This window comes from Vicia villosa, unplaced genomic scaffold, assembly GCF_029867415.1.
Source record: "Vicia villosa cultivar HV-30 ecotype Madison, WI unplaced genomic scaffold, Vvil1.0 ctg.000004F_1_1_1, whole genome shotgun sequence".
Classification (NCBI taxonomy): Eukaryota; Viridiplantae; Streptophyta; class Magnoliopsida; order Fabales; family Fabaceae; genus Vicia; species Vicia villosa.
Genome location: NW_026704934.1, coordinates 50557 through 169405, shown reverse-complemented (window position 1 = coordinate 169405; position 118849 = coordinate 50557). Strand labels below are relative to the sequence as shown.

Genomic DNA, 118849 nt, shown 5'->3' with positions numbered 1-118849 from the left:
GAAGATTTACTAATGCTCGTATTGTAAGAATTATCATAGTTGTTTTAGCAAAAATTTGCCAAAGGGGGAGATTGTTGTTCCTTTTTATTGGTTGCATTAGGTAACACAACATGGGTAGTACAAGATGTATTTTGGCGAAGATGCAACATCTGAGACAAGATGCTTCAGCATGTGTACAACATCTAGCCTCGGTCTGCAGGCCAAGGTTTGTGAGTTTTTCTGAGTGAAATTCTGAATAATTCCAAGGAGAGTTGTTGATGTATCTTTAAGCAATATGTTATTTAGTAAGATTTGCTAAAAAAAATTAGGCTTAATTGCAATTTTGGTCCCTCTATTATTCATTTTTTTGTATTTTGGTCCCTCTATTTTAAAATCCGGAATTTTAGTCTCTCTATTTTAGTTTTTTGAGGATTTTGGCCCCCCTGCAAATTCGAAGGCAATTTTAAATGAAATGACGCTTACATTAATGATGTATTAGTGTCAGTTCAACAATGAACTGTTAAAAAAACTAATTTTATTTAAGATTTATGTTGGATATGTCATCAATTTGAGTTTCATTTTATTAAAAATTGCCTTCGGATTTGCAAGGGGACCAAAATCCTCAAAAAACTAAAATAAAAGGACTGAAATTTCTGATTTTAAAATAGGGGGACCAAAACCCAAAAAAAGGGTAATAGGGGGACCAAAATTGCAATTAAGCCAAAAAATTAATAAGATCAAATCAAATTAAATGAATATTTAAAAGTGAATGAAGATAAAATCAAATCAAATCTCTTGGTAGAAGTTTTTGAAAACCAAATTAAATCTGCATCTAAATAGAATTAGGTTGTTCTCAAATCTATTGTCCATTGGAGAAAAGCCCAGGAGATGAATTGTTATATAAAGACTTATCCTAACAGATTTGAAGATATGAGCTAAAATTGAATATCTTGAGTGTTACGTTTTGTTCTCTGAGTCTTTGTAATTGTTTTTGTTTGAGCACCTCTATAGTGTAAGTTTCATATCCAAGGTATATAGGTTGTTTGTTTTGTTAGAGTTGTTATTTAACGAACATTGTTCTAAGTTTTGTATAGATAACTAGGGTTAGTGTTTGAGAGAAAGTGAGAGGGGTTCTCAAATTTAGGGGGACCCCTAAATAGAAATACACGAGTAGTATTAGGAAGATGGGCATTAAACAAGGGTGGTTCATCTAAGACACTTTGTACTAATACTATTGAGAGTAAATTTCCTTTTTTGGGTTGGAATCCCCCCAGACGTAGGTGACGTTGCACCGAACTGGGTTTCCAATTTCTTTGTGTTCTTTATTGCTTTATGATTTATCTTATTGTTTCTATCAATCTGTTTTTAACTGTTACATACGTTGTCCCAGACATCGTGTCTAACATTTGTCTTGTGAAGAACATAATTTCACGAAACAAGGAGCAAGTTACCTTAATCCTCTATGATGCCAAATGTATGTATAAAGTGCAACCTAAGAGGGGGTGAATTAGGTTTTAAGACTTTTCCTCGTTTTTAAGCGACGATTCTTATGTTCTTATTTTTCCGGAATTATTTCTATGAAATTATGAAGTAAAGTGAAAAAATATAAATGCAAGAATGTAAAGAACACAAGGATATATCATGGTTCCTCTTTCAAAACATGAGTACTCTAGTAACCTAACACCTCATGAGAGATTTCACTATTTTATATCTTTCTACAAACCTTACACCAATGTCTCTCTTACAATCTTCTAACATAAACCAACACAAGAAAACAACAACACTTTCTTTTACAACAAACACCAAAACTATGGCAAACTTTGAATATCCCGAAATCAAATAACCTTTTATAATAATCACCAACAACTTGTGATGATCACACTAAATAACAATGGTGAACAAACAACAAAACCTTGTATAGAATTTTGAGTAAAATTTGACTTTGCTTAAATTCCAAGATAATCAATTTGTTCTTCTCTTTATCTTGATCACAATCCAAACATATATATTTGAATGCTCAAAATAATTGAATGAAATTATTTTTCAATGATAAGAAATTTATGCAGAAAGTTTCATTGTAATGGATATATGAACTCTTGAAAAAACTTGTTTGAATTATATGAAAAATGATGTATGAAAAAGGTAATTGAAAAAAATGATGTATTTTGACTTAAATACATCTCATTACGCCTCTTTGATTTGAAGCAATGTTTTGGAAAAGTTTCGTGATCATTGGCAATGTTTTAGAATCACAATGGTTCATATTTTTGAAATAGTATGTTGTTTAAAAAAATATGCAAATTACAGGGGTTTCAAACTACCACAGTTTACGAACCAATGTGTTGTTTCAAAATATAGTAAAATTGCAATGATTTCAAACTGCCATAGCTTACGAACCAGTGTGTTGTTTCAAAAAATAGTAAGATTGTGGGGGTTTCAAAATGCAAGGATTTACAAAAACCAGATTTTCAAACATAGAATATGTAATTCGATTTACAAAGGGAGGTAAATCAATTTACCTTTCCAAAAACTTGAAAATTTTCTTTTTTTAAAGTTGTGTTTTAAATGGCAATCATGCATGAATGCTTAAGAATCATAGAATGATTTAGATGAAAAGATTTTGAGCACATAAAGCTTATATACATATGAATTGCCATTACGCCATATTCTACATGATTTAATCCTTTGATTTTCCAAAGCATATCCAATCTTGATAATTGATTTTAATCTTTTTCTTCTTTGATCTTTCTTCTATGATAAAATTTTATCTTCATTAAAACTAAGTTAAGATAGATGAAGAACATCTTCTTCACAACAGTTTCTCTAGTTGATTGGGAGTGGGGCCCACTCACTTAGCTTAATCATATATGGGTGTGTTGTATGGGCAGCTGTCCTCCTTTTGTTCTATGCAAAAGTTCATGTCTACCTCCCTCTAGCTTGCTCTTTCAGGAGGTCTAATAAGTCCAAAGATTCAAGATAGATTGATTGCTTGAGCTAGTTGGCTTTTTTTATTGTCTTTCAGTTTGTATTTTAGGACATGCTTATATTGATTTTGAGGGTGTTTGGCCGGTGTGTTGTTTTTACTCTCGTGTAGGCCTGTTTATGCCTCTAGACTGGTGTTGCTTTTGTTTTTTCTTTTTGTTTTTCTTCGGCCTTTGTTTTTAGTTAATTTTATTTGCTTCCTAAGCACATCTTGTGCTTTTGTTGTATCCCGTACTATTTTCCTTTTTTTCTCTTGCATTTCAATATATTGGGTTGCTTTGCCGTTAGAAAAAATTAGCCAAAACAACAAGTACAAAAGCTAACAATTTGAGAACGAGAAGACACAGATTCCTTAAAAACCTACTGTAGTGTGAACACAACATCTTTATCCTTAGACTTTATTTTTCCAATCCAAACGGTGAAAGTCTAGCATTATATCTCATGAACCTTTTGTCCAAAAATTAGCCTGATCCAATAGTTAACGAATCCAAAATCACTATTTTTCTAAAATTAGTTTGAGAAAATAGAAATAGCTTTTTCATTTATTTTCTCTCTATTAATTGATTTTCTTCTTAATTTTTTGTCATTTATCTAATCCTATAATAAATATCTTTAGATAATATAAATGAGACATAATAAATTAACATATTTAAATTTAGGTGTCACTTTTCTCACCTTAGGGGTTCTCCCCCACCTAGGTAAAAACCTAAAACTGCCCATATCAATCAGAGATACAACTTCAGACGCACCTTTTTACATACTTCTTCAGCGCAAATGGATGAGCCACCCTTATTTTGCCAAAATTTGATACGGAGATGTATCTCCGTATACCATAAGGGTGAGTTTGGAGATACATCACCATAAAACACCATTAATTCCAAATTCAGTTGGTGGTCCAGAGATGCATCTCCGGATGCGTTTTTTTCATAAGCCAGCGCCAGACCCTTCCCTCTTTCTCCTTCATTTTCTGAAAAGTCACTCAAAAAAACTCCAATTGAGCTTTTTTGTTGCAAACCATTTCCAAACTTATTTGAACAAGTTTCATCAACTTTACTCACTGCATTCTACTTCATTTACTGCAAAGTTAATTACTCTAGTCAAGATTCTCATCCAAACCTCTAATTGAGTATGTTTTTCATTTCATTCCTTTTTTTGTGTTTTGAATGATGTTTTAGGTAACATATGTTGTTTAAACTGCATTAGATAGTAGTAGTACAATCAAAATAGACAGATGATATAGACATGAATTATCATTTGGTTGGAGGTTAAGACAACAATGAGGTTTCTACCATTGCTGAAAATTGCGAGTTCATCCGGAAGCGGAATATGTCTGGACTATTTTTGGAGATGTATCTCCCGATTTATGACCTGCTGCATTTTTTGTTGAATATTTTATGTGTGATTTTGGTTTTATTATAGGTACAATGGCTTAATATAATCTAGACAAAATTTGGCTTGACCGTGTACGATGTGAGAGGGCTAGGGGCAGGGCCACGAGTTGATGATACCTGGTTTAATGGTTCACAAGGTTGATGTTCACAACCATTTGGTTATACTTCCCGTAGTCGTATATCTCATGCATCCACTTCAAGTGGCCACGTATCCCTTACCTATAAAGTCCATGAAGCTCCTAAAGAATATGAGGAACCCATTGCTAATGCCCTTGTAGAGATTTATCTAGGAGGCTCATTTGAGACCTCCTTACTTCATCTCTATGAAGAACCATATTGGTAGGCATGTCTGGGAAGAAGAGGTATATTTATTTACTTTTGTATTACATTTGTTTTAAACTAATTTAATCGCGATTGATGGTGATATACTTTTTTTACAAGAGCGTCCATGTTTAAAATCTGTAAACCACAGAAGGGAGATTTTGGAGGAAGCCAGTGAGATGATGGTTATATATTTAGGGATTGGCCCAACTGAGGTCGCAAATGAGGTAGCTGACACCAGAGGTGCTCATGCTAGATTTAAATTCTTGGAAGAATCTTATAATGACCAACTGTAGTGGGCTGAGGAAGCCGAAGGTGATGATATGCTGGTTGAGTACCACCAACAGTGTGCATTGAGGTGTTACCTCATGTTCCTAGTTGGCTCGTCCATGTTTATGGACAAAAGTGCAACCTACCTCAATGTGGTCTACCTTAAATACTTCATCGAATTGACGATGATTCACGAATACAACTGTGGGCCGCCTGTTTGGTCTACTTGTACTCGAAATTGGGTGAGGATTGTCTTTGGAAGACAAAGCAGATGAAAAGAAGCTGCACGTTGCATATGGTAATTTATTACTAATATTTTTATAATTCTTTTGTTACACTTGTTAAAAATATTTTATTTTAACCATTTCCAAAGATGCATCATCTCCCACTTTCTTCGTATCACCAGATGGAAACGTGTGCCTAACTACACTGAGGACTGATACATGCTGCCATCTTTGCCCCCGTACAAAGGGAATCAGGCAATTGAGCTCTTATAGATGTATCTTGTCGCTCATGTAACATATGACATTGCCTTCTACCCATACGAAAGTCACCGTAAGACGCATCTGCTGAACCTCATTTCGTTATACTCTAGATGGATGGCGTGTGGGTCAGGTCTGATGTATCTGTATTTTTCAGAGTGAGTGATGCGCCAGTTTGGGATTTGCAGATTTTTCTGAGACACTCCTCAGAGTTTGCTCCTCCCACCGCCCCCCGTAGAGATCTTGATGTGATACTTGATGATTTTGAGAGTCATTTGGTACTAGAGGAGTATCGTAGGATGTCAGCTCATGTACATTGAGCTTATGTAGACGGCTACATGACATGGTTCTATAGAGTGTCAGACTCTATTATGACACTAGATGCTCCCGAAAGACCATCTAGGCCATCTAATCATGAGGTACTTAATAAAGCTAGGGATGACCACACCTAGAACGTAAGCAGCGTCTGTCGGCATATTATGGATATTGCGAGATCAATCATTAAGGCAAGATTTTTTGAAGAAGACAGTCCACAGTTGGTCCTCGTAGAAAGCATTCTTGCCGAAGTACGAAATATCTTGCACTACAGACGGTAGATTATGTTTGGTTTTATTGTTTTTTGTATTTTCGGAACAAGTTATGTATGATCGATAAATTTTGTTTTTACTTTAATTTAATGTGTGACTTTTTATTTTGATTTTACTTTAATATAACTTGGTTTCAATTTAATATAACTTGGCTTAAAAACTTACAATGTTTGGATAATGTTGTTGTTCTTCATAGGAGTTTTCGGAGATGTATCGCCTAATATATGTATAGAAAAATAATAGAGATAAATCTTCAAATCATCTTTAAAAAAAAAAAATAAAGCATGTGTTTGAATTACAAAAACTTATCTGATTTTAGATGCACTCAAAAATAACAAAAATGTGTTTTTGAATATTCAGAAGTGTTCAACACTCCCCAATAAAATTGAAAGAGCATTCCCCTTAAATTTTTCTCTACAATAGAAAGAAAGCCAAATACCCAACAATTAAGGGAATATGAATTGTTTGTCTCAAAATGTACTCGGCAAAGCCCATGTGCCTTGACAAACACCAAAAAATAATTAAGGCAATTTTAAAATTCATCTCCTAATAATCTCAGAAATGCCATAAAATATTTTATTGAAAGGATCTTTCCAAAAAAACTATTTTCCAAAGAATCTTCTAGCATTTCGGTGTAGAAATGAGTATAATAGTTTTAAGATTGTCTTCTTATTATGCAGAGGGCAAGGAAATTATGTCCATTAGAATTAAATTTTTTTGAGAATTTCTTTATCCACCTCCTCATTTTTTTGTCACTCCTGGTGAAATTTCAAAAATATCTCTTGCTTCGGAAATGCATTTACGAAGTCACTTATTTTATGAAAAAAATGTGATATCGGAAATGTACTTCCGAAAACGTGTTTTTTTTAATGAAAAACACTGATTTCGGAAATGTACATCCGAAATAATTTTTTTTCCAGAAAATAGGTGAATTCGGAAATACATCTCCGAATTCACCCCCCTTGGAAGAATTCGGAAATGTACTTCTGAAATAAGGTCTGGACAGAAGAAAAATAACAAACAACAACGATTCGATTTATTTAACGGATGAAGATTACATCGATCACATTACATAAGATTAAAGTTACATATTGTTAAACACGGGTAGGTGAGGATGAGTCAACATTTTGATAACGTCGGCCCCCGATCTTTGAAGTTTCGCATCCAACTCGATCGGATCCTTCGAAGAAAATCGGTCGAAAGTTGTCCACAAAACCGCTAAATCTTCGTCGTTCTTGATCTCAAAAGGTGTGAACTCAACGTCTCCGTCGTCGTTAAGCGATGGCGAGCGGTACTCGAGCTTGACAACCTTTCGATTTTCCGGATATTGCAATAGCGTGTTGAGCGACGTTATCAAGTCCGCAAACGGCGTGTCGCGCGAGAAGCGGAATTGGAACGACATCGGGTAGCCACTGGTGAAGTAGACGAATGCTAGGTGGGGGTAGGTTTGTGTCATTTGTGTTTTGTGGTGTGAAGAGGATTAAGAAGAGTGTGTTGTATTTATAGGCTTATTGGAGTAATAATGGCCCAACAAACCTTATCCTGCATTCAGTGGAAGTTTCGGAAATGAACTTCCGAAATTTGTCTGAAAACATGTATATTTCGGAAGTTCATTTTTGAATTATGTAGAAACAAAGGTGAATTTTGCATTTTGTGCATTGCATTCTGTTTTGGGTTAACAATACCAAAAGCATACAAAATAGGCATAAAATAGGCAATGACAACATAAAACATACTTATATTATATATGTATTGAATCGGTCTGATTTTACATGATAAACGACAATACATACAAAAAAGACACGCACCGGTCATTACAAACAAAAAACGGCTCGGTAAAAACTAAAATTCGCCGAACCAATCGGTGGCGCCTAAGTATAAAATAGGTATGTTCTTCGAACTAAAAAATAATTAAGGCAATTTTAAAATTCATCTCCTAATAATCTCAAAAATGCCATAAAATATTTTATTGAAAGGATCTTTCCAAAAAAAACTATTATTTTCCAAAGAATCTTCTAGCATTTCGGTAATGAGTATAATAGTTCTAAGATTGTCTTCTTATTATGCTATGCAGAGGGCAAGGAAATTATGCCCATTAGAATTAGAATTTTTTTGTTAAATTTGTTTTGCTGATATAGTTGTCAATTTCTTTTGTGTTACTCAAGTATCATTATTATTTTACGATAAAGAACAGTGATGATAAATACTACTCCAGTAGTAGTATAGAGGTTGATGGTGGTGAGAAATGAGAATGGTACGATTGGTAAAGTTGACAGAGTTGTGATATGGGTGAGTCGGGGTGTCAAATCAGAAGTTGTGATTCACTTCACTGAGTCTCTCTGTCTATTTTTCGTATCAAATCTCTCTCATTCCCCAAAAGCCTCATCATAATGGTCCATTCAAAAAGTCACATAACTTTCTTCTTGTTTTTGTTTTTAAATTTGGGACCACTGCTCAATATCTGTCACAAAACTATCCCATTCTCTTTGACTATTTCTCATATACATACTGTACTTAAATAAAGGGCTCCAATACAATTTTAATTTTAATTTTTTTTCTTCTGAAAATTAAAGCTTGAATTTCTGAGTTTTTTTTTATGATTAAAGTTTAATAAAAATTTACATTTGCATGTATCAAGTGATTGTTTTTAATAACATAGTATTATTGAAAAAAATATTACTAATTGAGTAATTTAATTATTTAAATTTTATTAATTTATAAATTTAAAAAAGCAATCACATTTAATAAGAAAATTAATTGAATATAATTAATTGGTGAACACTTTTGTATCATTAAATTTAGTTAAGTACATGTACTTTATCCAATCAAACAAGATTATTTGTTGTCATGTCACATTTTAAATTATTTTATTTTAAAATTAATTAAATTTTTTAATTAATTTATATTCCATTAAAGATATCAGTGTCCAACTATTTATTATTGATATCTAAGAATTTACCTAATTTTCTTAATTTCAAATATAATTAAACTAAAATTTACTATCATACCTTTAATTATATGGGTAATGACAACTTGTGTCCTAATCGCACATGTTAAAAAATTCATAAATAACAAATTATATTAAAAAAAAATCAAAAACATTAATTAACTTGTGTCCTAATCGCACAATTTTTAAATAATTTTTTCTATATCTAACTATTAACCTGTGCCTCAAAAGCACAACTTAACATAACCTTAATATAAGATAATTTAGTTTAACATTGCATGTACCAACTACTAATAAATTTTACTTATAACAAAGATCAAAGTTTAAGATATTTTTTACTTATAATTGTGATTGAAAGGAATACTAAATTTTCTTTACAAAATTAAATATGAAAGTATCTATATTTAAAGAGTTTAAAATGTGTAATCCTCCATTTATTTACAATTTTAATCATTTCTGTCATGTATATAGGTCATTAGTTTTAAAGGTTATAATATATTTATTTATTATAGATGTAATAGTTTTTCCATAATTTTATTTTTTTAGTAATTATTATCAATATCACTTTTTCGATAATATTTTTTTACGTTACATTTTTGTGATATCAATTTTTCTTAATCATTTAAAGTAAAATAACCAATATATTAGCAGAAATTAGAAAAAAAATATTTTTTAATAAGTCCAATAAAATTTGTTGCATGCATGTCATCCCCTCCCTATGTAGAGGCTATAGCTAATCGAACAAGTTATAGCTATAGCTCTATGACCATACAAAGAGTACTCTATAAGTCGAATAGCCTTTATAGACTAAAATGATGATATTTCTGAAGCAAAAATTATAAGATAGTACAATATTTCATAGGTTGACAGGTACTGCCTTATTTAAATAACCTATTATTGTGTTGCATCATCTAATTCAGCTTTTTACATCATAAGGCAAGTTTCACAATCAAGATGGACAAGAATCGCATATTTCTATGGTAAAGATCACTATGTCATTTATTTACTGTCATACCATTAGTTCATTTCCAACTTCCATCAAGTTAAAATAATCACTTAACCTTAACTAGCTAGTTGAAACCATACCATATATTGTAACTAGCTGGTTGTGTTGTGTTTTTAGTTATATATTAAAATATATAAATATACTAGTTGAATTAATAGTAGCTCTTATCATCTGAAACACAAAATCTTGTCACATCAATGAACTTGAATGTTAGTCATTTGTTTTCTTCATTCAATAGATAAGTTACTGTGCATGCATTTAATTTCTATGAGTACACCATATTAAAATGCATTATATTTTAAATGAATTTAATTGTTAGTTATTACTCTGGTGGGGAATATACGTACAACTTATCCTTATATACTCTACCCGAAAGTACATTTCATAAATATTGAAAATGATATATATATATATATATATATATATATATATATATATATATATATATATATATATATATATATATATATATATGAAAGCGTATTTAAATTAAATGGTATTGACGAATTTTTAATTATAATTTCCTAAAATAGTACTAGTACATCTAAAAACTGAGATTTTATGAATATGTTTATAGAATTTTGTCAAAAAACTTATTGATGAATGTCCATAAATGCTGATATAATTTACCACCACTTATTTTAAGCAATATATATAGAAAAAGTACATTTTAATGTTTAATCTAATCATTTTATAATCATAACTTCATAAAATAACACTCTTTCAGAAAAATTAAGTGAGTATGTTTCTTAATGATAAAAAACATATACTATTGTTTATCAAAAAAAAAAAAAAAAAAAACATATACTATTGAGCAAGAACAAGGGTTAAACAAGAACAAAATATGTGATCCATAACATTACTCCTAGATCATGAAAACGATACTACAATGCATGTAAAATGTGTATATATTAAGGTAGATTTAGTACCTAGTACTAAACTGTATCTAAGAAGTGGGGTCACGAACTTGAAAGAAAGAACGATTCTGAATAACAACATCGTACATATGAAAATGCTTAAAACTAGAGAAGTTTCTAGGGAGAGACAGAAGATAATTAGAAGCATCTGAACGATGAAACTGGATGATGTCGTTATTAGGACATTGATGATGATGGTGATGATGTGAGTTAGAGTAGTAGCGAGTCCAACCGAGTTCATTGAGTCGTTGTTCGAGTTGAGAGAAGGAAGTAATGACTTGGTTTGTTGGAAGGTAGACAAGAACTCTCGGTCTTGCACCTGGTGCTGTGGCAGTGGCTGTTCCTGGATGAGGTTGCTCTGGTTTCATCTCGAATGATTCTCTTGTTGGGTTGGTTATGAGCCTCACTACGCCTTTCTTGTCGAATACCCACACACCGGACATTGTTTGTTTGATTTGTTTTGGTTTCTCTTGTTTCTTCTCTCTGGTTTTTTTCACGGTTTTGCTCTCTCTCTAATGTGGTGTTTGTGACTTATGTATGTGTGTGTTGTTGGGTAATGGAAATTGAATTGAAGTTCCCAATGAAAGGGGGAAGGGATTGGGTAAGAACCACTGGAAAAAGAGAGATTAAGTTTTTTGCTAATAGGGTATTGCCTTTTCAAAACATTTCACTTCCAACAAACTTTCTATTACTTCGCCTTGTTATTTGATTTAATCTAAACAAAATTAACTATTAGAAATTCTGTCCTATAAAGTATTTAATTTAATAATATTAATATTTATTAGTTGAATTATGTTTTATAAAGAAAATTTAGATACTATTTTTTAAAGGGTTATTAAATACCTTTTACCCATGCCAAATATGCGAGTTTTGATTTTGTCCCCTTTAAAAAAAAAAATTGTTGCGCAGCCCTTACCAAATGCAGATTCCAACCATTTAAACCTTTTACCATGTTTTTACCTAGAACATCAGGTTACCATCCTACGTGTCTGTTGCCAATTTTTTTTCTGTAACTAATGCCACGTAAGACAGAGTATATAAAGCATAGTTTTACTGTTCTCATTTTACCCCCTGAAAAAAATTAGGGTAAACATTTCTGAAAAAAGCAAGGTGACAATGGCGAAGATTTTGGAGAAGACGAAGAAGGTGCCGCAGACAAGCAAGACGGAGAAGACAACACAGCAGTCGAGCCAGTCAAAGAAGACGACGCGGTCAAGCAACACGACGCAGTCAAGCCAGAGCAAGAAGATAGTGCAGTCAAGCTAGTCATCCAAGAAAATCAAGGTCGTGAACCGGGACAAACCTGTAGAAGAAGAAGTTATTGAAGATGGAAAGGTATGAATTTTAAGGTTTAACAAAGTTTAGGGTTTGTCATCATTTTAGGGTTTAACAAATTTTTCATTTCCTTTAAAAATTTTAGAATATGCATTTAATCAGTGTTGTTTTCCATCATGGAGGGGAATTTGTGAGCATGAGTGATGGGGTTATGATATACAGGGGAGGGGTAGCGACACATGTTAATGACATTCACATTGACAACTTTACTATGGTTTGCGTTAAGAAGCTGTTGAATGAGTGGGGTTACAATGAAGGCACATTTAGGGTATGGACAAAGGTTGTTGAAATTGATCCCAACTTTTTCCAAATTAAGAAAGATGATGACTGTTATGATGTAGTTGCATTTTCTTATGCTAATGAAGTTGAGGGTTTCATCTATGTAGAGCATGATGTAGTAGATGTTTCATTTTCAGTTGTTAGTCCTCGATGTGTTAGTGAAACAGATGTGATGGATCAAAGTGATGAAGATGGAGTGGAAGGATTGGGAGATAGTGAGGATGGACGTGCCACTGGTTTGGAGGATGGGTTTGAGGACATAGATGTTTCTGTACATATGAAGGAAGCTCCTTCCCTATCAGATGTTATGAGGGGTTCAAAAAAGAAAGAAATGGAAGATGAAGATGAATATGTAACTGACGAGTTGGACAGCTCAGACCCTGATTTATCAGATGAGGACAAAGTTCACAAGTTTGAAAAGTTCAAAAAGGAGCATTTCAACAAGAATTTTAAATTTGAGTGGGGTATGGAATTTAATTCTCTTGATGAGTTTAGAGAAGCTATACGTGAGTGGTCAGTATTAAATGGTAGGGAAATAAAGTTTGTGAAAAACGAGAGCTACAGGGTTAGGGTGGAATGTAGAGCCAAGTGTGGTTTTTTAATACTTTGTTCAAAGGTGGGCCACAAACATACTTTTGCTATAAAAACAATATTTGATAAGCACACATGTGCTAGGGTTCTAGACAACAGATCTGCAAGCTCAAGGTGGGTGGTTAAGGCTGTTGTAAAAAAGATGCAAACATCACAAAGTGTTAGGATTACTGACATAATTCAAGACTTGAGGCAGAATTTTTCTATGGGCATCACTTTTGCAAGGGCATGGAAGGCAAAGCTCATAGCCAAAAGGATTCTTGAGGGAGATGCAGATAGGCAAAAGGATTCCCGAACAAAAACTGGAGTTGTTTCTTTGTCGAAGGAGGCTAAAGATCCAAAATTTCTTTCGTAATATTCTGATTGATCTCGATGCCTTTTTTATGCATAACAAATCCTAGAAAATCTCCTGCATGGACCCAGAAAACACATTTTAATGGATTCATTTTTAATCCATATTTCCTCATTGTCGAGGATGGTCTAGGTGACTACTTTCAAAGGAAGATTTTATAATATATTATTAATATAAACTTGCATAAAATTTTCTATAAAATCATGGAACATTGAATTTATAGTCATTTGATACACTGCTCCAACATTTTTTAGACCAAAGGGTATCACTACCCACTCATAGGTTCCTAAAGCACTAGGGCATTGAAATGTCGTTTTGGGTGCATCTTCTTCTACTATAAAAATCTGGTTGTACCCAGAATAACCATCTAAAATACTTAAATACTCGAAACCTGCGGCCAAGTCGACCAACATCTCCGCCAAAGGCATTGGATACTCATTCTTAGTTGTTTCATTATTCAAATCCCTAAAATCTATGCAAACTCTAAGAGTCACATTTTTATTTTTCACACGCACAATATTAGCTAACCACTCGGCATACCTGACCATTCTAATGAACTTGCTTTTAAGCACCCTTTCGATTTCCTGCTTGATCTTTGACATGATCTCCAGAGTGAATCTTCATGGTAATTTCTTCACATGCCTTTTACCTAATCGAATTGGTAATTTCAATTCCACCACATCTCTAATGAAACTAGGCATCTCGTTGTAGTCTAAGGCGAACCAGAAATTTGCAAGATAAAGGAAAGTTACTGAATGTAAAATGGAAAATGATAAAGATAAATTTTCAGATATATGAGGACTTTTCAGGATTGGATTTTATCTACTTATAGAATATATGTAACACCCCAATTCTACTCGGCGAATATTATAAAAATCAGAGTTATAAAATTTTCAACAAAACATGGGATGCTACACTTTAACTTAAAACAACGACACCCAATCACATTTAAATCAAATACATAACACATAAATGTTTGGATGAACCAATAACAACCTGTTTAGTCTTTAAAATAAAACAACTTTCATTACCACTCAGCGGATTCACAAAATTCAATTTAAAACGACATAATCTCATGTCCAACGCAAAGCAACTTCAAGACAACAAGTCTTTTATGATAACAACTCAAAATTCAGAAACATAATAATAAAACCAACAATAAAGAAAACACGCGTTCATCCCTCAAGTGTTACGTATCAGAGAGACCAACACCTGACTCGAACTAATGAAGGTAAGCAACTTTTACTCCGGATTACTTGCACGTTACCAACATAGGGGTAACATTCAAACAGAAGGGGTGAGTTATCGAATCATATGATTGAGTTTATGATAAATAATATATTAGATTGGGTTATGTAAAATCACCACTTCACAGTATCAACATCACAATTCACTTCACCTTACATCATTATATCCAGCAAGCAATTCAAGTCACAACACATCACATCAATTCACACTTATGCAGTATAAAATGAGACACAAACTATCCACATACATGTGGTACCAACAGGGCTTCAGCCCTCATTGCTAAATTGCCAATCAATAGAGGCATCAACAAGGCATAAGCCTTCATCGCAGTTTGTCAATCCAGGTCGTCGCAGAGTATGCAAATGTATGTGACTCAATAAATGCAACATTACATACTAACAACAACAAATCTCATCGCAAGGAATATGCCTTTATCACTATTATTACCAATAAATAGAGGCAATTCATCATCACAATAATTCCTGCAACTTCGCATCATTAACAGAATAATAGCATCACATCATCAATGATATATCACAAGGAAAATAGCAACATAAATGAAACATTCTCAAAACAGTCCCTTAAATCTTTATGTATTAGTCTCTTAGTTTACCAATTATTCTACAACCAATCACTTCAAATTTATTCCTTGATATTCACTTCTAAAACACACTAAATGGCAATATATTTTCTTCTGCTAATCATCAAGTCTGCTACTTTATTCTGCTATTATATTTGCTATACTACAACTACTAATACTTACTGCTTCCTACAACCTAATGTTAATTCTGTTGACTGCAATTAGAATACCCTGCTAGTTCCTATTACCACTTATCTGCTACTGTTACCAAGATATACCAACTCTGCTATTTAAATGCTCCTGGAATTAACTGCTTCTTATGTCTACCTTGTTAACATTAGTTCCTATCAAAATTCATTACCACGCTACTACTAAAATATTTTACCATTTTTATTACTGTTCATCATAATTTCTAATTAAAATTAGAGTGCATTTAAATTACACTACTGCAAGCTACAGGGTTACTACATGGATGAAAACACTATAAAAGTTGGTGGCCCCCACCCCCATTATGAGGAGCCAGCACTCCCCCTTGATACACACATGGGAGAAAATGCTCCCCTCCACCTAGATACATGGGAGCAAACGCTCCCTCTTGTCTCACCATCAGGGCAGATGCCCCCCTTGGCACAAGTGGAAAACGCCATTTCTTCACACACACACACACACACACACACACACAAGGGAGCGATCACTCCCTTCTTATTTTATATTTTTTCTTCTTCTATTTTGTCATCTACACGTACCTACCCGGTGTTCCAGTACAGTCCCAATTCTTTTCCTTCATCCTTGTCTCAAGTCAATACGCAGTGAATCACAACAACACATAATCACAGGAATAAATTATTTATACTATTTAGGGAATAATTTCCACAACCAAATTCATCAATCGATAACATCAAAACCTCATGACAGTAACATCAATTCCAGGAACACACAACATCATAAAGTATAGATGCAGCAACATAAATAATCGGTACAAAACAAGGACAACAAAATTGGAACACAATCAACACAAACAACAAAGATAATTTTACAAACCCAATCCCACATACCATTCATCATTTACCCTATTATAGAGTCAGAAACTCACCCTTACCTTGGATTGAAGGTTGCTCTATAATTTTCCTCCGATCAAATTCCTAATTTTGCCTCTTTCTTGAGCTTTTACGTATTCCTATCCAAAACCCGTGTTTTTCTCTTCTGCCAAAACCTATTCTTCTTTCATTCTACTGATACTTCTCTTTTCCTATTATTTCTAAAACATCTATTATAATATAACTATTATTCTATTATCCTTATCAACTAATATAATTATAATACTATTTTTCTGTTATTCTCATTTGGGTTTGTTTTCCACACCTCCTCTCTTTTACTACTTCTAACCACTAAAAGCCATATAATTATTCTAGTATTATTTTAATACTTTTATCTACAACTTAATCAACTAAATTTATCGACTAATTAATTTAACCGATTAATTCAACTAACAACCACACAACTTAAATCGACATTTCACAATCTCAACGATTCACGACAAATCATCGAAAATAATTCAATTAAATAATTAATTAAATTACGGGCATTACAATATACAGTTTCCCAATCATTTATACACAATCTAAACATTCATAAATATCATCATGTATCTTTCACAACAGAGTTTATGTTTAAACTTCTGGTGAGATTACTCATCAACACCGCTTATGTCTAACTAGTGTTACGGGTTCTACCGTATTGTTTAATTGACAATCTCTTAACCTATTAAATAATATGGAGCATTAAGAGTTGATACTTACGGTGAATGTTAAACCTAAATCTATGTATAAAATTTAGAATCTAACACATGTTCATCTTAGATCAATATTCAAATCTTATTTCTCAACATCAACTCAAATCTTAAGAAAAACATGAAAACAAAGATAACATCCACATCGATTCGTGAATAGATTGTATACAACATCATGATCAATAAACTTACATACTCTTACAGGGAACTACACTCAATCCCAACAAGAAAGGGATTTAGCCACTCATGGTAGCTAGATACAAATAGAAGAGTGAAGATGAACAAACATCAAGCATGATTTCCCAATGATTGACGCGTACCTAGCTCTGGATCTTTAAGAAGCCTCTCCCGTTGTTTTCTAAGCTTCTCTCTCCAAAATGATGTCTTGGTGTTCTGGGTCTCTCTAAGATGGGTTTTTTGGGGTCTAGGGCACAAAATGACAGGTGAAATCTATTTATAGACAAATAAAAAATAGTAGACCGCACTAAGCATAGCGCTAAGTGTGCTAGTCCCTGCCAACAGCATCTCTAAGCTTGCTTTAGGCATTCTGGCATTCTTAGCCTAACCTGCATCACAACTTTTTCTCTAAAATTGCATGTTGTCATACCCCAAATTTGTCATATCCTCCAATTAATTTATATGGCCTATAGTTTTTTATTCACTTGCTTATGTTTTTATCAATTCATTCAAATAGGTCATGCATTTAACATACCATTCCTCACGTTTTGCATAACACAATCACTAGGTAAAGGTTCAGTGATTTTGGTTCTAAACAGCTCAAGTTGAGTTTTTTGAAGTAGGTTATCTAGTCATTATCCGGGTTTATTTTTCCTTATTTATTTATAGTGTGGGTCATCTCTTTATTTGAGATTAATGGTTGTAAGAAATATCACTTAATTCAGAAAACTGTTGGAATTTGAAGAAAATGACACAAAGGGAATAAACGAGAATATTCCATTCATTCAAATTCGTGTTACAATACATTTTGTTTGAGAATTAAGTCAAAAGGATAGATTACATGGAAGGAGGAGAAAATAATACATAATTTTGGTTTGATTGACTTTTTGGTCAAACAATTAAGTGTTGAGTTTCAGTCAACTATCAACTATATACTCAATTTTGACTCTTGAGTATTCCTAGACCTATTCCACAATGATTTGACATGGTATTAATCATCGTTCTCGAGAAAAATCTTAAATTACATCATTATGCTACATGAGAAAATTTTCAACAAAATGCAAAAGTTTCGTGGATTTCTCTTCAATAATCTCTAGTAACAAACTCGTGCATACGCACGGATTCTGGTTTAGTAGGCGCATTTGTTTACGTAATATATTTATTTTAGATAGAGGGTTAAAAAAAAATATTTAAATCAATAATAGATTTTTTTCGTATATAAAATATTTAAATAAATAATTTTTTTTCGTATACCATCTTTCGTATATAAAAATATTTAAATTAATAATAAATTTTTCCCGAATATTATTTATGTTTAGGTATCGTTTAGAAAAATATCCGAATTAATAGTAAATTTTCGTATATAAAAATATTTAAATCAATAATAGGTTTTTTTTTTCCGTATACAATTTTTGAATCAAAATTTTTTGGAGCCCAAATAACATTTTTCATATATATAAAAGTATTTAGATCATTAGTAGATTTTTCCCATATATAAATATTATTTATTTTTAGGTATCATTTACAAAAATGTTTGAATGAATTGTAGATTTTTGTATATAAAAATATTTAGATCAATAATAGTTTTTTTTCCGTATACCTTTTTTGAATAAATTTTTTTGGATCATAAATACCATTTTTCGTATATAAAAATATTTAGATCAATAATAGATTTTTTTCCGCATACAAATATTATTTTTGTTTAGGTATTATTTACAAAAATATCTGAATCAATACAATTTGATACTAAAGAATTTGACTATAAATAATAGTAGTATGTTACAATTGAATCAGTAATACATTTTTCCCGTAGATATATATATTTCTCATATTTACATTGATAACATATACTTGTGAAATGACATCAATAACAAATCATTTTTCTAATATTTAATTGTGCAAACATTATTTTAATTGTATAAACTTCATTAATGACATATATTAATATAATAATATTTTGAATCATATAAATTAAAGTTAATGATAAGTGACAACATTTTGATATTTTATCCAATAACACACCTTTTTAAGTATAGTTTTAAATTTATTTTAATTGAAATAAATTTTTTAAACTAAAATTATTATTATTTTCTTAAAAAATATTGTATCTTAAAATAACAGTTATTTCAAATTATATTTCTTCGTTATTAATATTCAATTACTAAAGTTAATTTTTAAAAATTAAATACTATTTTAAATGTAAATTAACAATCATTTAAAATGATCATAAAAATCTTGTTATTAAAAAATAATTTATTGGAATATTTTGATTAATAATTTATTATAAATAATAATAAAGTTATAAAAAGTGAAAAAAGTGAAAATTGAGTTGTAAAGCGATAAATGAGTTGGAAAAAACAAAAACAAAAAAAAAAGAATTTTTTTGCCCTCAAATTATTAATTTAGATTAAGCTAACAAAAGAGTATTTTTGTTATTTCTAGAACAACAACTTTTCTTATATTATAGATTATCGCCCCAATTTTATTCCACCACTTGAATGGTCGTCTCACTGCAAGGACAATTGGAATCAAGTTAGTCTCTATGGATTGTGAGTGTAAGTTGTCAAAAGTTCAAAAGCAAACATGAGAAAAATGACATTTTTTACTTGAAAAAAATTCGTCATAGTCAGATTTATTTTTGCAATATTCTCCAATTTTTACAAGCTAAAAAAAAATCTAAATTTCATCATCAAACAAAAAGAAGCATTCTAAAGCTGGATTTAATTTATGAAAATCTAAAGCAAAAAGTGTGGAACTTAAATGCAAATTCAATACAAATTCAAGGCAAAATTTAACTTATAATCAAGTGTCCATTCACATTACATTGAGACTTGACACTTATGCTAAATCCCAACATGCCTCGTTGCTAACTAACTCCAACTTCTTTAGAGTCCACAAACTAACACAAACTATAACCAATTTTCAAACAAACCTCCACCATTGATAAACCCTTGATCCAATGGTCAAAATTAGTGATCCGATACTAATCCCCAAATCAATTTCCAACCATTAATAAAGTGATTACTTGAATCATAATCCAATGGTCCATAATCATCCAAACACTATATAAACTATCATTTTCCCAATTTTGGGGGGCTTAATCATTTTTACCTTTTTCAATATTTAACAACCATTCTCTAACTTCTAAGACCATTTACAATGGACATGTTGAATAATTTATTAAGTAGTTGAATGAGTGCAATGAGGTGTTGAATTGGGTGTTGAAAATAAGGTGAATTAAATTGTGTTGAATAAATTCAACATGTTGAATAAGAGAGAGTGGGGGCCACAAAAAACACTTGCCAAAATATTATTGATTGTTGCAAGTTATTATATTTTTATTTTATCATAATCATTTGGGGTCAATTATTTCATAGTAAATTTTTAATTTTTTTTACCAAAATTCATCATTTTTTTCCTCTATAGAGACTAGTTTCATTAGATTTGGACACAGAAAAAAATCAACTTTCTTCTCTCTAATTTTTCTATTTAGTCTTCTTGTTTGTAGCTCTTAACATATTTTTAGTGAAATGGATCCCAACAATATGTCATACTATCTTGCTGACGATATCTACCCTTCTTATCCAACTTTCGTCAAATCAATTAGACTTCCTCAAAGTGAACCAGATAAGTTATTTGCAAAATATCAGGAGGGATGTCGGAAGGACACTGAACGTGCATTTGGGGTGTTGCAGGCTCGATTTAAAATTATTTGTGAACCAACCCGTTTGTGGGACATAGCCGATTTGGCTCTCATCATGAGGTCATGTATCATATTGCATAATGTGACTGTTGAGGATGAACGAGATACATATGCTTAACATTGGATAGATTATGATCAATCTGAGGCAAGTGGGTCTAGTACACCGGAGTCATTTTCAACCGAGGTGCTACCTGCATTTGCGAATCATGTGTATGCTAGATCTGTAATGCGTGATTCACATGTACATCACGAATTGCAAGAAGATTTAGTCAAACACATATGGGCAAAGTTCGGAATGTTTCATGATTAATAAGATTCAAGCTCTTTATCGATTTTCTATCATCATTATCTATATTTATCTTATCATCAAGCAAGAATTATTTAGAAGCTTAAAGGAATACCTCAAGAACTTTTTCGGATTTCTTTTTGCTTAATTTCTTCGATAAAACTCAACAACAGTCGAAGCAAATCGTTGCTCCGTTCTTAAGCCTTGAACCTTCACATTCTCCATGACATAGCCATGAATTTGCTTGTATAAATAACTTTGGTGATTACACATGATAAAGCCTTGATTATGCTATTGTTTTAAATAAGTTTGGTTCAAGTAACTTATTTATCCACAAAATTCACCATTAAAGTAGCATAGGAATTGACATATCATAGGTTCTCCTCTTAATCTAACCTTCAATTTGCATTTAATATGACATATAGATACATGTTAGTATAGGAAAAACTTCCATCTTAAGCATGTAACAAAACAACTTATTCAAATAAACACTTATGTGCATTCAAAAGAAAATCATCATTCAAGTAGCTTAACAATTCTCAATTCTTGACATAGTTTTAGCATAGGATTAATTTAGTATTGATTTTAGCCTAGTTCTAACATTTAGCATAGATTAGCTTTTGCAAATAATCGCTTTTCTACACAAAAGTTATTTTTGACATGAACTCCATTTTCACCATTATTGAATTTTTGAAAACCAACCAAACCTTAAAAAGGGGTTACACCTTTTCTTCTTCTAGCGTGAGCTAAAATGTGAGCGGAGGGGATGGTTACACACTTACACATTTTCTTTTCTTTTTTTTATTATTTGTTTTATTTTCAGAATTCTTTTCCTTTCATTTGATGACCCATTTGCATTTTTCTTTCTCTAGCCCATGCATAAAATACTCATATATTTTGGATATGCATTTTCAAAAAGATTTTTTTTTTCAAAAAAAAAGACTTCGCAAATGTATATTTGAAGTCGTCATATTTTTCAAAGATAAGGTGATTTCGGATATATATATGCGAAGTCAATTTTTTTATAAAAAATGTGAACTCACATATGCATATCCGAAATAATTGAAATTATTTCAGAAAACGCAAACAGACACCACACTCTTTGCATTCTTTTCAAACAACAAATACTCCCTGCAACAACAAAAACTCATTTTTACTAAAAGTCGTATTGAAGATTCACACTCCATAAGTTCCATTCAAGCATTCTAAAAAGCTCTAAGCTCATTCCAACTTCAACTCAAAGCTCCACAAATTTATAAGTTTTCAAAACTCTTTACCTCAAGCTCAAAGTTAGAATTTAGGGTTGTTAGAATTTAGAACAATGTGTAGGTTGATGTTATTGTAGTTCAACGTTAGTGTTTAGATATTAAAAATTGGATTTTTGATGAGTTAGGGCAAAAAGTGTTTCAATACTTTTATTTGATGTTGTAATATTCATATATTTTACACTTTCAGAACAACTATTGTACTATATTTTGATATTTCAGTTTACGTACTTTTTATTTCCTAATCATTTTATCGAAAAAAGTTAATTAAATTTAGTTAGTACGTTGATCCGATTTTAACAATGTAATTATGCAGTTTTTTTCAAAATCTGAAAGACTCATAGCACATTTCGCATGTGCATATCTGAATTTGGTTTAAGGGATTTTCGGATATGCATATGTGAAAAAATTTCTGATATTTTAATTTCTATGTTGGAAAAAATGTCATTTTGGATATGCATATCTAAAATATTTTTAAAATATAAAAGGATATATATATATACTCCCTCCATTCCTTATTATAAACAAAATTTTACTTTTTACATACATTAAATAATTAATGTATTTAGACTATATATATAGTCTTAATACATTAATTATTCAATTTAAAAAGTGGAACTTTGCTTATAATAAGAAATGAAGGGAGTATATATAAATATATATATATATATATAAATATATATATATATATATATATATATATATATATATATATATATATATATATATATATATATATATATATATATATATATATATATATATATATATATATATATATATATATATATATATATATATATATATGAGATTTTTATGGATGTTTTTTACCCTATATGAATTATAAATGCACGTAGAAATGTCCTAACTCTTTTTTCCCGGTTTACATGCCCCTATTGCATTCATATTAGGCCAGCAGCTTTACTGCTTTATACCCCCATTTCCAAGCACTATACTTTCATGCAATTTACATGTTTTTAATCATTTTAAATTTTAACACCATTTTTTGCATGTAAAAAAATAAAAATATATTTTTTATCACAAAAAATATTCTTTCCCTTAGATTAATTCCTAGGATTATTTTTTGAATTCTCTTTTAGGATTAGATTTTAATTAAAATTTAATTTCTTTTAAGAATTAGAATTAGTTAAAAATATCGTTTAGTCTTAGAATTAATTTTAGTTAATTAGATCCTTTTAGAATTAGTTCTAGGCTACAATTTGAACGCATATTATTTTTAGAAAATAGTTGTTAGTTATAAGTAGAAATTAGAATTAATTTTATACCTTGATTTTAATTTCTTTAATTCTTTGATATATTTTCACCATGTTATTTGTTGCTTATTCTCTCTCTAGCTTTACCCTCCACTTTACTATATTTCCATCATCCCTCTTATTTTCTATTTCACATCTCATAAAAACAAAAATTCTTTTTCTCAATAAAATTCAAAAACACATAAGAATATGAGATGGTTTGTACAATACGAGCCTTAAGTAAATAGATGAGAACGAGAGGGTGTATTCTCGACCTTGTTCTAAATAATATTGCGCGCGGGACGCATGTCCCAGTCGTTCAAGATACTCACATTTATTTCATAGTCTTTAGTACAAATCAAATCATAAAAAAATTTCGCAATTAAAGGTGGAAAAAGAATTGGTGGTGTATTCTTCCTAATTCCTTATATAGCTACGTGCCTTCTACATATGGACCATTTAGGTATGTAGTCCCTAACAATCAACTTCCACAAATTCAAACCTTTTTGCTTAGGGCTTCTCCTTCAAACCTTTTAAAAAAAGGCATGTACTTCCTTTATACCACAAACAGGTAACACGTTAGTCTCCATACAACAAACGATAAACCCTAACTACTAGAACGTGAAAGTAACTTCTCCTAGTAAAAACAACCAATAAACAACCATTTTCTTGAAGAATTACGGAGCTCTGGTTTCTTCATTGAACTTTGAGGATACATAGGCACAAGGTTCCGGAAATTATGGCGACCTCACTAATTTAAAACATTCTTCCCTCCATTTATTATCAAGTAAACCCTTAGATAACAACACCCTTAGAAACGAACAAACAAAGTGAATCATGTTGACTACAATGTGTATGAGGGGAGCTAATACATTCCTCTTGCATAACCGACTTCCATACCCGAGTTTTGGTTGCGATACAATTTTCTCCATCCTTTGGGGTTTTCTCGATGTTTCCCATTCCCTTTGGGATAAATAAAGTGTTTATAAAAGAACTCGACTTAAAGTCTCTCTTGAGGGACTCAACTTAAGTCTCACTTGAGGGACTCAACTTAAAGTACTGCTTGTGGGACTATATTTAAAATCTTAGTCCTAAGGATCATCATGGGCGACATGATTGAACAATCTTTATTATGGGTGTTTAAAGGCGTGAATATTGAAACTAAGTCACTTTGTCTCTTACAAGACCTCGTGATTAGTGGTTTATGTGATGAGATAAGTTTATAAGGTATAAACTAAGAGGGCCCATAGGAAATAATACAGAGCTTACAGATGGATGAGCGAATTCCATAAACCGCCCCATGGGAAGGTACTTAGATCTCCCATGACTTATCGTAAGATGCACATACTAGACATGGGTTATCTAGTGTGATTTTCACCTTCCCAATGAACATGGGTAATGACGTGGCTTTATACGCCACTGTGGTAAATGAGTCAGTCAAGAAGGAAAACTACATCCCTGCGATTATAGGAGAAAAATAGTTCATGCATCCCACACTCCTAAAGGAAGTGGGAGAATAATCAATAATGGGTCTAAGGATCATGACTCAAGGGGTATCTATAAATATATCAGTTTTAGGATTGAGGAAGAGAGAACATTATTCACCTAGAAATCATAGATATAGAGCTTCTCATAACTCAGCGCAAGCTAAATCTAAGCATCATCAACAATCCTAAACATCACATACAACACTTCAAACACATGGCTATCCTTATCGTACATTTTTAGCAAGTACAAGATGCATAATATTTTAGGGGATTTCTTAAGCCACCATATGAACCTAAAAATGACTATATAATTCCCAAAATGGCCCTGAACTGTCGGAGATGTATCTCCGGATTGATAGAGTTTGAGAAGCTTTGCATTCTCATTGATTTGATGAAGATGATGATTAACAGAATTCTATTACAAACTGTTACAATTGGTTACAAATGCATAAATTGAAACTATCTTAGCTTATCCACATATATGTTATCCTATACAACAAGTGGGCCAAGAGTAAAACAGAAATAATGCAAAGCCTAATTACAAGAGTGGACCAGCCCAGTATATTATATATACACTAATACTCCCCCTCAAGATCAAGGAGGTGACATTGACACAACCTTGAGCTTGTTTCGAATATCTGTAAGTGCAGCACTTGGCAATGGCTTGGTCATGATGTCTGCAAGCTGAGCAGAAGCTGGAACATGCTGAACTTTAAGTTTGTTGGCAACTACCTTTTCCCTCACAAAGTGTATATCCAGTTCAATATGTTTTGTTCTAGCATGAAGCACTGGATTGTGACTGAGTAAAACAGCACTTAAGTTGTCACAGAGAAGAGTAGGAGAGAAACATTTTACTTGTAGTTATGCAAGTATTGATTGCAGCCATAGTAGTTCAGAAGTTGTATGTGCCAATGCTCTGTATTCAGCCCCTGCACTTGATCTAGCCACTAGAGATTGTTTCTTGGAGCTCCATGAGATAAGATTAGGACCTACAAAAATGCATGAACCAGATGTGGACCTTCTATCATCAATATCATTGGCCCAGACAGAGTCACTATAGGCTCTAATAGAGAAGGCTTGATTCAGTTTGGATGGAGACAACAGAAGTCCAAGTGTGGCAGTGCCACTGAGGTATCTGAGGATACGTTTGACCATGCTCCAATGACTATCCAAGGGATTAGCCATAAATTGGCAGGCCTTATTCACACAGAATGCTATATCAGGTCTAGTTAGAGTAATGTATTGTAAAGCACCTACAATGGACCTGTAAAGTAAAGGGTCTTCCATAATATCAGTCCCAAATTTACTGAGTTTGCAGTGACTAAACATAGGGGCTGCTACACCCTTGGCTTCTTCCATGTTGACTTTGCTAAGAAGATCTCTGATATACTTGGTTTGAGTGAGGATGAGTGAGCCATTAGATTGATATCTCACTTCAAGACCTAAAAAATACTCAGGTTTCCCAAGCTGTTTCAGAGCAAACTCATGGTGTAGCTTAGATATCACTTTGTGAATCAGAATAGGCGAAGAGCATGTTACAAGTATATCATCAACATAGACTAGTGCATAAAGAGTAGTACCTTGGTGGCTGTAAATGAACAATGAGTGATCACATTTGCTTGCCACGAATCCAAACTGAAACAGTGTCTTGTGGAGCTTCTCATACCAAGATCTTGGGGCCTGCTTCAGACCATAGAGAGCCCTGTTTAATTTGCACACTAGTGTTTTGTTTTCATTCACAAAACCTGGTGGTTGAGCCATGTACACCTCTTCCTCAAGGGATCCATTCAAAAAAGCATTGTTAATATCAATTTGTTCTATTTCCCACTTGTAAGTTAGGGCAAGAGTAAAAAGTATCTTGATGGTGGCAGGTTTGATCACAGGTGCAAATGTTTCATGATAATCAAAGCCAAATTGTTGATTAAAGCCTTTGGCTACTAATATGGCTTTGTATTTGTTGATAGATCCATCAGAGTTTTCCTTTACCCTAAATACCCACTTACATCCTGTAGCCTTTCTATGAGATGGAAAAGAAGTCAATGTCTAAGTTTCTTTGGCAATAAGAGAATTGTATTCTTGTTGCATAGCTTCATACCATTTAGGATGAGCTAATGCCTGCTTGACAGTAGTAGGCTCAGTGTGAGCCAAAAAAACCTTGGGCTTTAAACTGCCTGTTTTGCCTCTAGTAACCATAGCATGCCTATTGGTGACCAAAACTGGTGGTGGTATATTTTCAGAGATAGTATGAGGTACAAGAGTATTTGAAGGTGCAGTGTTTCCCAGCTGATCATGAGACTCAAGTGGACCAGAGTGAAGACTATGCTCAGTAATATTAAGTGTATTAGTATGACTGAGGGTAGTATCCAACAGTGGGTTGGAAGGACTGTCAGGTAATAACTGTTGGGTGTTAGTAGAAATGCCAGCTTGTGTGACAGGGACATGACCTGAAATAGGAATCTCTTGAAGGGAAGACACATGCTGTGGTACAGATGTAGTTTGAGCACTTTGTGTACCAGTAGGAGACACATTTGTGAAATTGTCTTCTGGATAAAGCAATAATCTAGTGGTAGACACAGGATTGGTAGAGCTATTATGAACACTTTTGGGTGAGCTATCTATGATAGATGAAAAAGGGAATTGAGTCTCATTAAAGACAACATCTTTTGAAATATATATTTTTCCTTCACTGCTAAGACACTTATGACCTTTGTGTTGAGGAGATATTCCTAAATATATGCATTCAGAACTTCTTAGTTGCAATTTATGTTTGTTGAAAGGTCTAAGATGAGGAAAGCAGGAACAACCAAATGTCTAGAGTATGTTATAATTTGGTAGAGTCTTAAAAAGTGCATGAAATGGAGAAGTACAGGTTGGAGCATTAGAAGTTGGCACTCTGTTCAAAAGATAAACAACATGTGTAAAGCTATGATCCCAAAATTCCATGGGCATTTTAGCATGAGCTAAGAGTGTCCGACCCATTTCTACTATACTTCTATGCTTTCTCTCAACTGTACCATTCTGATGTGATATATGTGGGCATGTTAACCTATGGACAATTCCTAGTTCATTTAGATACTTTGTAAATGGTCTAAACTCACCCCCAAAATCAGACTGGACAACTTTGACTCTAACATGAAATTGTGTTTGCACATAAGCAATGAACTGTTTAAAAACACTCAATGTTTCAGACTTTTGTTTCACAAAGTAAATCCAAGTGTATTTTGTAAAAGTATCAACTATGGCTATATAATATGAATAGCCTTGACTAGATAAATTTGGTGAGGGACCCCATAGATCAACATGAACAAGTTCAAAAGCATTTGTATATACAGTATTAGACAGTGGAGCATGTAATCTGTGAGACTTACCAATACTACAAGAACTACAAAATGTAGTGCATTCTTTATTAGGTAAGGAAATGTTACAAAGTTTCATAATAGACTTAAGAGTTACAGAGTTTATATGCCCTAGTCTATTATGCCAAAGAGAAAGTTGATTGAAACAATTACTTGAAAAAGCTGAAACTTGACCTTTTGCAGAAATGCCACCATTGTTGGTAACAGAAGAATCCACTGGCTGAGAGGAGAAACGATATAAGCCACTAGTATCCAGGAAACCTTCTAAAAGAATCTCCTTAGATACCTGAGATTTCACAAAACAATGATCAGCATGGAATTCAAAGAATACATTGTTGTCTTTGGCAAACTTTGAAACTGACAAGAGATTTCTAGTTATACTAGGGACATGAAGTAAGTGTTTCAAGGTTAAAGTAATGTGAGGATTCATAAGAGATGAAATTTCAGCTACTCCTACAGACCTAATTTTGAGACCTTGACCATTACCTACTAAGACTTGGTTAGACCCTTTGTAATCATGTACACTAGACAAGCAATGTATAAAAGGTGTTAAGTGGTGAGATGCACCTGAGTCAACAAACCAAGCTTGAGACTCCAAGTTGGTTGGTACTTCAAGATCCTCTTGATGAGCTAAAAATGCAGAAGCTTGGACTTGTTAGCTTCTTGATCCTTCTTCTCTCCTTTGGAGCTTTCATTTGTTGTAGTTGATGATTGATTCTTTTGTGAAGCTGGTTCATAATTCTCATCATATCTATGTTAGCATTCCATAACTGCATGACCATACTTACCACACAATTGGCAAGTTGGTCTGTTACCAGTGGAGTAATTTGATTTGGCTCTGCCACGACCTCTCCCTCTGAAATTACCTCTTCCTCTCTGGTATACTGGACCACCTCTGGTGGGTTTGTGTCTGAAGTTTTCTTCAGTATGAGCTATGTTAGCAGTTGCATTAGTCACTACGAGCTCTTGACGATACTTCTCAAGTTGTGCTTCTTGCACATAAAGTAAAGCTTCAATCTCGTATAGTGTTGGTGGCTCAATTTTCCCATACACCATCATGATGAAGGGATTGTACTCTTCAGGAAGCTCTTGAAGAATAGCATCAATTTGATCACGCTCAGAAATAGGTTCTCCTACAGCAAGTAAAGCATCGGAAATGGCACGAATTCGAAGTACAAATTCAGAAATGGAATGACTTGCCTTCTTTGTGACTTTCAGCTCAGCCCTGAGTTGATGCACTCTTTCCTTCATAACAGCAGTGAAATACTTGTGAATCTGATCCTAGATTTGATAGGAGTGTTTGAATGATAGCACGTGAGGAAGAACGGACTCTAAAATTGTTGAAAGCAGCCATGTGAATAGAGCTTGATCTTGGACAATCCAAGATTCATATTCTTCAGATTGAACATTGGCGCGACAATCATCTTCATTCTTGAACATTGGGGGAATTTGAGGATTGACAACGAAGCGATGGAGCTTGTGTGCAAGTATGATTCCTTCAACTTGCTAATTCTAGAGAAAAAAGTTCTTTTCTTGAAGCTTGATTGAGAGCTTTGGTCCAAACACTGTGTGATTGGACGCGTTTGCGAACGGCGAGGACTTGGCTGTCGTACGCAGTGAGTGTGAATCGGATTTTGTTGGTGATGCATCCATGGCTGACACTTCTGAGAAGTGGAGTAAACGCTTCTTGTAACAGTTAGGTTAAAAAGATGAATTGGGAACGATGAGCTTCAAGACGAAGCTCAAGCACGTGTGGAATGAAGACTTATGTTGATAGCAGAAGGTTGGTTGGATCAACGGCGATTGATACCATGATAGAGTTTGAGAAGCTTTGCATTCTCATTGATTTGATGAAGATGATGATTAACAGAATTCTGTTACAAATTGTTACAATTGGTTACAAATGCATAAACTGAAACTATCTTAGCTTATCCACATATATGCTATCCTATACAACGAGTTGGCCAAGAGTAAAACAGAAATAATGCAAAGCCCGATTACAAGAGTGGACCAGCCCAGTATATTCTATATACACTAATACGGATGCACCTTTTTTATTAAACGTTAGTTTGTTTCGGAGATGAATCTTTAAAAGCTTCTTTTTTTTGGTAAATGTTAGTTTGTTTCAGAGATTCATCTATGTAAAGAATTCGGAGATCTATCTCCATATTTATTGCAGATAGTAAATTCTGATAATTTTAAGTTAAGTGCTTCTCAGATTAAATATTTTGAAGGTATACCATGATTCGACAATATGAAGACTATGAAGAAAATGACATATATAAAGTTACAAGTAAAGAGTATATAAATCCATTCCAAAAGTTACAATGGAGTCGATAAATAAAATACAACCCAAAATGTATCAAGAGTGTAAGTACTATAGTCTATTGGGTATAACGGACTCGACCTCGTGCCCCTATGTTCCTACGCTATCTCTTGTATTGTAGAGCCTCATGAGCCTCCGCCATCATGTCAACAACACCCATCACCTCAGAGCCATCCGAAAAAAGTCCTCTGTCAATACCTTCCTGCCCAATTTGCATGATGCAATGATACATAGGCAAACATCAACAATATGATCTGCCCTAGCCTGCTTCTCCTCTAGTATCTCCCGATGAGCTAGCATAGGTGGATCTCATAGAGCATTTTGTATCATATAAGGATGTGAAATCCGGAAGAACCACTGGATGTAGTTGTCATACCCCAAAATTTGCCCACACATTTCAAAAAAATCCAAAAATTGGGTTTTATAAAAATCTTGGGTTCATTCACATTGACATCCGGAGTTTTATAAATATTCGATTTAAAGTCTATTTTAAAATATAGTAGTTTACTCTTAAATTGCTTATATTTTAATAAATAGAAAATGTTGGTCGATGCTTCACACACTTTCAATTGGCTGTTTATTTCAAACAAATAATATAGTACAATTGGTAAGGAAGTAAGGTTTGAAAACACAAAGTCATGGGTTCGAATCTCACTTGATGCAATTTTAAAACTTTTTTTTTAATTTTTACTATCACTAATTTTACTTCCATTTTAAATTATATAAAAAAAATCACAAAATTGTATTTTTTTTACTATTTAAATTGAATTTTCGTTTTCTATTTTAGGCTATTTTTAAATTATATTTTTTTCATAAAATCTTGATTTTATACATTTTTATCATTAGTTAATCATATCACAAAATACCAAAAAAAGTTTTCTTTTTTTCCATATTTAGAATAGCACTTTTAGGAATGAATTAATATTATTGATTTTTTAAAATTGATTACTTTTATCTCACTAATTTTCTTTCCATATATATTAACCTAATTGTCCATTATAAATAGGTCCCAAAAAGAGGAACCCGGAAGATTTTTCCCACGTACCAATTTTCACAAAATAAAACACTTGTGTTCTTGTTCTTGAGTCAAACTGTTTCTTCACTAAAAATTTCATTTAGAAACTAGACCAAAAAGAAAACTTTCAACTCCCTTCCACCAAATTTAAGTTTTGCTTTTCCTGTAAAAAAAAAAACAATACCATTTAACATTTTCCAAACTAACATCAAGATCATATTAACTTTCACAAATTCATAACCACTCTAGACCATTTTTTACTCAAAATCCATTGTCATTACACTCACATTTTCTACACTTGAAAATCTTGTTACTATAAATTTTATCAAAATATTTTACAACAAATCCATAAGATCTAAATCCAAACCAAAAGAATAACAAGCAGCAGTTCAAACAATAAAACAATAAATCAGTTTTTTTTTAATTCACATGATATCACTTATGCCACTGTGGTATTTGCTTGTTTCAGGAAAGAAAGAAGGAGATTAAAAGAAGCTGACGAGAGAGACACACCAAGCCACCGAAAATCAAACGGAAGAAGTGCAACTGTATTCGCTCTCCGATCCGCGTTTAGCAGCGCCCTGCCTGTTCGCCGAAAACGCGGACAACTACCACCCCTTCAGATCTGTGCCGGCCACGATGATGTCGGTAACTCTTTCCATTTCTCATGCTTTATTTCTTGTTGCTTGATTGATCATGTTTGCATAATATGAAGGATCCATGATGTTTGTGTGGTTGTTGTTCTAGCATAGAGATGAGATGAAAATTCTGTTGAATAGAGAAAGAAGGATGAGATCTTTGACTAAATGTTTTGCCATTTTATCTATTTTGATTTATTTTATGAGCCACGTGTCATTTGGCCATTAGTGCTTTTTTTTAAAGTAAAACTATAGTTGATAGTATTCTTATTATTATTTCTTGGTCACATTTATTTTAATTAAAAAAGAGAAAACAAAAGCAAGTGACGCTGGTAGATTAAAATTTTTTTTATTTCATGTAAATCTCTATTTTGAGTTTATTTTCACCTTTAAAAATCCAAAAAAATGTTTTTATAGTTTATCTTTAAACAGTTTTGTTCAATTAAATTATTTAAATTTAATTTAGTTAATACCCATGCAATTTCTTTTTATACATGTTTTTTAATGTTTTTTTCTCTCTAGAATCTAATGTTTTTTTTTTTTGTTAATTTGTGGATAAATATTTGTTAGTAATCTTTACCCTTTATTCATATATTATTTTATACATGTATCTATTGCTAACATTTGTTGTTGATTGCGAGGTACTACACTTGAGGCGTTCGGATTATTTTCATGGACAATTACAACTTATTTAATTTTGCGCACTCACCTTTCATTCGGTTGTTGTAATAATTTCCTATCCCCGTTCGTTTTTTGTTGTAATTCCCCTCCCTGAAGCCCTGTAATAGCGTAGGACATTTTATTTTCCGCTCTTTACTTTCTGCACCTTATAACTGCTTAGATGTATGGTTAATAGGATTGTATGGCAAGATAATAACTGGACATAGCTAATTAACTCAAGATAAATATTTGAATTAACACACTTGCACTCACTCACCCCTAGGGTACGCCTCTCTTTGGTTGCCTTCGATTATAAGGTCGTGTCCCTCGAATGTAGAGGTACCTATTAGCAAAAGTCCCTCATCTAAAAAATCATCGCAAAGATCATAAGTCCCTCGATGACCCACGATGTTGCCTACGATGACATGATCTAGTCCCTCGAATGGTTGCCTACGAAAACGATGATCGTCCCTTCGAAATTGCTAAAGGTACCTCTACTTGTTGCCTTCAAACGACCTCGACGACTCTTCGATGACCCACACGTCCAATATAAACAAGGATTTCCTACTTCTATATAGTATGGATGATCCTGGGAATCGTAAAAAGCATAGAAAAGGACCAATTAGTTAGGGTAGTGCTCTTAAACTGCCTAGCTCAATAAAAACATCTTTTCAATATTCTTTCAAAAAACTAAGGCTACGCATTTACGCTAAAGTCCTTATACTCATTTTCAACTCAAAAACAAACAAACATGAGCTAAGCAAGTTAAGAGCCCGTAGATAACTACGGATGAAAAGGGTGCTTGCACCTTCCCTTTTCATAACTTACCCCCCGAGCCCGTTTTCTTTCAAAAAGGTCTTTTTCTGTACTTTTTACCTTTCCTAACATTGGACAAAATAAAAGTCGGTGGCGACTCTTGCTCACCGCAACATTGTTTGCGATTAAAAATAAAAGTCAGTTCACCGTGTTACAGTAGTGGTCTACGTAGCTCCAGTCATTCTCAGCTATGGTACTTCATACCTCATCTTGTACAAGATACTTGGCATAATTATCAAACATGACATCCATATCTCTATGTTTAACAGTGGGAGGAGCAAACATAGAAGGATATCTTGGAACGTACTAAATGTAGTAGAACTGATGCATGACGCGCTCAGACAAATAAGGAGACGTCATACATGACCCGCAAACTAACCATCAAGAGTATAAAACTATGTCATCAAAGGGAATTGTTTCACGGTGATCGATGAACGAATGTAAGTGTATATCTTTCTGCTACCAAGCGTTTATGATACACTCGGAACGACTGTATCGCGTGGTTCCCTTAAAGGGGGAGAATACAGAAGCACACAACATGTCCTCAGTATAAATTGGTAGACATGACTAACCAGAGATGCATGGAAAATCTCTGAGGATCCAAGCTTAAAAAGTATTGGAGGACACATGTATCATTAGTTAGTAATGACAATGCAATAATTTAATGACACACAAGCATTAAAAGACCAAGAAATGTTACCGTCAAAAGTGTAATATTATCTGTCATCTTCTTCATCTTCCATATACAAGCTTCAAATAATTTAGAGTACAAGTAGTCCAAACAATCAGCCCCCCAATTGTACTCATGGATCATCTCAAAGTCCTCGAAGTACCGCAGGTAGATGACATCCACGTAAGTGGCAATATTTTCCATAAAAATGGCACCAAATACAACAAGTATGCTCTCATATCATACGCTCTATGCTGCACCACTTGCTCACCATCATCATTAACATGCTCTGCTCTCAGTACCTTAATTGTAAACACCTTCGCCAAGAAGCTAAACCTAGCACATGAGCCCATCGGGTGAAATCAAAATCCTCCATGGCAGCCTCAAGGTCAAATCCTAAATAGTCTACCAATAACTCCAGCACCTTGTGTAACACCCCATATTTTCCCTTATTTAATTTAATTAGAATTTAAATTAATTATTGGGATTATTTGGCATTTTATTGGATTAATTGGAGAATTATGGAAAATAAGATAATTGGGCTTGGTGTAGTGGTTAGTAGAAGGGAGGTGCTATTTGTGTAGGCCTTGCTAACTACTAGTCTATTTTTAATAAAATAAGAAATGAAGGAAAATTGAAAAATAGAAAGCAAAAGAGGAGAAGAGAGCAAGAACGTGAAAGAGCTGAAGAAGAGAGGAAAAGGAAGAATCAAGAACTTTTGCTAAGGTAAGGGGGGACTCTTCCGATTATCATCTATTATTGGTTTATGAATGATAGGATTGATTAGGTGGGTTAGTTCTTTCAATTGCATATGTTCTAGGTTTTGGGGTTTTTAAGATTTTAGGTTCAATTTCATGATTTTGATGCAATTGAATGCTTGTGAATGATTGTTGATGTTAGATAGAGTTGTGGTATATTAGAATGTTGTTAAATTGCTGAATTTGACTCTGTATTGATGTTGAGATTGTATTGGTACGAAATTGAATTTGTTGGAAAAACTGAATTGCTGTCAAAAAGTGAAATTACTGTTGCAGAGGGTGTGTAATCGGTTACAGTAACCGATGACACTGTGTGTCATTTTTAAAATATTGAGTTTTCGAGCTGGTAACCGGTTACCAGTGTGTTTCAATAATAGCGAATAGAGTTACGTCAAGCGTAACCGGTTACGCTATTCCTATAACCGTTACATTGAATGATTTTTGGAAAATAATTGATTTTTCGTGGGTGTAATCAGTTACGCCATTTTGGTAACTAGTTACACTGTAGCTTTTTAGAAAAATAAATATTTTCTAAAACTCATAACTTTCAAACCGTGTACCCGTTTTAAGCGCCTGTCATACCCCAAAATTTGCCCGGTCAACTCATGTCTTTTAATTCATCAAGAGTCAAAATTAAGAGTCATGGGGTTTGATATTCCTATTGTCAAACCCACACTTTTATAAGATATCCTGAATTGAAATGGGATTGAGGAGTAAGGAGTATTTGAGCCCAAACAGTTGGCCCAATCTATCTTACTGTGGGTTTTTACCGCTTCTGATAAGCTATTGATTATTCATTTTTTTGGTTATCAATGATTGGGATATTATTCGACTTAGGGTGGTGGTTCAACTAGTTATTTGGGTTTTTCTTAAATAATTAGGATCATTAGTCATTTTTTTAATATTATTATTAACAGGTTAATTATTGGGATTATTTAGGATCAATTTTTGTTATTACAATTTTGTGGGGAATTATTGAATTAAAAAGGGCCTTTAAATTCATACTTCATCATAATCTTTTATTTTTTATTTATTAATTATCATTTTTGATTTTTTTGTTTATTTATTGAAATTCATAGATAAATTAGATAAATATAAAATATTAAGGAACACGTGGGCTTAAATTGGAGTGATATTGGAGGACCAAAATAATTCCCAAACCGTGGGAAGAAGATTGACTGAGGAAATCTTGGTCAAAATGGGCAAGTTTTATGTAATTGAAAATAAAATCTCTTCATGATATTGCAAAGATTGGATTTGTTAACCTAATTAAAATGATATATAAACTAACCAGAATCGCAGACAAGGGTAAGAGATTTTTGGCCGAAAATCTACAAAAAAAAAAGGGCTGCATGAAGAACAAAAAAAGAGAGAAAGCTTCAAAAAAGGGATCCTCGATTCCTTGGGGAGCGAACCAAATCATCCTCAAGGTGCAAAGCGTTCAGAACCATAGACATAACAGCCACGGTTTGCTTAAATTTTGGATGCACCGATTTCCTTGATTCTTGCGTATTAAAAATAATTTGACTGCGTATTCATGCTTGTACTGATGTTTAGAACATATCTGGGCTATTTAATTGAAGCTTGAGTGGGGATATAGGATTCCACCATCATTAGGGTTTGTAAGCTTTAAATTGGGGATCGCTAGTTAAAGAAGAAATAGACCAAAATCGTGGACATTATCGTGATCAGAAGAAGATTTCGGGTCGATTGATATATTTATTTGCAATTTATGGCGTTTGTATGGTGAGTTTGAAACTTGCAGGTCAATAGCAACACATACAGACCGTGGGCAAAGAGTCTGCAACTTTTTCCAGAAGACTAGCGAAGAAGAAGAGAAGGAGCGCTGCTTCTTGGTTTTCAAATTTAAAAGAATCGTTTTTTTATATATTTAATTCGATTCCACTAATGGTCAACTTGAAATGTTTAGTTCAGTGGCAAAGTATAGGAATGGCTTCCAAAGCGCCGGTTCAAATCCAGGCGTTCCATATATTTTCTTTGAATTTCCTTGTTCTCAGATCCGGTGCTCTCCTCCATCATCCGCCTACCATGCGCCCTCAATTTCTCACCACAAGATCCCCAATAGCCCAGATCCTACGTGTTAGAACTGAAGGTGCATCATGGAGTCAAGAAGCGCACCACACTGGAGTACTGCCAGGTTCTCTATATTAACATTTTTATTTTATTTATTTAGATTAAATGATTAGATAATTAGGTGTAATTCATTTAATTTATTTAATTAGAATTAAAATAATAAATTAGGGTTAGGTTAATGACTAAGGTTAGGATTTTCACCGATTTCTCGATTATTCGATTTAATTAGTTTAATTAATTTAAATGGTTAAAAATCACAATAAAAACCAGGTTATATGCATTAGGGTTTGTCCGATCCCATTGCCCATTTGGCAAAACATTAACCTTCGATTAATTCTCTCCTCGACCCGACTAAAGCTATTAGTCGCATTAGACGAGAGATAAAAGAATAAAATATGAGATTTAATTACGAGATTTAAAATACATTCAATTTGCTGCCCGCGACGATCGAATCTATCGATCAGAGTAACCAGCAATGCACAATTCAATCCGTTGACTATAATGATCAAACCTATTGATCATCTCTTAAAACACACTAAACCACGACACTACAGATTTTCATCTTTTCAACACTGCGATGTTCAAAACTACGGTAAGGTAATTCAAAATACCTTTGAACTTCGCATTTCAAAAAAAACTACGATAGGCCATTCAAAAAGCCTTCAAGCCATATCATATCAAATTCAAAGGCGTACAACCCTGTGCCCGAACTACGTTGATTCTGATTCTCCTTAAGGAGATACGTAGGAACTTGGATAACCAAGGCGAGTCCCCTTCCCTAAAACCTCCATTCAGTTCAAATCGCCCTTTTCATTTCTTTAGCTATTAAATCCTAATATTTTAGCCATAAAAGTTGACGATTAGATTCAAAGCCATAGGAAAGGGTTGAGGGTGCCTAACACATTCCCTCGACCTGATTATAATAATCTTACCCCGAATCTCTTAACTGCGTAGGGTTTCCTATTCGCCCTTCGGAATAGGTGGCGACTCTAAAACATTTAATTTTAGGGCAGGTTGCTACAGCGCCGTTTTGAGCGTTGTGAAGCTAATGAAATATTTTATGTGATTAAATGGTGTGGCGGGCGTTGGCTCGATTTTATTTTAAATCTCGTTTTTTTATGGTGATGAGATGTACATTGATGTAAGATGTGATAATTGTAATAGATGTGGAGATGTTGTGATGATATAGTGGTGGTTTTTGATGGTATATTTGTGTAAATATGTATGATGTGATTATTGAATGGTGCTGAACATGAACATACTAAATTCGGTGATGTGGTGCTGAGATGATTTTGTTAATCATGATCGGTGATGATGGTAAGTATGTCATATGTTATGCATGCATTCGTAATCATTTTGGTGGCTGAATCCCGGTGACGTTTGGATCAGTGGATGGCATAATTCCCATTGTATGGAATTAGTGCTGGCAGGGCCGTATCTCGGTGATGTTTAGATCGGTTAGATGAGTTAATCCCATGACGAATTGGTACCACATGTATAGTGTCAGTGCATTGCATATGTGTTGTTATAACATGATTGGAAGATTTCCAATGTTGTTTCATGATGATGTGGTTGATTGTATTTGGTGTTGTTGATGAATATTTTTCTGAAAATCTAAATATATTGCAGTTGGGTGAATAATGTGCTTATGATGTTTTATTGTTTATAAACTTATAACATTTGTTAATTGTGAACATGTCTCACCCTTACTGTTGACATTTTTCAGATTGAGGAGTAACGACTTTTGACTTTGGTGAGGATAGCTTATAGGCTAGTCCGTTAGCCTTCGCGTCAGTGTCATGCTCTGGTCTTGTAACACTGGGGAAAGCTTGTTTTAGAGTTGATTGATAAACTATTATTTTATTTGTTTGGATTATGTTTAATTGATTGGTGAATTGATGGTTTGTGTTATTCAGAGTTTAAAATTGTTTTCCGCTGTGTTAAACATGGTTTACTGAATAACGAATTTTTGTTCCTCGGAAAGCATGACAAAATAAATGTTTGATTTTAGTTATTTTAGTTGTAACATCCTTGAACATGTTTTTACTTTGAATTTATTTAATATTTTGCAGGGGTTTAGAAGGGTGTTACACCCTGTCTTCGTTAATCTTCCCATGATCTGAAAGATGCCCCATAATTGGAAAATGTAGCAGACACGCGACATCGTCTTGTGTGATAGTCATCTCACCATGTGGTAGATGAAATGATGACATCTTTGTGTTCCATCTCTCTACAAACGCATTAAGCATACCATGGTTAACTGTAGTATAACTGGTCCTGCACAAGTCTCTCATCCCGGATAGCTGCAAAACTTCCTAAAACCACATCACGTTAGGTTGAGGCAGGCCATTAATATTCCACCCATGGTTGATAATTTTTAGCATAACACATTCTTGCATACATAATTTAATAAGAATAAATTCAATAAACATAATTTAATATTACAACAAACATAGTTTCAAAAGAATGAATTCAACTAAATTTTACCTCTATGTCTCAGATATGTCTGTCAACATGGTCTGGGTAAAGAAACAGTAATGATTAGTTTGACAGGTCTCCTCCAAATCCTTGAGGTGTCTCTTGGGCCTGAGATGTCTGAGGGGCCTGGGATGCTTCAGGTGTTACCTCTGTCGCATGGGCCTGGGGTGTCTTAGGTGTCGCCTTTGTCTCCTATGTCACCTTTGTCTCCTCGGGTGCCTTAGGGTGCCTCTAGTGTTTGAAGTACCTCGGGTGTTTCGGGTACCTCTGATGCCTCAAGAGCCTGAATGGGTGAACTCAGACATTTACGTGAAGATGTAGGCGAGCATGCATGAGGAGAGGACCATTGCTTGCTATGGGAAGACAAAAAAGAAGCCAGAGATACATGAGCCCTGAAACTTAACAGCTCCACATCAATCGGTCTAGAGGTAGAAGAAGCCTATGATGGTTGACTATTTTCCCTCTAAACGAATGCTTGTTGTGCAATCCCACCATGTCGCAATCTAGAATGTTTATCAGCCATAATTCCTATTAATAGACAAGAAAAAATTTACATAATGAATTCTTTACAAAAAAAGGCAAAAACATTACACAGACTACTTACAAAAATGCATCTCCAGATTCTGGATAAATATTGAAAATTTACGAATATGCATCTTCAAAAATTCCTGCAACTTTAACCACAATCAATATCACATTGCATGCCCATAAAACATAAAAAATAATGAATCGATCGAAAAAACTACATATCTAACTCGTTTCTCATTAGGTCTAAGCTATCAAACACTTAAAGTATTTCAATTTCATAACCTAAAAATCAACTTCTACACAATTTTACTTAAACTTAATAAAGTTTACAAAAAACTTACAATTATTGTCTTGAAGTTGTTTGTTGTTGCTCATTGTTGTTTTAAGTCGGATGTTGGATGAAGATTGATGTTGCTTGAATGTGTTATGAGTGAGTTTGAGATAATGAGGGTCGGGGAGTATTTGAGAAAATGAGTTTTAAAACAGTTTGAGTAAGTAAGGAAGGGGAAGGGGCTATGACGCGTATTTGAACGAAGAGCGTCCGAAGATGCATCTCCATAAGCGTTACGGAGATGTAACTCTGCTAAAATCTTTCCACTTATTCAGAGCATGATTTAGAAGTATGTTTAAGTTTGGTGCGTTTGAAGATGCATTTACATATTACTTTTGGAGATGTAACTCCGTTAAGTTCTTTCCATTGCTTTAGGGTCTCGTTCAGAAGTATGTTGAAGTTTGGTGCATCCGAAGACAGGGGTGTTCGCGGTGCGGTTTGGGCGGTTTTGTCGAAAAAATCATCCGAACCGCAAGAGAAAAAAATCGTGCGGTTTGGTTTGGTTCGGTTGGCTTTTAAAAAAAATCCGAACCAAACCAAACCAAACTAGTGCGGTTTGGTTCGGTACGGTTGGTTCGGTTTTTTTATAAATATTTTATTGAACCATACATATACATATAGATGACAACATAACTTTGTATTTAGACATTCATACACTATCAAATAACAACAAAACTCGTCATATTTTGACAATAACTTTCTATTTAATTTTAAAATTTAAATTAGACAAAAGTGGAATAATAAACATAAAATAATAGTATAAAACAATATAAAAATTATTAGAATGAAACAAAAATAGAAGAGACGAGAGATTAGTGAAGGTGAAAAAGAAAACACAAAAGAGTTGAATGATTAGAGAAGAAGATGTGCGATAAAAACGAAACTGAAATAGAGAACATTTGCATAGAAATGAGAAAGTGAAAAAGAAAGAATATAAGAGAGTAGAGATTATAGAAAAAGAGGGAAGATGTATGTGGCAAAGAAGACGTGATAATGCTATTAGAGATTTGAGAAGATCGGGACTAATATCATGTGAGTAAGGATGAGAAAATTGTTCGTAATCATAAGGTTAAGGTATTATAAATTTAAGTTTGGGTTGGATGTGAGTTAAGTAAAAGTTAGGTTGTAACATAATGCGGTTTGATTCGGTTTGGTTCGGTTTACAAAATACAAACCGCAAACCAAACTGAACCGTGCGGTTTTGTTAAAAGATGACCCAAACTAATCCAAACCAAATGCGGTTTTTTGCGATTTCAGTTTGATTTGGTTTGGTTTGCAGTTTTCTATTGGGTTTGTTTGGTTTTGATCACCCCTATCCAAAGATGCATCTCCAAAAACTGAGAGTATAAATATAGTTTTACGAGATATCTTAGTAATGTATAGGATTAAGAAATCTTCATATTTTAATAGTAATTTTTTTTCTTAAAATTGATTGATATGCACATTTTTTATAATAATATAAATTAAAATATATAAATTAAATTATATTATATAGATTTGAGACCGAATGAATATTAAGATAGTTGACCACATATTCACTTATTTTAGTAAGTAATTAATCACGTTAAAAGTTGTACTTATTTTACTTATTTTTACTTATCTTTCGTGAATATTTTTTGATCCATTCAATATGATCTAATTGTGATCTTTATTTCTGACCTTCAAATCAATCTTATTGTTCACACTATTTTTCTAATTTTAAAAGTTTTGTTTTTATCATAATCTATTTTGCATGATAGTATTTTTTTTTAGTATAAATTTATTAAGTAACATTCAAATGTATACTATGAGAAGTTTTACATTTGATAGATTTGAACCTTATTTATTTTAGATTAAATTAAATATTAGCAGCTACACCCGAATAAAAAAAATTCTATTGAGTATTTGAGTCCATAAATGATTTTAAAAAATGAACAGTTGATTTCTAAGTTTAAAATTGTTAAAATAATAATGTAAAAAATATTAATTCAATTAAATATTTTTTTAATGTAAAACAATAATATATTAAAATTATAAGAACTTTTTTATTTGATTTATAAATTATTATATTAATATGTGTTATGTAATATTTTTCAATTAGAGGAATGTGAATGAATTTTTTTCTTCTTTATGCATCCTGGTTTTTAGGGGAATGAGATATTGACACTAGACAAATATTATTCTTTCGAATTTTGGTATTTCTTGAACCTTCGTCCTTAGCAGGAAATCGTTTGTCACTCGAGCCTAATTACTTAATTCTGTGAATGGGTATTATTGTATCGATAGAGTTGCAATTTGTAAGTAAATGTAAGAAAAGAGAATATTCTAAATACGAAAATCACTCAAGTAAAAATAATTAGGTTTATCTTACTTTGGGAATGCCTATAGGGGGATTGTTTCGATTCGAAGCAATTAAGTGTGCCTAACATTTATTTATTTTTGGAAAATCTTTTTTATCAAGAATTTTTTTTATGATATTAATTTTTTGTATAAATTTATTATGTAGCATTTAAAGATGTACTATAGTGAAAAATTGATTTTAATGTATAACAAGAATATATTTAAATTATAACCATTTTTTATTTAATTTGTAAATTATTATATTAATGTATGTTATGTGATATCTTTCAATTAGAGGAATGTCAATGAATGTGTTTTGATAGAGTGGTAATTTATAAATGTTGGCCTCACGAGTCACACCTATAGAGAAACCGTGTCAACTTGATAAAAAAATCATAGCAATTGTAAGTTCGTTCTAAGTTATCACACGAATTATTTTGTTTGGAAATTTTGTTTTGCCATGATTTGATTTAATAATATCGAATATTTTTAATAAATTTATTAGGTAACATCCAAAGAGGTATTAAAAGAAATTTCGAAAATTTGATGGAATGATATATTTATTTAATTAAAATATTATTTTTTAATGTATAATAAAAATTGAGAAATCATACTAAGTCTCAATATAGTTAGACAATAAAAAAAAGATTTTTGAAAATTTGATGTAATGATGTATTATTTAATTAAAATATTATTTTTTAATGTATAACAACCATATAGTAAAATTATAACTACACATTTTTCCAATTATAGGAATGCTAATGAATATTGTTGTTGAGAATGTAGAGAGATATGAGTAATAACTGCAATTGAAATTCTCTGTTTCTACCATCTTAGTGCGGAAGAATAAAAGACCGAATGTTTATGAAAATTTGAAACAACACAGAAGCTCGCGGAATGAATGTGAGCATTTCTCATACAACCAATACAAAACTCTCTCTCTCTCTCTCTCTCTCTCTCTCTCTCTCTCTCTCTCTCTCTCTCTCTCTCTCTCTCTCTCTCTCTCTCTCTCTCTAACTTAGGGTTTCTTTCTTTTCTGGTTTTTGCATTTGATCAACTCTGAAAAAAAAGCATTCTTCCACCACAAGGTAACGCTCAGTTTTTACTCATTGTAGTATCTAGTTATTTTTGTGTTGCTCTTTCTTTGAACTTTATTTTACTATTATCGTTTTCAGATGTACCGGAAATCAGAACATACTCGTGAGTCGGATTTGGAATACTACGAGGGTAGATATTACAGTGAGTTGAAAGATAATTACCATGAGCTTGAAATCTCCGACTCGATATTTAGGTGTCCGTTTTGTTTCAACAAGGATTATTATTCTTTGACTGATCTTTTGAGACATGCTTCTAGGATTGCTGCGGATGTTCATGCTGAGACTGTGAGAGAAATTGCCAAGCACTCTGCCCTTGTAAGGTATCTTGACTTTAAAATTTCTGAAGATAAGTCGCATGATATGAATGTCGATAACGTTAACTCACTTAATGTGAATACTGCTGAAGATAAGTCGCACGATATGATGAATGTTGATACCGATATGTCACATAATGTGAATGTGGGTGATGATAAGTCACTTAATGTGAGTATTGATAAGGCTCCGTCAGTTAATGTGAATGCTGTTAATGATCATGATCAGTCACTTATTGCTAAGGATAAGTCACCCATTGTGAATACTGATGAAGATGAGTTGTTTGTCTGGCCTTGGATGGTAGTTCTGGCAAACAATGTTACAAAATTTGACACCAACTCTCGTAAGTATATAGGAAAGAGTAATAAGAAAATTCAGGAGGAACTGTTAGCTAATGGGTTTCAGCCGCTGAAAGTTAATACACTGTGGAATATTAATGGGCAAACACGGTTTGTGATTGTTGAATTTGGAAAAGAATGGGATGGTTTCAGCAATGCTTTGAAGCTAGAGAGAAGCTTTGAAGCGGAACATTGTGGCAAGAGAGATTACTTGGGTTTAAAGGAACGAGGAGATAGACTCTTTGGGTGGATAGCACGTAGCGATGACTATAATTCCACGGATATTGTTGGCAAACACCTCAGGGAAAATGGGGATTTGAAAACTGTTTCTGGAAAAGAAGCCGAGGATAATAGGAAAGCCTTGAAGCTTGCATCTAGTTTGGCCGACACTTTAAAGCAGAAGAACAAGGAATTGGAACAAACAGCAAGCAAGTATGAAGAGACTAATGTGTTCCTAAACAGAGTGATGGATCAAAAAGAGGAGATGCTTGAACACTTTAACAAAGGTATGTTGATACTTAAAATGGATTGTTCAAATTAATACCAGTATAGCTTACATTCTAATGTATTTTGATGATATAATTTTTAATATTTCCTGGTGGTTGAGTTTGTTTCACATTGTTTAATTAGAAAGCAGCAAGATGAGGAATGCAGAACGTGATTATCTCGAAAATCTGTACAAGGATCATGAAAAAGCCATGCTAGAATTGGGGGCTCGGAGTAAGGAACTTATGTCTCGTGAAAAGATTCTGCAGAAGCGTCAAGCAGATAATCATAATGAGAGAAATAAGCTATATCTTGAGAAGAAAAATGTAATTTCTTTGGATCTTTCGATTTATGGTTGCAATGCTGATAATTCTCTGCAGCACACTTTTTCTTATAGGTCTATTACATAAATTCGTAACACATTTCTTTGAAAGTGATCAACTTACAAGAGAGATAAATTGACATCTTTAAAAAACGGACCAATCACAACAAGTGCGGCTATCATTCCTTAATACATCGATCATTTAGTCAAATCACGTGCACCAATACTTCTCAGATCTCATTTTAATAACTTCAGACTGATTAAATTTATTCTTCATCTTCTTGTTTACAGAATGAGATGGCCATAGCAGAGCAACAAAAGGCTAACGACAAAATGATTCATTTGGCTGAAGAACATCAGGCACAAATTTCATTTTGCCTTTTATCTGCAGTATTTTATTAAGTTACATGTATCCACTATACTGTAGTTTTGAGGACTCTTTTGGTTGGATGTTGCAGAAAGAGAAAGAGAAACTTCACAAGAAAATTCATGAGCTACAGAGAGGACTTGATGCTAAACAAGCACTGGAACTGGAAGTTGAACGGCTGAGAGGAATTTTCCATGTAATGAATAGAATTGGAGAGACTGATCTGGAAGAGAAGAAAAAGCTGGACTTGATCAAAATGGATCTGCAAGAAAAGGAAGAGCAATTGGAAGAGGTGGTAGATCTTCAACAAGCATTGGTTGTTAAGGACCTCAAAACTAATGACGAGTTGCAAGAGGCCCGCAAAAAACTAATAAGTGTATGTTTCTTTCTCAGCATATAAATGCTAATATTATGATTTTAATGTCTTTTGGCCAACAACATAACAATGGTCTGAAAATCATCTCTATAATCAATGCCTTTTGTAACTAATCTCATACAAAATCATGACAAATTGTTTTATTTGTATGAATGGCCTTGTAAAACTTAAGAAGAATTGTTAGGTTAATTATAATTTTTTACTGACATACAGTTGTTTGTTTTGTTCATGTAATCTGATTTCCTTGTTCAAAGTGGATTGGCTACCCAGAGGATACTTCTGAAGTCATAATTTCTGTGAAAAGGATGGGGGAACTTGATACTAAGCCGTTTGTGGAGGCATCCAAGAGAAAGTTTCCGGCTAAAGGGAAAGGGAAAGCAGCTCGGAGAAGACTTGCCGTTGAAAGGAAAATGAAAGCAACTGAGTGGTGCTCACAGTGTGATGACTATCTTAGAGATCCAAACTGGCATCCGTTCGAAGTTGTAACTGATAAAGAAGGGAATTCCAAGGTATAATGACTTCTAGAATTATGTTTGGCACGTTGGTTTTCATGATACAAACTGCATAGACCATGATCTAATATACGTTTGTTATATTATGCAGGAAATTTTAAAGGAAAATGATGAAAAACTGAACAGTTTAAGAGATGAACTTGGAGATGAGGTGCATGATGCAGTAGTTACAGCTTTGAAGGAATTAAATGAATACAATCCTAGTGGGAGATATCCAGTACCTGAACTATGGAATTTTAAGGAAGGAAGGAAGGCTTCGTTGAAAGAGGGTGTTGCCCATTTAATGAGCCAATGGAAAGAAATGAGAGATGATTAGTTACATGCAAGTCAGTAAATTTGTTATGAAGTTTAGAAGAAAATAAAAAAGAATCCTGAGAAGGACTAATAATATGACTATTAAATGAAGAAAAGTTGTTGATAACTCTTTGAAATATTTATACTCTTAAGATTTAGTTGAGAGCATATGGTTGTTTGTTTATTTCTTCTCAAATTAATCCATCAAAATCCTTCAGTATGAACCATAAATCTAAATCTAACTATTCCTACCAGTTACTTTACTCGTGCTTGTATAAGTTAGATCAACAAAATCAATCACAACTCGCAAGGTATTATATTAAGGTGAATTCTTATCTACCCAACACAAAAAGTTGGGTAGAGTTACCCTTAGTGTAAAATGCTTTGGAAACAACCAAAAAATGTACTATTCAATAATTAATTAAATAGGATAAAATTAAATGATGCAATGTGATTGGTGGAATGTACACTACCCAACTTTTTGTGATGGGTAGAGAAGTTGTCCCCTTATATTAAATGTTAGTAGGAACACCTGAATTGAAAAATCGCATCGAGTCAAAAATGACACATTGAATTTATTGTAAAAATAGATTTATTCAATTAAATGTTTTTAATGTATAATAATAATAATAATATATTAAAATTATAATCACTTTTTCATTTGTAAATTATTATATTAATGTATGTTATGCAATATCTTTCAATTGAAGAAGATAATATTTCAATGCACCCCTTGATGTTCTTAGATACTTGACGAAATTTCAATTATACCCTCTGTTTTCGTAGATACATATTCTGAAGCACATTCTTTTAAACAAAACTTAATTTTTTTCGTTGGTGTATCTACGGAATCATTAAAAACACAATGAACGTTGGAAAAATTCAAATTAATTGAGTTCAGGAAATGTTTCATAGATGTATCTACGAAAAAAGTTAAAAACATAATGTTCTGTAGATGTACCTACCGAACCTTATGTTATATTTTAAATAAACTAAATTTCACTCAAAAACTCCAATTTATTTAACAAAAATGGAAAATCAAATTATAGTACATCAAAGTAGTGTAATTTAAAGGCAATGGAATATACTACACCAAAAGAATACATCGTATAAACCATCCAAATAGTGTCATATACATAATCAAAATAAAGTACATAAATGTAATCAAAATATAGACATCAATAAAATCATAGGCAACACTGTTGTGTGTGTCGTACAATATCCTCAGCCTCTCTGCCTCCGGCCCCGCCTCTTCGACCATCACGTCGTCTGTTAGCTACTCTGCTTCTATCGTCAAGGGCCCCACATGTCCTGGCACGATGTCGACGGTACAAAAATGCCTCATCTACCACCCTCATAATACCATCCAGTATACGCCTGTGATCAGACCCCTCAGAGAAGAAACCATCGACAATGTCTGCCCGTGCCATGTCAAGTATCTCACGACAACGAGGAAGAACATCGTTAGTGTGGTCCAACTGAGATTGATGAGTCTGCAAGATCTCCTCGTGGACTGATCTGAGTGGTGATCCTGCTGCAGTGGGATCATATATGGGTGTGACACCGTGAAGTACCAAGTATGTACCCGTCGGTGCAGCTCTAGTCTCTCTCTGATCTGGTCGCCAGAGCCTCGTTAGGAACCATGTGATGCCCAAAGTCTATAAAGACCTCATCTATCTACCGACAGGTCATCAGCATAGGAGCTGAGACAGAAAGGTGGCAAGGTATCGTCTGACTGTACTTGAACTGTCGCATGACGCACTCCAGAAGATAATGAACAATGATGGTCGAACTGGAAGCCAACCATCCAGAATATAGGGCAACGTCATCCCACGCAACCGTCTCACGGTGAGCTGCATAGTAATAGTATCATATGATCTCGGCAGCCATGCTATCAAGATAGCGCGTGTTAGGATCCAGCACCTGGTTCCCTCTAAAGGGGATGAAGGCACTAACACGCGGCATGGCCTCAGTGTAGCCATGCATCTCTCTCCAGCCAATGATCATGCAACCCTGAAATGAAAATAAAAAACACGGGGATCAAACATTATCACAAATATATAATGAACAACTTTGAGAAAAAGTAGAAGGATATAAGATTGTTACCACTAAGAGTGAACAACTGCCAACCACTGTCCTTGTCTTCCACAAGCATCCCTCTCCGAGTCTATAATAGTTGTACGCCAGTGTAGCCGCTCCTCAATTGTACTCATGGATCTGTGTGGTATCCGATAAATACCTCAGGTAAACGACATATGTGTAAGAAGAGCTCGTGTCCACAAATAATTGAGTGCAAAACAAAAATAGGAAGTAACATCTCAACACACACTGTCTGTGTATCTCCACCTTTACTGAGTCACCAGCAGCATGCTGTGCCGCAAGGAGCTCGACATCATATCTCCGGGTCAAGAAGTGAAACCTCACATGCGCCCCTCGGGCCCTCTCTATCTCCTCAATCATATGCTCAGGATCGGCCCCGAGATCCTCAATCAGAGCCTCCCTCACTTCCTCCTTCGTCATCCTACCGTGACCAAAAAGGGTACCCCAGATGGGTATATACAGGAGGCATGTGATGTCGTCCAAAATAATGGTAACCTCACCATGAGGCAGATGGAATGACGATGTCTCTAGGTGCTACCTCTCTGCAAATGCCATAAACATCTCATTATGTATGGTGAAGTATCCAGCCTGACAGAGGTCCTTCAGCCCAAAAGCTGTGTGGACATCCTAGAACCACGACTCCTTTGGCTGCTGCAGGGCGATAATCTTCTGGCCGTGGTTGTAGAACTTTTAGAGATCCCTATCCTGAAATTTTCCAAAGAAAACACTGTTAATAATTAGCAAAGTTAGAAATAATAAATTTTCACTAAGGACAAAAAAGTAAAAAGTAATAAGTCTAAGAAATTTTACCTCTCTAACCCAGACATGTTTGTTTGTATGATCTGCATACCATGTCAACAAGAATAAATCTGAAGGACCCCCTGGGTAGACGACAGACGCCTCAAGCGCATCAACCTCCTCATGCAACAGGTCAACACCATCTGGAGGTGGCATATGAGATCCAGCATCCCTCTCCAAAGGTGGTACAGGAGTAGAAGAAGTATCCCGAAGATGTATGCGGGTGAAGGGCGTCTATGAGGAATCTCACCATCATCCCGACGCCTCTGGGATATAGAAGTAGATGTGAAAGGCCCCTCTCCTGGAACAGAGGTGTCAGGTGCATCTATTGGAACAGAGGATCCATCTGTCACCTGTGAGACTACCTGCATCCGTGCACGTCGCACGGAGGAATGCTGTGCAACCCTCCCACATATAAGTCGGTCTGACTGGTCGGCCATAGCGTATTACAAATAAAATGGGATTGGATACAATTAATTTATAAAAAGAAAAGGGAAAAAAATCAAATTTAACTTAGTGTGTGCAAATATGGAAGACTTCCGTAGATAAATCTACGGAACTACGTAACATTTCAAAAAATTGGGGTTGTTCCGTAGGTGCATCTACGGAACTACCTAACACTTCATTTGTTCTGTAGATGCACCTACAAAACATTCTGAAACTCCAAGGACGCAACAATGACGTCTGTCACTGTTCCAGCCACTATAAAACCCATTTTGGTGGCATGATCCCCATTTTACACACCAAAAAATACCTGTTAGACGCTGGCCTTGGGATCTAGAGGGGGGGTGAATAGATCGTTCACAGTTTTATGGTGTTAAACGACTTTTCAGCGGAAGTGATTCTGAATCGACTCGCGTCTATTCCGAACCACTATCGAAACGATTATATATGTGTTTAAAAACCAGTCAAAGACTTGAGGTAAGTGATAAGAGTATACGTTGCAGAATCAAAGCGTTGCTCTTATTGAAAATCAGATTAACTTCTTGTATGATGGACAATGTTTGCAATGCAGTAAGAGTGATAGAAACAAATATACAAACACTTGGTGATAATGATCAAATTGAAGGTGATTCAATGTGTGATGGATTGTGATGTTTTTGTAAGTTCTTAATTCACAATCTTAACACTCGAATCGTTGATCAATTTGCTATTATAACCAAATATGAACAGAATGTAAATGAAAAAGTAAAAGCGACAAGAACACGATATTTGTTTAGGCAGTTCGTCGATCGTCCTCGCTACGACTACGTCTGCCCCCAATTCCAAACTGAAATTGGGTAATCTTTCATTAATGTTGAAAGTAGTATATACAAAGAAGATTACAAAGCGATAAACCATAAACCAATTATGTCGATCCTTTGAATCTTCTTCCCCCTTAATCTTGAGTCAGATCAAGGTTATCCAAGAGCTTCACTTTGATCCCTTTCTGCAGTGTCTTCAATTCCCTCGAACCCTTGTTCTTCAATCTTCACACTCAGCCGGATCCTCGATGAAACCTCTTGATAAAAACCCCCAAGAAATACCTATCTTGGAGGACAAAACCCGCAGATTTTATTCACCAAAAACCCCACAAATCTTCACCCACTAGGAATCTTCAATTCCGTTCCATGGATGTTATCGAACTCGATCACTAACCCTCAACGCAAGAATGATTATGTGTAATTGTGTTGGAGATGACGAAGAACGAAGATGAGAAGCCTTTGTGTATCTTTCAGTCGTTGGTGTTGATTTCAATAAATGAACCTTGGACAATATATATGATAGCTTAACAGTTGGAGATGAGAGAAACAGAATTTTTGGCATTCTTGATCAGTTAGGTCGACCTCTTGTGGTGCTTAGGTCGACCTAGCAGAGCTTGCAGAATTTTGCTCCCAGTTAGGTCGACCTGTTTAAGGAGTAGGTCGACCAGAATCCTCTTCAGATGCATTCTGGGGACATTTTCTCAGATTAGGTCGACCTAGTTGTTGTGTAGGTCGACCTAGCAGACTGATATGCAAATTTCTTCATTTTAGGTCGACCTGGATGATGTGTGAGTCGACCTAGCAGAGGTATATGGATTTTTCTTCATTTTAGGTCGACCTAGGTTGACAGTAGGTCGACCTAACTGCTGCTTTTCTGCAATCTTCTTGTTTTGCTTGTGTTGAGTCAACCTATAAGCATAATAGGTCGACCTGTTCTGACATGAGTGATCAATGCTTGCTTTTCTTTGAGTTTTCTGCTTCCACCTTGTTGCTTGTATGCTTATTGAGTTTGCCATGAATCAAAAACATCTTTGTGATTGTAATCTTGTATTCACATACTCCCCCTTTTTGATGATGGCAAACCAGTAGTCGAAGCTTTGGTAGTAAGAGATAAAGACTCAACAAAGCTCCCCCGTACATTCAACATCTATTTCTCAACAAGGCAATCTCTCAACAAAGCTCCCCCGTACACTCAACATCTATCTCCCCCTTTGTCAACATCAAAAAGAGATACAACGAAAATAGAAGAGTAACGAGAGAAACATAGATAAAATGCTAGCATTCATAGTGTAGAAAAGAAAAGGTAGATAGTGATATCATGAGAGTCAAATATGTTTAAAGGTGTATTAAAGATGAGACACATATATGAGCAAGAGAGATATAGGTATGAAGTCACTATAAGCATGTTAATTGATAGCATATTATAGTATCAATAATATTTTTGGAAGTGAACCACAATTACGTTACCGCTTTTTCAATATGTAGGTGTCAACTTTGATGGCAGCCTTTAGTTAATGTGGAATGGCGCCTGGCTTGATGATGAACTACCTTTATGCTAAGAGAAATGTTAGCAGAAAAATATATATATAAAGTAAAGGAATAATATTAAGAGAGAACAAACGTAATTAGCCCAAATTAGAGATATCGAGTATCCCTAATTCCCTACGAATGTTGAAGTATTGCTCCGTTGCTAGAGGTTTGGTGAAGATGTCAGCTAGTTGCTTCTTGCTTTCTACATGTTCAAATGTAACGTCTCCTTTCTCTACATGATCTCGTAGAAAGTGATGTCTTATTTCAATATGCTTGGTACGTGAGTGTAAGACAGGATTTTTACTCAAGTTTATGGCACTTGTGTTGTCGCACATGATAGGTATGCGATCAAGCTTAATACCAAAGTCAAGAAGTTGTTGCTTGAGCCATAATATTTGTGCACAGCAGCTTCCAGCAGCTACATATTTTGCCTCAGCAGTAGATAATGCAACCGATACTTGTTTCTTGTTGTGCCAACTTATCAATGAATTTGAGAATAGATGACATGTTCCACTGGTGCTTTTTCTATCGGATTTGCAGCCAGCAAAATCTGAATCGAAGAATCCTACCAAATGGCACTCATTTCCCTTTGGATACCATAGGCCATATGTAGTAGTTCCACGTAAGTATCGCAGAATTCTTTTGACAGCTTTTAAGTGAGATTCTTTTGGACAAGATTGATATCTTGCACACATACACACACTAAACATAATGTCTGGTTTTGAGGCAGTAAGATACAATAGTGAACCTATCATACCTCGGTATAATTTCACGTCAACCTCTTTACCTTTCTCATCTTTGTCTAGATTAGTATTTGTTGCCATAGGTGTGTCAATTTCCTTTGCTTCACTCATTCCAAATCTTTTGAGCAGCTCCGTACAGTATTTAGTTTGATTCACAAACGTTCCATGACTGAGTTGCTTGATTTGTAGGCCAAGGAAGAAATTTAGCTCACCCATGAGACTCATCTCAAATTCACTCTGCATAAGCTTAGAAAAATCTTTGATAAGTTTTGCATTAGTCGACCCAAATATAATATCATCTACATAAATTTGGACTAAGAGAATATCTTTATCTTTTCTTTTAATAAAGAGAGTAGTGTCAACTTTACCCCTAGAGTACCCTTGACTAAGGAGAAATTTGCTCAAACGTTCGTACCAAGCCCGAGGGGCTTGTTTAAGACCGTATAGAGCACGTTTCAGCTTATAGACATGAGTTGGATACATGTAATTCTCAAAGCCGGGTGGCTGAGCAACATAGACTTCTTCATTTATATAGCCATTTAGAAAAGCACTTTTAACATCCATTTGGAATAGTTTGAAGTCTTTAGAACAAGCATAAGCAAGTAAGAGACGAATAGCTTCGAGACGTGCTACAGGAGCGTATGTCTCTTCATAATCAATACCTTCCTCTTGATTATAACCTTGGGCAACTAATCTAGCTTTGTTTCTAGTAATAACGCCGTTTTCATCAAGTTTGTTACGAAAAACCCATCTAGTGCCTATTACTTGATGATCTCCCGGATGAGGGACTAAGTCCCAAACATCATTCCGTTTAAATTGGTTTAATTCTTCTTGCATGGCCATTAGCCAATGCTCATCAAGAAATGCATCCTTAGCGTTTTTCGGCTCAACTTGTGAAACAAAAGCAAAATGATGACAGAAGTTACTTATCTTTGAGCGTGTTGTAACGCCCCTTGAGATGTCTCCTATTATATTGTCAATTGGATGGTCTTTCACATTTGTCCAGGCCTTGGGAAGTTCTCCATTGTTTGAGATGCTTTCTTTTTCATTTTCATCGTGAGACTTATCTTTCTCTTTCTCAGCATCTTTCTTTACAATACTTTCATTCTCGTCTTCCTTATCCTTGACAATGTCTTCAGTGGATGGACCTGCACCATTAAACGAAAGACCTTTCTCGACATATTTTGCATAAGATTCATCAAAAGAAACGTGTACGGACTCTTCTACTATAAGTAATCTCTTATTATATACCCGATATGCTTTGCTAGATTGAGAGTAACCAAGGAATATGCCCTCATCAGATTTAGCATCGAATTTACCAAGATTATCCTTACCATTATTCAAGACAAAACACTTGCAACCGAATACATGGAGATGAGATACATTTGGTTTTCTACCTTTTAGTAATTCATAGGGGGTTTTGTTCAGTATAGGACGTATTATTATCCTATTCAAAACATAACATGTGGTACTAATCGCGTCAGCCCAGAAATACTTTGGTAGATTACCCTCATTTAGCATTGTTCTTGCCAGCTCCTTTAGAACCCGATTTTTACGTTCAACTACTCCATTTTGTTGAGGTGTTCTAGGAGCTGAAAAGTTATGCTCAATTCCATGTTTATCACAGTATTTTTCAAAAAGAATGTTTTCAAACTCTCCACCGTGATCACTTCGAATTGCAACTATTTTGTTGTTCATTTTGTTTTGACATAATCTTGCAAATTGTGTGAAAGCTGGAAAAGTTTGATCCTTACTAGGTAGAAAGATTGTCCAACAAAATCTAGAGTAATCATCAACAATGACAAAACCATAGGTGTTTCCACCTATGCTTTTAGTCCTTGAAGGGCCAAAGAGATCCATGTGAAGTAGTTCAAGAGGGCGTGATGTTGAAACCACGTTCTTTGATTTAAAAGAGATTTTTGTTTGCTTTCCCTTTTGACAAGCATCACATAGATGATCTTTTGAAAACTTCATTTTAGGTAAGCCGATTACTAAATCTTTTGAGACAACTTTATTAAGTAAGTCAAAATTTATGTGGGCGAGACGTCTATGCCAAAGCCATGAGTCTTCGCCCAGAGCAACTAGACACTTGGTACTAGACTTAGATACCTCATCCAAGTTTAGCATGTATATGTTGTTTACTCTTAAGCCCTTAAACATAATGTCTCTTTTCTTAGTATGTTCTATTGTGCAGCCAGAATTTGTAAACATTACTTTAAAATCTTTGTCACACAATTGACTTATACTTAAAAGATTATGTTTAAGACCTTCTACTAGCAGCACATCAGTTATAGTAGTGGTAGAAGGGTTACCTACACTTCCTTTACCAAGTATGGCTCCCCGATTGTTATCTCCATAGGTGACGTACCCCTTTTTCTTTGCTTGAAACTCAACGAAAAGAGATAGGTCTCCCGTCATGTGTCTTGAACATCCGCTATCAAGGAACCACAACCTTTCGGCAATGTCAAGACACTTTTCCTGCAAAATTAATTTAGAGAGGGAGGTCCCCAATTTTCATTGGGTCCTTGGTAGTGAGTACACAATTTGTTGCACTTAGGCAACCATTGAAATACTCCTTTAGGAACTAAAATTCTCCTAAATTTGCATTTTTCAATGGTATGTCCCTTTTTGCAACAATAATGACAGGTAATATGATGAGAATATGGTGTTTTTCTAGTTGATACTTTTGGTACAAAAGTGTATTTACTATATAAAGGAGTATACGATCTTTTGAACTTATTTGGATCAACGGCAAAAGTCACTTTTGGTTGTAGAGCCTTGTCTAACTTGGCTTTTAGATCTCTTACTTCTTTTTGCCAAATGTGACATGTCTCACAACCAAACCATGATGTAGGATCTATTTCAACTTTATCCTTTTGAATGTCTAGCATAGATTGTTTTAAAGCTTCCATATCCTTTTCGGTTTTCTCAACTTTTGATTCAAGATATGAAAAGATTTTCTTATTTGAGGCCAAAAGTTTGAAAGCTTTAATTGCATCTCTATGTAATTCTTCAAAAGCAAGTTTTAGTTGAGAATGAGATACCTTATCTACGAGTTCAGGTTTAAGATGACTTACAACTTTCTTTTTCTTGTGTTGATGAGCCATGAAACATAGGTTTGTTGATTCTTCTTCATCGCTTGATGAGCTTTCACTAGATGAATCACTTTCCCATGCTATGTAGGCTCTTTTAGATTTGTTATGACCTTTGCTTTGGTTCTTCTCCTTTTCTTTCTTAAGGTATGGACAATCCGGTTTGTAGTGACCGGTTTTCCCACAATTGAAGCAAAGACCTTTGATTTTTCCTTTGTTGTCGTCATCTTGTTTGAACTTGTTTGATTGCTTTCTATAGTTGATCAAGCCTTTGTCAGAATGTTTTGCTCCATTTTTCTTTAGATATTTGTTGTATCTTCGCACAAACAGTCCCATTTCCTCATCATCGGAGTCTTCGTCATTACTTGTATCACTATCCTTTGGCTCTTGTTTTGAGGTCTTGGAGCTCGAAGCTTTTAGAGCTATTGACTTCTTCTCTACCTCTTTCTCCATGTTCTTTTCTTTCTTTGCCCTTTTCTCATGCATGTCAAGGCATTTAAGGTGTTGTTCATGTTCCTCTAGTTTACCAAAGAGAGTGGTAATGTCTAAGGTGTTTAGATCATTTGCTTCCTTTATTGCTGTAACCTTGGGTTGCCATTCCCTGTTCAAGCATCTTAAGATTTTGTTAGTAGCAACTGCATTGGAAACAGGTCTATCAAGAGAATTTAACCGATTTTTCAGGTGAACGAATCTCTTCTGCATGTTTTCGATGGATTCACCATCTTCCATGTGGAAGAGTTCGAACTCTTGAGTTAACGTATTGATCCTAGCTAGTTTGACATCATCCGTTCCCTCGTGGGCAACTTGCAATGTGTCCCACATAGCTTTAGCTGATCTACAATGGGAAACGCGATAGTATTCATCAACTCCTAGAGCTGAGATTAGAATGTTTCTCGCTTTCCAATCGTATGCATATCTCTTTTCATCTTCAGCATCCCAAGTATTTTCTGGTTTTGGAACAACTGCACCAGCTGCATTTGTCATGGTGATCTGAAAGGGACCATTGACAATAGCTGTCCAGATGTTCCTATCAATTGCATTGATGTGGACACACATACAATCCTTCCAATAGCCATAGTTTTCACCGTTGAAAACTGGAGCTCTATTGTGAGCCCCTTTAGGTCCGGAAGCCATCTTTCCAATAAGTGTTTCACGTAGCACGGAATAAACCAGAGCTCTTGATGCCACTTGTTAGACGCTGGCCTTGGGATCTAGAGGGGGGGTGAATAGATCGTTCACAGTTTTATGGAGTTAAACGACTTTTCAGCGGAAGTGATTCTGAATCGACTCGCGTCTATTCCGAACCACTATCGAAACGATTATATATGTGTTTAAAAACCAGTCAAAGACTTGAGGTAAGTGATAAGAGTATACGTTGCAGAATCAAAGCGTTGCTCTTATTGAAAATCAGATTAACTTCTTGTATGATGGACAATGTTTGCAATGCAGTAAGAGTGATAGAAACAAATATACAAACACTTGGTGATAATGATCAAATTGAAGGTGATTCAATGTGTCATGGATTGTGATGTTTTTGTAAGTTCTTAATTCACAATCTTAACACTCGAATCGTTGATCAATTTGCTATTATAACCAAATATGAACAGAATGTAAATGAAAAAGTAAAAGCGACAAGAACACGATATTTGTTTAGGCAGTTCGTCGATCGTCCTCGCTACGACTACGTCTGCCCCCAATTCCAAACTGAAATTGGGTAATCTTTCATTAATGTTGAAATTAGTATATACAAAGAAGATAACAAAGCGATAAACCATAAACCAATTATGTCGATCCTTTGAATATTCTTCCCCCTTAATCTTGAGTCAGATCAAGGTTATCCAAGAGCTTCACTTTGATCCCTTTCTGCAGTGTCTTCAATTCCCTCGAACCCTTGTTCTTCAATCTTCACACTCAGCCGGATCCTCGATGAAACCTCTTGATAAAAACCCCCAAGAAATACCTATCTTGGAGGACAAACCCCGCAGATTTCATTCACCAAAAACCCCACAAATCTTCACCCACTAGGAATCTTCAATTCCGTTCCATGGACGTTATCGAACTCGATCACTAACCCTCAACGCAAGAATGATTATGTGTAATTGTGTTGGAGATGACGAAGAACGAAGATGAGAAGACTTTGTGTATCTTTCAGTCGTTGGTGTTGATTTCAATAAATGAACCTTGGACAATATATATGATAGCTTAACAGTTGGAGATGAGAGAAACATAATTTTTGGCATTCTTGATCAGTTAGGTCGACCTCTTGTGGTGCTTAGGTCGACCTAGCAGAGCTTGCAGAATTTTGCTCCCAGTTAGGTCGACCTGTTTAAGGAGTAGGTCGACCAGAATCCTCTTCAGATGCATTCTGGGGACATTTTCTCAGATTAGGTCGACCTAGTTGTTGTGTAGGTCGACCTAGCAGACTGATATGCAAATTTCTTCATTTTAGGTCGACCTGGATGATGTGTGAGTCGACCTAGCAGAGGTATATGGATTTTTCTTCATTTTAGGTCGACCTAGGTTGACAGTAGGTCGACCTAACTGCTGCTTTTCTGCAATCTTCTTGTTTTGCTTGTGTTGAGTCAACCTATAAGCATAATAGGTCGACCTGTTCTGACATGAGTGATCAATGCTTGCTTTTCTTTGAGTTTTCTGCTTCCACCTTGTTGCTTGTATGCTTATTGAGTTTGCCATGAATCAAAAACATCTTTGTGATTGTAATCTTGTATTCACAATACCTACATTGTCTCTAAACTATGTTTTTAAAATTAACTAATGATTTCTACACCTAAAAGTGCATTCAAACTCTAGTACGAGAAATACTCTAAAATAACTCGAAAACTTACTGATTAAATTGAATCTTGAAGTTGTTGGAATGTGTTGACCGTTGATGTTGACATTTACCGTTGAACTCGAGAAAAAAAACAACTTTAATGAATTTTGATTTTTGAGGTTGAGAGAGTTTGAAAGTGAAGAATGAGGGAGGAGAAGAGTCTGACGCGAATATAAGATCAAATGCTTCCGTAGATGCATCACTGAAAGTCTTCCGTAGATACAACTACGGAACAAATAAACTTTAAAATAGAATTGTAATTTACAATGGTTTCTGAATTAGTTAACCTCACGCCTATAGAATAACCGTGTCAATTTGATTAAAAATTTGTAGTAATTAAGTTTATCCAATGTTTTCACACCGATTATTTTGTTCGAAAATTTTATTGTACCATGATTAGATTTAATGATATTGACTTTTTAAATAAATTTATTAGGTAACATCCAAAGAGGTATTAAAAGAAATTTCGAAAATTTAATGTTATGATGTATTAATTTAATTAATTTTTTTTTAATGTATAACAAAAATTGAGAAATCATACTAAGTCTCAATATAGTTAAACAATAAAAAAAGATTTTGAAAATTTGATGTAATGATGTATTTATTTAATTAAATATTATTTTTTTAATGTATAACAAAAATATAGTAAAATTATAACTACACGTCTAATAACAATATAAGAAAGTAATATACTACCAATATTACTTTAATATCCTAATAACCTCATTCGATTTGCACTAATTCCTGTCCTTAATCGTCATTTTAAATCCATAATCATTACTTAGCATATTTAAATAAATAAAAAATCAATAATATTCCAAATAACCTATTTTAATGCATTTTAAACCACTAACTATTCCTTACATTAAATATTGACTCAGCACAATAATCATTATCATTATTTCTTATTAGACAAGAAAAGAAAATAAAACCATCGTTACACAATTCCAATGTGCATTGAGCCAAGTGAACGAAAAATCATTCCAATTTCTTAAACCCTTCAACTTCCATGGCATTCAATTTTTCTGCTGTCTTTTCAATTCCACACGAGTTCTATAAGTTCAATATGAAGTAACCCTAAATCTCATTCGTCATTTTTTAGTCCTCCTTCAACCCTAAACATCATTCTCCCCATCTCTATCATTGGTATACTTTCAAAGTTAGAAACAAAACCCTACATGTTTTTGTTAATACATATCATTTACATTTTTATTTTCTGTTGCAGAAGCTGAGATGAGTCGACGGATTGATTGTATTAAGGACATTAACGACACCAAGGAGACATGGAGATTGGCTGTTCGAGTTCTTGATGCTTGGATTGTTGTGAACAGTAAGGGTAACGAGCATATGGAAATGGTCATAATGGATGCATCGGTAATAACTGATAAATTGGTTTCTCTGTATTTTTGTTTCATTCTTCTCTGTATATTTGTACTAATTACCGTTTGTTGCAATGTTAAATAGGGTGACAAAATTCAGGTTTTAATACGTGCCGATCATACTCCTAAGTGGAAAGGACGAATTCATGAGAACATGACATGCATAATCAACAATGGTTGTGTCTAAGATAATGATTTTCAATGGAAGCTTTGTGATCATTCCAAAAAAATTTTGTTTCTTGGTGGTACGACTTTGAAAATGGTTGATCTTGAAAACCTTCCTCCAAAAAGGTATTATTTCAAAGATTTTATAGATGTTGTTGGAGGCAACTTTCAGGTTAACAGACTTGAAGGTGTGTTTTATTTAGATGCACGTTTGTTTGCCTTTTTCCTGTTGAGAAGATGGTTTATTTTGTTTATTTAATTTCCCTGTTGTTATTGTGTTGCAGACGTTATTGGTTCTGTTCATGAGATCAACAATTTTCAGAGTAACATACCAGGGAAAAAGACCGTTGTGTCTCTAAAAATCAAAGACCTAAGGTAGATTGTCTCCCCATATAATTTCTTTACCTACCATTTTCTTAATTACAGTTGATTTATAAAATGTTAAACTGTTCTTTTAACGAGTTTCTTATTAACAGTGGTAATTTTATTAACTGCACTTTATGGGAGAATTATGCTACTCAGTTTTTGGATTTTTACAATGACGTGAAAAATAATGGTGGTATTGTCATTATTCTCACCCATGCAATGATCAAGGATTCACAAGGTTTTCCTTCATGATTTTTGTTTTCCACCTAAATTTTTTAATTTCAGACACTTTTACTTTTTATTTGATTGTTTTGTATTTCATTTTCAGCTTCAAATGGATGGAGTGGTTCTAAGTTGCTAATAAATGAAGAAATTCCAGAGATTACAGAATTTATGTTTAAGTAAGATAGTAAATTTGTTACGTTTTTAGCTTTTTTTTCTCCTCACATAATATGTAATTAGTTTAAAAATTATATCAATATTGTTATAGGTTGCCTGCTGATGAGCAATCTAAAAAGCCAACACGATCTTCAAAATCTATGTCTATTTGGTCTGGATCATCTCAACAAACTACAGTTGAACAGTTTGTTAATAAGGCCAAATGTATGTCTTTAAGTGATCTATGCAAAGTCAAGCAGGTATACATATATGGGATTAATTAAACAAAAAAACTTGGACTTATAATGTTGTGACATAGTTGCTTAAAAATGTAGGATTTGCTATGTGTCACTGTTAACATAGTGTTCTGACATAGTTGCTTAAAATGTAGGATTTTCCATGTGTCACTGTGGCAACTACCTTGAAGTTTTCTGTGTCAAAACATGGTTGGTTCTATTATGGATGTACCAATTTTACTTTAAAGGCAACTCATGTAAACAATCCTTATCAGTGTTCATGTGGAGAAAAAGTTCAAAAAGCAATACCAAGGTTGATTATCATATTTTCATTATGTTTTCTTACTACATCTATCATATTATATGAAGTGCTTTTAACTTAAATTAATTTTGTTGGCTTTGCATAACAGGTATAAGGTTGATGTTTATGTTTTTGATGGTGATTTCAAGTATCGTTTTGTTTTTTGGGATACCGATTGTTTTGAGATTATTGGCAAGTCTGCCGAAGATATGTATAAGAAAATGATGGACGTATTGATGATTATTTCCTCTTTTTCATCCTTACTTGATTCTTTTAAAGTTGCTGTATAATTTTAATATGCCTTTATTAGGAGGGTGAAGATGATCCGTTGGTATATCCCGATGACCTTGAATTGCTATTGGGTAAGAAAATGGCCTTCAGAGTCAAAGTTCAGCCAAGTTTTGGACAGGGTTATGTGTGGAAATTCTCTTCTGATGAAGACTTTGTCAATCAAATTCAAAAGGATTTTATTCCTAATGAGGTATAATTTTGTTTTATTTTTTGACTATTTAACTTATTGGGTTATGTTGTTAAGAATATATTATACTTATTGCAATAAATACTAATAAATTGCAAAATTCAGGCTGAAAGTATTCCTGTAACTGAAATAACAATTGAAGCTCCTGTTGAACCAGTTGTGGTGTGTATTTTATTCTTTACATATTCCCTAATACAATGTGATTTCTCTCATATGTACTAACTATGTTTTTCTATATTTGAAGCAATCAAACTTTGCATTTGGGGAAAATGATCCTGATACTAACTTTGGAAATACCCCTGCTAAGGATGCCTCAGTCCGTGATAGTGTTGAAGAAATTGATTGTGAAGTCTATGGAGCCACACAATTTTTTGGCACCAAACCGTCGAAGAAAGTGAAGATAGAGCCAAATGTTTGATTGATGAATTTAGTCATTCTGTTTTTTTGGTTGTTTGTTGTCATTGTCGTTTTATCTATTTTACTTGGTTATCCTAAACTTTGTTTTAAGGTTGCTATTGTGTTGAACCTTATATGCTGTTGAATTTTGTTATGTTGTTGCATCATTAATAATTATTTTGGTTATTACTTTTGGTTTTGGTTTATTAAATATACATTTATATCTCTATTTATTGCCCCAAAAACATGAATAAAAAAATAACCCTTCAACATCTTCCCCCAGTGCACTTCAAATAATATTTTTCATAAGATCTGCATCATTGAATAAGTTATGCCAGTCTCCAAAGTCTATCTTTAAATACATGTATTTCTATCTTTCTATTCATTTGTATGAAAAACTTTATTTACTCATTGAATGATAAAAAATGATATGTTCTGTGTTGAAGCGGTAAAGCGGCAAGCAACAAAAGTTTTGGAAATATTTATTCGGGAATTTATCGTGTCCACAGAGATTGGTGCTACTCAACTGCCGTTTGACGGATTCTTAGTTCTTGAGTTCGGGTTAAATGGGTTTTAAGTAAACAGAAAAAATATAACATATGAACAAAAAATAAATACATTCTTGATAGAGAATAACTTATCTGGTTCGAATCTAAACTACTCCTCACAAACTTAGATTTATCACTCCGCCGTACTCAATCTACAATACTCGTCAGAATCACCACATATCCCTCACATCAATGTTCATGTCTGCAACACCGACAGAGTTCAACTATATTGCTCTTTCGACGATGTCTCAACCGATCGAACAACACAGAAGCATTAAACTCAGATATTAAGTGGATGTTAACCCCAATTCTATGTGTAGAATCAAAAGCTAACAGATATCCCCCTAATCAAGATTTGTGATGTTTATTTCTACAACAACACAAATCCAAAACATTTAACAAAAAGATCAAGGAAACACCGATTAAGATTTATAAAGCAAACTTTATACAACTAGTAGAAAGAGTAACAAACATCCATGGGTTTAGAGTATTTACATACAAACTCACCAAAAGAGAAATACAAATAGAAGAGAAGAAGAATAAAACCAAATCTTTCGCAGTGTCAATCACGAGCAAAGAAGCTTCGACTCCGGATCATCCGATTGCAAGCTCCAATGGTGTTTCCAAGCTAAATCTACCCAAAAATGACCTAAGATGTGTTGGGGTTCAAAAATACCCAAAACATAACCTAAAAAAATCTGATTTCCGCCTATTTATGCAATTTTGAATTCTGTCCAGCGCGCGTCGCGCGCAGGAGCGCCCAACCTGCTGAATTGAAAAAACAGCTTTTAGTAAAAATGGCGTAACTTGAGAACCGTAACTCCGATTTGCGCCCAGTACGAAGCGTTGGAAAGCTTATTCAATTTCCTATCTAACAATGAATAAATGGCAGTCAAATTGATGATTTTTATCATCCTCATTTTGAGCCTTAGCCACCGAATGAATTGATTCCGTCGCTCAAAATCGCGCGTTTGAAGCCGTGTCTTCGACACTTTATTGCTCATGCTCCAAATACGCAAGAATACCTACAAAAAGAGTAGAAAACTATCAAAAAGTATAAAAGTGTATGAAAATATATCTATTCACAAAGTATACGTATTTATGTACAAAACGGGGAATTATTCAAACGGTATTAACAAAAAGTATCGATAAGTGCAACAAAACATATATACAAAATAACTACATTTTGGCACTTAACATTCTGTTAAACTAAATATTCTTCTCATCAATATTTTAAAGATAGACTTCATTTTAAAGCATCCTTTATTTATTCCCAACGTACCAAAGTTATAACAGAAAAAATTTAATCTACTATACAGAAAAAAATTAAAACTTTTTAACTACCTGAAATCTGCAATTATTAACTCTATCTCCCAAACAGATTTTCATATACCAATGAGCCACTATGTCAAGATTCCAAGAAAACCATCATTGGCACAATTGCATGAAAAAAAATCTCTTCATCAACTCCCTCCACTGCATTGGAAACAAATTTTCACTTATTATATCAGCATTGAATAACTTATCCCATTCTCCAAACTATAAATCATTGCTATACTTTTATTGGGGGTATCAACAAATTAATAACATCGATTACATAAATTGCATTTGGAGGGAAAGTCTGCACACCTATATAATATGTACATTCAAAATATTTCTACATCTACAATGACAAACTGATTTATTGTGTTATGGAAATGAATGATCTAACTTCATCTGAAAATGAATTTTTTCATTCACAGTTGAGAAAGAAAAGAGCCAGAGATGCTAGAAAACGTAGAAAGGCTGTACTTGAACAAAAAATATCAAAGAGATTAAGGTCAGGTGATAAAGAAAATGCTCAACAACCTCATGCAGCTACTCCCAGAGATGGTTCACGAACTCAAAATCCATTGTCTACAATTACTCCAAATATCCCAGATTCCATAAGACCAACACGACAATCCAATCTTAAAATGCAACCAACATCATTTTTTCAAAGCTATCCAGATTTGAGAAATAATATTCGACCAAAGGCGGTTTCTCGGACAAACATTAGCAAGTTGGGAGTCAATTTGGCAAGGATATTTGAAAGTGTTTATACTCAAGGAGCTTCTGCATCCACAAACTATGCATCAGGTCAAGAAGACAACCTCAACCGGCTTTTTGAAGACGACAGTGACAATGATGCTTCTCATTCAGATTCATAATGTATTTTACTTTTTTCAATAATGGTAATTGCTATTATATATTTCATTCCCGTGCTTCCTATTATATTAACTTAAAATAACTGTGTTAATAGGTTATAGTACGGATACTATATCTGTTATGGGAGAGGATGACGAAAATTTCGACGACGAAGTCGTTCATATGGATGTCCACAGTACAAGTTACATTTCGCTTCAGTTTACACTATAGTAGAAAATATGTTCATGATTGTTTTTAACATATTATTTACTTTTAACATTTAGGAGAATATTATGATATAGGAGATCCGATAATTGAGTGTCAACATTGTGGTGCAAATATGTGGTATCAGGAGAGGAAGGTGAAATCACGAAATTGTATAAATCCTAAATTTTCTATGTGCTGTGGAGAAGGAAAGGTCCAACTTCCTTTGTTAAAAACACCACCACTTGTTTTACAAAAATTTTTGTTTGAACAAAATTCAAGTGAATCAAAACATTTCCAACAACAAGTTCGCCTGTACAATATGATGTTCGCATTTACATCTCCAGGAGCTAAAATGGACAATCGATTTAACAATGGCAGAGGTCCTCCAGTTTATCGAATTCAGGGTCAACAATTTCATCGCATCGGCAGCATGTTACCATTGCCAGGACAAACCCCACGTATTGCCCAGCTATATATTTACGATACTGAACATGAGATTCAGAACAGAGTCAAAGGATTTAGGTGACATTCTTTTCCTTCAATCTAATAATAAGTCTTTAAATTGTATCCCATTATAAATATTTTTTGGTAATATTTTATTTTACATTACAGTGAAGGAGCTGGAGTAGATGTTGATATTGTTAGTAAACTATCATAGATGTTTTATGAACATAATGTCCATGCTCAGAGTTTTAAAATGGCAAGGGATAGACTATCCGAAGGAAATGTTGCTGACCTCAAGCTGCGTTTAATTTCGGAGCGAAATACTGATGGAAGGATCTATAACCAACCGACTGTTTCCGAAGTAGCCGCTCTTATTGTTGGCGATGTTGATACAGCAGAAAAAAGAGACATTATTATGCAGAAACAATGCGGAGGTCTTTAGAGAATAGACGAATATCATACATCGTATTTGGGGTTTCAACACCACTTCTTTTCCCTTATGGTGAGGATGGTTACAGGCCCAATGTCAGACATCGGACTAAAGGTTCAAATAATGCTACTAATTTGGATTAAACACAAACAGATGTTGTATTTGAAGATGTACCATGGGAGCAAGCAACAAAAAGAAATAGACTTACCATTAGGGAGTGGTTCGCCTTTAGGATTCAATCACGAAATAATGAAGCACAAATAATTTTCAGATCACGCAGGATGTTCCAACAATTTATAGTCGATGGTTTCACCATGATGGAATCAGAGAGACTTCGATGGCTTCGAAAGAATCAGTCAAAACTTAGAGTTGGAAAATATCACCATCTTAAGGATGCCAGAACAAATGGCCAAACTCAAGGTTCAAATACAGGTAAGAGGTTCGTGCTACCTTCGTCATATGTTGGTAGTCGCAGATACATGGATCAGTTGTACTTCAACGGAATGGCCATCTGCAGTTATGTTGGTTTTCCTGATCTGTTCATCACGTTCACATGTAATCCGAACTGGCCTGAATTACAACGTGTACTTGGTTCTGTAAATCTAAAAGCGCATGATCGACCAGACCTCATTTCAAGAGTCTTTAAACTAAAATTTGATGAATTATTGTCCGATTTAACGAAAAAGAGTTTGATGGGTAAAGTGCTTGCATGTAAGTTCTTTTATCAATAGATGATACTCAATATTTTTATACTTTAACTTACTATCAATTTGTACTCAACTAACTGTTATTCGTAACACGCAAATTGTGTAGATATGTATACCATTGAGTTTCAGAAGAGAGGCCTACCCCATGCTCACATCTTAGTTTTCCTGCATCCATGTAACAAATATCCAACACCAAATGACATTGATTGAATCATATCAGCTGAAATACCAAACCAAGAAACTGATGAAGACTTATATAACTTGGTCAAAACTCACATGATTCACGGTCCTTGTGGAAGTTACAATAGGAATTCAACATGTATGAAGGAAGGTAAGTGTCCAAAATATTTTCCTAAAGAATTTCAAATTGAAACAATTGTTGACCAAGATGAATATCCAGTTTATAGAAGAAGGGATAACGGACACACCATTCTTAGGAATGGAGTGGAGATTGATAACAGGTTTGTTGTTCCATACAATTCAAAGTTGTTACTGAAGTACAGAGCTCATATAAACATGGAATTGTGCAATCAAAGTACATCCATTAAATATTTGTTCAAGTACATCAACAAAGGATATGATAGAATAAATGCTGCCATTGTCAAGAATCAAGATGGAACAACAAATGAATATCAGAATATTGATGAGATCAAACAATACATCAACTGTAGGTACGTTTCACCGGGTGAGGCTGCTTGGAGAATATATGCATTCCCAATTCACGGGAGAAAACCAGTGGTAGAAAGACTTCATTTTCACTGCGAAGGTGAAAATTCAGTTTTCTACACTGATAATGATCGTATTACAGCAGTTCTTGAAAAACCAAGTGTAACTCAGTCTATGTTTACATCATGGTTTGAGGCAAATCAAAAGTATGAAGAAGCACAACAACTAACATACAACAATTTTGTTTCAAAGTTTTTATATGATAAAAAGAAACGACAGTGGAAACCCCGTCAAAGGGGTTATACTATTGGCAGGCTAATATGGGTTCCTCCAACAACCGGGGAATTGTATTATCTTAGGATGATGCTAACACATGTTAGAGGTCCGCGTAGTTATGACGAAATAAATATTGTTAAAAATGTCAAGTACAACACATTCCGAGATGCGTGTTTTGCTATAGGATTCATTGGCGATGATCGAGAGTTTATATCTGCTACTAAAGAGGCTTATCATTGGGGTTCTGGAAATTATTTGAGGTTACTATTTGTTCATATGTTACTGTCAAGTAGCATTACCAGGCCAAGCCATGTTTGGCGTAAGACACGACATCTTTTGGCTGATGGCATTGTTTATTCTCAACAAATTATTGCAAATAACAGAGGTAGTAATAATTTCGTATACATATTATAATTCACGAGATGACTTCATTTTTTACACTTTCTTAAAAATATGTTTTTGCTCAGGTTTACAGTTATCAGAACATGAAATAATGAATTTGACATTGATTGAAATTGAGAAACTCCTTCAAAGAATCTGGAAGAGTTTAAGTGACATTCCTGGAATGCCTAAACCTCAAGGTTTTGTCCTTGAGGAGCTGGGAAACAAGCTTATTTACGAAAAGAGAAACTACAGTCAAGCTGAGCAGCTTCAAGAATTCAACATGCTATATCAAAAACTCACAGGTACCCGAAGTATACCTACATTGCAAGTAATTTTAAATAGTTCTTAACTTATCAATTCTCTTTACTTAAAACAACCGCATATGAACAATATAAAAGATTTTTTTTCTCGATAAAGTACTGTTTCAATATGTTTTTGACTCACTTTGCATTAATTTTGTTATAGGTGAGCAGAGAGATGTGTTCAATCAGGTCATGCAAGCGGTAAACGATCAGAACGGAGGCGTGTTTTTTTGTATGGATACGGCGGCACAGGAAAAACGTATATGTCGAGAGCATTAGTTTCGTATATTAGATCACGTAAACAAATATGCTTGACTGCTACTTCATCAAGAATTGCATCACTTTTACTTCCAGGTGGTTGGACGGCACATTCCAAATTCAAGATTCCAATACCTACTCTCGAGTCTTCCACGTGCGATATTAGCAAAGGAAGTGACCACGGTGATCTATTAAAATTATCAAAGTTGATAATTTGGGATGAGGCTCCAATGGCTCACAGGTTTTGTTTTGAAGCATTGGATAAAACCCTCAAAGACATCATGGGTGGATCTAAATCATCTGACTAAGATATTTGGAGGTAAGGTAATTGTTTTTGGTGGCGACTTCCAGCAGATTCTACCCGTTATACCAAGAGGAAGCCGTTCAGATATAATTCATGCCACAATTAATTCATCGTAAATATGGGATCACTGTGTTGTTTTGAAGCTTACAAAGAATATGCGACTTCAACAATCTGGGAACAAAACAAGTCCTTATGAGCTTTAAGAGTTTTCGAAGTGGATATTGAAACTCGGGGATGGAAAATTAGCGGAACCTAATGATGGTTATGCAGAGATTGATATTCCTCTCGAACTGTTGATATCAGACTTTGCTGATCCACTTGAAGCAATTTTTCAGAATACATATCCAAATTTTGCACTTAATTACAACAATGAAGAATTTTTGCAATCAAGAGCAATATTGGCTGGAACTATTGAGACAATTGATCAAATAAACCAGTATGTATTAGAACTTCTTCCAGGTAAGTAAGATTCAATAATTTTTAATATGTTTAATAGTTTTGAATGTCTTATTATGCACATTATTGATTACATCCATATCTGAAATTGTTAGGTGAGCAAAAAGAATATTTATCATCTGACTCAGTGGATACAAGTGATGGAGACGACAATGAATGTTTCAATGTATTAACTCCTGAGTTTATAAATACACTTAGATGTTCAGGCATTCCCAATCACAAGGTTACATTGAAGATTGGTACTCCAATTATGCTTCTTAGAAATATTGATCAATCAGAAGGTCTGTGCAATGGAACACGACTAATTGTTACAAGACTGGAAGGCCATGTTATCGAAGCGAAAATTATTTCAGGGAAAAACAATGGTGGTGTTGTATATATTGTAAGAATGGACATTACTCCTACTCAATCTCCATGGCCCTTTAAGATGAATAGAAGGCAATTTCCTATAACGGTGTGTTATGCTATGATGATTAACAAGTCTCAAGGCCAGTCATTGGAATATGTCGGTATATATTTGCCAAGGAGTGTCTTTAGTCACGGTCAATTATATGTGGCTGTTTCAAGGGTAAAGAGCAAAAAAGGGCTAAAGATATTAATTCACGACAAAGAGAACAAACCGTTGTCGACTACAACAAATGTTGTTTTCAAAGAAGTTTTTGAAAACTTATAAGATGTGAGTATTTTTCAGTTATATGTTTCATTCTTATTCTGCCAAGTAACTCACTTGATTTTTTTGTTCATTTTGGTCTATTATTACTAGCAGCGTGGTTCGAACGGACACGTCAAGATTCGTTGAGTGCAAATGTATCTCCAATAATCTGCTATAATCGGCACGTCAGTTACCGTTCAGTTTTTAATCAAGCATACAACATCAGAGTAACCAATCATTGGGCACAAGCACTGTGGACTTATTTTTTATTCACCTGTATTATTTTGTTTTTGGATTTGGTTAACTTATTCTTCAGTAATAATTTAAACTAAATTGCATGTGTTATATGAATCATCTCATTTCGTTGAAATATGTTTCACCATAACCACAAGAATACGTATTTTAATTAAACAACATTTTTCATTTAAACAATAGCAAGGATAGTATTTTAATTAAACAATAGCAAATACGTAATATGAAGTTTCTATACTTCAAAGTTGCTAAACATTTAACAGACTACACAAAATACAAAACCAAAGACCAAACACATCACACAACACAAGGAGTACAATAAAAACACAGAGTTCATATTTTACTACTCCCTAATTTAATAAGTTAACATCATCATCAACTTCGGTTCACCAACTCCACAAACATCACATCTGCAAAAGGATTCATGGAGAATTCAAGGACATCTCCACATTGAAGCTTTTTCTCCCTCGCAAAAGCGTACCAGCCAAGACCAATATGTTTCTCATACGCATTTTTACTTGCTCTAATAATGACACAGTGATATCCTTTTCCATCAATCAGATCTACCATTCTTATCACATTTTGTTCTTTACCAAAGCATTTTCTTGATATTTCCATTGGAATATTCTGTAATTTGACATAAATCTCATCAATTTAAAGAAAATCTAACGCATCATAAATATCAATAATTACTACTTATTTAGATACTTACAAGGGCATTTTGTCCGTGCATGTTTGATTCGGTGACATTCGACCTCCACTTTACCTCCCCGCTATAATCAGTTGCGTGTTCATCCTCTGTAAGAAACCCATCTTTTATGAGTGTCTCAAACATATTATTTTGCTCATCTTCAAACTCTTTATGTATGTTACGCACCCATTCAAGGCTGTCTCTCTCAGGATCACTGAAACAAAGTAGAAAAAACCTTGTAATTGCTAGATCTATCAATATACCAAAGATCAAAATTTTGTCCAACTACATCTCTTTACACCATCAAGTATTTTACTCATGCATGAATTAATAAAATGGAACTTTAAGTTATCTTTCAAAAGCTAGCTTATTTGAGCATGCAAAAATCACTTACCTACTGGTAGGAGAAGGAACAAATGGGACCCCCATTTCACCATCTTCAAAGTTAGAATGATAATAAAGTATTTGGCTGTCCTATTAGAAATCTTCCTATATATACACTTAGTTATAATATAACAATTGGGCCTATAAATAGTTATGGGCCTGTATTTCATATTAAACAAACAACCCAAACATGTTTTGTTAAGTTGTAGCTATAGAATTTTTTCTTCTTCTCATATATTAATAGACTGTTCATTATATAATAATGAATTTTACTGATTTTTGTTTATTTTAATGATTAATATTGATTGAATAAAAAACATCATAACTATTTCATATATAATTTAAAATTCATTTAAAATATTTGTATAAATATAAATATTTTTGAAATAGATATAAACATATCAATATGACTATTCTATTTAAATTTTGACTCAATTCAATTTTGACTCATACCAACATTGTATTAAAACTACTTGAGCACATCAATCCGATTACAAGACAAAATGCGATAAGATATTTAAATTACCTGAACATTTCCTCTCTTGGTTTTTCCATTTTTGATTGCAATTTCCCAACAATATGTTTTCTTCCCCCTATCCATTGCCACCTTAACTTTAAATGGATTATATGGCTTCCTCCCAGTTTTCTTCGGCCCTTTCTTACTTCCATTCCTTACAACTTCTTCATTGTTTGAGTTGCCCAATCCCTTCCTGTTAGTACTCTTCTTTCTGCCAGTTTCTTTGTTCCCAGCTCTTTTTGCAATGACAGTCGATCACTTTTTCATAATTCCTTTAATTGTGCGAGCTTCCTGTCTAGCAGCAATGTCGGAATCAACTTCTTCGACCTTCACTTCATTCATAACAATATTTGTATTGTTCATTGGTCGAACTGAATTTGGTGTTTCCTGAGCTTCTACAAACCTAACAGTTTTTTTTGCAGATTTCCTTTTTCCAGAAGATTCTCCTACCTCATTAACAAGTCCTTTAACTATATCCATGGCAGCTTCCTCACTAAACAAAGACAGACGTGTATTAAGATACTATAAAACACATAATATGAGATCAACAAAAGACTCATCGATTACAGGTATCAACATATCCATTAAATAGATACTAAAAATATACATGCAACAACTGTAATCAAAGTGGGACTGAAATGATATCAACAGAAATACAATCCAATAGCATTCACATTGTTAATCATTCAATTACTCTATCAACGATCCCAAACTTTAACCTCAAATTATGAAATATGGACTATTCATTGAATTTTAAACACAAAACCCTAATGAACCAAGATAACAGATAACAAAATAAAAATACCCTAATACATACAAAGAGATAAATTACGAAAATTTTATCTTTTGTTAACAGAATAGATACATCGTATTTGAAAAAAAACAAGTCGAAGTATTTAATTACATGTTGCATGAAACGGAGTCGTCTGAGATCCAACCATGGCAACCCTTCCTTCCTCGATTCATTGTGGGATTCTCCTGCGCTTTGAACAATGTTGATGCTACTCGCTGATTACTCGATGTCGTCTTCATCGGGTCTAACACAGTAACAAAGACAAGAGATAGGAAGTGAGAAGCTACATAGAAGGAGTATGAAACGCAAAAAAAAAAAAGAATGGAGAGATGGGAGTACCTCAGAACGTTTCCAATAACAAATGCACCACTTTCCAACAAAATCATGCGTTTTTAGAGAAACATAATTATTTATTTTTTGTAACTTCCAAAGCTATAATTACTGCTCTGCAGACCTATTATGTTCCTTCTACTACACGGTTGCTTCTATCAAATCCATTATTTTTTCTTTTATTTAAAAACGTAAATGTTTGCATGCATATATTGCTTCAATTTTGTTTTATATTGGGCCTTCAACTGATGGGCCTTTTAAAACAATTATGTTACAAGTTTTTTTTTATTCAAACTTAAATTTTGGGGCCTTTGTTACATTTGCTACTAATGTAAACCATTCTTCCTTCAATTTTCATATTATATCAAATATATATATATATATATATATATATATATATATATATATATATATATATATATATATATATATATATATATATATATATATATATATATATATATATATATATGGGTGGCCCTGAGCACGGGCTCGCGGGGCGGGAGCCCAGGGCCCCATAATTTTAGGGGCACCAAATTTTTTTTTCTTACCCCTATATATATATATTAAAAGAGAATTTTCTATTACAAAAATACTTGCTAATTTTTTTTTAAAATACTGGTTAACAAAATTATAGGGGCACTACTTAATAAAAGAATGTATTTTCTCATAAATAAAATATAGAGTAAAATAAAATCAATTAATTTCTCTAAAATAAAATCAATTAATCTATCCATAATTTTAGCAACTAAAGAGTTTAATTGAGACACTAAAATTAAAATAATGATAAAGAAAATATTTTATATTATTGATCCCAAAATTAAGAGTGAAGCATTACTTCAACTAGCTGAACAAGATAATGATCCCTAAGAGTGAAGTCGAATCTTTAGCAACTCATGAAATTGGAAACTTTGAATTTTTAGTAGCTATGATTATTTGGTTTGAATTGTTAATGGTTGTTAATGAAATTAGTAAAAGTTTGCAAAAAAAAAAAAGGCATGTGTATTGATGTGGCTATAGAACTAGTAAAAGGTTTGATTAAGTATTTGAAAAAATATTGAGAATATGGATTTGTAAATGCTAAGGCTAGTGCTGAAAAGATTGAGAATGAAATAGAGATTGATTATGTGTTTATTCAAAAACGTCAAATTAGTAGAAAACAACACTTTGATGAAAATCCATCTCAACCCCCACAACTGAATCTTGAGTCTACTGAAGAGTCTTTTTGAAATCATTATTTCTTATATATTGTAGATCAAACAATTGGCTCACTTGATAGAAGATTTGAGCACTATAGCACATATGAAAATATTTTTGGATTCTTGTTTAGTATTGAAAGGCTTAGATCATTATTTGATAGGAACTTGAAAGCATGTTGTAAACATCTCGAAACTTGTTTAAAACATGGCGATTCTATTAATCTTGATGGTGAAATTTTGTTTGAAGAATTGAAAGTTATTAGAGAAGTTTTAGCAGTTGAATCAAAATCAAGCTATATGATATGGAGTTCTTTAAAAACTTTTATTTGTTTTCCTAATGCACACATAAATTATAGAGTAATATTGACTATTTCTATCAGTGTTGCATCTGCTGAAAGAAGTTTTTCTAATTAAAATTATTAAAATCTTATTTGAGGTCTACTATGTCACAAGATATATTAAATAGTCTTGCATTGATTTCAATTGAAAATAATTTTTTGAAGAACATTGATTATGAACAAATTATTAACAATTTTGCGACAAAAAATGCTACGAGGATGATATTTAAATAACTTTAAAGGTTTGGTCTATTTTTTTATAGGAAAAAAGACGAGAAGAAGAATAAGTATCTTTATAGTGGTTTATGTTTTGATGTAGTATACAATGAAAATGTGTTTTTTATCCAATTATTTATTTTATCCTTATATATTTATTGTTAAAAAATTATTGGGGCACCACTCTTTTAATTCGCCCAAGGCACCCAAATTCAAAGGACCGGCCCTATATATATATATATATATATATATATATATATATATATATATATATATATATATATATATATATATATATATATATATATATATATAAATACATCCTACCTTTTTTGTATTTACTTTAAATCAATTTCATCGACGCTACCCGTGCGAACCCACCCACTGGTTCTTTACTAGTTTTTTCAATTATAGGAATGCTAATGAATATTGTTGTTCTCCAATGAGAATTGAGAATGTAGAGAGATAGGAGTAATAAAGTTTTGGCATTTTGTATTGCCACATGTCATATTTTAGTTAGCGAATAGCAAAACCGTAATAACTGCAATTGAAATTCTCTCTTTCTACAGTCTTAGTGCGGAAGAATAAAAGACAGAATGTTTATCAACATTTGAAACAACACAGTGTGAGCATTTCTTCTCCGTTCATCCTTATACAAACATTCGCTCAAGCTTCTCTGATTTTTGCGTTTGATCAACTCTGAAAACCATTCTTCCACCACAAGGTAACACTAAGTTTTTACTCACTGTATTATCTAGTTATTTCTGTGTTGCTCTTTCTTTGAACTTTATTTTACTACTATCGTTTTCAGATGTACCGAAAATATCATCATCTAGTTCTTACTCACTGTATCTAGTTGTTTGTAGAGCTGTCAAATAAGCCCAATTTTCCAAAGCCCCAATTTTTTAGCCCCACTAAAGCCCTAGTTTATTAAGCCCTTTATTAATGAGAAATTTTTTAGGCCCCATAATTTTAGGCCCCTTAATTAATATGTTATTTTTGGGCCCTATTGAGGGGCCTTATTTTGTTTCAAAAATTTCATTTCTAGTTTCAATATGGATTATCATCATCATCATCATATCATCATATCATACTAAATTATAATTTTAGAAGTTCTTCCACCAAAATTTTCCGCCAATTTTTTTAATAAATATAAATAATTAAATTAATTAAATGAATTAAAAACTCCCACTATTTCAAAAACACTTTCTTAATTATTATAATCAATTTAAAAACTGATTCAAATTATGTATTTTGTTTTCATAACTTCGTGAAAAAATCGATCCCACTAAAGAAACAACTATGGTTTATATGTTGCTGCCTTAATTTTTTTTATGTTCTTCTATTATTTAAAAATTACTTTTATTTTTTCCGAAATTTAATTTAGTTTTATAATTTTTTTCAATAGAAATAAACCGTCAGCTTTTATTTAACTTTTGGTGTCTAATTTGAGGTCAAGCAATTGATATTTTGAAGCACTAGCAGTTAATTTTTTAATAACAAAAAATTACTTTTATTTTATTAAAAAAATTTAATTTTTTATAAAAATTTTCAAAATTTGAAATGGATCATCGGTTTTTATCGATCTGTATAATATTTAGTTATTATTATAAACAAAATTTATATATTAGAATGAATGTCACCATCATGTGAATAAATCAAAGAAAATCAAGGTAAATCTTTCACGTTGAATTTGTCAGAAAAAGAATGAATGTCACCATCATGTGAATAAATCAAAGAAAATCAAGGTAAAATGAACTAAACACAAAATATATTTATTGATTCATTTATTCTTTTTTAAAATATAAAATGAAAACTAATTAAGTAGTATTCAAGAAAGCATTGCCAAATATGCTTATTTATTTATTTAAATATCTTCAAGATATTTAAATACATATGGAAGAGAATATACGCATGGCCCTATGTAATAAAGATAAACAATTCTTGAAATACTGAAATGAATTACTAGTAGATGATAACTTAACAAGTAGATGCTTTAAAATATAATCGTGTTTGAAATTTTTCAATGATTCAAGAATTCAACTTGAATTAAGATTTTATTTGATTTGGGGCCTAATGGCCCTCTTTTAAATTTTGGGGCCTTTTAAGTTTGGGCCCTATGTGTTTAAGGGCCTATTATTTTTAAATTTTTTTTAGGCCCCATTATTATGGGGCTGGGGCTCAAATTAATTGGCCCCATAAATTGACACCTCTAGTTGTTTGTGTTGCTCTTTCTTTGAACTTTGTTTTACTATTGTTGTTTTCAGATGTACCGAAAATCAGAGCATACTCGTGAGTCGGATTTGGAATACTACGAGGGTCGATATTACAGTGAGTTGAAAGATGGTTACCATAAGCTCGAAGTCTCGGACTCAACATTTAGGTGTCCGATTTGTTTGAACAAGGATTATTATTCTTTGACTGATCTTCTGAGACATGCTTCAAGGATTGCTACTGACGTTCATGCTGAGACTGAGAGAGAAATTGCTAAGCACTCTGCCCTTGTAAGGTATCTTGACTTTAAAATTTCTGAAGATAAGTTGCATGATATGAATGTCGATACCATTAACTCACTGCTGAAGATAAGTCGCACGATATGATGAATGTTGATACCGATAGGTCCCATAGTATGAATGCTGTTAATGATCGGTCACTTATTGCTAAGGATAAGTCACCCATTGTGAATACTGATGAAGATGAGTTGTTTGTCTGGCCTTGGATGGTAGTTCTGGCAAACAATGTTACAACATTTGACACCAACTCTCGTAAGTATATAGGAAAGAGTAATAAGAAAATTCAAGAGGAACTGATAGCTAATGGGTTTCAGCCGCTGAAAGTTAATACACTGTGGAATATTAATGGGCAAACACCGTTTGTGATTGTTGAATTTGGAAAAGAATGGGATGGTTTCAGCAATGCTTTGAAGCTAGAGGGAAGCTTTGAAGTGGAACATTGTGGAAAGAGAGATTACTTGGGTTTAAGGGAACGAGGAGATAGACTCTTTGGGTGGATAGCACGTAGCGATGACTATAATTCCACGGATATTGTTGGCAAACACCTCAGGGAAAATGGGGATTTGAAAACTGTTTCTGGAAAAGAAGCCGAGGATAATAGGAAAGCCTTGAAGCTTGCATCTAATTTTGCCAACACTTTAAAGCAGAAGAACAAGGAATTGGAACAAACAACAAGCAAGTATGAAGATACTAAAGTTTTCCTAAACAGAATGATGGATCAAAAAGAGGAGATGCTTGAACACTTTAACATAGGTATGTTGATACTTAAAGTGGATTGTTTGAATTAATATCAGTATAACTTACAGTCTAATGTATTGATGTTGATATAATTTTTTAATATTTCATGGTAGCTGAGTCTGTTTCACACTGTTTCATTAGAAAGCAGCAAGATGAGGAATGCAGAACGTGATTATCTTGAAAATCTGTCCAAGGATCATGAAAAAGCCAGGCTAGAATTGGAGGCTCGGAGGAAGGAACTTATGTCTCGTGAAGAGATTCTGCAGAAGCGTCAAGTAGATAATCATAATAAGAGAAATAAGCTATATCTTGAGAAGAAAAATGTAATTTCTTTGGATCTTTCGATTTATGGTTGCAATACTGATAATTCTCTGCAGCACACTTTTTCTTATAGGTCTATTTCATATAATCATAACACATTTCTTTGAAAGTGATCAATTTACAAGAGAGCTAAATTGACATCTTTAAAAAATGGACCAATCACAATAAGTGCGGCTATCATTCCTTAATACATCGATCATTTAGTCAAATCACGTGCACCAATCCTTCTCAGTTCTCATTTAATAACTTCAGACTGATTAAATTTGTTCTTCATCTTGTTGTTTACAGAATGAGATGGCCATAGCAGAGCAACAAAAGGCTGACGACAAAATGATGCATTTGGCTGAAGAACATCAGGCACAAATTTCATTTTGCCTTTTATCTACAGTATTTTATTAAGTTACATGTATCCAATATACTGTTGTTTTGAGGACTCTTTTGGTTGGATGTTGCAGAAAGAGAAAGAGAAACTTCACAAGAAAATTCATGACCTACAAAGAGGACTTGATGCTAAACAAGCACTGGAACTGGAAGTTGAACGGCTGAGAGGAATTTTCCATGTAAGGAATAGAAATAGAGAGACTGATCTGGAAGAGAAGAAAAAACTGGAGTTGATCAAAATGGATCTGCAAGAAAAGGAAGAGCAATTGGAAAAGGTGGTAGATCTTCAAAAAGCATTGATTGTTAAGGACCTCAAAACTAATGACGAGTTGCAAGAGGTCCGCAAAAAACTAATAAGTGTATGTTTCTTCCTCAGCATATAAATGCTAATATTATGATTTTAATGTCTTTTGGCCAACAACATAACTAATGGTCTGAACCTCAACTCTATAATACAAAATCATGTCAAATTGTTTTATTTGTATGAATGGCCTTGTAAAACTTAAGAAGATGTGTTAGGTTAATTATAATTTTTTATTGACATACAGCTGTTTGTTTTATTCATGTAATCTGATTTCCTTGTTCAAAGTGGATTGGCTGCCCAAAGAACACTTCTCGAGTCATAATTGCTGTGAAAAAGATGGGGGACCTTGAAATTAAGCCGTTTGTGGAGGCATCCAAGAGAGAGTTTCCTGCTGAAGGGAATGGGAGAGCAGCTCAGAGAAAACTCGTCGAAGAAAGGGAAATGAAAGCAATTGAGTGGTCCATAAAGTGGGATAACTATGTTAGAGATCCAAGGTGGCATCCGTTCAAAGTTGTAACTGATAAAGAAGGGAATTCCGAGGTATAATGACTTCTAGAATCATGTTTGGCACGTACATTTTCATGATGCAAACTGCATAGAAGATCATGAATTTAATATATGTTTGATATATGATGCATGCAGGAGATTTTAGATGAAAATGATGAAAAGCTGAAAAGTTTGAGGAATGAACTCGGAGACGAGGTGCATGATGCAGTAGTTACAGCTCTGAAGGAAATGAATGAATACAATCCTAGTGGGAGATATCCGGTGCCGGAACTCTGGAATTTTAGGGAAGGAAGGAAGGCAACGTTGAAAGAGGGTGTTGCCCATTTGATGAGCCAATGGAAGTTGTCAAAAGAAAAGAAAGCTTGAGGCTTCATGTGGGCAGTAAGAACTGTAGTATTATTTGTCTCCCATTTTCAGTTGGGTTTAAACTTTTGTCTTGAAAGTTGAAACATGCACGTAAAATTCATTTGGAATCATAAGCATTGTACTTTTTATCTAGCTAGAACCGATTTTTTAACAAATAGCAGCAACTGTTATATATTTATATTTCTATATTGATGTTCTATACAGAGTTCAATCCTCTAAAGTACTTTAGAGATTTTACTCTGTAAATTTTGACAGTAATCACCTTTTTTTATGGTAATATGTTAAATATATTTTGCATGATGTTAGACTTAGACATTAAGTCCGCGGAATATAGCAAAGCAAGAATTTTTCATGATAGTTTTTCAAATGCTATAATTTATATTCATATTTTGTGTTAGTTTAGATTTATGAATGCCTAGAGTGTATGCATTTAGGCAAGTCTCTTGTCCACTTGCTGTAATGTAAATCCTTCTAAAGTTTTGGATGGACCTGGTGCTCTCAAGTTCTATTCCTAGCCCTGTAAAAAAAATATATGTATATAATGTTAATCTGTAATCGAAAACACTTGTTAAATTGTGTGATATTTGTTCGGATACTTTTATGGAGACTCCAAAGCTAATCTTAGCTTTAACTTATGCTTTAAAAAAAAATAGATTTGTTTTTCAAAAATGATTTTTACTAATTTTTTTTAAATATTTCAAGTTTTTTAAAATTTACTTTTTATAAATTAAAAAACTGATTTTGACATTTTGTAACAAAAATATAAATAACATATTCGAAATCACAATTTTTTAAAAAATAATTTTTATAAAAAATTGTTTGAAATAACTTTGAGTTTAAGTGATTTTTTAAAATTTTAATATAAAAGAAAATTATAATAATAAGAGATATATTTAAAATAATATTTTAAGAATAATTATTTAAGACAAATTTTCATTTGATTTTTTAAAAAAATTCTTTGTAAATTGTTTTTTTAAATTGTTTCAGGTCGACCATATTGGTTTGGAGCGACCACTCTAAAGAAGCTACCATCCTTTTAGAATCATCTCAGCGCACGTGTCAGGAAGAAGCAACGAAACGTTTCAGTGGTGAAAATGCATTTAATGCGTATGTTTCTCACTACTTTTTCAACTGATTTCAAAAGTTTCATTTCTAGTTTGAATCGGTTATGACTCCCAAATACTTTCTCGACTTCCTATGTGTCCGACAAGCCTTGGGGAAAACTATTATGGGTTGTGGCTAAGACCCAAACATACTTAAATTCACTCCACGCGGCCTACGGTTTAAAAGTCATCTCACTCGAAATGCAGGGTACACTTTCTGATATCCACTTTTCATCGTATTGGGTATCAATGAGGCACTCCAAACATTTCGGGTCTACCTCATCTTGAGAAATGTCACCCAAAGATAACCCAGGTTGTCAAGAAAGCTCATCAGTCGCTTCTTCTTGTACAAAGTTTTCGTAGAAAAGTCTCTCTCTCTCTCTCTCTCTCTCTCTCTCTCTCTCTCTCTCTCTCTCTCTCTCTCTCTTTGTATACATTTACCCTCACACTATTCTCAATAGCGTAAATTGTCATGAGGAAATAACTCTCAGTCCATTATTTGGGGAACCGCTCAACACATTTACCCCCGCACTATTATCAATAGCGTAAATTGTCACGCGGGCCTCTAGGAAGATAGAAGTAGGGGTGTTCGCGGTGCGGTTTGGGCGGTTTTTACTTAAAAAATCATCCGAACCGCAAGAGAAAAAGTGTGCGGTTTGGTTTGGTTCGGTTGGCTTTTAGGAATAAAACCGAACCGAACCAAACCAAACCATTGCGGTTTGGATTGGTTCGGTTGGTTCGGTTTTTTTACGAAAATTTATTGAGCCATACATATACATATAGATGACAACATAATTTTATATTTAGTCATTTATGCGTTATCAATTAACAACGAAATTCATCATATTTGGATAACAACTCTCCATTTAATATACAAAAATAAGATTAGATAAAAGTGGAATAAAAAACATAAAATAGTAGCATAAAACAATATCAAAAACATTATATTGAAATAAAAAAAATGAAAGATTAAAGAAGATGAAAAAGAAAGAGTAGAAGAGAGAAGAGATTATATAAGAAGAGGAACATTAAAAACGTAATTGGAAGAGAGAACAACGTAATTGGAAGACAGAACAGTAGAATAAAAATAATAATATAAAAAAGAAAAAACTTAAGAGATGAAAGTCTAGAAAAGAATAGGTGATATGTATTTGGAAAAGAAGATGAGAAGAAGGCGCAATACCGCTATGAGAGATTTGAGAAGACTTAAAGTGAAACCTTAAGTGTGGGGAAGAGAAAACCATTTGAATTCATAAAGTTAAGGCATAATATGTTTGAGTTTGGGTTGGATATAGGTTAAGTGAAGTTTGGGGGTTGTAACATAATGCGGTTTGGTTCGGTTTGGTTTGTGAAATTCAAACCGCAAACCGAACCGAACCGCGCGGTTTGTTAAAAAATGGCCCAAACACATCCAAACCAAATGCGGTTTTTTGCGGTTTCGGTTTGGTTTGGTTCGGTTTTGCGGTTTTCTATTGGGCCGGTTTGGTTTTGAACACCCCTAGATAGAAGTCACCAAAAAGAATTGATTTTTGAAAGGATGCAGCTTAGAAAAAGCCCTAAAACACACCGAATGGTTGGCACATGAGAAATCAACCCTCTAGTCTGCGTCTATGTCACAGGGCCACGATAACATCAAAATAAATGAAAGAAAATGGTCAAAGAAGGTTTCCCCTCCAAGTATCCACACCAATATTTGTAGACTTTCACATATGCCTAGCTTGCCGGATAGAGTTGTGTACGAGATCATGAGGTGCTTAAGAACTTCCACTTCCAAAGCAGTGAAGGGTATGCGGAGGTCCAGAATCGATAAGGTGCATTCATAAAAAGGAATTATGCAATCACCGTACTCACTGCATATTCTATCATTCTTGCTAGAGTTTAAGACACCCCAATTTGAAGATGGACCAACCTTAAAAAGGCCAATTCAGACTGTCTTCTTTAGTGAAGACATAAATGGTTGAAGAGTAAATAGAGTCCACCCATGAATATTGAACTTTTTTGGATATTTTTGAGCACTCTTCTGTGATATTTTACCTATAATACACTAACTTTTTTGGATACAAAAAAAAAACCATCAGAAAAACGAGGATAACTGCAAACTGGAAAAAATGACTCAAAGAAATGCAATGTTGATTCTTAAAGAATAATACGCTAGCGTGCAAAAGGTAATAGACTCTATCGAACATGTAAAAAATTATCACTTAGAACACTTGAGTGTTTCAGTTCCCAAAGGTCATAATGTACCTTCAATAAAATGGTTGAAGTATGGAGCATTCTAGAAGGAATCAAATATATCAATTAATTTTACATAAAATATATATATTAAAATTAATTTTACACTCCAGGATGCTCTAAACTTGTTGAAGTATGCCTTAAAACCTTTGTTGAAAAAGAGAAAGGAAACGTGTTTCAAGATTGCCAAAAATTAGGACGTTGAAAAGCATCAAGAATGTCCGGTTAGGAAGTTCGTAGATATCGGGTTTGATCGACCGATTTGACGATCTGTTCATTGATGTTAGAATATTTGATACATATTTTATATTAATTTAGAAATAGTCTAAATAAATATAAAAGAAATTTTAAAATATTTATAAATTTTATTCTAACATTAATGGATTTTGTTTTGAACTTTGTTATGGATTTGTTGGATTTTGACAATTATAAATACGTATCTCTTCTATGTTTACAGTGTGACAATTTTAGAGCTTTAGAGCCAAATGGAGAAATAATAGTTTAGGAAATTCTAAGGGAAACCTTAGAAAGAAAAAAGTTTTTTGGAAACCTTTGGAGTTATCTAAGGGGATTGGAAAATACTTCTAAAACCTTGGGTTTGAGTGATTCTTATATTGAGAGTTGAAAAGGTTGAGAAACACTTGGGTAGAAAATAGGGTTTTATTTTTGGGAGCCTTTAGGGTTTGTTCTTGGGAACTCTAAAGGTGAAGGCTATGTTCTTGGGAACTCCAACTATTTTTATCTGATTATTTGCTTGAGGACAAGCAAAGGTTCAAGTATAAGGGAGTTTGATAACACGAATTTATATCATATATTTGACTTATTTTTCATAAATAATGTTAGTATTTTCATTTAATCCATTTACTTTATTTTAGTATTATGCTGGTATTCTCTATGTTTCAGGTATTATGTACGTGTTGAGAACTATTTGTCAATAGAAGAAGAAATGTAGAGAAATAGCCTTAAAAAGACAAATAAAGAAAAAGTGAGGCCATGTTGTAATTGGAGGTGCAAAGAGCAAAATAAATACCATATCCACGTATGAGGCCCAGCCCAAAAAGGGGCGAAGACCCCATATCTTGAAGCTGAGACGCCTGTCTCAGGGCCCCATAGAGACGAAGACGCCCGTCTTGGGCTTACAACATGGAGACGACCCAAATTGAAGGAGAAAGGCCACGTAAAAGGAGTGGAGACGTCCGTCTCCCACTCCCCTTACCACATCATCCCAAGGACGCCCGTCTCCTTTATATTAGGTCACTTGAGACGCACGTCTCAAGTCCTTTTCAAATAAAGTCTCCATTTTCTCGGTCAAGTGAACGCCAATTCTACGGAGAAAAAGAGGGGACGTGGAGACTGAAGTGAAAAAGGACGTTGCATACCTACACTATAAAAGCAAGACTGATAGTTCATTATAAGGGTCCGAATTTTTGCAAGAGAAAAGGCTACTATTTTATTTCTGTTTTCGTACCCTCATTTATTTTCAGCAAGTTAATCCCCGTTTCCGTCTTTAATTCCAGTTTACTTTTTCTCACAGCAATTTCTACACCGGAAATTGTTGTGAACCTTTAATTGGTCTAACCTTACGTTAGGTCCAAGTTTTTTATTTCCTTGATTTATTTCCTGCCGAATTTTCATTTATCGAAGAACAATCCAACCAACTTGTGGTGGAGGTTCGAGTACTTGAAGATCTAAAGATTCATTCCAGATTTATATTATTCAGGTTTTTTAGTTATCGTATTTATTCCTTGCATGATGTATATATTGTATGCCAATTAATATGCCTAAAATTATAAATCAAATCTGTTTATGCATGTTCAACCTTATTAATATGCCTGGCTAAATTATTTAGATATCGGTATTTAAAGTAATTTAACCGAAGGGATCCGAAATAAATTGGCCTAAATATGTTTTATTAAAAATCACCTGTTTCTGGTTGTTGTGTCTAATTTTATTTATTAAAGTTATAAAATCAATAGAGCGGAAGTTTGAGATTTTAGAACTGATTAAGGTTAAAATCAACAGAGCGAGAGTTTGAGATCTTTAACGAGATAGTAGACACATGACATTAGTTTTAAGGAGAGCGAGAGCGTATTAAAACTAATTAGATTTTATTTATTTTCAAAAAATGTTTTTAAACTCAACACGGGACAGCGAGAGCGCACGTTAGGGAATATTAGCATAATCTGAGTCAACAAAGCGAGAGTTTGAGACAATGATTTTTAATTAAATAACATCTGCATGAAATAGGCATTTTATCAATTATGATGTTTTCAAAAAGCGTTTCTAAATCTGGTGGGACAGCGAGAGCGTACATTATGGGTTAGGACCGTAGTCTTAATCAATAGAGCGAGAGTTTGAGAGGAGGATTTTTAAATGATGTAGTTAGTAAAGATTTTTGATTGAATAAGAATCTGGCCAATGGAACTTCGGATCACCTAAATTATACGAACTACATACTGATATCCGCTTATCATTATATTGCCTAGATTTAAGATTTTAGTTTCCCTTTATAACCAATCCAAATATTCTTAGCCTTAGCTTTACATTGTAACCTTAGATAACGGTATATCGATTCATAGTCCCTGTGGATTCGATATCTTTTAAAACTACACGACACGACTGTGCACTTGCAGTCATCAGATTAATAGACACATAAAGTCGCGATCATGAGTCTTTTGGGTTTGTTCTTGAGTTCTCTGAAGGTGAAGTCTATTTTTTGTAACTCATTTGTAATATATTGTAAACACTCTTTGAGTATAGTGGATTGGAGAGACACACTCTCTCCTAGACGTAGATCTTTTGATCAAACTGGATAAACAAACCTTTCACCTTTTCTCGCCTGATTATGTTATGTTTTCTGCTTATGGATTATTATTGCTGAAGGACGTTGACTTTGGTGGCTATTGTTCTTTGCATAACATATCAAAGTGTTGATTGGAATTGAACCTTGTTATTATCACAACAAAAGTGCTTCAAACGTGGAACCAAAAATATGTTTAATATCATACATTGTATAATTTTTTAATATGAATTTTCTAATATGTGATAAAAATAATAAAAGAAAAATAATATTTTTTCTTTCAATATATATATTTTTAATAATTTTTAATTTTTTGTGTGTGAATTAGTCATCTTTGGGAATTAATTTGAGACAGATAGAATTAAAAAAAGGTTTAGACAATAGTATTGCATATAAATACTCATTTTTGTATGAAATGAAATAAAATTGTTTTACGCGAGAGCAAGACAATGATCAAATAACCTGAATTGAATGTTATGTCACGGTGGATCTTTGATTCTGATATATGGACAAAGTTAACTTGTAAGGTTAGGTTCTTTGATTCCGATGTGGTGGACAAAACTATCCTGCAAGTTTGGCACTCCAATGCTCATGTTAGTGTAGGAAATGCATAGTGAAATTTCTAATGAGAGTGAGTGTATTTGAAAATGGCATGTTAACTTCGCTTTTTAGGGGAGTTTATTGGTATTGGAATTATTGAAAAAGGTGTGTAGAACACATATGTCCATAGGATGAATTTGATGGTGATTAATGGATTTCCTAGAGGAATCATGTTCAATGACTTAGGATTATCTTCTGTGCCTTTGTCACATTCTGCACTCTTTTGGCATAGGGTCTTGCATTCTACCAGACCCTAGTGAACGATCCAGAACAGTTGCCCCTAAGCCCTTGTCTTTGTCACAAAGGGTAAGGGATGTGTAATGTCTATCTTGCATGTTAAAGAGAGAGAGACAATAATTGACACGTGCTCCTGGTCATCCACACGATTATACTAGGGTGTTATAGTGTCAACCTAGCGGCCTTAAAGAAATCTCAACCGTTGGTAGAAGGGAACGATTGTCTGGCTTCAGGACATTGGAGGAAGCTTACTAGGTATTTAATGGGACTTCATTCTTTTTGCTGGCTTAAATATTGACTTTCATGAGAAGTTCTTCTCCCTTTTATGCTTTAGCCCTAGATATTCTCAAGGTGTGTAAACTGATCATATATTTGGGAAATTTTACTTGCTGACTCAACCTTTACATGTTCGATTTCTCCCTCATACTTTCTAGTCTTGGCCTCAGAATTTTTATTCTTTCTCTTCTTTTTTATTGCTTTTAAGGTTTCTTCGTATTTAGAACTCATTTTCCCGGACCGTAAGTTTCTGCCGCAAACATGGTTGTTTCATCCGTGTCAATTAGGAGAGTCGGTAGGGATATTTTTGGAGTTTGGGTTAGTTCAGAGATATCAGGTGTTGTCTCAACTTTCTCCTGTAATGATGTCTTTGCTCTAGATATGACTGACATGGGCCCGATTGACGATTGAGATGTTCTTTCTCTGGATGAGGATCAAAGAGTGTGTGGTCAATATGGTAGGTGTGCCATCCTATTTCATGAATGCATGTTCTCATTAATTGGTTATCATCTTCCCTTTAATGACTTTGAGGTCAATTTCTTGAATCATTTGGTTATTGCTCCTTCACAATTACATCCCATGAGCTGGGTGCTTGTCAAGGTCTTTTAACACTATTGTGAGTACAAGGGTAGCAAATCGACAATGACCTTGTTCTGTCACCAAATTGGGGTACAAAGTCGTTCTAAATGTGCAGATGGCTATGGAATGATTTCTCTGTGGCACAACGTTAAGTACTTCGAGCCTTATTCTGATAGCGTGAAAAACTTCAAGGATCACTTTTTCTTGGTGGCCCCTCTTAACCGGGAAGCTCGTTTTAAAATCTATAATTTGAATTCGGATACTACTTTTTCTTGCATGGACACTTTTTGTAAATATTGAACTAAGAGTCATTTTTTATTGGGGTTGGGATGGGTCTAGCTCTCGTTATGGTGGACACCATTGAATCCTTTCTTTGGATGAGGACTGCATTTGGCTAATATTTTCGAGCCCACTATAGAGGAAGAATTGTTAACTCTTCCTAGGTATGTCTTACATGCTTCTACCGCCTTGGCTCTTGGTGGAACCAGTCATTGGGAAGCTCTTTGGTCTGACTAGCACTGTGCTGAGAAATAATGGCCATAAAAGAACGTACAAAGTCTGAATCTTCAGCGGGTTAAATACATGCGTGAAATGGAGATAATTTCTACCTTTCTTACCAAGGTGTGGAGTGCTTTGCTTTCTTTGACGCAAATGGAGATAACTTCTACTTGGTTCTCTACCTGACTAGGTGACTCATCTGGTGAAGATCATGGCAAAGAAGAACTAGACTCTGACTTGTATTCGAGGAAATTTATCGTCTGCTAAAAAACATTGGAGTATTTGCGCCCTTAGAATGTGCCCCTACATCAGCAATTGACCGATTGTATAAATGCCATCCTTGAGGCATTTTTAGAGCCGTTTGAGAATTATTTGTAGCAAGTAGAGAATTTCCACCAACCTCAGACTATCACTAGGGAGAAAATTCGGCCGAATCAAGTAGTCAAAGATGGAAAGATCGTTTCTTTGCGAAAGTAGCCTTGTTGCCCCCGTTGACTATTTTTTGTGTGTATGTACTGTGTGTAGAGTACCCTATAATGGAAGCATATGTATATAGATACAATCATTTTTTTTAATGAAATGCTTTTGCTTTACTTCTATACATGTTTATGGTGTGTTTGTTGGATGCTGAGTGCATAGATCTATGTCTTTGCGAACTTACAAAGTATACCCTCACAGTTAATTTGATGTCACTAGGTTCTTTCCTAGCCGAAAGTTGGATCCCCTTCCCTCCACCAGATGAAAACCCGGTCAGAGATAGGCGTGTGGCCGACCCACTGCGACATATGGAGTGGCTAGCTACAAGACAGGGTGCGTCGTGATTGCTTGTGAGGAGTTGATTGTTCTAGCTAGACGTAAAAAGCGTCTTCGACAACACCCTGTCTTTCGATGGGGAATCGATTGCTGTAGCCGGATGTACAAAGCGTCTCCGAAAGCACCCTAACTTTCGGTGGAAAATTAATTGTTGCAGTCGGACATATTAAGTATCTTCGACATCACCCCTGGCTTTTGGTGGGGAATTGATTGATGTATCCGGATGTACGAAGCATCTCCGACAACACCATTGACTTTGAATATACCAGGCCTCGATCACATCAATCGTACCCTAGGTTTGTAGTTACTACGCACAATCACAAAGTAACGAAGATTTTAGAAAATACCATACTTCATTAATTGTTGCAAGATATTTCTGTGTATATTGAAGATGATGAAACAATCATAACACTTAGTCATGAATGGGAAAAAGGAAAACATCACCAGGCGGGCCAATTGCCACTTATTATCCTCGTTTTCCATGGTTGGTCTAACCACTTCTCGAGGGACAGATGCCCATCCTACTGATTTGCCCGACAAGGGAAGCTACATCGATCTCTATGACCACACCTATTACTTAATCCTTTTGGAGGGCTTAATATATTCTTTTTGCCCCATCGAGGTCAGAATTGATGGTAGCAGATTCTCCTTAGAGATTGTGATACTTCAGCTTTAGGGGCAACAACGAGGCTATGACGTCTAGCATAGTTGCAAAAGGTATTCCCAAGATGTAGATGTAGACGCTCTTGTAAGGGACAACAAAGAATTGTGAATTTATCATTCACATGTCCTTCCCATCGCCTATAGAGACCATCAACTCCATATACCCCAAGGATGAATAACTGTTCCATTGAATTCCCTGTCGAGACCTATCTTCTCGACTAATTATGAGTATATTATGTCGCAGAAGATGCCACCATCTATGAGGATCTGAGAGACATTAAACTGTCGTACCTTGGCGGTGATAACGAGAGGAGAATTTTCATCGGGGATGCCTCCAACCTTCTCCAAGTCCCGGAACCCCAACGTGAGTTGATCACGAACCTTTGCTGATGTGCTTGCATACTTTATTTAGATAGCCATCATCTCAACGATCTTCCTCTTTATTGTTCCTTTGGAAGGGAGATTTTCCTGAGGTGCTCCTCTAGTAATGACAGCGATGTACGAGCACTATCCTTTACTAGCTTCCTTGCTTTCATCGCTGGTCCCGCATTTGTAGTCTTTAAGGGGATTTATCTCTACCCGACTCTTCCATATCTCTTTTACCACCCTTGATGTATTCGATCAGTCGACCCTTCTTAAATCAGTCATTCGATGGCATCTTTCAGCAAGATGCAATCGTCAATATTATGATCGTGACTCTTATGAAAGCGACACTACTTTTACTTTGACTTATCAGTGCGTGATATTTTTTAGACAAGATAAGAATGTTGGACTCCGACCTTCCAAAACTTAGTGTTCTCGCAGTCTTGATAGATCTTCTATCAAAAAACAATTAGGGGGTGGGGTGTACTTAGTTGACTCGTTTTGAAAATAAAAATAAAAATCATATTAAATGTTAAAAGAAAAAACAAGAATAAAGAATTACGTTGAAAATGTCATTTGACGGAAAAATATTTAAAAATTGGTGTCATAATAAATATACACATTACTAGTATTCTATAAATTTAATACGGTCAAAATTATTGTGTTCTCCAATCAGAATTCAGAATGAAGAGACATAAAAGAGTTTTGGCATTTATTATCGCCACGTGCGTTATTTTAATTAGCAAATAGCAACACCGTAATTATTTGTACAATATTAGCGCGGAAGAATAAAGGATGAAATGTTTCTGGCAAAAAAAATAAAATAATAAAATAATACAATAAAGGACAAAATGTTAATGAACGTTTCAAACAAAAACAGAAGCTCGCGTTTTTTGCGCTGGAATATGAGAGTGAGGATTTCTCTCACAACAAACAATTACAAAAACACTCTCTCATTTTAATTCATTTTGGATCAAGCAATCCGACACCGTTTCATCTTTTATAATGTGAGTGAGAGAGTTTTATTCCTTATTACCCAGAACAGAAAACCTTCACATTTACACTCATTTTCATTTCAGGAAAATTTTCTTAGGGTTTCTCTCTTCCTCTTCTTCTACTTTCTTCGTCATTCATCCTTATTCACATTTTCTAATCTTCTCTGGTTTTCGCATTTGATCGAAACTCTGAAACGCATTCTTCCACCACAAGGTAACACTCAGTTTTATTTGTTTATACTTAAATCTTCGTCATTATTATTACATTGCATTTTCCTTTTTATCATAACTTCGATTGTGTTTTCAGATGTACCGGAAATCAGAACGTACTGAGTTTAATGATTTGGATTTGGAATACTACGAGCGGAGATATTACAACAACTTGAAAGATGATCACTACAAGCTCGAAGTCTCCGACTCGACATTCAGGTGTCCGTTCTGTTTCAACAAGGATTATTATTCTTTGACTGATCTTTTGAGGCATGCTTCGAGGATTGCAGATGACGTGCATGGCGAGACTGTGAAAGAAATCGGTAGACACTCTGCTCTTGAAAGGTATCTGGACTTTAAAATTTCTGAAGATAAGTCGGATGATATGATGGATGTTGATACCGATAGGTCGCGGAGTGTGAATGTTGCTAAAGATAAGGCATCTAGAGTGAATGTTAGTGATGGTAAGTCTCTGAATGGGAATGCTGTTAAGGATAGGTCACTTGATGTGGGTATTGCTAAGGGTAAGTCACCCGTTGTGAATACTGGTGAAGACGAGTTTGTCTGGCCTTGGATGGTAGTTCTGGCTAACAATGTAACAGAATTTGACCCGAAGAGTGGTAAGTATCTAGGAAAGAGTTATAGGAAAATTAAGGATGAACTGTTAGAGAAAGGGTTTAAGCCGCTGAAAGGTATTGCACTGTGGAATGTTAAAGGGCAGACACAGTTTGTGATCGTTGATTTTGGAAAAGAATGGGATGGTTTCCACAATGCTATGAAGCTAGAAAGAAAATTTGAAGCAGATCATTGTGGCAAGAGAGATTACGTGGGTTTAAGGGAGCGAGGAGATAAACTCTTTGGGTGGATGGCACGTCGTGATGACTTTAATTCCAAGGATATTGTTGGCAAACACCTCCGGGGAAATGGGGATTTGAAAACTGTTTCTGGAAAAGAAGCTGAGGATAATAGGAAAGCCTTGAAGCTTGTATCTGATTTGACTAACACATTAAAGCAGAAGAATAAGGAAGTGGAAATAACGTATAGCAAGTGTGTCGAGGCTAATGAGTTCCTAGAAAGAGTGATGAATGAAAAAGAGGAGATGCTTGAACTCTTTAACAATGGTATGTTGATACTTAAAGTGGATTGTTAGAATTAATATCATTATTCTATTTCACTATGTTTAGAGGTGAAGCATTCTGATTTCTGTTCTTATATTTATCCTTTCAGTATTGCTTACTGTCTAATGTATTTTGGATATTAACATGATTTTTCAATATTTCATGGTAGCTGAGTTTGTTTCACTCTGTTTCATTAGAAATAAGCAATATTCGGAATGCCGAACGCAGTTATCTGGAAAATGTCTCCAATGATCATGAAAAAGCCATGCTAGAATTGGAGGCACGGAGGAACGAACTCGTGTCCCGTGAAAAGAATCTGCAGAAGCGTCAAGAAGATAATCATAGTGAGAGACATAAGCTATATCTTGAGAAGAAAAATGTAATTTTTTTTGGTTCTTTAAATTATGCTGACAATTCTCTCTTTTAAGCACTCTGTAGCACATTTTCTGATGGGTCTATTACTTAATATTTTAACATATTTCTTTTAAAATGATCAATTTACAAGAGAACTAAATTGACCTCTTTAAAAAAAGAACAAAAAGTGCGGCTAACTTCCTTATTATATGGATCATTTAGTCAATTCACGTACACCAATCCTTCTTATTTTAACAATTTTAGACTAATTGCATCTGTTCTTCATCTTGTTGTTTACAGAATGAGATGGCCATAGCAGAGCAACAAAAGGCTGATAAGAAAATGATGTGTTTAGCTGAAGAACATCAGGCACAAATTTCATTTTCCTTTTATCTGTATTATTAAATTAAGTTACATGTATCCACTGTCGTTTTGAGGATTCTTTTGTTTGGATGTTGCAGAAAGAGAAAGAGAAACTTCACAAGAAAATTCATGATCTAGAGAGAGGACTTGATGCAAAGCAGGCATTGGAATTGGAAGTTGAACGACTGAGAGGAGCTTTCCTTGTAATGAACCGCATTGGAGAGACTGATCTCGAAGAGAAGAAAAAACTGGAGGCGATCAAAATTGAACTGCAAGAAAAGGAAGAGGAATTGGAAGCGGAGGAAGATCTTCAACAAGCATTGGTTGTTAAGGAGTTCAAAGCTAATGATGAGTTGCAAGATGCCCGCAAAAAATTAATAAATGTATGTTTCTTAGAATATAAATGTTAATATTATGATTTTAGTGTCTTTTGGGCAACAACCTAACTAATGGTCTGAAAATCAACTCTATAAACAATGTCTTTTGTAACTGATCTCATACAATTTACACAATCACGATAGATTGTTTTATTTGTATGAATGACCTTGTAAAACCTAAGAAGAAATGTTGGGTCAATTATATATTTTTTAATTGAGATATAGCTGGTTATATAATACTTGTAGAAGAGTGCCCTGTTTTGTAAACATTCAAATCATGTACTTGAAGTCTTACTTAGGTTGCTTGGAAGCCAATGTCTTGTTCACATGAACTAACAATGGCCAATGCAAAATGTTTGGTGTTTTCATCATTTTGTCTTATTTTGTGAATCAAGTGGTTCCTTGTTTCAACTGTCTTTTTGCTATCTAGTTGTTTGTGTCCAAAGATGATGGTTTTAAATTCATACTGTTTCACATTTTAGGTAAAAATTAGTAGAATCAGATCAGGTGTATGAAAGAACCGAGTTTCATTTTACTCTTTTAGCTAATTTGTCATATTGTTTCATACTATTTAATGCTGTTGCTTTAATACCACAATTTCGTTGTTTGTTTTATTCATGTAATCTGATTTCCTTGTTCAAAGTGTATTGGCTGCCCAAAGAACACTTCTCGAGTCATAATTGCTGTGAAAATGATGGGGGAACTTGATATTAAGCCGTTTGTGGAGGCATCCAAGAGAAAGTTTCCTGCTGAAGGGAATGGGAGAGCAGCTCAGAGAAAACTTGTCGAAGAAAGGAAAAAGAAAGCAAATGAGTGGTGCAAAAAGTGGGATGTTAGAGATCCAAGCTGGCATCCGTTCAAAATTGTAACTGATAAAGAAGGGAATTCCAAGGTATAATGTCTTCTAGAATTATGTTTGTTCAAGTTAAAAGTTAATCATTTCTCTCTTTCAATTTTTAGCATGATTCTACAACTCAAACGTGTGACTTCAACCCTTGTATTAAAGACATTCCTTTGGACATGTTTATTCCCTTAAAATACAGTGCACCGTTTCTTAATTTCTTAATGATTACAAAGTGTTGAAATTCCAAAACCTTGTGAGTTAGTTGCTACTCAAAACTGATTCATTTCATTCTACAAGATTACACTGATGGATCAGTAAGAAGCGTGATATGCATGCTGTTAGTCAATGTTGTGAAATTGCAGCCATAGCGGCGCTATACTCTGCTATAATGTAGCAGAATTTGGACAGACTGACACTGTTCCAGGATCTCTAATTTAGTACAAAATGTTAAGCTAAATAGCTTTATTATCTGTTATCCACGATTGTGCGGTATTGTTTAGAGATATATCTATTTAAAGAAAATTACTGGTCACATAGATGTTGGCACTTATTTGGCACGTTTCGTTTCATGATGCAAATTGCTGAGACCATGATCTAATATATGTTTGATATATTCTGCAGGAATATTTAAATGAAAATGATGAAAAGCTGAAAAGTTTGAGGGATGAACTTGGAGATGGGGCGCATGATGCAGTAGCTACAGCTCTGAAGGAATTAAATGAATTCAATCCTAGTGGGCGATATCCAGTAAAGGAACTCTGGAATTATAGGGAAGGAAGGAGGGCTTCGTTGAAAGAGGGTGTTGCCCATTTAATGAGGCAATGGAAGTTGTCAAAACAAAAGAAAGCTTGAGACTCAAGGAATGAATAGATATTAAACTTCAACATACCAGGAATTAAAGTGAAAACCTGTGCAATGAGGGATGGAAGCTGATTAGTCTAATGCAAGTCAGATAATTTTGTTATGAAGTTTAGGAGAAAATCAAAAGGAATATTGATAAGGATTAGTATTATGATTATTGTATGAAGAAAAGTTGTTGATGACTCTTTGAAATATTTATAATCTTAATATTTAATTGGGAGCATATGGTTGTTTATTTCTTCTCAAATTAACTCATCAAAATCCTTCAGCAGTATAGAGTATAGATCATAGAAACTGTAAATCTAACTATTCTGATCAATTGTTTTACACATTCCGTGGAACAAAATCAATCACAACATGCTAGGTATTACTTATTTTCCCGATGATTTTACATTTTCAACTTTCCCTTCATTAAGTTACAAATCCACTTTTTACCTATGGTACTTTTAGCAAGTGCAGGTAACATCCAATAGTATACTAAACGAAGTAGACTTGAGCCATTTTATTTTATATTAAAAGATTAAATATGTTCTTTTCCTATAAATATCTCAAATTTTAAATTTGTATGTATGCAGTTTTATTCTCTCATATTTTTTAAAACTTTGAAAATTATTTAATTATTTTTTATATTTTTGAATAATTTTTTATACATATTTAAAATATTATAAAAAGTTTATTTAAATTTTAGAATTTTTAAAATGAGAAGAATTAAATATGAATTTATTAAATTTCAACAAATATTAATAGAAGTAACGAAAATTTTGACTTAGAAATAAAATTTTAAGTTTTTTTTCAAAATTTTTTTTTATAACGTTCTAAACATGTCTACAAAATATATTCAAAAATACACATTAATTTAATAATAGGGGCTAAAACTATGTGCATTATAGGGATAAAAATTAAAATTTAATAATTTAATAGGGACAAAAACATATTTAATCTTAAATTAAATCAAATGTTATGCTTAATTATATGAATATGTCTGTGCCTAATATTTTACTAAATCAACTAATGCTATCTGTATGAAAATCTTGAATTCTGCTGTTAAAAAAAACTAAAAAACAAGTCTCTAGAAAATTAACATGATAGTACTGTGGTGCTTGACACACAGTATCACCCCGCTCGGCACATAGTACTGTGCCGCCCGTCACACGCTCTGCGCCCCTCGGCATAGAGTTAAAACTGTTATGCTTTCTGGTTTTTAAAAACTGTACCTTACCCTAGAGACACTGTAAATCTTAAGGAAGGGTTAAGGGTGCCTAACACTTTCTCTTGACTCTAATTTCTCGACTTATTTAGAATCTCTCTAATTAGGTTTTTTCCCGTATTTAGCCTTATCCTTAGGATAGAATAAATATAGGTGGCGACTCTGTAATTTAGGTTATTTAACTTAAAATTTAAAAGCCGGTCGTAACAGTAAGTCCAACAAACAAATCTTGCAAGGAAAATAAGTTGCTAGACAATGAATACAAACAAGTCACAAGAGTCTTAGGTTTAAAGCTTGCATGGGGTCCATAGGTAAATACCATTCCCACTGAAGTTTAGTTGGTTTAACCTGTCCTAAAATAGTGATCGGGTTCTAGGAATCTCAATATCACGGATCTTCCTCGCAGGCTTTATTTTAGTTCGACAATTGCATCGTCAACCAAAACATCCTGAAAGTCTAATCTTAATGAGTGTAGCATCGAGTATCAACCAACTTCGGTATAAACCAAAGCCAGCTATCTCACTACTTTCTAATGGACAAGGATGAGTCAACTAGGGTTCTAAGGGAAAATTAGTGCTTAATGACACTACATGGCAGTCTAATGTTATCCTTGATACAAGCCACAAGGAACATTAATACAAACCAAAGTGTCACACTAACGGTGGCCACCATATCAACCATAGCGGTGTACGCTGTACAATCTCCTTGGTCTATTGCCACTTTACTAAGGTATCACTAGATCCGTGTATAGGATCTTTCACACAAGTAACTCCCAAGCAACAACCCTTTAAAATAAATCAGACAAATCAATCAAATACGCAAATAAAAATGATTTAAACTCTAAGGTAACCCCTCTTTTAAAAAATTCCCCAACAGAGTCGCCAGTTCTGTAATAGGTGGGAGAACAGACTTTTTGTTTTGTTATTTTGCAAAACATGTTGCACTTAGCAAGAGTCGCCACCGACTTTTATTTTATCCAATTAGGAAAGGCAAAAAGATAGGAAAGACCTTTTTGTTGACTTTCAAAAGGACTTGTAATGTTTTGGCCCATATCTTTCAAATGAAGCATTTTTAGCCAAGTCCTTAGAGAGAAAAAATTGTAGAAAATGGAATTTACTTCAAAATGGTTGGACAATTTATGATTAACCATGTGAAATTTATGGCTGGTCAAAGTTCAGTTGACTTTTGTTTCAAAAACCCTAATTTAGTAACTTTGACTTTTGATGATCTTGAACATTTTTTTGATGAATCATGATCTACCCTTGATCAAATGATGAATGTAACCTTAAATCCTTGATGTTGACCAAAAAACCTTGAAGTTTGACTGTATTTTGACCATAATTGACTTTTAGGTCAACATAGTCGACTGTTGATCATTTGAGCACTTGACTAGGCAATCTTGTGATTCAAGGCTTGAAACTTGGTGTGAGGATACTTTGAGTCATATTAGATACCATTAAGTCCACTTGAGGCCTTAGAAGTTCAATTTCCTTTGACTAAACCAAAACCCTAGTTTGAGTCCTATTGCTTAAGAGAGGCTTTGCCTAATGAAACCTTGAGTATTCTTGAACAGTTGAGAGCCCTATGAGATGAAGATATCATCTTGAGACAAATTGTCTTGAGTATGTGAGGTCAAATTTGAGGGTGCAAAACACGCCTATTGAATCTTGGGGGAAAATCAAATGTTGGGTTCAAGATTATTCTCTAAGAAACTTTATCACGTGTTTGTTTCTGATGAAAAAGAGAGTAAGATAATTAAAATCAATATTCAAATATATGATTTTCGGTTCAAATGAATATTTAAGATAACAATCCTTGAACCCAGATAATTTTCTGCTCTTGCAATCCATTATAGAGAACTTTCTCAATCATCTTTAGGTTTCAAGCACTTCATGTTTCATTTAGGTTAGAAATGTTAATATTCATCATGTTTTTTTAATGGATGTCTCTGAGATTTCACGTGGATCACTAATGGCAGAGTCTTGAGTATTGATAATCTTAAAATGGATGACAAATAGGATATATTAAGCATGCTTTTATCGTCGTCCATTTGGATTAACAAATACCTCGGTTCAAAGGCAATAAAATGCCTCAGTTCAAAGGCAATAATTTGGATTTTCACAGGCAATAAAATCCTATAAAAACGCTTAACATATCCCTCGGTTCAAATCAAACACCTTTGTGAATAAGCTTTTTTTTATTTACATTGTTTACATAGAGTATTAAAGTATATTGTTTACAATAAATCTTTAGTGTAATCCAAATTTTGTTGTATACCCTCATGTTGCATATCCAAAAAACACTTCATAACTTATATGACTTCTGATAAGTTATCTGTTCCAACCATAAGAATTTTTATTTTCTACACTTGCAATCCATCCCAGAGATCTATTTCTCAAGTTCTTGAGCTTTTATAGATAAAAAAAATTCACGGTGAATCCACCCAAAGAGATTTTTTGCAGTAGCAACTCCTGAAATGAACGGTTACATATTTCCTCTATCTCGGGAGACTACAAATAAGTTAGTATTGGGGTAAAATATGTTTGATGAGAATATTTATAGTAAAATCTAATTATTACACCCCTCGATTTTATAAAAAAATTGAGTTAAAATATCTACTTATGACATCGGTTTTATAAGAAAATTGAGGTGGCTAATTCTTTTTTTATATTGAAATTACACTGTTTACACATAATATTAAATAAATTGATTACAATAAATTTGTGCTCTTATTACTGAATATCTTCACTGAGATCCATCTTCTAATAAGTTAAGCTCACTTCTTTGTTTAACTTTTTAAAGGTTGAGCTCACTTCTTTGTGTAAATTGAAGCATCAATGATTTTCTTCCCTTGTTGCAATCTATCAAATGAGAAAAATACAACAATAACAATATCGACACCATTATAAGTAAGGATTAGGGTAAAATATGTTTAACGAATATTTTTATGGTAAAATCTGAAGATTTTCTCCTAAGGTTATATCGAAAACCGAAGGGTTAGTTCATTTAGTTTACACTTATGAACAAATAAAAATATAAACTGTAATAGCTAAGATTCAAAGTGTGTCCTAATTTATGTTTCCCTGACGCGCCTTAGCATAATACTTCAATTTTTTTTGTTGAGGTGAAACCTTTGTCATAAAATATATTATTTATTATAGTGGTATTATAATATATTATAGTTATTACTAGAATATTATTATTCTTACTAAAATATTATTGTTGATATCTCTATTTATAGAATAGTCATGACTGTATAACAAACAAATATGGAAATTAACAGATATGTATATATCATTGGGAATCAATAGAAAGACACAACTTATTATTCTTATATGGTATCAATAAGCAGTAGGTATTGATCCAAATATCAAACCCTAAACTCTAACTCGCTTCCTTCACATTCCTAACTCTAACCCCGTCGCCCCAACTTTTTTCTTCCCAACATCTTTGGCGACAACCACTCCTCCTCATCAAATCCCCAATTTCTCCTCTCAAGTATGTCACCACGTCAACAACACCGCCACCTATCCAGCCAACTTTCACCATCTTAAACATCACAAATTTCATCAAAATTATCTTGAGCATCGAAAAAGGCCAGTAAAACACATGGTACAAACTCTTCGAAATTCATGCTCATGTTCATCAAATTGTTGATCACATTATTTTGACCGAACCAACATCCTCTCGCGACCTCAAAGTTGCAATTTGTTCATGAGAGAAGAAATGTTGGACACAATGTTAGGACAACTGGTCCAACTAGTTAAACCAATATGACAACAAATTAATAACAACAATAACATAAGGCAGAATGCAATAAAATAACACCAACGTCTGGAGGGAACTTTATCCAAAAAAGAATATTCACTACTTTGAATTAGTACAATTAGTCTTTTAGGAACACCAATCCCATGATGTTCAATGCCTCTTCCTAATACTAGTGACTTTCTATTTAAGACTCCCTCTAAATATAAGCACCCCTCTCACTTTCTCTCAATCACTAATACCAAGTGATTAACTTAATCATTAACACAATGTTTGTTGAATTTACAACTCAACTAAGACAAACCAATAAAAATGCCAAGTTACTGAAGCAATAGTGTGGTGTACAACAAACAATATCCAACACCAATCCTTATGATATGAGTGATAACATAAGCGTGGAATACAAGTAACAAAAGACTCAAAACCCTAGCATAAAGAACTAAATCCTAGCGCACAAAACTTGTTGTCAAACATGAGAAATGAGTCTCGTTAAATAGTAAAGCATTATGGGCTTTTCTCTATAAAAATCTTTAAAAAAAAAGATTTGTTATATTTCGAATTTAAATTTAAATCTTTAATGTGATTTGATCTTCATCTAAATTATTTAAAACTTTAACAATTAATATTAAATATTGTATACATGGATTGAAAATGATGTCACTAACATACCTCTTTAATCTTTAATTTAACAATTTAAATTTAAATGTAAAATTAGGAATAATTTAACAAAAACTAAATAGTTAAATTATTAAATTGAAACTAAAATTATTTATACGGACTAAAATTTAAAAGAAAATTTTATGGGCTGAAATTTAAAATAAATTTTAAATGAACTAAAAATTGAAGTTGTTGTATTTAAAAAAAAAAAAATCATATTTAATCTAAAATATAAAATTAAATTATCAATTATTGCTGAATAGAATATTTAATTTCAAAATAACTAAAGAGTTTAAATCAAATCTTTTTATCAATTACTAAAAGATATATTATATTTATAAGATTCGAATTAATTGATCTTATCCAAAGCCCATTAAATTGTTGCAAATATTGCTGCCCATTAATTGGCTTCCGAGGGAACGTATTAACTGCAAAGATTGTTTTACGAAAAGGTGTAATGAAAATCTGAATGAACAAACGTAAAGCTTCAACTCGGACACGCCTCTACCACACACTGTTTGCAACTTTATTTAAACTTAATCAACAACACTTTCTTCATCAACACTTTCAAATTTTTCTTTCTTTCTACTAGTGCAATATTTATATCTTTTTCAAACAACCACAAATTTCCAACATGATGAACCGAAAAGTAGAACATACTAGTGAATATGATTTGGAATACTACCAGCATACATATTTCAATAAGTTGAAAGATGGTTTCTATAAACTCGAAATCTCTGACTCAACATTTCGGTGTCCGTTCTGTTTCAACAAGGATTATTATTCTTTGACCGACCTTTTGAGACATGCTTCAAGAATTGTTGCTGACGTGCATGGAGAGACCGTGAAAGAAATTGGTAAACATTCTGCCCTTGTAAGGCATCTTGACTCTAAAATTTCTGAAAATAAGTCAAATGTTGATGATACTCTTAAGTCACTTAATGAGAATGCTGCTGAAGACGAGTTGTTTGTCTGGCCTTGGATGGTAGTTATGGCAAACAATGTTACAAAATTTGACCCGAACTCTCGTAAGTATGTAGGAAAGAGTAGTAAGAAAATTAAGGATGAACTTATTGCTCAAGGGTTTAAGCCGCTGAAAGTTACAACACCGTGGAATATTAGAGGGCAAACAAAGTTTGCCATAGTTGAATTTGGAAATGAATGGGATGCTTTCGCCAATGCTATGTCGCTAGAGAGAAGCTTTGAAGCACAACATTGTGGCAAGAGAGATTACTTGGGTTCAAGGGAACGAGGAGATAAACTCTTTGGGTGGATGGCACGTAGCGATGACTATAACTCCAATGATGTTGTTGGCAAACACCTTAGCGAAAAAGGAGATTTGAAAACTATTTCCGGAAAAGAAGCTGAGGATAATAGGAAAGCCTTGAGGCTTCAATCTAGTTTGGAAAACACTTTAAAGCAAAGGAAGAAGGAATTGGAAGAAATAACAAGAAAGTATGACGAGAAGGTTGATATTAAGCCGGTTGCGGAGGCATCCAAGAGAAAGTTTTCTGGTGAAGATAATTGGAAAGCATCTAAGATTGAACGTGATGATGAAAGGAAAATGAAAACAACTCAGTGGAATGATTATCAAGGGAATTCCAAGGTATGACTTGAAGAATTATATGGTAGTTTCTTTTCATGATGCCAACTGCATAATAGAAAACCATGATTCTAATATATGTTTGATATATGATACATGCAGGAGACATTAGATGAAAATGATGAAAAACAATGGAAGTTGTCCAAACAAAAGAAAGACTATTAAACTTCAGCAGACCAGAAATCAAAGTGAAAAGCTAAGCAATGAGGGATGCAATGCAAGTCATATAATTTTTTATGAAGTTTAGAAGGAAATCAAAAGGAATCTTGAGAAGTTTTAATAATATGATGATTATTATTGTATGAGTAAAAGTTGTTGCTAACTCTTTGAAATATATTTGGTTGTTTATTTCTTCTCAAATTAATGCATCAAAATCTTTCAGTAGTATAAAAACCCTAGAAAAAGCTTTCAGTAGTATATAAAGTATAAACCCTTGAAACCTTAGATGCAACTTGCAAATGTAAGAAAAAGAATAGTTTTCTGACTCAAGTAAAAATAATTAATCACTTCCAAATAAGGTTGACCTAACGTCTATATATCGTATCGATTTGATACTGAAAATTGTAGCACCGACTTTTTTTTGGAAATTTTGTTGAAACTTGGAAATGTCATAATATAAAATAGTAATGGTTTCTGAATTAGTTAACATCACTAAATTTTTGATATATCATAGAAATTAAGTTCACTCACGATTTTCATACTGATTGTTATATTGGAAATTTTGTTTGTATCATAAATTGTTTTAATCATATTGAAGTTTTTTTTTTTTGTATAAATTTATCGGTAACACACAAAGATGTACTAAAAGAAGATTTTGATATGGTAAAATCAACAGCCCACAATAGCATCTGAAATGAAAAATCATATTAATTTTAAATATGATAAAGCCATGAGAATTTGAATTCGAATTCTAAAATGACACATGCAAAATTTGATGGAACGATGTATATATTCAACTAAATTAGTAATTGTATGGACGAAAAATTATCTTAATGAAGAATTAAAATAAAACTAAAATATTGTGTAGAGTAAGTGTTTCGTTATAGAACTAATTGGTTGGAGAATTACAATGAACAATGATGGATTTGAATTTCGGACGGAAGAGGAGGATTTGACCAACAAGATTAACACTCCAATGCTCAAGTTAATATAAGTGAAGAAGAGTGAATGAAACTGTGTACTTGAATTCTTCACATGTATCTATATATATTGGAGCGATTATAAGAAGCCGTTATTTGCTAAACGTGTGATGCGAGAGCCATTGGATGTATCTTGGATCTGTATCACATGTACTCATCCTCAAGGTAGTTTCCATACATTAAGAGCAATCCAGACGAAAGGTAACTTCTTCAGAGTGGTTGGTCGATGGTTAATCCGATCGACGTGGAGTAGTTCCCCCAAGCTCTTGTCCTTGTATGATAGTTGTTTATCTTTTTTAGTTTTCCTAAAATCCAAGAGAAGGTGTTACTACTTCTTAGGGAATCACGCTTTTAATGAGCCACATGCTTCAAATGTCTTTTCAGAGGTACTCTCATAATGACCTTCAGAAACTGAAGCACTTGAGTGTTTAGTAGAGGTGATCTAAAGCGTCTACATGATTTATGTACTTATAGAAAGTAGTGTTTATCATAAGTCAAAAATCAAAAGAAAATATGTAGGCTTATTGACGAAGCCTTTGCCTTTCTTCTTCTACTGGACCTTGTTTCTTCTTTAACTATTTTTGTTTTTGCTTGAGAGGATAGTCTTGACGGAACTTTTATGGATGTTGAGTGTTTTTTCTCGATCCTTGGTTTTTGACTGCCCCTCAATGGCTTCGAAATATAAGTTCTAAATATTTTGATGGTTTCTCTGTCGCAACTGCATCCTTCGAGTTGGGCATATGTAAAAGTCTTTCAATATTGGTGTGAATAGTTAAATACGAAACCCTTTTTAACCCTTCTTATCCAAATCTTCAAAGTTTAATGTGGTTATGCGACTAAAGCACTAGGTCATGGTTTGATTCACTAGGTGTTAATTGTTCGTGATTTCAGGGCCTTTTTAGAGGGCTTGAATAATTTCAAAAATCAATTCTTCTTTGTTACCCCACTCCGCTTGCAGGCTCATGAAACTGTCATGCATCGTCGAGGACGGAGTGGTAACTGGATGCATTGAGTTATTTCCCAAGTATTGGAGCGAGGGTAATTTCCTAATGACGAATGAATTGTATGTCTACAAAGGAGAGAACCTATCTCAGAAGGATTTGTATCTGAATAGGCGACTAATGAGCTTTGTCAAGGATTTGGGTTATCCCAAAAGTATTATTCCTTGGGATGAAGCTTCATAGAAGTGATTGAAACAACTCATCAACACCCTCCTGTTGATGGAGAGGCTCTTACAAAGGAGAAAAGGAAGGTTATTTTTGGTAAGCCATTGATGCATTTGGCTTATGTTGAAAGAGTATTGTGGTGTACTTTTCGTTTATATCGTATCCACAGGGACTATTGCGATATCACCGCCGTTCTATAGCCTATTTTGTCGTGAGTTAATGTTACTTTAAGTTTGGGTTTGCAAAAGATCATTCAACACTTTTAGTAGCAAAGAGTAAAGTAATGAAAGTTCTAAGTTAAAGAAAATGTATCAAGATTCGATTTCATCGACCTAAATTTGTATGTCTCCTTATAAATATACGTATATGAACTTGGTAACGATCAACATAATTACATATCGACGCCTATATCATCCGTGTCCGCAATGATATAGTTAGATTTACCGTATTGTTTAACCGACGATTTCTCCATCCTTTAAACAATACAAATAACGTTTTAAAACCGATACTAAGTAAACATCAAACGCTAAATCCATGTCTGCAATTTATAGTTTGATAGATGATAAAGTTAGATCTAGATACAAATATTGATGTCTCAAACACTTATACCAAAGAAAATCTTTACTTAACAAACTAAACCATCTATATTGATCATCACATGTTCATACATAATATATTCACAAGAAAACATACAAAAAGCTAGGAAGATTACATCTTATCTTGATACAAAAGAGATTTAGCTATCCATGAGAATGGTAGCTTGCTCAAGAAGTAAAGGATGAAGATCAACAAGCATCAAAGGCGATTAATCGACGATCAAGGCTTCTAATCTTCAACTCTTAGTTTGCTACAGTGTTTAGGGTTTATGAGCTCTCTAAAAAATCAAGAAGAAGCTCAAATGAAACAACTACTCCTTAAATACAAAAACTGTTTTCTGTCCAGGGCGCGTCGCGCCCTCCAGCGCGCTTCGCGCCATTACACTTAAGAAATATAAACCGCCCATGCGCGCGACGCGTGTAACTCTCTGGCTTGAAGCTCCAAAATATCTTGCCCAGGGCGCGACGCGCCCATATCTCCGCGCGACGCGCGCACACTTCTGCCCAGCATTCTCCAATTAAGGCCAAAACAAGCTCCAAGCTTCCCAGAAATGGCTAAAACCTACAAGATCACAACTAAAACACAAATTATCATTAAAAGAAAGCTTAAAATTATAAACTATAAATAATTATCTAAAACTTTAGGGAATTGTACGAATATTCGATAAAAAACGGTCGAAAGGTGCCATTAATTAAACTAAATATGAACACTTTTTGGCACCTAACAACTCTCCCCAACTTAAACTCTTGTTTGTCCTCAAACAAAACAATGATAAATTACCAAGAACACAAAATTTCACAAATGAAACAACCAGGCAGAAACAAGAACAATTGAGTGGTTCAAATTCCAACAGTACAGAAAGATCAATCCTTACCAGTTTCCATCGAAGTACCATGATAACAATGCTAATCCTATATACAAATTTTATGTCAAAAATTCCACAAGCAAAAGAAGTTCAAAAATGAATCACACCTACGCACTTTCCTCTTGAGAGAACAAAAATGGAGGATCCTAACACTCAACAGACAATGACGCAAACATACCGAATTAATTATGAACTCATCTAAGCACAGAATAAATAAAAAGTATATAAGCATGAATCACTAAGGACTTTCGGGTTGTAGCTTGGCTTGGTTAACAACGAAGTGTCATATCTCACGGCCATTGAATCGAAAGGGTCAATACCTAAGAGAGCATTCAAATACACTTACATCCACACCTCCTTATCAACAGATCACACAACTTTATTGCTCAAGAGTTCACCTTTGTAATTCTAAGGAAACTAGCTATATACAAATCTTTTTTTTCTATTTCTTTTTCTTTCTCTTTTTCTCTTGAGCAATCACTTATTTTCTTCACATCACCAATACAACCAAATTTTTTTATTCTCCCCAACTTGAATATTACCACCGCATAATCACGAATGCTCTCTATTCTAAGGCGAAAAGGAATCATTCCTAACCACATTTAATGGTACTCTTCAAGGTTGAAAGAAAATCATCAAGATTCAGATCAAAAATCGGCAAATATAGACAAGGAATTGATACCGATTGAATCTTGGCTAAAACGGCTCAAAGTGGTTATCAAATACTCACACACTCACCGGGTAGGTTACATTTGGATTGGAAGTTTTTCTCATAGTGCAGAACAAAACGCATTGATCACTTTCATGCTTAACACAATTTAATAGTAAATGCAAGATTAATCATAATAAAAACGAGTTAAAACGTACATTGCTGGTATTAAGCACAATTATTATATATCTACACAGTGGAAAGTCTCCTCACAACTACAGCTAGGCTAAAATGATTCACAATTGAACTAATTTTATCAACAGAAATTAATGACAACTAATTTGTACAATTAAAAGCATCAGAATCAACGGTACTTGATAAACAAAATGATAAAGGATGTACCTTACATGTACAGTTTTCAACTTATATCATCACCGCTCAAATTGCGTTGCATCACCCAAATTCATCGTGACACAAAAATTCATGTTCCAACTAATTAATCATCAAGACAACTTATCAAAATTAATTATATCTTAAATATAAATACTAAAAAAAAAATAAATGCGATAAATAAAGTAAACTGAACTTATATATATAAAAAGAAACCACACCAAACCGGTGTTAACTATCCAAAGGCTTAAACTTAGCCTTTCAAAGTACCTCATCCAAAGGATGGAACAAAATAAAAAAAACAAATAACTAACAAGTTCTAACATAAAACTAAAAACAATAAAACATAAAAACAAGAAAACGAGAAAAAAAAATCTACTCCTCATCAGAAGTCTCCTCATCATCATCCATCCCCTCCTCAGGATCTGGCCTGCCCTCAGGCCATGAAGCATAAGCAGATAAATCATCCCTAGAACCAACAGGCTGCTGCAGAGAAAGCTGCCGGATAGAATCCTGCAAAAACATAAACGCTCTCTGATGCGCCATATGCATCTGATAGTTCCAATCACTTGCATCACCATACTGAGGACCAGCAGGCGGTGCAGCAGCAACCAGAACAGCTTGAGCAGCATCGGGAAGGTCAGGTGCATTAGCAGCAGCACCAAAAGGACGACCTCCAGGCAAACAGTACCTGTTAGCAAACACATCATCGATAACACCATCCATGGGAATCATACCCCCAGTTGGAAACCGGACACCAGCCTTCCTGCATAAACCCATAATTAATCCAGGAAAAATCAACCTACATTTGACCCCATCACCATGAAGAGTCCCATTCAGGGCGACTCTTTTCAGCTCATTTGCCACGATCCGAGACACATCAATGTTATCACCATTCAAGATACCCTGAACCAGACCTGCCGTATCAATGGTGAGGGAGGAAGTGTGACTCCGTGGCCTAATGTTGTAAAGGACCACCGAAGTCACCAACTGAGCCTCCTCCGTTAACTGACTACGAGTAAAAGTCTTTGGCAGCCCAGCTTTAGTCAGAGTATAGGTGAAACCAGCCCTGCAAATCTTCTCCCTAATACTCTCCACGTCCCAGTTTCCTCTATTCAACCTGGGATGGTACTCACACTCTTCAACCAAAGCAAGAGGGTTATCCAGAAAATAAAAAATTGCTTCTTTGCTAAAGTCAATGGTCTTACCTCTCACCCACGTTCTAAACGGGTAAGCTTCAGTACCTACCCAACTGCTCGGAGGCAAGGCATTTGCATAGAACTCTCTGACAATCTCCACCTGATAGAATTTTGGTGGAGTGAACAACTTGTCCCAGCATGTTTCAGACAAAGCAGTCCACGCTATTTGGAAGTGGCCGTGGTCAATAGGAACCACAGTTCGTTCACTCCACACAACTCGGCTTTCGAGCTCATGGTACCTCGCCTCTTGCTCCGGACCTTGAAACTTCGTCCGATCAAACCTGCCAGATTGTGAGGAAGATCCCTCACTAGAACCAGTCTTTTTCCTTTTCAAAAAAGGTGCCATTCCTGCACAATTGTAATTCAAACAAAACACGCACAATTGAAACAAAGTTAGCATATCCTCTTAATTAACAGCACATATCAATCCACATTCATCATCAATCACAAAACAGACCCTATACAACTACTCAGAATGCATAAAAAAATATTCAAAGTTGATCCCAGGGCGCGACGCGCGCTGAACAGGGCGCGACGCGCGCTCTGCGAAACCCAGAAAATTTCTTCAATAAAACTGCAAAGCAGACGAGGAGACAAGCTTCTCCTCCCTTCTAAAGGTTCCAGCAAGCAATATATACATCATACTACTGTTTGCTACCCTAGTTTTTCAAAATCTATCAAAAAAATCCTAAATCTAAAACCTAAACTTCTAAAACTTAATTTAATGGAAAGATAAGAGAAGAAGAACAAACCTTGATGATTGATGATGGTAGAGAGACGAAATTAAGTGAGGAAAATGCAAGAGTTAAAAGAGCAAGTGTGTGTTGTTTTCTTTTCTTGAAGCAAAGAGGAAAAGGGTAACAATGGAGGCAAAGACCTCCAAAAACCCTAACTCCCCCTTCTAAACGCGCACTGGGTCGGGCCCAGCATGGGTGGGCCCAAACAAAATTATTTTTTTTCAAAAATATATACAGCGCGCGACGCGCGAAGAACCGGCGCGACGCGCCCTCATCTCTTCCAGGAAGGGGTTCTTGAATTACCTAGCGCGCGACGCGCGCATATGGGTGCGGCGCGCGCTACACCAGAAACAGCAGAAAAACTGCATTGTTTCAGCACGCCTAAAAATACCGGTAGATCGTTTCTGGCTCGACGACAACTCAAAAATCCCACCTGCAAAAAGAACACAAATACAAGTGAATATATACAACTTGGGGTGCCTCCCAAGAGCGCTTTGTTTAACGTCGGTCAGCTCGACGGTCAAAGGCAATCAAGGATCGCCAAACGATAAAACACAAGTTTCACGATTAAAATCGCTTCCTCGATAAACCTTCAACCTCTGACCATTAACTACCCACTCTTGGTTTGATTTTTGGTCCTCTATCACAATATCCCCTTGGCTTCTCACATCTTTGACCAAAAACGGTCCGGACCACTTCGACTTCAACTTTCCCGGAAAAAGTCTTAACCGGGAATTGAAGAGTAATACTAATTGTCCTACCTTAAAGTCTTTCATTTTAATCTTACTATCATGATAGAATTTGGTCTTTTCTTTGTAGATAGAATTAGACTTGTAGGCATGCAATCTCATTTCTTCCAACTCATGAAGTTGGATTTTTCTTTGGTCACCACACAACTTGTGGTCAAAATTCAAAAGTTTCAAGGCCCAATATGCATTATGTTCTAATTCTACGGGAAGGTGGCAACTTTTACCATACACCATTTGGAACGGTGTAAGACCGATCGGTGCTTTGAAAGCGGTCCGATATGCCCACAAGGTGTCATCAAGTTTCATTGACCAATCCTTCCTAGAGCTAGACACAGTTTTCTCAAGAATCCTCTTAATCTCTCTATTGGTCCTCTCAACTTGCCCATTAGTCTGTGGGTGATATGGAGTAGCTACCTTGTGCTTTACTCCATATTGCTCCAATACTTTTTCAAGCGGGGCATTACAGAAATGAGATCCACCATCACTAATTATCACTCTTGGCGAGCCAAACCGCGAAAATATATTTTTCTTCAAAAATTTGATCACGGTCTTACCATCCGCTTTGGGTGAAGCAATCGCTTCCACCCATTTAGACACATAATCCACAGCTACCAAGATGTATTCATTTGACATTGAGGAAGGGAATGGTCCAACAAAGTCAATGCCCCAACAATCAAATACCTCTACTTCTACAATACTTTGGAGGGGCATTTCCTCTCTTTTCCCAATTCCACCAGTTCTTTGACAACTGTCGCATGAGGCAACATGGTGGTAAGCATCTTTGAACAAAGTAGGCCACCAAAATCCCGATTGAAGGACTTTTGTGGCCGTACGCAAACCATTGAAATGACCACCATAAGGCGAATTGTGGCAATGCCACAAAATGCTTTTTGTATCCTCATCCGCGACACATCTTCTCAAAAGATTGTCACTACTCAACTTAAACAAGTGAGGCTCATCCCAAACATAAAAATTTGCATCGTTCAAAAACTTTTTTCTTTGATTCCAAGTTAGATCCTCCGGTATCCAGCCAGATGCTTTGTGATTAGCCATATCTGCGAACCAGGGTCTAACTTCTTGTACCATGTACAATTTTTCATCCGGGAATTCTTCCCTCACTTCTTTTTCATTGTTTGTCACCTCAGTATTCACTAACCGAGACAAATGATCCGCAATCAAATTTTCTGTACCTTTCTTATCTTTCACTTCAAGATCAAATTCTTGAAGCAAAAGAATCCACCGAATAAGCCTCTGTTTTGAATCAAGCTTGGTGAGAAGATATTTGATTGCGGCATGATCTGTATAACACACCACTTTAGAACCAATGAGGTAAGAACGAAACTTTTCCAATGCAAATACAATTGCGAGCAATTCTTTTTCGGTAGTGGCATAGTTAACCTGTGCCTCATTTAAAACTTTGCTCGCATAATGTATAGCATGGAATTGTTTGTTCTTCCTTTGGCCTAAGACCGCACCAACCGCATAGTCACTAGCATCGCACATGAGTTCAAACTCAAGCGACCAATTAGGAGCGACAAATATGGGTGTGGTGGTCAAATTTTCTTTAAGTTCTAGGAAAGCTTTTAGACATGATTCATCAAAATTAAATTCCTTACCTTTTTTTTAGCAAATTACTCAAAGGCTTTGCGACCTTGGAGAAATCCTTGATGAATCTTCTATAGAACCCAGCATGTCCCAAAAAGCTCCTTATGCCTTTCACATTCACCGGAGGGGGAAGCTTTTCAATAACCTCGATTTTTGCCGGATCGACCTCAAGCCCCTTTGAAGATACCTTGTGGCCAAGAATAATCCCATCCGTTACCATGAAAGTGCACTTCTCCCAGTTGAGAACCAAATTTGTTTCAATACATCTTTCCATCACCACATTAAGATTTTTCAAGCACAAGTCAAATGACGACCCGTACACAGAAAAATCATCCATGAACACCTCGATGCTTTTCTCGATCAAATATGAGAAGATAGCTTGCATGCACCTTTGAAATGTTGCGGGAGCATTACATAATCCAAATGGCATTCTTTGGTATGCGAAAACGCCAAAAGGACATGTAAAAGCAGTTTTCTCGTGGTCCGCCGGATTCACTGATATTTGATTGTATCCCGAATAACCATCCAAGAAACAATAGAAATTTCTTCCGGCTAACCTCTCTAACATTTGATCCATAAAAGGTAATGGAAAATGATCTTTTCTTGTTTCTTGGTTCAACCTCCTATAATCAATACACATACGCCACCCGGTCACCGCTCTCGAAGGAATCAACTCGTTCTTCTCATTTCTCACAACCGTCAACCCACCCTTCTTAGGAACCACATGCACCGGGCTCACCCATTCGCTATCGGAGATGGGATAAATCATCCCCGCCTCTAATAACTTCACAACCTCTTTTCTAACAACTTCTTTCATGGTTGGATTCAATCGCCTTTGAGGTTGTGCCACGGGCCGAAAATCATCTTCTAACATAATCTTATGCATACAATAGGCCGGACTAATGCCTTTCAAGTCGGATAAAACCCAACCTATTGCTTCTTGATTATTTATCAAAACTTCTTTCAATCGATGCTCTTCCTTGTTAGACAAACCACTATTAATAATAACCGGCTTAGTAGAATTGTCACCGAGAAACACATATTTCAAGTGAGATGGTAACACATTCAACTCAACCTTTTGCTCTTCAACTTTAGGTTCATCCTTCAACTCTTCAATTTGAGTTTCAAATGGATTCATCTCATCACAAGCCTCTAAATTTCTCAAGCAATCTTCAATCTCTTTCTCTTGATCTTTGGTGAGAACTTCAAGAGCTTCCATTAAAGTCTTCTAAAGAGGATTCGACAAGTGCATTTGATTCTCCACTTTCATAATAGCCCTTTCGGTAGCATCGATTCTAAAACAATCATCATCATCACTCGGATGCTTGATGGCTTCAAAGAGATCAAGACATAATTCTTCATCTTGGTACCTTAATTTCATTAAGCCATCATCAATATCTATCATCATTCGGGCCGTCTTCATAAAAGGCCTTCCTAAGATCAATGGAATCTCAGGATCTTCTTCCATGTCTATGACAATAAAATCAACAGGATACCAAAATTTGTCAACCTTGACAAGCAAGTCTTCCGCAACTCCATGAGGATGAGCTGTGGATTTATCCGCTAATGATAACGTCATTCTTGTCGGCTTCAAATCGTTGATTCCTAATCTCCTCACCATAGACAATGGGATCAAATTAATGCTAGAACCGGTATCTACCAAACCTTTGCCTATGTGAACATTTCCAATAGACATCGGTAAGGTTACCCGCCCAGGATCATTTGATTTTATCGGAGTAGTGCGTTGAATTAACGCATTACAACAAGAGCTCACCGTTACTACCTCCGGATCCAAGAATCTTCTCTTCTTAGTGATGATGTCTTTGATGAATTTTGCATACATCGACATTTGCTCTAATGCCTCGGAAAAAGGAACATTGATTTGCAACTTGCTAAAGATGTCCAAGAACCGAGCATAGTGCTTTGCATCTTCTTTCTTTGACGGACCGGGAGGGTAAGGTAATTTCTTCACTTTTATAGAATCATCTTTCATCTTCCCTTTTTCACTCACACTCAATTTTTTTCTTTCTTTTTCTACAACTTTCTCAAGAGTTTCTTTTTCCACTAATTCTTTCTCTTTCTCATTTTCAACTAAATCACCCTCAACATTTTTTTCTACTTCAATCACCCTATCTTTTTCACTTTCAACAATTTCTTCCTCAACTATCTCTCCTACACCCATATCAATATTTCTACCGCTACGAGTTAGAATTGACTTACAATGCTCACGAGGATTTTCTTGTGTAGTAGCCGGAAAAGGACCTTTGTTTTGATCGGCAAGTTGCTTTGACAATTGCCCGACTTGAGTTTCAAGATTCTTTATGGCGGCATCCGTACTCTTTTGGCTTGCAATTTGCAATTGCATGAAATGGCTAAGAGTGTCCTCGATTGAAAGCTTTGTTTGTTGAGGTTGTTGATTGTAACCACCTTGATAAGGATTTTGACGATTCGATGGACCCGCATCCGGCCTCCATCCTTGTTGATAACCTTGATTACCTCTTTGTTGGTAACCTTGGTTATTGTTGTAAGGTTGTTGTTGTTGTCTCCCACCATAAACTTGATTAGGATTAGACACATAATTCACCTCTTCACCCGGTGGAGGACAAAAACCAGTTTGATGGTCACCCCTACACAATTCACAACACATCACCTGCTGATTCTTAGAGGGGCTCCCATTTATCTCTTTGATTTGTTGAGGGAGTTTTGACATTTGTTGAGTGAGCAATTCTACTTGTTGTGTCAATAACTTGTTTTGAGCAAGTATTGCATCACTAGTATTCAATTCAAGAACTCCCGGTTTTCTTTGCAATGCACTACGGTTGTGTTGCCCTTGATGATCATTCAAAGCCATTCTATCAATGATAGCAATCGCTTCTGCAGCAGTTTTTGACATCAACGAACCACCCGCGGTAGCATCTAAAAGAGTTTTTGGTTGAGGTTGGAGTCCATTTCTAAAGATATGGATTTGAGACAATTCATCAAACCCATGACCTTTGCATTTTCTAACCATGGACTTGAACCTCTCCCATGCTTCATTGAGAGATTCATTCGAACCTTGAGAGAACACCGCAATAGAAGTTTTCGCTTCCATGAACCTATTGTGAGGAAAGAACCGATCCAAGAACTTCTCTTCTAACTCGTTCCAATTTGTCATGACATTATTTGGTTGATCAAGGTACCATTCCTTAGCTTTTCCAATTAAGGAATGAGGAAAGAGTCTCCTGAACACCTGTTCTTCTGGGTCTTCCGGAGCACCAATTGTTCCGGCGATCTCGTAGAACTTTGTTAGATGAGTAAATGGATCCTCGTGATCTGCCCCTGTGAACGGATTTTGGTATAATAATTGAAGTAACCCCGTCTTCATTTCGGAGTTTCTTCCATTGGCCTGATCACGAGCAAATTGTGCATTGAGACGAGGGCTGTTAACACATGGCCCTCGAGGTGGAGGATCCGCAGCCATTTCTTCCTCAACCAAGTTTTCAACCGGAGTTGAAGAAGAAGATGCTTCTTGTTGTTGTCTTCTTTCCCTAGCTAGTTGTCTCCTCCTACGAGTTTTGCTATTCTCTCTACGAGCAGTCCTCTCAATCTCAGGATCAAAAAGGAGTTGATCTGCAGGTATACGTCCTCGCATAAACTGTAATCTGAAAAACTAACCAAGCAAATTAACAAACACAAGGAATATAATTTGTGAAACAAGAAATTAATTATAAGACTCAATACAAAACAAAAATATTGCAATGCTTGCAATATCTAAACAACAATCCCCGACAACGGCGCCATTTTGTTGAAAGAGTATTGTGGTGTACTTTTCGTTTATATCGTATCCACAGGGATTATTGCGATATCACCGCCGTTCTATAGCCTATTTTGTCGTGAGTTAATGTTACTTTAAGTTTGGGTTTGCAAAAGATCATTCAACACTTTTAGTAGCAAAGAGTAAAGTAATGAAAGTTCTAAGTTAAAGAAAATGTATCAAGATTCGATTTCATCGACCTAAATTTGTATGTCTCCTTATAAATATACGTATATGAACTTGGTAACGATCAACATAATTACATATCGACGCCTATATCATCCGTGTCCGCAATGATATAGTTAGATTTACCGTATTGTTTAACCGACGATTTCTCCATCCTTTAAACAATACAAATAACGTTTTAAAACCAATACTAAGTAAACTTCAAACGCTAAATCCATGTCTGCAATTTATAGTTTGATAGATGATAAAGTTAGATCTAGATACAAATATTGATGTCTCAAACACTTATACCAAAGAAAATCTTTACTTAACAAACTAAACCATCTATATTGATCATCACATGTTCATACATAATATATTCACAAGAAAACATACAAAAAGCTAGGAAGATTACATCTTATCTTGATACAAAAGAGATTTAGCTATCCATGAGAATGGTAGCTTGCTCAAGAAGTAAAGGATGAAAATCAACAAGCATCAAAGGCGATTAATCGACGATCAAGGCTTCTAATCTTCAACTCTTAGTTTGCTACAGTGTTTAGGGTTTATGAGCTCTCTAAAAAATCAAGAAGAAGCTCAAATGAAACAGTTACTCCTTAAATACAAAAACAGTTTTCTGTCCAGGGCGCGTCGCGCCCTCCAGCGCGCTTCGCGCCATTACACTTAAGAAATATAAACCGCCCATGCGCGCGATGCGTGCAACTCTCTTGAAGCTCCAAAATATCTTGCCCAGGGCGCGACGCGCCCATATCTCCGCGCGACGCGCGCACACTTCTGCCCAGCATTCTCCAATTAAGGCCAAAACAAGCTCCAAGCTTCCCAGAAATGGCTAAAACCTACAAGATCACAACTAAAACACAAATTATCATTAAAAGAAAGCTTAAAATTATAAACTATAAATAATTATCTAAAACTTTAGGGAATTGTACGAATATTTGATAAAAAACGGTCGAAAGGTGCCATTAATTAAACTAAATATGAACACTTTTTGGCACCTAACAGCTTATTCGTCTGCCACTCGATTATTTATAATGTGCCTAGTTTGGTAATAATTTTCTACATATTCATTGAAGATGAAAAGACATTTTGCCTTTCAAGAAGGAGAATCCAGTCAACATGAACTGCAACACGCCCTTAAACTGCTTCTTGGCTGGTCAATGCTACTTCACCCACATGATACCTAGCAGTCGTGGCATGTGTCAAGCCCTCTAGGAATTTTGATGTTTCAAATGATACCTATCAATCGTGGCATGTGTCGAGTCCTCCGGCTCCTACACAGTTGACAGAGTCTTGCAGTTAGTGGATCATTTTCACCATCCTCTTCATATTTTGGGTGAGAGGATTTGGCCATGCCATATACTTAACGATGGGAAGATCATTTCCCTTAAGATCTATTTTTTTTGTTGCAATGCATGTTGTAAAGTATAATTGAAATGAATTGAATATGGTGTTATTTTTACCTATTTACGGTGTATGTGTTCAATCCCGAGTACATTGTTCTGGGCTCCGTGCAAACTTACAAGGTCTTCCCTCAAAGTTTATAGGACATCGCAAGGGCTGTTCCCAACCAAAGGTTGGTTCTTCTCCCCTCCCCCAAGTGAAAACCGAACCCGAGGTCGACGTGAGGCCAACCCACTACAACCTCTAGAATGACTAGCTACTAGAGGGATGGATAATTATTGTCGTTTTAGTGATTTTCCACTTTCTTTGTATGTGTGCTTCATGCCATGAGGTTATGATTGTTGTTGTCGCACGCTCGTGGAGTTTGCAACAATACCCCTGAGTCTTTGTGTTGGGGCATCGATCCATTCGATTATACCCAAACTTGTCGCTACCTTAAATAATCGCAAAGAAAATATATATTTCATAAATTTCATTCTCTTTGTTAGTAATTCAGAGTTCATTATACACTTATAAGAAAATTGATTATATCCTAAGCTCTTTCTCTCCTCTTTAGTCTTCTAGCCTATAGCCTCTCTTTCTCAAATTGTGGTTTTTTTACGTACTGATAACTAAAATCCTCTTAAACTTAGGTTATGCTCCTAATTCATATCATCAGGATAAATTTTATTATAGTTATAATTTTGACCCAAACTTCTATCCCTGTTACTCCCTCTTCCCTTCCATTTCTCATAATTTCTACTATTAGCCCAAACCCTTTAGTTTTCCATTAAAACAAATGAATCTAATGAAATAATATTATTTTAATTATTAAAATAAACTCTCATAATTTTAATTAAACTCTAG

General features: G+C 34.4%; 9 protein-coding genes across 9 annotated transcripts; 8 read left to right on the top strand and 1 right to left on the bottom strand.

Annotated features, from left to right (window-relative positions):
- Nucleotides 1-10785: 10785 nt before the first annotated feature.
- LOC131621319 (flowering-promoting factor 1-like) lies at nt 10786-11490 on the bottom strand. Its single transcript, XM_058892365.1, has one exon. The coding sequence runs from the start codon at nt 11323-11325 to the stop codon at nt 10912-10914; it is 414 nt and encodes a 137-aa protein (XP_058748348.1). The 5' UTR covers nt 11326-11490; the 3' UTR covers nt 10786-10911.
- An 815-nt stretch (nt 11491-12305) lies between these two features.
- LOC131621369 (uncharacterized) lies at nt 12306-13442 on the top strand. The gene has a single exon (XM_058892409.1). The coding sequence runs from the start codon at nt 12306-12308 to the stop codon at nt 13440-13442; it is 1137 nt and encodes a 378-aa protein (XP_058748392.1).
- Nucleotides 13443-44391: 30949 nt separating this feature from the next.
- LOC131621368 (factor of DNA methylation 4-like) lies at nt 44392-47426 on the top strand. The gene is made up of 6 exons (XM_058892408.1): nt 44392-45469; nt 45594-45775; nt 46063-46131; nt 46230-46514; nt 46769-47023; nt 47118-47426. The coding sequence occupies exons 1-6, from the start codon at nt 44392-44394 to the stop codon at nt 47340-47342; spliced, it is 2094 nt and encodes a 697-aa protein (XP_058748391.1). The 3' UTR covers nt 47343-47426.
- Nucleotides 47427-61298: 13872 nt separating this feature from the next.
- On the top strand, nt 61299-63381 carry LOC131621367 (uncharacterized). Its single transcript, XM_058892406.1, has 10 exons — nt 61299-61392; nt 61489-61579; nt 61681-61808; nt 61899-61971; nt 62061-62208; nt 62340-62497; nt 62595-62715; nt 62796-62966; nt 63069-63125; nt 63208-63381. The coding sequence occupies exons 1-10, from the start codon at nt 61299-61301 to the stop codon at nt 63379-63381; spliced, it is 1215 nt and encodes a 404-aa protein (XP_058748389.1).
- Nucleotides 63382-67468: 4087 nt separating this feature from the next.
- On the top strand, nt 67469-71180 carry LOC131621366 (uncharacterized). Its single transcript, XM_058892405.1, has 7 exons — nt 67469-67865; nt 68082-69188; nt 69271-69489; nt 69653-69748; nt 69844-70032; nt 70256-70510; nt 70603-71180. Exons 1-7 carry the CDS (start codon nt 67469-67471, stop codon nt 71178-71180), a joined length of 2841 nt encoding a protein of 946 aa, XP_058748388.1.
- Nucleotides 71181-76477: 5297 nt separating this feature from the next.
- LOC131621317 (factor of DNA methylation 4-like) lies at nt 76478-79242 on the top strand. Its single transcript, XM_058892364.1, has 2 exons — nt 76478-76603; nt 78147-79242. Exon 2 carries the CDS (start codon nt 78476-78478, stop codon nt 79178-79180), a length of 705 nt encoding a protein of 234 aa, XP_058748347.1. The 5' UTR covers nt 76478-76603; nt 78147-78475; the 3' UTR covers nt 79181-79242.
- A 62-nt stretch (nt 79243-79304) lies between these two features.
- Nucleotides 79305-81009, top strand: LOC131621365 (factor of DNA methylation 4-like). The gene is made up of 4 exons (XM_058892404.1): nt 79305-79453; nt 79740-80191; nt 80422-80676; nt 80779-81009. Exons 2-4 carry the CDS (start codon nt 79856-79858, stop codon nt 81007-81009), a joined length of 822 nt encoding a protein of 273 aa, XP_058748387.1. The 5' UTR covers nt 79305-79453; nt 79740-79855.
- An 11073-nt stretch (nt 81010-92082) lies between these two features.
- On the top strand, nt 92083-96530 carry LOC131621316 (factor of DNA methylation 4-like). The gene is made up of 7 exons (XM_058892363.1): nt 92083-92382; nt 92476-93499; nt 93694-93875; nt 94151-94219; nt 94312-94596; nt 95234-95482; nt 96056-96530. The coding sequence occupies exons 2-7, from the start codon at nt 92476-92478 to the stop codon at nt 96284-96286; spliced, it is 2040 nt and encodes a 679-aa protein (XP_058748346.1). The 5' UTR covers nt 92083-92382; the 3' UTR covers nt 96287-96530.
- A 6028-nt stretch (nt 96531-102558) lies between these two features.
- LOC131621363 (factor of DNA methylation 4-like) lies at nt 102559-103536 on the top strand. Its single transcript, XM_058892403.1, has one exon. The coding sequence runs from the start codon at nt 102559-102561 to the stop codon at nt 103534-103536; it is 978 nt and encodes a 325-aa protein (XP_058748386.1).
- The last annotated feature ends 15313 nt before the right edge of the window (nt 103537-118849 follow it).

Coding starts and splice junctions, on each gene's coding strand:
- LOC131621319 (XM_058892365.1), bottom strand. CDS start 11,325: ATGTCCGGTGTGTGGGTATTCGACAAGAAAGGCGTAGTGAGGCTCATA.
- LOC131621369 (XM_058892409.1), top strand. CDS start 12,306: ATGCATTTAATCAGTGTTGTTTTCCATCATGGAGGGGAATTTGTGAGC.
- LOC131621368 (XM_058892408.1), top strand. CDS start 44,392: ATGTACCGGAAATCAGAACATACTCGTGAGTCGGATTTGGAATACTAC. Junction 45,470..45,593: donor GCTTGAACACTTTAACAAAG/GTATGTTGATAC, acceptor TTGTTTAATTAG/AAAGCAGCAAGATGAGGAAT. Junction 46,132..46,229: donor ATTTGGCTGAAGAACATCAG/GCACAAATTTCA, acceptor TGGATGTTGCAG/AAAGAGAAAGAGAAACTTCA.
- LOC131621367 (XM_058892406.1), top strand. CDS start 61,299: ATGGTTGATCTTGAAAACCTTCCTCCAAAAAGGTATTATTTCAAAGAT. Junction 61,393..61,488: donor TCAGGTTAACAGACTTGAAG/GTGTGTTTTATT, acceptor ATTGTGTTGCAG/ACGTTATTGGTTCTGTTCAT. Junction 62,716..62,795: donor TGTATAAGAAAATGATGGAC/GTATTGATGATT, acceptor TGCCTTTATTAG/GAGGGTGAAGATGATCCGTT.
- LOC131621366 (XM_058892405.1), top strand. CDS start 67,469: ATGATGGAATCAGAGAGACTTCGATGGCTTCGAAAGAATCAGTCAAAA. Junction 70,033..70,255: donor AACCCTCAAAGACATCATGG/GTGGATCTAAAT, acceptor ATGAGCTTTAAG/AGTTTTCGAAGTGGATATTG. Junction 70,511..70,602: donor TGTATTAGAACTTCTTCCAG/GTAAGTAAGATT, acceptor TGAAATTGTTAG/GTGAGCAAAAAGAATATTTA.
- LOC131621317 (XM_058892364.1), top strand. CDS start 78,476: ATGATGAATGTTGATACCGATAGGTCCCATAGTATGAATGCTGTTAAT.
- LOC131621365 (XM_058892404.1), top strand. CDS start 79,856: ATGTATCCAATATACTGTTGTTTTGAGGACTCTTTTGGTTGGATGTTG. Junction 80,192..80,421: donor TCCGCAAAAAACTAATAAGT/GTATGTTTCTTC, acceptor CCTTGTTCAAAG/TGGATTGGCTGCCCAAAGAA. Junction 80,677..80,778: donor ATAAAGAAGGGAATTCCGAG/GTATAATGACTT, acceptor TGATGCATGCAG/GAGATTTTAGATGAAAATGA.
- LOC131621316 (XM_058892363.1), top strand. CDS start 92,476: ATGTACCGGAAATCAGAACGTACTGAGTTTAATGATTTGGATTTGGAA. Junction 94,597..95,233: donor CCCGCAAAAAATTAATAAAT/GTATGTTTCTTA, acceptor CCTTGTTCAAAG/TGTATTGGCTGCCCAAAGAA. Junction 95,483..96,055: donor ATAAAGAAGGGAATTCCAAG/GTATAATGTCTT, acceptor TATATTCTGCAG/GAATATTTAAATGAAAATGA.
- LOC131621363 (XM_058892403.1), top strand. CDS start 102,559: ATGATGAACCGAAAAGTAGAACATACTAGTGAATATGATTTGGAATAC.